At 40.4% G+C, this 121896-nt stretch overlaps 1 protein-coding gene across 1 annotated transcript; it reads right to left on the reverse strand.

Moving 5' to 3' along the window:
• Nucleotides 1–65107: 65107 nt before the first annotated feature.
• WEE2 (WEE2 oocyte meiosis inhibiting kinase) lies at nucleotides 65108–114884 on the reverse strand. Its single transcript, XM_053718994.1, has 12 exons — nucleotides 114579–114884; nucleotides 112674–112870; nucleotides 111285–111290; nucleotides 107620–107677; nucleotides 77728–77900; nucleotides 77501–77622; nucleotides 76723–76869; nucleotides 75120–75215; nucleotides 74392–74477; nucleotides 73515–73685; nucleotides 65589–65731; nucleotides 65108–65255 (listed from the first exon to the last, which is right to left on the reverse strand). Exons 1-12 carry the CDS (start codon nucleotides 114882–114884, stop codon nucleotides 65108–65110), a joined length of 1653 nt encoding a protein of 550 aa, XP_053574969.1.
• Between the last annotated feature and the right edge of the window lie 7012 nt (nucleotides 114885–121896).

Here is a 121896-nt window from a genome sequence, read left to right on the forward strand (position 1 = left end):
GTCAGAAGAACAAAAGAAGCCCCCTGAACTAAACGATGGTGATCTGTCCACCACGTCAGAGAGTGTCGTACAATCGGTTTTAATGTATTAATTGAGATATCTTTGTGTAATCCCTGCACCATTGGTTCAGCATACAGAGCTGAAGAGGTCGCATGTGAAAACGAGCAAAGGAGAACCACCTCCATAGGAGGCAAAGTTTGTAAAACTGATTTGTGGGTGTGGTGAGGGGTGTATTTATAGGCATTTTAAGGTTTGGGAAACTTTGCCCCTCCTGGTAGGAATGTATATCCCATACGTCACTAGCTCATGGACTCTTGCTAATTACATGAAAGAAATGTATTTCTCTTGTAGTATATCCAGTCCACGGGTTCATCCATTACTTGTGGGATAGTCTCCTTCCCAACAGGAAGTTGCAAGAGGACACCCACAGCAGAGCTGTCTATATAGCTCCTCCCATAACCCTCACCTCCAGTCATTCGACCGAAGACAAGTAAGAAAAAGGAGAAACTATAGGGTGCAGTGGTGACTGTAGTTATAAAAATAAAAACACCTGCCTTAAAGTGACAGGGCGGGCCGTGGACTGGATACACCACAAGAGAAATAAATTTATCAGGTAAGCATAAATTTTGTTTTCTCTTGTAAGGTGTATCCAGTCCACGGGTTCATCCATTACTTGTGGGATACCAATACCAAAGCTTTAGGACACGGATGAAGGGAGGGACAAGGCAGGCACTTAAACGGAAGGCACCACTGCCTGTAAGACCTTTCTCCCAAAAATAGCCTCCGAGGAAGCAAAAGTATCAAATTTGTAGAATTTAGAAAAAGTATGAAGCGAAGAACAAGTCGCCGCCTTACAAATCTGTTCAACAGAGGCCTCATGTTTAAAAGCCCATGTGGAAGCTACCGCTCTAGTAGAATGAGCTGTAATTCTTTGAGGAGGCTGCTGGCCAGCAGTCTCATAAGCTAAACGGATTATGCTTCTCAGCCAAAAAGAAAGAGAAGTTGCCGAAGCCTTTAGGCCTCTCCTCTTTCCAGAGTAGACAACAAACAATGCAGATGTTTGACGAAAATCCTTAGTAGTTTGCAAATAAAACTTTAAAGCACGAACCACGTCAAGATTGTGTAACAGACGTTCCTTCTTTGAAGAAGGATTAGGACACAGAGACGGAACAACAATTTCCTGATTGATATTCCTATTAGATACTACCTTAGGAAGAAACCCAGGTTTGGTACGCAAAACTACCTTATCTGCATGGAAGATCAGATAAGGGGAATCACACTGCAAGGCAGATAACTCTGAAACTCTTCGAGCCGAAGAGATAGCTACTAAAAACAGAACTTTCCAAGATAAAAGCTTGATATCTATGGAATGCAAGGGTTCAAACGGAACCCCTTGAAGAACTTTAAGAACTAAATTTAAACTCCATTGCGGAGCAACAGGTTTAAACACCGGTCGGATTCTAACCAAAGCCTGACAAAACGCCTGAACGTCTGGAACATCAGCCAGGCGCTTGTGCAAAAGAATAGACAGAGCAGAAATCTGTCCCTTTAAGGAACTAGCCAATAATCCCTTTTCCAATCCTTCTTGGAGAAAAGATAGTATCCTAGGAATCCTGACCTTACTCCACGAGTAACCCTTGGATTCACACCAATGAAGATATTTACACCATATCTTATGATAGATTTTCCTGGTGACAGGCTTTCGAGCCTGAATCAAGGTATCAATGACCGACTCAGAGAAACCACGTTTTGATAAAATCAAGCGTTCAATCTCCAAGCAGTCAGATGCAGAGAAATTAGATTTGGATGTTTGAATGGACCTTGGAGTAGAAGGTCCTGCCTCAGCGGTAGAGTCCATGGTGGAAAGGATGACATGTCCACCAGATCTGCATACCAAGTCCTGCGTGGCCACGCAGGCGCTATCAAAATCACTGAAGCTCTCTCCTGCTTGATCTTGGCAATCAGACGAGGGAGGAGAGGAAACGGTGGAAACACATAAGCCAGGCTGAAGGACCAGGGCACTGCTAGAGCATCTATCAGCGCTGCCTGGGGATCCCTTGACCTGGACCCGTAACAAGGAAGCTTGGCGTTCTGACGAGACGCCATCATATCCAGTTCTGGTTTGCCCCATAGTTGAATCAGCTGGGCAAATACCTACGGATGGAGTTCCCACTCCCCCAGATGAAAAGTCTGCCGACTTAGAAAATCCGCCTCCTAGTTCTCTACTCCTGGGATATGGATAGCTGAGAGATGGCAAGAGTGAACCTCTGCTCATAAAATTATCTTGGAAACCTTCATCATTGCCAGGGGACTCCTTGTTCCCCCCTGATGGTTGATATAGGCTACAGTCGTGATATTGTCCGACTGAAATCTGATGAACTTGGCCGCAGCTAGTTGAGGCCAAGCCTGAAGAGCATTGAATATCGCTCTTAGTTCCAGAATGTTTATCGGAAGGAGGGCTTCCTCCTGAGTCCATGAACCCTGAGCCTTCAGGGAGTTCCAGACTGCGCCCCAGCCCAGAAGGCTGGCATCTGTCGTCACTATAGTCCACTCTGGCCTGCGGAAACTCATTCCCCTGGACAGATGGACCCGAGATAACCACCAGAGAAGAGAATCTCTGGTCTCTTGATCCAGATTTAACAGAGGAGATAAATCTGTGTAGTCCCCATTCCACTGGTTGAGCATGCAAAGTTGCAGTGGTCTGAGATGTAGGCGGGCAAACGGAACTATGTCCATTGCCGCTACCATTAGGCCGATCATTTCCATACACTGAGCCACTGACGGCCGAGAAATGGAATGAAGAGCACGGCAGGAAGTTAGAAGCTTTGATATCCTGACTTCTGTCATAAAAATTTTCATTTCTACTGAATCTATCAGAGTTCCTAAGAAGGAAACTCTTGTGAGAGGAGAGAGAGAACTCTTTTCTATGTTCACTTTCAACCCTTGAGACCTCAGAAAGGCCAGAACAATGTTCGTATGGGACTTGGCGATTTGAAAAGTCGACGCCTGAATCAGAATGTCACCTAGGTAAGGGGCTACCGCTATGCCCCGTGGCCTTAGAACCACCAGAAGGGACCCTAGAACCTTTGTAAAGATTCTTGGTGCCGTGGCTAACCCGAAGGGAAGAGCCACAAACTGGTAATGCCTGTCTAGGAAGGCGAATCTGAGGAACTGATGATGATCTCTGTGAATCGGAATGTGGAGATAAGCATCCTTTAAGTCCACGGTAGTCATGTATTGACCCTCCTGGATCATAGGGAGGATGGTTCGAATTGTCTCGATCTTGAAGGATGGGACCCTGAGAAATTTGTTTAGGATCTTGAGATCCAAGATAGGTCTGAAAGTTCCCTCTTTTTTGGGAACTATAAACAGGTTTGAATAGAAACCCAGCCCCTGTTCCTCTCTTGGAACTGGGCGGATCACTCCCATAACCAGTAGGTCTTGAACGCAACGTAAGAATGCCTCTCTCTTTATCTGGTTTGCAGATAATTGTGAGAGATGAAATCTCCCCTTTGGAGATGATCCTTTGAATTCCAGAAGATATCCCTGGGAAACAATCTCTAGTGCCCAGGGATCCTGGACGTCTCTTGCCCAAGCCTGGGCGAAGAGAGAAAGTCTGCCCCCCACTAGATCCGGTCCCGGATCGGGGGCTACTCCTTCATGCTGTCTTAGAGGCAGCAGCAGGCTTCTTGGCCTGCTTCCCTTTGTTCCAAGTCTGGTGAGGTCTCCAGACTGGTTTGGACTGGGTGAAATTTCCCTCTTGTTTTGCATTAGAGGAAGTTGAAGCTGCGCCACCCTTGAAGTTTCGAAAGGAACGAAAATTATTCTGTTTGGTCCTTAACTTATTGGACCTATCCTGAGGAAGGGCGTGACCTTTTCCTCCAGTAATATCAGAAATGATCTCCTTCAGACCAGGCCTGAATAGGGTCTGTCCCTTGAAGGGGATGCTTAGAAGTTTAGACTTTGAAGTAACGTCTGCTGACCAGGACTTAAGCCATAGCGCCCTACACGCCAAAATGGCAAAACCTGAATTCTTAGCCGTTAGCTTGGTTAAATGAAAAACGGCATCAGAAATAAAGGAATTAGCTAACTTAAGAGCTTTAATCCTGTCTAGAATATCGTCTAACGGGGTCTCCACCTGTAGAGCCTCCTCAAGAGACTCAAACCAAAAAGCCGCTGCAGCAGTAATGCATGCAAGAGGCTGGAGAATAAAACCTTGATGTATAAAAAAAATTTTAAGGAGACCCTCCAATTTTTTATCCATAGGATCTAGGAAAGCACAACTGTCCTCGACGGGGATAGTTGTACGCTTAGCTAGGGTAGAGACTGCTCCCTCCACCTTAGGGACCGTCTGCCACGAGTCCCGCATGGCGGCATCTATGGGAAACATCTTTTTGAAAGCAGGAGGGGGAGAGAACGGCACACCTGGTCTATCCCATTCCTTAGTAATAATTTCCGAAAACCTCTTAGGGACTGGAAAAACATCAGTGTAAACAGGCACTGCAAAGTATTTGTCCATTTTACACAATTTCTCTGGAACCACAATGGGGTTACAGTCATCCAGAGTCGCTAAAACCTCCCTAAGCAATAAGCGGAGGTGTTCAAGCTTAAATTCAAACGCTGTCATTTCAGAATCAGACTGAAGCAACGCCTTCCCTGAGTCTGAAATGTCACCCACAGATAGACGCTCACCTGCCTCAGCTTCTGAGCATTGTGAGGGTATATCAGACCCAGGCATTAAAGCGTCAGAAAGCTCTGTATTAGTTCTAGCCCCAGAGCTGTCTCGCTTTCCTTGTAACCCTGGCAGTTTGGACAATACCTCTGAGAGGGTAGCATTCATAACTGCCGCCATGTAAGGTAAAAGAATTAGACGGGCTAGATGTACTTGGCGTCACTTGAGCGGGAGTTATAGGTTCTGACACATTGGGAGAGCTAGATGGCATAATCTCCCTTTTTTCAGTCAGAGAATCCCCTGGAGATAAATCTTTAAGCGCCATAATATGGTCTTTATAGTTTATAGACATTTCAGTACATTTGGTACACATTCTAAGAGGGGGTTCCACAATGGCTTCCAAACATATTGAACAAGGAGTTTCCTCTATGTCAGACATGTTTAACAGACTAGTAATGAGACAAGCAAGCTTGGAAAACACTTTAATAAAGGTGAAACAGCAATTAAACAAACACATTACTGTGCCTTTAAGAGAAAAAACTAGCACTTAAACTGCAAAACAGTGTAAAAATATAGTAAAGGTGTGTGTGTGTAAGGGACTAAAGCAACATTGCACCCACTTGCAAATGGATGATTAACCCCTTAGGCCCCAAACCGGATTAAAAAAACGTTAAAAAACGTTAAAAGACAGTTGAGCACCTTGCCACTGCTCTGCTGAGGCTCCTACCTGCCCTTAAATACGATTTTGTGCAGAAATAAACCCTTTGTAATGGTCCTCAGATGCCAGAGGACTCCTCTAGGGAAGCTGGATGTCTCAGTCTGAATTAAAACTGCGCATCTAGAGCGCTAAAATAGGCCCCTCCCACCATGTACTGGATGTCAGAGGGGCCTTAAGAAAATACTCCTAGGAGTATCTGACTAGCCATGTGGAAACTAGGCCCCAAATAAAGACTTATCTCCCTCAGAGAAAAAACGTCCTATTTATGAAATCATGTAAACGTTTTGTCACTAAGTAATGTGAGTATTACCCTGTTTTGTAAGCATGATCCCAGTCGTTATATCACTGCATCAGGCTTACCTCAAATATACAAGGCTCTGTCAGCATTTTCTAGAACTTATTCATCTCTCTAGAAATAAAAATACTGAACATACCTCAAAGCAGGTAATCTGCAGACCGTTCCCCCAACTGAAGTTTTCCCATACTCTTCAGTTATGTGTGAGAACAGCAATGGACCTTAGTTACAAACCGCTAAGATCATCAAACCTCCAGGCAGAACTCTTCTTCTAATTTCTGCCTGAGAGTAAAACAGTACAACGCCGGTACCATTTAAAAATAACAAACTCTTGATTGAAGGTAAAACTACACTAAGTCACCACATATCTCTTGACACTTCCTTTCTTGTCGAGAGTTGCAAGAGAATGACTGGAGGTGGGGTTAGGGGAGGAGCTATATAGACAGCTCTGCTGTGGGTGTCCTCTTGCAACTTCCTGTTGGGAAGGAGAATATCCCACAAGTAATGGATGAACCCGTGGACTGGATACACCTTACAAGAGAAACTAACCATATAAAATGAAATAATTAAAAAAAAAGCATAGGAGTCATTATTTCCTAAATATTTAAAGAAAACAAAATTTATACTTACCTGATAAATTTATTTTATTTCTTGACACGGTGATTCCATGGATCATCATCAATTACTGTTAGGAATATCACTCCTGGCCAGCAGGATGAGGCAAAGAGCACCACAGCAAAGCTGCTAAATATCACTCCCCTACCCACAATCCCCCAATCATTCGACCAAAGGGAAAGGAGAGAAAGGAAGTAACACAAGGGTGCCTGAGGTTTATATAAAAATAAACTGTCTGAATACAAGGCAGGCCGTGGACTCACCGTGTCAAGAAAGAAATACATTTATCAGGTAAGCATAAATTTCTTTTTCTTTCTAATGACAAGGTGAGTCCATGGATCATCATCAATTACTGTTGGGAACCAATACCCAAGCCAGAGGACACAGATGATAAGGGAGGGACAAGACAGGAACCTAAACAGAAGGCACCACTGCTTGAAGAACCTTTCTCCCAAAAGAAGCCTCAGCCGAGGCAAAAGTATCAAATTTATAGAATTTGGAAAAAGTGTGCAAAGATGACCAAGTTGCAGCCTTGCAAATCTGTTCCACAGAAGCTTCATTTTTGAAGGCCCATGAAGAAGAAACAGCCCTTGTGGAATGAACAGTGATTTTCTCAGGAGGTTGCTGTCCAGCAGTCTCATATGCCAAGCAAAAAACACTCTTCAGCCAAAGGGAAAGTGAAGTAGCTGTAGCTTTCTGACCCTTGTGTTTCCCAGAAAGCAAACAAACAATGCAGAAGACTAACGAAAGTCCTTAGTTGTCTGCAAATAAAATTTTAGCGCTCGCACAACATCCAGATTATGTAACAAGCGTTCTTTGTGAGAAGAAGGATTAGGACACAAAGAAGGTACAACGATTTCCTAATTAATATTCTTGACCGAAACAACCTTGGGCAGGAAACCAAACTTAGTATGCAGAACCACCTTATCAGAGTGAAATATAAGATAAGGGGAATCACACTGTAAAGCAGAGAGTTCAGAAATTTTCAGAGCAGAGAAAATAGCAACAAGAAACAAAACTTTCCAAGAGAACATCTTAATATCTAAAGAATGCATAGGCTTAAACAGAGCCTGTTGTAAAACTTTAAGAACAAGGTTAAGACTCCATGGAGGAGTAACAGGTTTAAACACAGGTCAAATTCTAACCAAGACCTGACAAAACGAATGCACGTCTGGTACATCTGCCAAGCGCTTATGTAACAAAATAGACAATGCCAAAATCTGACCCTTTAGAGTACTTGCCGACAAACCCTTCTCCAGACCATCCTTGAGAAAGGACAAAATCCTAGGAATCCTTACTCTACTCCAAGAGTATCCTTTGGATTCACACCAATACAAGTATTTACGCCAGATCTTATGGTAAATCCTGCGAGTCACAGGCTTACTAGCCTGAATCAAGGTCTCAATGACCGACTCTGAAAATCCACACTTAGATAAAACTAAGCGTTCAATCTCCAAGCAGTCAGCTTCAGAGAAATGAGATTTGGATGAAGGAAGGGACCCTGAAGTAGAAGATCCTTCCTCAGAGGCAGTCTCCAAGGTGGAAAGGATGACATTTCCAATAGGTCTACATACCAAATCCTGCGAGGCGACACTGGGGCTATGAGAATTACAGATGCCCTCTCCTGCTTGATTCGAGCAATGACTCTTGGAAGGAGAGCGAACGGAGGAAACAGGTATGCTAGACTGAAGTTCCAAGGAACTGCCAGAACATCGATCAGAAATGCCTGCGGATCTCTTGACCTTGAGCCGTATCTCGGAAGTTTGGCATTCTGATGAGAAGCCATGAGATCCAGATCCAGCTGCCCCCACTTGAGGGTCAAGCTGGAAAACACATCCGAATGAAGTTCCCACTCCCCGGTATGAAAAGTCTGTTTGCTCAGAAAATCCGCTTCCCAATTGTCCACTCTTGGGATGTGGATCGCAGAAAGACAGCAGTTGTGGGTCTCCGCCCACTGAATAATTCGGGCCACCTCTGTCATGGCCAAATAACTCCGAGTCCCCCCCCTGGTGGTTGATGTAGGCAACCGAGGTTATGTTGTCCGACTGGAATCTGATAAACCGGGCTAAGGCTAACTGAGGCCAGAAGAGCATTAAGGATTGCTCTCAGCTCCAAGATGTTTATGGGCAGGACTGACTCCTCCAGGGTCCATAAGCCCTGAGCCTTCAACGAGCCCCATACTGCTCCCCAACCTAAAAGGCTGGCATCCGTGGTCACAATCACCCAGGAGGGTCTGCGGAAGCAAGTACCCTGGGAGAGATGATCCTGAGAAAGCCACCAGGGAAGAGAGTCTATTGACGCCTGATCTAGATTTACACGCGGAGACAGGCCCATTGTCTGAGCATGCATAACTGCAGAGGTCTGAGATGGAATGGAATGATATCCATGGAAGCCACCATCAGACCGATTACCTCCATACATTGAGCCACTGACGGACGTGGAGAGGACTGAAGGGCAAAACAAGAGTCAAAAATCTTTCTTTTTCTGACCTCCGTCAGAAAAATCTTCATTAACAGGGAGTCTATTATGGTCCCCAAAAAATACGACCCTTGTAGCTGGAACCAGAGAACTTTTTTCCCGATTCACCTTCCATCCGTGGGATCAAAGATAAGACAACAATATCTCCATATGAGATTCTGCTTGTTGAAAAGATGGCGCCTGAACCAGAATGTCGTCCAGATAAGGTGCCACTGCAATGCCCCGAGATCAAAGCACAGTTAAAAGAGCCCCCAGAACCTTTGAAAAAATTCTGGGAGCTGTGGTAAGGCCGAATGGAAGGGCCACGAACTGAAAATGATTGTCCAACAAAGGCGAATCTCAGAAACTTGTGATGGTCCCTGTGAATGGGAACATGAAGATATGCATCCTTTAGGTATATGGTTGTCATGAACTCACCCTCTTGTACCAAGGGAAGAATGGAGCGTATAGTCTCTATCTTGAAGGATGGCACTCTGAGAAACTTGTTTAAACATTTTAGATCTAGGATTGGTCGAAAAGTTCCCTCCTTTTTGGGAACCACAAACAGATTTGAGTAAAATCCCAGACCCCTTTCCTGAAAGGGAACTGGAACTATTACCCCCAGGGCGGCAAGGTCCTTGATACAATGTAAGAACGCCTCTTTTTTTATCTGGTCTACAGATAATCTGGTGAGGAAAAACCTGCCTCTGGGAGGAAAAGATTTGAAGTCTATTTTGTATTATGTCCACTGCCCAGGGATTCGGTACAGCTATTATACAAGCCTGGGAAAAAAGAGAGAGTCTGTCTCCTACAAGATCCGCTCCCGGATCGGGGGCCAACCCTTCATGCTGACTTGGAATCAGCTGAAGGCTTTTTAGATTGTTTTACCTTATTCCAGGACTGGTTGGGACTCCAGGAAGGCTTGGCTTGATCTTGCTTGGAGGAAGGGGAGGAAGACTTGCCTTTAAAGTTACAGGAATGAAAATTACTCTGATGTCCCTTCTGCTTATTCTTTTTATCTTGAGGAAGAAATGAATCCTTCCCTCCAGTAATATCTGAGATAATTTCCGCCAAACCAGGTCCAAACAAGGTCTTACCCTTGTAAGAAATAGCCATGAGCTTAGATTTAGATGAAACATCCGCAGACCAGGACTTCAACCACAAGGCCCTGCGGGCTAGGACCGCAAAACCAGAAATTTTGGCGCCCAGTTTAATAACCTGTAAGGAAGCATCTGTAATGAATGAATTGGCTAACTTGAGAGCCTTAATCCTGTCCTGGATCTCATCAAGAGGGGTATCCGTCTGAAGAGATTCAGACAACGCATCAAACCAGTAAGCCGCATTGCTGGTAACAGTGGCGATACATACCGCAGGTTGCCATTGTAGACCCTGGTGAACATACATCTTTTTTAGTAAAGCCTCCAATTTTTTATCCATTGGAACTTTAAAAGAACAACTATCCTCTATGGGAATAGTAGTCCTCTTGGCTAAAGTGGAGATCACTCCTTCTACCTTAGGAACCATCTGCCATCACTCCTTAATAGAATCCGCTATAGGAAACCTTCTTAAAAATAGGAGATGGAGTAAAGGGAATACCAGGTCTTTCGCATTCTCGAGCAATAGTCTCCGCAGCACGGCCAGGAACTTGAAAATTCTCCACCATGGAGGGAACATCAAAGTATTTGTTCAATTTACTAGACTTTTTAGAATTGACTACTATAGTTGTGTCGGAGTCGTCCAACGTAGCCAAAACCTCCTTAAGTAATAAGCTTAAATCTGAAGGATACCACTTCAGCATCAGAAGAAGGAATTACACTGTCTGAGTCTGAGATTTCCCCCTCAGATGCTACTAACATGTCTTCTTCCTCAGGCTGGGAAGGGACACTCTGGATAGCCAGAACTTGATCAGAAACCATACTAACTGTTTCCTTAAATTTCCTTTTACGCCTTCCCTGCAACATGGGGAAAGGTGACAAGGCCTCAGATACCGCAAGGGATACCTGGGAAGCAATCTCTTGTAGAGAAAATCCTACAGGATTGCAAGAGGAAACACATGGCACTGTATGTGGAGACTGAAAAAGTTGGGACGCTTGAGAAAAAAGCTGCGGTATATCTGCAACAGGAGACACCTGAACAGCATTTGCCTGGGATAATGGTGGCTCATGGTCAAATATTTTATCTCTATAACTTAAAGTTCTCTCAATACATGAGAAACAAAAAGGAACTGGGGGTTCCATCTGAGCATCAAAACATAACTGACAAGCAGCAACTTCGCCTGGGATAATGGTTTGAAAAGCCTCTTGATCCATCTTATGTAATAAATAAGGATAAAGTGTAAAAAATCTTTATTTGAAAATAAAAAATAAATGTGGTCTGTGTCTTTAAATAGAAATGTGTGTTAACGCAACAAACCAAATAGACCTCAGGCTACCTATACACCTCAGTAGCTTTACTGAGGTGCCTACCTGTCCTGCAGCTCACAGAGTGACTTCCCTCACAGAAGAAACAATTCCCTTTTCAAATACAGAGTGGTTACAGAGCCCTAACTGCTGAAAAAAATGGCTTACAACAGTAAAAACTACTATAACACACTGAGCCACCATAAATCACCTCACAGTCTCAATGCCCAAACTGCCTAAAAGAAACCCCAAACATGAAGGTTTAATAAAGTCCCATATTAACCCTTTAAGGACACAGCTTTCAGTTTGCTCAATTGTTTTATGACGGAAAAATTCCGTCATATGTCCTTAAGAGGTTAAATAAGACAGCTTTTAGCTGTAACAAGTGCCAACAATCTCCTTGCAAAAGAAAATTAAAATGGCACTTACCTGAAAGTACTGTCCAGCAGCAGGACAGTTCACCTGGTTTGAAAGGGTGCAGCACCTCACATGGACCTGTGAAGAGAGAAAAACTGAGTAAACCTGCTCAGGTTTTCTAGTTAGGACAGCAGATTCTTGAGAAAACGCAGTGAGGATTGTACCTCACAAGTTCTCAAGATCAGAGTAAGCTTACTCTGCTAAAAAAAAAAGTAATAAAATCTTGATTGAAGAAAACTTCTCATCAGTCACCTAAACTTCACCTCCTCCTTGCACTACAGGCAAGAGAATGACTGAGGGATTGTGGGTAGGGGAGTGATATTTAACAGCTTTGCTGTGGCGCTCTTTGACTCCTTCTGCTGGCCAGGAGTGATATTCCCAACAGTAATTGATGATGATCCATGGACTCACCGTGTCATTAGAAAGAAATACATTTTATAGTTCTTCTACATTTAATGGATGTATATTATACACCGAGGTGCAAAAATATAAATAAGATGCGCCTATAGATAGTATAATAAAAGCATAAGATATATGATAATATAACGTAGTTGATAAATGACTTAATACAAAATGTCAATCAGCATTCGCAAAAAATATATTAATGCTTTCTGTGTGCAAAAAGTGAATCACTAGAAAAAAATGGGGGCTAATACAATTGGATGTGCATAAAAACAAAAAACATAAAACATAAGTAACACTAGAAGATAAAAAAGTAAGAGAATATATAAAAAATATATAAACCAATATGAAAAAATAGTGATCTGTGAGTAACTGTGTGTTACAAACAGTGATTAAAAAACATAAGTGTCCTTTCTGTGAGAAACACAAAACATGACCGTTAAGTTCTGATGTCTGGAAAATATACCAGAAAGTGTTAAAAAAAAAAAAGAAACAGATAATGTTCAAAAGAAGAGACAAATGTTCGCTGTTTCAGGTGAATCTGCAATTGGATACGGGAGTTCGGTGTTTTGAGGCTGCTTCTCTTGGTGCTGGCGGTGAATCAGGTATCTATAAGGTAGAAGAGAATAGAGAGCGCCTCATAGTGTAGATATCGCTATGCTATTGAATGGTGAAGTGTAGTGCAATCCAGTGGAAAGGTACTCACAAGTGAGGTGGCACTTTTCGCTAAAAAAGTGCAAGCAGGCAGGCTGACATTTAACAGCAGTCAGTACGCTGACCAAAAAGGTGCAGTGGAATCCGGTTGGGCGTCTCACTGTCGGGATATCGTCAGACAGGACCCTGGAGGTGTTTGGAGCCGTGCTCCACTGAGTCTTTTCTTTGTCCCGGTATGAAACAATCTGTTTGAGGGGGACTGGTAAAAGCTGACTGGAAAATGTCAGTAACGTCTAACGGGTTATAAAAACTGGCAATAATTGGAAGTAATCCAAACTTAGCAATTTAAAACAAGTTTAATAGAGCTAATAACGCGTTTCTCGGCCGCTAGCTCCTGGCCGTTTCATCAGATAAAATATTTTAAATCGAAAACAGATTCTATTGAAACCTTTCCAATAACTGAATCTTTAAAGAATTTTTATAAGGAGGAATTTTCAAAGAATAAAAAACTGTTTGTTTCAGAGAAATTATTTAAAAATGTTCCTTTGTCAAACTACTTCATTGTCAATTTTCTATTCCACCTAAAATTGATGCAGCAATTTCAAGATTAACTAAGAAAATGTTATTTACTAATGATGACGCTGGTGCTTTTAGAGACGTAATGGAAAGAAAAATGGAGCATAATTTTAAAAAGCTTTATTTGCAGTAAGGAGCTGTTTCGCATCCTCTTTTGGCTTTAAAGCTACAGATAAAAACAACTAAAATAGTTTAGGAGCGCTAAAAAGCTATAAGGGTTTTATGGAGACAAATATATTAATTTTCACAATGTTAATATTAATAAAATGTATTAAATCAATTGTTTAAAACAGAATTTGCGGGACTTCTCCCTTCAAGCAATACTATATCATAAGGGTAGTACAAAAAAAGTAATAAAGAATAACATAGATTCACAGTTTAAAATAATAAGACGATCTTAAGCTTGATAAGACAAGTAAAGCTAAATGATTGCAGCTTATCAATGTTTCCACCTTATATAGTAAAAATAACTAAGAACAAAGTTTGCTCACGTATCACAGAATTTTGCCGGTATGTGACAAATCATAGGGATGTTTTTCACTCTTGTGGTTAATTTGACACAGTTAGTACAATGTTTCTTTTCACTGAAGCTAATTTGACACAATAGGTAAATACAGTCTCTTGTAATTAGATGTTTTTTCTCTTGTAGTATACAAGATATCAGTGTTCGTAGGAACTCACTAGTTGCTGTATATACAAATGGGCTTACCGGGTCTTCTGACATATTGAGTGTCTGATGTTGGTTTTATATGCCTTACCGATATAATAATAGGCCTTTTATTCACTTTTCAGACTTGTACGATACAAGAATTCGCCGGGTGTTGAAAATACCAAGCACGCTCCTGCGTGTATGTGATTCAGATGTCAACACTCGTTCCCGACAAAGGATGTCTTTGGCTCTTATGAGTAAAGTGTAGGCTCTAGTAAATGGCTTCTGCACTTATACGTTATAAGTGGATCTCCAGAGCTTACGGTTGTGATGCACGCTCCAGCGTGTTTGCAGGATCCCAGGCTTGGGTAAACAAACTGCCATTTGTTAACAATCTGCTCCCCTGTACTCGTATGGGTCTGAGATTATGCAGGGGACAGCAGAAAGAATGTCCAGTCCTTAGAGTTTGTAGTTACTTGTAAAACGTCTACGCGTTTCGCCAGCAGGCTTTATCAAGACGGATATTGAAGATTGATATACCGGCCTTTTAAATAGCCCTCCTATCTTTCCTATTGGTCAGTGAGTTCTTCCCTTCAATAGGTTGTTGGTTAAGGTGGATTATAAGACAATCATAAGGTGGAATAGCTGAACATTCAGAATTTGTATATTTGCAGACAAGATTTCTCAAATCCGTTAAGGAATATATCGTTTAAATATAATGACAGAGACTAATTTTGGGTGAACTTCAACATCTACAATATTTATAAAAACGTGAAAGAAGTATAACTAGTAGTATGTAAAAATCTATCATATACCTATACAAATTCACTAGCCTATATAATGATATCTGAAAAAGCAGAAATTAATATAATTTAACACTACAGGCATATAATTTTGATTCTATGTTGTAAATCTATACTTATGAGTAAAGAGAATTATTCTCCTCCAATCTAAACTACATTTTGAGGTGGTTAACGTATATACAGGATATCTATTCTGGCATCAAAGATAGTTCTAAGGGGTGATCTAAACAAATACATTCGAAATGGAGAATAGATTAAAATGAATAGGAAGTGTAGTGTAGAGTGACATTAATTCCACTTATACTTCTAGAGATTCAATATGTTAATTCATTTTTTAAGATGGATCTTAAAGGTGGGCATATTTATATAATTATATTTAGATCTAGTGTTTATATTCGCCTATTAGTCTTACTTATTTGAACTAGATATTTCATATCTTCAATAATACCTTATCAAATGGAAGATGTTAGAAATTCCAGACTTGTTGTATAAAACATAGCTCACTATCTATTGTCTATCAGACTCTACTTGATATAGAGGAGAAATTAATCAATATGATTTTAGTATTTATTTCCCTCCCTTATCTAAGGGCTAATTTACCGGAATCTTAGTTGCTTATCACTCTATTGTAAAATACTGATTATTCTAATGATATTTAGTGTTTTTATGATGTAAGAAAAGGGGAGAGATCCAATTCAGAATTTAATCCTGAAGGGTAGAGGGTCTGCATGTTATAAATTAACTCAGCTTCTTTTCTTAGTAGTTTTTCTTCAAAATTTCCCCCTCTCCATTCAGGTTTTAGTTTCTTTATGACCCAAAAAGTAAAATATTTTAGATTGTTCTTATGTACTTCCCTAAAGTGAGTATATAGATGTGTTTCTAAATTCCCCCTGTCAATACATGAAAGATGTTCACGTATGCGCTCCCTTAGGGTCCTGGTGGTCTCTCCTATGTATTGTAACTGACATGTGCATTGTATAATGTAAATTACACCCTTATCTTGTCATCTGATAGTTTCTTTTATGTGATGTATCGAACCATTTTTGCTAGATATAATTTTCTTGCATTTGCTACTAAATCTGCAAGATCTACAACCAAAACAGGGAAAAAAAACCTGTTAGTTTATTTCCAGATAGGTCTTTTTCTAATGTAGATTTTATCTGTGTTTGTTTGAATTCACTGGGAGCTAGTATCCTTTTAAATTTTTTTGCTTTTCTATAAATAATTCTAGGGTGTTCTGTCATTTTCTCCCCTATTATAGGATCTGTTTGGACCAAATGCCAGTGTTTCTTAATTATTTTTTGTAAGATGTAATGATCACAAATATAATCAGTAATTAATGCGACTTTAATTTTTTCTTTGTCCTCTATATTATCATTGGTTTTAATATCTTTATTTTTATATGATAGCAGGCTACTTCTCTCTTTTTTATCTATCTGTGTTCTTGCTCTCCTTATTGTCTGGGGATCGTATCCTCTTTTGACAAACTTCTTCTCAAATATCTCTATTTGTTCCATATAATCTGAAGTTTTAGAGCAGTTGCGTCTTATCCTAAGACACTGACCTTTAGGGATATTTTCCTTCCATTTGTTCAAGTGACAACTAATAAAATTTATTAAATTATTAGTGTCCACCTTTTTGAAATGTGTTTTAGTGATTATCTCTTTTTCAACAATTTCTATATCTAGATCTAAGAATGTAATTTTATCCTTACTGATGGTATGTGTAAAGCCGATTCCTATATCATTGTGATTCATGTCTGTTATGAACTTGTCCAGTTCAATAGGTGTCCCCTTCCATATAAATATGTCGTCAATATACCTTCTATAGAACACGAGATTTGCGCCGAGCTCATGCTTGGGAATAAATTCTTACTCCCATTTACCCAGAAAAAGGTTCGCATAGCTAGGCGCAAATCTCGTGCCCATAGCGGTTCCTCTTGTCCCGCAAATTCTGTTTTAAACAATTGATTTAATAAATTTTTATTAATATTAACATTGTGAAAATTAATATATTTGTCTCCATAAAACCTGTATAGCTTTTTAGCACTCCTACACTATTTTAGTTGTTTTTATCTGTGTATATTTGGTTAATCATAGGGAAGATTACCTGTAAGGGAGCTTAGGGGTAATATACTGGGCGCTTAACTTAGTACTTCCTCATTGTCCATTTAAAGCTACAGATACCTGGTCTACTAATTTCATGCAAAGTATTTCTACCTCTCAAGATGTGCAAACATTTATGCCTTTTATTTCAGATTTAAAGAAAGCTTTTGCCTTTTCATTATCTGCTGCTTCTGAGCTGTTATATTTAACAGCCAGATCCATGAATACAGCTAACATGGTAAGAAGAGCACTTTGGCTATGTCACTAGGAGGCTGAGCCCAGTTCCAAGATTAATTTGCTGGGCCTACTATTTAATGGTAAAATGTTATTTGCTAAATAGCTTGATACCTTTATTTCAAAACTTTCAGGGGGGAAAGTTAATTTCTTTCCCAGGCACCAAGATTTAACAAGTATTTTTCTTATGCCCATAGACATAAAAATCATTATCAAAATTTTAAAACTTCTTTCAGAAGGGAGTCCTTTCTTAATCCAGACTGGAAAATACAGGTACAGGCAAGAGGTAGAGGTTGTACAAGGGTGGCAAATTTTCATCAGAACAAGAAACTAGGGTTGCACCGGTACCAGCTTACAGGAGTAGGTAGTTACTTAAGCACACAGGCAGGTTAAGCTTTTCACTTGATCAAATTAGAGAGTTCATAAGTGAATACAGATTAACTGAATCAGAATGCACCTTGTGGAGTTACCTTTAGATGTTGCAATAATAAGGCATACGCTTAAAGTGTTTGCTATGATACAAATTAGGTAATTGTAACAATCGTTACTATACTTGCGGTAGTACAGGTCCAGTCTTGCTCATCAAGAGCGAGGTAGTAGCTTGGTGCCGGATCTACTTACAACTAGGCGTCCGATAATGTTTGTCCTGAGATCCAGGACGTGAGCTGGTAGAAGTGAACACACCGTGAGCGGTATGTGCGGTCCAAATGAGGAAGTGAAGTTTGCAGGCCGGAACTAGATTCGACGTAGGAACTCCCGACTTGGAGTTGGTTCCGGAAGTGATGGGAGCTGCTCAGAGTGTATGAGGGAGGATGTCCTGTAAGCACCAAGGAGAAGGTTAGGATCCAATCCAGTAGTTCATAGAGGAGTGGGTTAATCTGATGAAGGATATCTCTGTGAGTTCTTAGATAAGCAAAATACTTAGAGTAGCGATTAGACTTGAATAAGGCTGAAGTGTTCAAGTAGAACATAGGCACAAAATAATCAAGCAAAGATGTGTGGAAAAGGGGGAGGTTTTATAGGCAGGAGGAAGTGAGTGGAATGTCTTAAAGGGACATTACATATCCCCCCACTCAGGACATCCTCTCCGAGGATGAAGAAAAAGGTCTATCAGGGTATCGGAGATGGAAAGCCCTTATCAACTGAGGAGCATGGACATGGGACTTAGGAACCCATGAATCCTCCTCGGAACCGTGTCCCTTCCAACGGAGGAGGTACTTCAGACGACCTCGAGAGATTCTGGAGTCCAAAATGGAATCAAGCTCGAACTCTTCCTGACTATTCAACCGAATGGGCGGCGGTGGTGCCTGTGGTTGAGCCCTAGAAGTACTTGAGAAATACGGTTTTAGAAGTGAAACATGAAAAGTGGAGTGAATTTTATACCTTCTCGGTAAGTCCAGAGTAACAGACGTTGGACTCAAAATTCGAGTGATGGGAAAAGGAATAATGAATTGGCTAGCCAGCTTCTTTGAGGGCACTGACAGTTTTAGGTATTTAGTGGAGAGCCAGACCCGATCCCCTAGTTTGTAATTCGGGCATGGCCTGTGTTTCAGGTCATAATACAGTTTTTGTCCGGCCTTAGCAGTGCTTAAATGTTCCTTTAGCAGTGTCAAAGTGTTTTGCAGATTGGTTAGGTAAGTTGATGCTGAAGGAGATGTCCTTCTAGCTTGTGAAAGTGAGATGGATTGAGGATGGTATCCATAAGTAGCGAAAAAAGGTGTTACTTTGGTGGAAGATGAAACTGAATTGTTGTAAGAATACCGCTAGAGGAAGTAAAGTGATCCAATCATCCTGTAAGTTAGTGATGTAACAACTTAAATATTGTTTGAGTAAACCGTTCACTCTTTCTGTGAGGCCATTTGCCTGCGGATGATAAGATGAGGTTAGTCTTGGTTGTATACGTAAACTAGTAAAAAGTGCCTTCCAAAAGTGGGAGGTGAACTGAGTGCCGCGATCGGTAATAATGGAATTTGGAATTCAATGTAAGCGTACAATGTTGCTAATGAAGGTGTCTGCAGTTTCAATAGCAGTAGAAAGTGTTTTCAATGGTATAAAATGTGCCAACTTGGTCAAGTGATCGACCACTACCATTATGGTATTATGGTTTTGAGATGAAGGAAGTTCTACTATGAAATCCATAGCAATTAGTGTCCAAGGTAAATCTGGTATGGGTAATGGAGTTAGGTATCCAATGGGTTTCTTTCTTTCAGTTTTGTTTCTAGCACAGACATCACAGGAATTGATATAGTCCTGGATAGAATCTGCCATATGGGGCCACCAAAAATCCCTGCAAAGTAGTTCTTTGGTTTTATGTATGCCTGGATGACCTGACAGTGGGCCGTCATGGTAGTGGTTTAAAAATGAAATACCGTAATTGTTTTGGTATGTATAGCTTTTTATGATATGTGTAAAGGTCAGTGTTTTCTTTTATTAGATGGGTTAACTTAGGTAGGTCGTCAGTTTGAAGTGCTCTGATAATGTCATGCTCAAATGTTGATAATTGTCCTATTATTTTATGTGGGGGTATTAAAAACATGGTTTGATCTGGCCTTGAGTTTTGTTCATGGATGCGGGACAATGCGTCAGCTTTAGTGTTTAGGTTACCAGGTCTATAAGTAATCAGGAAGTTAAACCTATCCAAGAATAATGTCCAACATACTTGACGGGAGGAGAGAGTTTTACTTTGGCGTAAATAATGGAGGTTTTTATGGTCTGTGTATATTATGAAAGGGGTCTTTGTGCCTTCTAGTATATGTCTCCATACTTCTAGCGCAGATTTTACAGCTAACAATTCTTTGTCCCCTATGGAATAATTAATTTCTGCAGGTTGTAGGGTTCTGGAGTAATAGGCTATGGGGTGTTGAATGTTGTCTAATTCTGACTTTTGAGAAAGGACTGCCCCAATACCAGTGTCTGAAGCATCTGCTTCTACTATAAACTGACAAGTGTGATCTGGTAAATTCAATATAGGAGCTGACATAAATCTATCTTTTAATAAGATGAAAGTCTTCTCAGCGTCAGATGACCAAGTAAATTTAGTATTTTTCTTAGTTAATACGGTCAGGGGTTTAACAAGTGTTGAGAAGTTATGAATAAATTTGCGATAAAAGTTGGTAAAACCCAGAAATCTCTGTAAGGATTTTACGGTAGTGGGTGTTGGCCAATCCTTTATGGCAAATAGCTTATCTGGATCCATTCGGATTTGATCTGGTGTTACAATGTATCCAAGAAACTTTATCTCATGTACATGAAAAAGGCATTTCTCAATTTTGGCAAATAATCTGTGTTCACGCAACCGTGTCAATACCCACTTAACATGTTTTATGTGATCTGATGGTGTCCTAGAATATATCAGAATATCGTCTAGGTAGATTATAACACAAACATCAATGAGGTCTTTAAAAATATCATTAATAAAGTGTTGGAAGGTGGCAGGGGCATTACAAAGGCCGAAAGGCATGACCTTATATTCAAAGAGGCTGTATCTTGTTCTGAATGCAGTTTTCCACTCATCCCCGTCTTTAATTCTAATCAAATTGTACGCCCCTTCAGATCTAATTTGGTGAATATAGTTGCACCATTGAGACGTTCTAAAAGTTCAGGGATGAGTGGGAGTGGATATCAGTTTTTTATAGTTACTGCATTCAGAGCTCTATAATCTATAATGGCCGTTAACGACTGATCTTTGTTTTTTACGAAAAATATTCCTGCAGCAGCGGGTGAGACAGATGGTACTATAAAACCTTTTCTGAGGTTCTCATCTAGGTAGTCTCTGAGATAGTGTAACTCATTTTAGGAAAGCGGATATATCTTTCTATATGGAATGACTGCTCCAGGAACCAAATCTATAGGGCAGTCAAATCTCTATGGGGAGGCAGTGTCTCTGCTTCCTTTAAATAAAAAACGTCACTTAAATCCTGATACTGCATAGGTATGGTAACATTTAACACTCCTATAGTCTGTAGATGAAAACAGTTGGTTTTACAGAAAGGGGAGGAGAAATATATTTTAGAGAGTTCCCAATCTATAGAGGGGTTGTGTTTAAGCAACCAGGGAAACCCTAGAATGATGGTATGTAGAGCTGAAGGTATAATATCAAAGCTTTGATATTCTGTGTGACCATCTGCAGTAGATATTAATAGAGGAATAGTGTGTTGTTTTATAGGGCCACTATGTACCAAAGAGCCATCTATTACTTTAATAAAAAGAGGTTTTTGCTTATGAACACAAGGTATTTTATTATCACTGACAAAAGTGGCATCCATAAAACACCCATATGCCCCTGAATCAACAATGGCCTCACTCTTGATTTGAAGACGATCCCCACTGTAAAGACAAAATCAGTGTGAGAGCATTGTTGTGGTTATAAAGTGAAGTATTGCATATGTGGAGTGGCTTACCCTTCTTTGATCTTTGTAAGATTGGACAGGTTGCTACCGGGTGATCTTTACTAGCACAATAAAGACACAAGTTGGAAATGCGTCTTCTATTTTTCTCCTCAGAGGTAAGTGGGGCTTTAACTACACCAATCTCCATAGGTGTGGGGTTATGGCTTGCTCTTTCTGTATAAGTAACTAAAGGTCTCCTTATTGTGGAATCTGTGGTCAGTCTTTCTGAACGGCGTTCCCTAAGTCTGCGGTCCAGTGTAGTTGCTAGTTTAATGAGACCAGTCAGGGTGTCGGGCATTTCAAGTCTGGATATTTCATCCTTTAAAGTATCGTTAAGTCCCAGTCTGAACTGGTTTCTCAGGGTAATGTCATTCCATAAGGTGTCTGTGGCCCACATTTGGAACTTGTTATAAAGTCCTCCAAAGGACGCTTTCCTTGTTTTAATGCTCTTAGTCTCTGCATTTATTTGAGTATTGCTGTCCTCATAAAGGGATGCCATTGCAGCAAAGAATTGATCAAGCAAGTTTAATATCTCACTTTGTGACTCAAAGAACCGGTTAGCCCATGCCCTGGGTTCACCTGTAAGATAGGATATAGCAGTGCAAACCTTTATTTTCTCTGTGTAATAAGTTCTAGGCTTCATTGAGAACAGGAGGTAACAAGCATTTTTAAAACCTCTGAAGTCAGACCTTTTACCAGAAAAAAAGAGCAGGTGGGTTAATTAGTGGTTTTGGGGGTTCCGGAATTTTTGGGGCTACAATATCTTTAAGTACATTTTTCAGTGCAGTGTTCTCTGCCTGAAGTTCTGTGAGACCTCTTGCAAGAAAATCAACTTTCTGGTTAAGTGTGTCAAACTCTGTTTTAACAGCCTGAGGGTCCATTATACTTTACAACAGTTTTTTTTTTTTTTTTTTTTTAATGGGCTTGATTATTACCAGAATGCTATGCTTGAACACCTGGTAGAATTTGTGCCAGCAAGTTAATAAGTCTTAATAAGAGGTTCACAAAAAGGATATGGCTTTCTTTACACAGTATGTGCTAATTGCTTTTAGCAGACACATGCAGCTTGCAGGAGTAGGTAGTTACTTAAAGCATAGAAGTATTTTCTATAGGAAAAAACTAAGGGGACGCGCTGTAGTGTTGATAGAAATTGTGTTGATGTGAATGAAATTCCTCTGGTATCGTGTGAGTTGAACCGTGACAGATAAGTATGTGAAAGTAGAGGTGTATATGTGTATATGATTGAGTGAAATCTTGTTAATCAAAGGAGAATGTGTGACTTGTTACAAACCGTAAGACTTGAAACAATTGTGATACATAAGCAAAAAAATCATGAAACAATTGTGATACCTAAACAAAAAATCAATTGGAATATTGCAAAGAACTAAAGACTTGCAACAAAATATGTGACCAGTTGAATTTGATTAAACTCAAAAAACTGAAAAGTCCAATATGTGATAAGTGTTCAGAGATAAAAAGTCCAAATTCAATGTAAAGGATATATAAAGAACAAAAGTTCAAAGGATCAAAACAAATGGCTTGCTCCGCTTGAATCCAAGGTGTGATGAATCAGGAAATCTAGGAGGATAGAAAAACAAGGGGCGCCAACATAGTGTGAATCAGTTTGGAAAACTGGAAAACAGTAGTTATAATAAAATCTACTCACAAGTGGAGTGGCACCTAGAACCAACTGGGTGCATACAGGCAGGCTGACATTCAGGACCAGCAGTCAGTACGCTGGGGGTCTCACCCGGGAGACCTGTGGGTAGGTCAAATGAGGTAGATGGAGTCGGCTGTGTATCGTCTGGTGAGCCGGATCGCCACTGTGGAAGTCCAAAGGGCTGTGTTGTTTGTCCCAAAAGGGTAGCTGCTCACACGATCAGCCTTGTTTCCAAACGAGTTTCCAATGTCAGTGTATGGAACAAAGGGATAAAAACCAAACTGGGTATAACCACTGCAAACTGTGGTAATATTAAAAAGGCACAGAAAACCGGGTCTGTCTAAAAACAAGTATTTAATTGCTACGCGTTTCTCAGTCCGTAAAGGACCGTTTCCTCAGGCATATACAAAGGTGTTCAACAGGCTACCATTTATACCTGACAGTGACCCGGAATCAAAATGTGGAGGTCATCTCCAAAGAATTGACAATAATACAATAAAAAATGGAACATGTATCAAAATTGTGTTTGAGCAGCAATCAGATAATATATTCATATCATGAAAAAACAAAAAACAAAAAGAACAAACATAAAAACAGCATGTATTTGCATTGATGAGTAACACCTGTGATAGTGTTTCTGAAAAAAAAAAAAAAAGCTAAACCTGTGTATGTATCCTATCCTATAGATAAACATGTTGTCACCTCAAAAGACTATTGGGTTATATGAAAATAAGATCCCAATGGTGACTATTGTTTAGTGTGCAAAACAAATCTGTATATAATCAATAAAGAATATATATAAACTAGAAAAAATATATATATATGTTTTCCTCTGGGTTGGGCTCAACCCAGAGGAAAACATTATCGGACAACTAGGCGTCCGATAACGTTTGTCCTGAGATCCGGGAAGTGAGCTGGTAGAAGTGAACACACCGTGAGCGGTATGTGCGGTCCAAACGAGGAAGTGAAGTTTGCAGGCCGGAACTAGTTTCGACGTAGCACCAAGGAGAAGGTTAGGATCCGATCCAGTAGTTCATAGAGGAGTGGGTTAATCCGATGAAGGATATCTCTGTGAGTGCTTAGATAAGCAAACTACTTAGAGTAGCGATTAGACTTGAATAAGGCTGAAGTGTTCAAGTAGAACATAGGCATAAAATAATCAAGCAAAGATGTGTGGAAAAGGGGGAGGTTTTATAGGCAGGAGGAAGTGAGTGGAATGTCTTAAAGGGACATTACACACGCTCTCTGATTGTATTAGCGCGGAAGCTCACGTCAAGTCCCTCCTTCCCTCACAGGGCTCAAAAAGTATCGGCTGAGGCATCGGAGCATTGTAAAACGAGTACAAGTGCTTGTGAAAATGCTCAATATCAGCACCGATACTAGTATCGGTTACGGTGCATCCCTACAAGAAACAACGAAGGTACTTCTGTCCAGATGCCTTTGGGAGGAAGGCTTTCCAGATGCGGCTGCATCTGGACAAAGGTAATTTCAGACAGATGGGTGTATTAAAGATTCTCAAGAGAGGATGTACACTGGCGTTCAAGAAGAAACCTCCAATTTCTTGCTTTGTAATATCACCACTCCTAGAGAATGAAATGAAACATCAGGTAATTCTGCAATTTGTTCAGAAACTTCTGGAACAGGAGGTAATTCAAGAGGTTCCACCATGCCAACGATTTCAAGGTTTCTAGTCTCCTCTGTTTCTAGTGAAAAAGAACAATAAGTTTTGGATCTCAGGCATTTAAATTCATTTCTGGAGGTCAAGAAGTTTAAAATGGAATCACTCATTACAGTGATAAACCCAGTGCTTCCAGCGGAATACCTGTTATCAGTGGATCTAAAGGATGCATATTTCCACATTCCTATCACAGAGGTTCACAGGCAATTTCTAAGATTTGCCATAGGAAGAAGACGCTACCAGTTCACTGCTCTTCCATTCGGCATATCCACAGCACCTCGAGTATTTACAAAGACCCTAGTACCTCTTATTGCAGAACTAAGGGTCAGGGGTCTAGGTGTGATACATTATCTAGACAACATTCTCTTGATCTCCAACACTGTTCAACATGCAGAGTGTCACAGAGAACAGCTACTTCATACCCTACAGGAGTTTGGATGGTTGATAAATCTACAAAGTCAGCATCAGCCAACTCAGTCGTTCATTTTCCTGGGGGCACATTTCGAGACAAAGAATGCACTAGTCTCTGTGTCCCTGCAAAGAAGGAAAAACTTAACTTACTTCAAAAATCATCTTAACAGCTTGAATATGGATGCAATTGTTGGGCCACATGTCTTCCCTCATCCATTTGAAAGCGAGAACTATTAATAACCCTGCACAGTTTATGGCAGGGGTCAGCAACCTTCAGCTCCCAGATGTTTTGTAACTACATTTCCCATAATGCTCAGATAGCCTAAAGAGTGTCTCAGCATCGTGGGAAATGTAGTTCCAAAACATCTGGGAGCCGAAGATTGCTGACCCCTGGTTTATGGTAATCCATTTTTGTTTTAATTGAATATTGAGGTTCAAATATAAGGTCAGTGTACAAAATAAACTGATGACAGACAAACTTTACATTATAGCTTGTATATAACAACCTCAATGTATTTTACAGATAATAAACAAAATATAAACTAACAAGGTCCTAATATTTGCTTAGAGGAATCCAATAATTAAATAGAAACAAGGCATGAAATATCAAAAGTTATATCAAAAACATACTACCGCTCATTGGCTTGCTAGACCGTTTTGAAAACAGCCAAACCAACTGCAGGGGAACTGAATAAACGAATAGTGAGTGTAAGAGAATAGTTATGCACTATAGGAATTGGTATCATACACCTCTCTGAAAGACAGCTTCCCCAAAGTGTTGTCTACGAAAAAACAGTAGTAAGCAAAAACTTATGTATAGAGAGGGCGCCTATTGGGCTAAAGATATCAACACTTTCAAATATTCAAAGATATTTATTAAAAGTATAACAATAAGATAAAATATGGTACGTCTCCCTATAAAACAAGATAGTCTAAATAATCAGGCGTTATATAAAAAGTGCAGCATTCACAATGTACGTTGCAATATAACAGGCTAGCATTCAAAAAATAAAATGTAACAGTGTCCGTTATATTTGATATCAGATGATACTATTATGTTGCAAATCCAAACTATTGTTACACAGTCTTATTAATGTATACCAACAATAATGCGTACTTCAAGACTTTCAATCAGATACCACTCCAATTGGTGATTCAGTTGCTCTATGAACAAACAAGGTACCTCTCAGAGCGATAATGGTTCCATTCAGAGCCAAATAAATATTACCCTTTCGTGTAGTGGGTATATTACCCTTTCGTATAGCGAGGTACTTCTGCTCCTTCTCGGAGTCACTTTCCAAGTGAGTTTTTCCATGTGACTGTTAGCGTCTGACGTCACGGATTGACCTCCGTCTTAGCAGGGTAAACAGATAATGGTTCTGGAGACAGCTAGTTGCTATTTGCCAGTACAGACAATTGGCAATATGAAACTGGAAACCTGCACTTAGTGCTTTGCACGCAGGAGAAAAAAACAGAATTTATGCTTACCTGATAAATTACTTTCTCCAACGGTGTGTCCGGTCCACGGCGTCATCCTTACTTGTGGGATATCTCTTCCCCAACAGGAAATGGCAAAGAGTCCCAGCAAAGCTGGCCATATAGTCCCTCCTAGGCTCCGCCCACCCCAGTCATTCGACCGACGGACAGGAGGAAATATATATAGGAGAAACCATATGGTACCGTGGTGACTGTAGTTAGAGAAAATAATTAATCAGACCTGATTAAAAAACCAGGGCAGGCCGTGGACCGGACACACCGTTGGAGAAAGTAATTTATCAGGTAAGCATAAATTCTGTTTTCTCCAACATTGGTGTGTCCGGTCCACGGCGTCATCCTTACTTGTGGGAACCAATACCAAAGCTTTAGGACACGGATGAAGGGAGGGAGCAAATCAGGTTACCTAAACGGAAGGCACCACAGCTTGCAAAACCTTTCTCCCAAAAATAGCCTCCGAAGAAGCAAAAGTATCAAATTTGTAAAATTTGGCAAAAGTGTGCTGTGAAGACCAAGTCGCTGCCTTACATATCTGGTCAACAGAAGCCTCGTTCTTGAAGGCCCATGTGGAAGCCACAGCCCTAGTGGAGTGAGCTGTGATTCTTTCAGGAGGCTGCCGTCCGGCAGTCTCATAAGCCAATCGGATGATGCTTTTAAGCCAAAAGGAAAGAGAGGTAGAAGTCGCTTTTTGACCTCTCCTTTTACCAGAATAAACAACAAACAAGGAAGATGTTTGTCTGAAATCTTTTGTAGCCTCTAAATAGAATTTTAGAGCACGGACTACGTCCAAATTGTGTAACAAACGTTCCTTCTTTGAAACTGGATTCGGACATAAAGAAGGTACAACTATCTCCTGGTTAATATTTTTGTTAGAAACAACCTTAGGAAGAAAACCAGGCTTAGTACGCAAAACCACCTTATCTGCATGGAACACCAGATAGGGCGGAGAACACTGCAGAGCAGATAACTCTGAAACTCTTCTAGCAGAAGAAATTGCAACCAAAAACAAAACTTTCCAAGATAGTAACTTAAAATCTATGGAATGTAAAGGTTCAAACGGAACCCCTTGAAGAACTGAAAGAACTAGATTTAGACTCCAGGGAGGAGTCAAAGGTCTGTAAACAGGCTTGATCCTAACCAGAGCCTGAACAAATGCTTGAACATCTGGCACAGCTGCCAGTCTTTTGTGTAGTAAGACAGATAAAGCAGAGATCTGTCCCTTTAGAGAACTTGCAGATAATCCTTTCTCCAAACCTTCTTGTAGAAAGGAGAGAATCTTAGGAATTTTTATCTTATTCCATGGGAATCCTTTGGATTCACACCAACAGATATATCTTTTCCATATTTTATGATAAATCTTTCTAGTTACCGGTTTTCTGGCCTGAACCAGAGTATCTATCACAGAATCTGAAAACCCACGCTTCGATAGAATCAAGCGTTCAATCTCCAAGCCGTCAGCTGGAGGGAGACCAGATTTGGATGTTCGAATGGACCCTGAACAAGAAGGTCCTGTCTCAAAGGTAGCTTCCATGGTGGAAACGATGACATATTCACCAGGTCTGCATACCAAGTCCTGCGTGGCCACGCAGGAGCTATCAAGATCACCGAGGCCCTCTCCTGATTGATCCTGGCTACCAGCCTGGGAATGAGAGGAAACGGTGGAAATACATAAGCTAGGTTGAAGGTCCAAGGTGCTACTAGTGCATCTACTAGAGTCGCCTTGGGATCCCTGGATCTGTACACGTAGCAAGGAACCTTGAAGTTCTGACGAGACGCCATCAGATCCATGTGTGGAATGCCCCATAATTGAGTTATTTGGGCAAAGATCTCCGGATGGAGTTCCCACTCCCCCGGATGGAATGTCTGACGACTCAGAAAATCCGCCTCCCAGTTTTCCACACCTGGGATGTGGATCGCAGACAGGTGGCAGGAGTGATCCTCCGCCCATTGAATTATTTTGGTCACTTCTTTCATCGCCAGAGAACTCCTTGTTCCCCCCTGATGATTGATATACGCAACGGTCGTCATGTTGTCTGATTGGAACCTTATGAATCTGGCCTTTGCTAGTTGAGGCCAAGCCCTGAGAGCATTGAATTTCGCTCTCAGTTCCAGAATGTTTATCGGGAGAAGAGACTCTTCCCGAGACCATAGACCCTGAGCTTTCAGGGATTCCCAGACCGCGCCCCAGCCCACTAGACTGGCGTCGGTCGTGACAATGACCCACTCTGGTCTGCGGAAGCTCATTCCCTGGGACAGATGGTCCAGGGTCAGCCACCAACGGAGTGAATCTCTGGTCTTCTGATCTACTTGAATCATTGGAGACAAGTCTGTATAGTCCCCATTCCACTGTTTGAGCATGCACAGTTGTAATGGTCTTAGATGAATTTGTGCAAAAGGAACTATGTCCATTGCTGCAACCATCAACCCTACTACTTCCATGCACTGCGCTATGGAAGGACGAGGAACAGAATGAAGAACTTGACAAGTGCTTAGAAGTTTTGACTTTCTGACCTCTGTCAGAAAAATCCTCATTTCTAAGGAATCTATTATTGTTCCCAAGAAGGGAACTCTTGTCGACGGAGACAGAGAACTTTTTTCTATGTTCACCTTCCATCCGTGTGATCTGAGAAAGGCCAGAACGATGTCTGTAAGAGCCTTTGCTTTTGACAGGGACGACGCCTGAGCAAAGAGAGAGAGTCTGCCCCCCACTAGATCCGGTCCCGGATCGGGGGCTACTCCTTCATGCTGTTTTGTTAGCAGCGGCAGGCTTCTTGGCCTGCTTACCCTTGTTCCAGCCTTGCATCGGTTTCCAGGCTGGTTTGGGTTGTGAAGAAACAGAGCAGAAAAAAGGGCGCCTCCTAGTGTAGCCAATTTTTATAAAAGGAATAATGCAAAAGTAAGCATACTCACAATGTGTGAAGGCAGAGATAATGCCTAGGTGAACGTTCTGGGAACTTCACAGTGTCCCAGCTAACTGTGCACTTTGCTGAGGGCTGCTCCTCCCAAACGCAGAAAGGATATCTGTAATCTGGAAATCAAGAGAGAAAACAAGAGGGCGACCCCTAGTGCAAATCAATGTGGAACCAGTGATGAATATCTGTTGCAGCTTGCGAATGGATACTCACAGAAAGTATTGCACCCTATAGTGCAAATGAAGCATACTAGGAATATTATGGTGTCCTAGTGCACAAATCCGCCCAAAAGCACTGTCGTGATGAGAGGTGAACTTCAAATATATCAGGTTGATGAAAAAACAGAGAACTCCAGTATCGATAAAAAAGTTTAATTAAAAAAATACACAGATCTACAATGACATCTGTAGTAAAATTGCAACGCGTTTCTAAGCGCTAACCACGCTTTTTCCTCAGGCAAATGATCATGTGTATTTTTTTAATTAAACTTTTTTATCGATACTGGAGTTCTCTGTTTTTTCATCAACCTGATATATTTGAAGTTCACCTCTCATCACGACAGTGCTTTTGGGCGGATTTGTGCACTAGGACACCATAATATTCCTAGTATGCTTCATTTGCACTATAGGGTGCAATACTTTCTGTGAGTATCCATTCGCAAGCTGCAACAGATATTCATCACTGGTTCCACATTGATTTGCACTAGGGGTCGCCCTCTTGTTTTCTCTCTTGGTTTGGGTTGTGAGGCATTACCCTCTTGCTTAGAGGATGCAGAATTAGAGGCCGGTCCGTTCCTGAAATTGCGAAAGGAACGAAAATTAGACTTATTCTTGGCCTTGAAAGGCCTATCTTGTGGAAGGGCGTGGCCCTTTCCCCCAGTGATGTCTGAAATAATCTCTTTCAATTCTGGTCCAAATAGAGTTTTACCTTTGAAAGGGATGTTAAGCAATTTTGTCTTGGATGACACATCCGCTGACCAAGACTTTAGTCAAAGCGATCTGCGCGCCACGATAGCAAACCCTGAATTTTTCGCCGCTAATCTAGCTAATTGCAAAGCGGCATCTAAAATAAAAGAGTTAGCCAACTTAAGTGCGTGAACTCTGTCCATAACCTCCTCATATGGAGTCTCTCTACTAAGCGAGTTTTCTAGTTCCTCGAACCAGAACCACGCTGCTGTAGTGACAGGAACAATGCACAAAATGGGTTGTAGAAGGTAACCTTGCTGTACAAAAATCTTTTTAAGCAAACCCTCCAATTTTTTATCCATAGGATCTTTGAAAGCACAACTATCTTCGATAGGAATAGTAGTGCGTTTGTTTAGAGTAGAAACTGCCCCCTCGACCTTAGGGACTGTCTGCCATAAGTCCTTTCTGGGGTCGACCATAGGAAATAATTTCTTAAATATAGGGGGGGGGGACAAAAGGTATGCCGGGCTTTTCCCACTCCTTATTTACTATGTCCGCCACCCGCTTGGGTATAGGAAAAGCGTCGGGGTGCACCGGAACCTCTAGGAACTTGTCCATCTTGCATAATTTCTCTGGAATGACCAAGTTGTCACAATCATCCAGAGTAGATAACACCTCCTTAAGCAGTGCGCGGAGATGTTCTAATTTAAATTTAAATGTCACAACATCAGGTTCAGCTTGTTGAGAAATTTTTCCTGAATCTGAAATTTCCCCATCTGACAAAACCTCCCTAATGGCCTCTTCAGATTGGTGTGAGGGTATGACAGAACAATTATCATCAGCGCCCTCCTGCTCTTCAGTGTTTAAAACAGAGCAATTGCGCTTTCTCTGATAAGTAGGCATTTTGGATAAAATATTTGCTATGGAGTTATCCATTACAGCCGTTAATTGTTGCATGGTAATAAGCATTGGCGCACTAGATGTACTAGGGGCCTCCTGTGTGGGCAAAACTGGTGTAGACACAGTAGGAGATGATGTAGTATCATGTTTACTCCCCTCATCTGAGGAATCATCTTGGGCAATTTCATTATCTGTGGCAGTACTGTCCTTACTTTGTTTGGACGCTATGGCACAATTATCACATAAATTTAAATGGGGAGACACATTGGCTTTCATACATATAGAACATAGCTTATCCGAAGGCACAGACATGTTAAACAGGCTTAAACTTGTCAACAAAGCACAAAAAACGTTTTAAAACAAAACCGTTACTGTCTCTTTAAATTTTAAACAGTGCACACTTTATTACTGAATATGTGAAAAAGTATGAAGGAATTGTTCAAAAATTACCAAAATTTCACCACAGTGTCTTAAAGCATTAAGAGTATTGCACACCAAATTTCAGAGCTTTAACCCTTAAAATAACGGAACCGGAGCCGTTTACAAATTTAACTGCTATACAGTCCCAGCTAAAGCCTTTGCTGAGACCCAACCAAGCCCAGAGGGGAATACGATACCAATTGACGCCTTCTAGAAGCTTTTCCAGCAAATTTCAGATCCTCACACATGCATCTGCATGCCCTGCTCTCAAAAAACAACTGCGCAGTAATGGCGTGAAAATGAGGCTCAGTCTACAACTAGGAAGGCCCCCTGACTGGAAAAGGTGTCTAACATAGTGCCTGCCGTTTAATAAACGTTCCCCAAGTTTATAAATGCGAATTGTCAGCATAAATATGAATAAAATGCCCAAATAAAGCAATCGATTTAGCCCATAAAAATGTCTACCAGTTTTTTAGCCCATATTAAGCCCTTTATTCTGTTTGTTTGACTAAGAAAATGGCTTACCGGTCCCCATGAGGGGAAATGACAGCCTTCCAACATTACATGGTCTTGTTAGAAATATGGCTAGTCATACCTTAAGCAGAAAAGTCTGCTAACTGTTTCCCCCAACTGAAGTTACTTCATCTCAACAGTCCTATGTGGAAACAGCAATCGATTTTAGTTACTGTCTGCTAAAATCATCTTCCTCTCACAAACAGAAATCTTCATCCTTTTCTGTTTCAGAGTAAATAGTACATACCAGCACTATTTTAAAATAACAAACACTTGATAGAAGAATAAAAACTACATTTAAACACCAAAAAACTCTTAACCATCTCCGTGGAGATGTTGCCTGTGCAATGGCAAAGAGAATGACTGGGTTGGGCGGAGCCTAGGAGGGACTATATGGCCAGCTTTGCTGGGACTCTTTGCCATTTCCTGTTGGGGAAGAGATATCCCACAAGTAAGGATGACGCCGTGGACCGGACACACCAATGTTGGAGAAAGTTGTATTAAGTATGTTCTCACCCTCTAGATTCCAGCTTAGATTTTTTTTTAAGTAGTTAGAGAATTAATAATAACTCGGGTTATGTTAAAAAGTCCATAGACCATGTAGACACAATAATTGTGTATATTGATCCACAACGATATCAGTGCCACACAAACAACGCGTTTCGCCCTTCTCAGGGCTTTATAAAGATGTTTGTGGCATGTAGTGGGCTCCCTTATAAATGGTATCCTTATCTGCAATTGGTGGAAACATGATTGGCAATTATCAAATTCACTTTCTTTAAGGTGGTATTGACTCATTCTCTTTAAGATGGTATGCAGGATTTCAGTTGAAACTTTAAACATTTGCATTTTTCTAGGTAGTATACATTTGGCATATTAATACATCTTACATTCCAGTTTTCATAACAATAACCTTAAATATACAGTTGTTTTCAAAGATAAAGTTGATGATTTCAAGAGATATGAAAGATACTTCCTTATTAGTGAGTGTGATATATTGAGCATTATATTAATGCATATTAGAATTTTTTTAAACTATTATAGTGAAAGGTGGTTACTATATATAAACCTAAAACAGAATAGACTATTTCTGGAATGTGTAAATAAATACAATAATTGTGTCATTCAAACAGAAAGGGTGAGGTCTAATTCTGAATTAAGACCTCTTGGAGATAAGGTGTCACATTTATAAATAAGTTCTGCTTCTTTTATAAGCAGGGTTTTTTCTATATTCCCCCCTCTCCAGTGACCTTTGACTTTGTAAATACCCCAATAGTGTAACTCCTTGGTGTTTCCATGGTGTACTTCCTTAAAGTGTTTGTGTAAATGAGTGTCTTCCTTTTCTTTTTCTATACACCACAAGTGTTCTCTTATTCTGTCTCTGAGGCATCTCTTGGTCTCTCCAATATAAAACAAATTACAAGTACATTTTAATGCATAGATCACATTTTTTTGTGTACATCTAATCACTTCCTTTATGGTGAAATCATCAACTGAATTATTTATCTTAAGATTTTTGATTTTGTAGCTATGTTTGCAGGCTTTGCATGTATAACAGGGGGAAAATCCAGCTATTTTACCTCCCTCAATATCTACCTGATTTTTTATTTTTGTCTTATAATTCAGTTCACTTGGAGCCAGTACAGTCTTAAAAAATTTTTTGCTTTCCTACAAATAATGGTAGGTTTTTGTGCTAATTTTTCCCCTATAACATTGTCCTCCTTAAGTAAAAGCCAGTGTTTGTTAACTATCTTTTTAATGCAATTGAAATCTGCATTGTAGTCTGTTATAAATGGTACTTTGATCGTATCATCATTATCTCTATCTTTAGTTTTGTATTTTAATAGAGTCTCCATTTCTACAGTTTTGGCTTTTTTAATCGCTTTATCAATATTTTCCTCTCGATAACCTCTTATGTTAAATTTATCTGCTAAAAGGGTTATTTGATTTTCAAAGTCTTCGATTCTGGAGCAGTTCTTTCTTATACATAGACTCTGACCAAATAGAATATTGTCTTTCCATGCTTTGAGATGGCAACTATTAGCATGTATAAGGTTATTACAGTCTACTTTTTTAAAATTAGTTTTGGTCTCTAATTTCTTGTCTATTACCGTAATTTCTAAATCATGAAAAACCACCTTATCTTTACTCTGAGTACAGACAAATTTTAGTCCGCAGTCATTTTTATTATTTTTTTCAAACAGCCCTAATAATTCCATCTCAGATCCCCTCCATACTATTAATAGGTCATCTATATACAGTTTATAGAGTATGAGGCTTGCACCAAGGTAGCTGTCTCTGAGAAAAGTTTCTTCCCAGACTCCCATAAAAAGATTAGCGTAACTCGGCGCAAAGCTCGTACCCATAGCGGTCCCTTCCACCTGTAGGAAGAATTTGTTGTCAAATGAAAAATAGTTGTGTTCCAATATATATTTAATACTTGCAAGAATACATTTCTTATGCTTATCTTTCATCTCTATCTTTATCTAAGAAATAATTTACTGCTTTGATTCCCTGCTTGTGGTTTATTACCGTGTATAGGGATGACACATCGCAGGTTGCCAAAATCATGTCTTCCCCCCCAATTCTATGGAATTTGGAATGTTTAGAACCTGAGTTGAATCTTTGATATAGGACTTTAAATTATGTACATATGGTTGAAGAAACCTATCTACATATTGAGATAGGTTTGCTGAAATGGAATTTATGCCTGAGATTATAGGCCTCCCAGGGAGATTTTTTTTAAGCACTTGTGGACCTTAGGGAGGAAGTAAAAAAATTGGTATTTTAGGGAAGCGGAGTGTTAGGGGGGTTTGAATGATAGAGTTTGCATACCAATTTTTTTACCTTCATTTAGAATTGTATTCAATATACTTGTAAATCTATTGGTAGGGTTAGTTTGTAAAACTTTATAGTTTTTTATTTCCATCATTCAGAAGTCTGTAGGCTTCACACATATATTTCTCTGTGTCCATTATTACAATCCCCCCTCCCTTGTCCACTGGCTTGATTTCTTTCCTATTGATGTTTTGACTCCTAAATTTTTTGGGGGGGGGTTACATTTTTTCACCTTTTAAAACTATTTTTTTTCAAACGTATCCAAATAATTGCCTTTGGCATGGGCAGGATAAAATTTAGATTTGGGTTTGAGATTAGTGTGTCGGAAAATCTCAGTTTTCTCAGGTTGAGATAGCGCCCGTCTTTCTAGGGGACTTTTCATAAAAAAAACCTTTAAGTGTTAAGTTCCTTACAAAGCACTAAGTGCAGGTTTCCAGTTTCATATTGCCAATTGTCTGTACTGGCAAATAGCAACTAGCTGTCTCCAGAACCATTATCTGTTTACCCTGCTAAGACGGAGGTCAATCCGTGACGTCAGACGCTAACAGTCACGTGGAAAAACTCCCTTGGAAAGTGACTCAGAGAAGGAGCAGAAGTACCTCGCTATACGAAAGGGTAATATACCCACTACACGAAAAGGTAATATACCTGCTTACCAGTCCGGAATCGCTACAGTGATACAAGTATTATCCATCTATTATATATTGGAAAAAAACACAATTTATGCTTACCTGATAAATTTATTTCACTTGTGGTGTATCCAGTCCACGGATCATCCATTACTTGTGGGATATTCTCATTCCCAACAGGAAGTTGCAAGAGGACACCCACAGCAGAGCTGTAATATAGCTCCTCCCCTAACTGTCATAGCCAGTCATTCGACCGAAAACAAGCCGAGAAAGGAGGAACCATAGGGTGCAGTGGTTACTGTAGTTTAAATTTAAAAATTACCTGCCTTAAAATGACAGGGCGGGCCGTGGACTGGATACACCACAAGAGAAATAAATTTATCAGGTAAGCATAAATTGTTTTTTCTCTTGTAAGGTGTATCCAGTCCACGGATCATCCATTACTTGTGGGATACCAATACCAAAGCTAAAGTACACGGATGAAGGGAGGGACAAGGCAGGAACTTAAATGGAAGGAACCACTGCCCGTATAGCCTCCGAAGAAGCAAAAGTATCAAATTTGTAAAATTTTGAAAAAATATGAAGCGAAGACCAAGTCGTCGCCTTGAAAATCTGATCAAAAGAAGCCTCAGAAGGCCCAAGTGGAAGCCACAGCTCTAGTGGAATGAGCTGTAATCCTTTCAGGAGGTTGCTGTCCAGCAGTCTCATAGGCTAAGCGGATTAAGCTTCTTAGCCAAAAATATTAGAATCAGGTATCTTTCCTGAGTCATTAACATCACCCACTGACTGAAGCTCTCTTTCCTCAGCTTCTGCATATTGTGAGGCAGTATCAGACATGGTTCTTAAAGCGTCAGTATGCTCTGCATTTTGTCTCACCCCAGAGCTATCTTGCTTACCTCTAAGTTCAGGTAGTCTGGCTAATACCGCTGACAGTGTATTATCCATGACTGCCGCCATGTCTTGTAAAGTAAACGCTATGGGCGCCCTAGATGTACTTGGCGCCATTTGAGCGTGAGTCCCTTAAGCGGGAGTCAAAGGGTCTGACACGTGGGGAAAGTTAGTCGGCATAACTTCCCCCTCGTCAGATTCCTCTGGTGATACATTTTTTAAAGATAGAAAATGATCTTTATTGCATAAAATGAAATCAGTACATTTGGTACACATTCTAAGAGGGGGTTCCACCATGGCTTTTAAACTGTATAAACATGTCTGACATAGTTTCTTCTATGTCAGACATGTTTATACAGAATAGCAATGAGACTAGCAAGCTTGGAAAACACTTTAAATCAAGTTAACAAGCAAATATAAAAAAACGGTACTGTGCCTTTAAGAGAAACAAATTTTGTCAGAATTTGAAAAACAGTGAAAAAATGCAGTAAATCAAACGAAAATTTTACAGTGTGTATAATAGGCTAACAGAGCATTGCACCCACTTGCAAATGGATGATTAACCCCTTAGTTCAAAAAACGGATCAAAAAAACGAAATAGACGTTTTTTAACAGTCGCAACCAACTGCCACAGCAAGCTGTGGCCCTACCTTCCCCAATAAACGACTTTGGAAAGCCTTTGGGCCCTTTAGAGATGTCCTATAGCATTCAGAGGGCCTTTGAGGGAAGCTGGATGTCACAGTTTGTAATTTTAATTGCACCAACTGTAACTTTTATACTACAACAGTGGAAATTGTTTCTAGTCAAAATTTAAGCCAGCCATGTGGAAAAAAACTAGGCCCCAATAAAGTTTTATCACCAAAGCATATATAAAAACGATTAAACATGCCAGCAAACGTTTTATATTGTAAATATCATAAGGGTATTACCCCTGGGAGTAAGCATGATACCAGTCGTTATTAAATCACTGTATTCAGGCTTAACTTACATTAATCCGGTATCAGCAGCATTTTCTAGTGTTTTCCATCTCTAGAAAAAATTATAACTGCACATACCTGATAGCAGAATAAACTGCACGCCATTCTCTCGCTGAAGTTACCTCATCTGTGTAATCCCCTCAGACATATGTGAGAATAGCAATGGATCTTAGTTACAACCTGCTAAGATCATAGAAACCTCAGGCAGATTCTTCTTCTATTTACTGCCTGAGATAAAATAGCACAACTCCGGTACTATTTAAAAAACATAATTTATGCTTACCTGATAAATTCCTTTCTCCTGTAGTGTGAACAGTCCACGGGTCATCATTACTTCTGGGATATTACTCCTCCCCAACAGGAAGTGCAAGAGGATTCACCCAGCAGAGCTGCCATATAGCTCCTCCCCTCTACATCACCTCCAGTCATTCGACCAAGGACCAACGGGAAAGGAGAAGCCAAAGGGTGTAGTGGTGACTGGAGTATAATTTAAAAAATATTTACCTGCCGTAAAAAACAGGGCGGGCCGTGGACTGATCACACTACAGGAGAAAGGAATTTATCAGGTAAGCATAAATTATGTTTTCTCCTGTTAAGTGTGATCAGTCCACGGGTCATCATTACTTCTGGGATACCAATACCAAAGCAAAAGTACACGGATGACGGGAGGGACAGGCAGGATCTTTATACAGAAGGAACCACTGCCTGAAGAACCTTTCTCCCAAAAATAGCCTCCGAAGAAGCAAAAGTGTCAAATTTGTAAAATTTGGAAAAAGTATGAAGCGAAGACCAAGTTGCAGCCTTGCAAATCTGTTCAACAGAGGCCTCATTCTTAAAGGCCCAAGTGGAAGCCACAGCTCTAGTGGAATGAGCTGTAATTCTTTCAGGAGGCTGCTGTCCAGCAGTCTCATAAGCTAAACGTATTATGCTACGAAGCCAAAAAGAGAGAGAGGTAGCAGAAGCTTTTTGACCTCTCCTCTGACCAGAGTAAACGACAAACAGGGAAGACGTTTGTCGAAAATCTTTAGTTGCCTGTAAATAAAATTTTAGGGCACGAACTACATCCAGATTGTGCAGAAGTCGTTCCTTCCTTGAAGAAGGATTTGGACACAAGGATGGAACAACAATCTCTTGATTGATATTCCTGTTAGTGACTACCTTAGGTAAGAACCCAGGTTTAGTACGCAGAACTACCTTATCCGAGTGAAAAATCAAATAAGGAGAATCACAATGTAAGGCTGATAACTCAGAGACTCTTCGAGCCGAGGAAATAGCCATTAAAAATAGAACTTTCCAAGATAACAACTTTATATCAATGGAATGAAGGGGTTCAAACGGAACGCCCTGTAAAACGTTAAGAACAAGGTTTAAACTCCATGGCGGAGCAACAGTTTTAAACACAGGCTTAATCTTGGCCAAAGCCTGACAAAAAGCCTGAACATCTGGAACTTCTGACAGACGTTTGTGCAACAGAATGGACAGAGCTGAGATCTGTCCCTTTAAGGAACTAGCGGATAAACCCTTTTCTAAACCTTCTTGTAGAAAAGACAATATCCTAGGAATCCTAACCTTACTCCAAGAGTAACCTTTGGATTCGCACCAATATAGGTATTTACGCCATATTTTATGGTAAATCTTTCTGGTAACAGGCTTCCTAGCCTGTATTAAGGTATCAATAACTGACTCAGAAAAACCACGTTTTGATAAAATCAAGCGTTCAATTTCCAAGCAGTCAGCTTCAGAGAAGTTAGATTTTGATGTTTGAAAGGACCCTGTATCAGAAGGTCCTGTTTCAGAGGTAGAGACCAAGGTGGAGAGGATGACATGTCCACCAGATCTGCATACCAAGTCCTGCGTGGCCATGCAGGCGCTATTAGAATCACTGATGCTCTCTCCTGTTTGATTCTGGCAATCAATCGAGGAAGCATCGGGAAGGGTGGAAACACATAAGCCATCCTGAAGGTCCAAGGTGCTGTCAAGGCATCTATCAGGACCGCTCCCGGATCCCTGGATCTGGACCCGTAACGAGGAAGCTTGGCGTTCTGTCGAGACGCCATGAGATCTATCTCTGGTTTGCCCCAATGTCGAAGTATTTGGGCAAAGACCTCCGGATGAAGTTCCCACTCCCCCGGATGAAAAGTCTGACGACTTAGGAAATCCGCCTCCCAGTTCTCCACTCCCGGGATGTGGATTGCTGACAGGTGGCAAGAGTGAGACTCTGCCCAGCGAATTATCTTTGATACTTCCATCATTGCTAGGGAGCTTCTTGTCCCTCCCTGATGGTTGATGTAGGCTACAGTCGTGATGTTGTCCGACTGAAACCTGATGAACCCCCGAGTTGTCAACTGGGGCCAAGCCAGAAGGGCATTGAGAACTGCTCTCAATTCCAGAATGTTTATTGGTAGGAGACTCTCCTCCTGATTCCATGGTCCCTGAGCCTTCAGAGAATTCCAGACAGCGCCCCAACCTAGTAGGCTGGCCTGCTGAATGGCATCCCCCTGGACAGATGTGGCCGAGAAAGCCACCATAGAAGAGAATTTCTGGTCTCTTGATCCAGATTCAGGGAAGGGGACAAGTCTGAGTAATCCCCATTCCACTGACTTAGCATGCACAATTGCAGCGGTCTGAGGTGTAGGCGTGCAAAGGGTACTATGTCCATTGCCGCTACCATTAAGCCGATTACCTCCATGCATTGAGCCACTGACGGGTGTTGAATGGAATGAAGGACACGGCATGCACTTTGAAGTTTTGTTAACCTGTCTTCTGTCAGGTAAATTTTCATTTCTACAGAATCTATAAGAGTCCCCAGGAAGGGAACTCTTGTGAGTGGAAAGAGAGAACTCTTCTTTTCGTTCACCTTCCATCCATGCGACCTTAGAAATGCCAGTACTAACTCTGTATGAGACTTGGCAGTTTGAAAGCTTGAAGCTTGTATCAGAATGTCGTCTAGGTACGGAGCTACCGAAATTCCTCGCGGTCTTAGTACCGCCAGAAGAGCACCCAGAACCTTTGTGAAGATTCTTGGAGCCGTAGCCAATCCGAATGGAAGAGCTACAAACTGGTAATGCCTGTCTAGAAAGGCAAACCTTAGATACCGGTAATGATCTTTGTGGATCGGTATGTGAAGGTAAGCATCTTTTAAATCCACTGTGGTCATGTACTGACCCTTTTGGATCATGGGTAAAATTGTCCGAATAGTCTCCATTTTGAACGATGGAACTCTTAGGAATTTGTTTAGGATCTTTAAATCCAGAATTGGCCTGAAAGTTCCCTCTTTTTTGGGAACCACAAACAGATTTGAGTAAAACCCTTGTCCCTGTTCCGACCGTGGAACTGGATGGATTACTCCCATTAATAAAAGCTCTTGTACGCAGCGTAGAAACGCCTCTTTCTTTATTTGGTTTGTTGACAACCTTGACAGATGAAATCTCTCTCTTGGGGGAGAGTATTTGAAGTCCAGAAGGTATCCCTGAGATATTATCTCTAGCGCCCAGGGATCCTGGACATCTCTTGCCCAAGCCTGGGCGAAGAGAGAAAGTCTGCCCCCCACTAGATCCGTTCCCGGATCGGGGGCCCTCAATTCATGCTGTTTTAGGGGCAGCAGCAGGTTTCCTGGCCTGCTTGCCCTTGTTCCAGGACTGGTTAGGTCTCCAGCCTTGTCTGTAGCGAGCAACAGATCCTTCTTGTTTTGGAGCAGAGGAAGTTGATGCTGCTCCTGCTTTGAAATTCCGAAAGGAACGAAAATTAGACTGTCTAGCCTTAGGTTTGGCTCTGTCTTGAGGCAGGGCATGGCCTTTACCTCCTGTAATGTCAGCGATAATTTCTTTCAATCCGGGCCCGAATAAGGTCTGCCCTTTGAAAGGTATATTAAGTAATTTAGACTTAGAAGTAACGTCAGCTGACCAGGATTTTAGCCACAGTGCTCTGCGCGCCTGAATGGCGAATCCGGAATTCTTAGCCGTAAGCTTAGTTAAATGTACTACGGCATCTGAAATAAATGAGTTAGCTAACTTAAGAGCTTTAAGCTTGTGTGTAATCTCATCTAATGGAGCTGATTCAAGTGTCTCTTCCAGAGACTCAAACCAAAATGCTGCTGCAGCCGTGACAGGCGCAATGCATGCAAGGGGTTGCAATATAAAACATTGTTGAACAAACATTTTCTTAAGGTAACCCTCTAACTTTTTATCCATTGGATCTGAAAAGGCACAGCTATCCTCCACCGGGATAGTGGTACGCTTAGCTAAAGTAGAAACTGCTCCCTCCACCTTAGGGACTGTTTGCCATAAGTCCCGTGTGGTGGTGTCTATTGGAAACATCTTTCTAAATATCGGAGGGGGTGAGAACGGCACACCGGGTCTATCCCACTCCTTAGTAACAATTTCAGTAAGTCTCTTAGGTATAGGAAAAACGTCAGTACTCGACGGTACCGCAAAATATTTATCCAACCTACACATTTTCTCTGGTATTGCAACTGTGTTACAATCATTCAGAGCCGCTAACACCTCCCTTAGTAATACACGGAGGTTTTCCAGCTTAAATTTAAAATTTGAAATATCTGAATCCAATCTGTTTGGATCAGAACCGTCAGCCGCAGAATGAAGCTCTCCGTCCTCATGTTCTGCAAGTTGTGACGCAGTATCTGACATGGCCCTAACATTATCAGCGCACTCTGTTCTCACCCCAGAGTGATCACGCTTACCTCTTAGTTCTGGTAATTTAGCCAAAACTTCAGTCATAACAGTAGCCATATCCTGTAATGTGATTTGTAATGGCCGCCCAGATGTACTCGGCGCCACAATATCACGCACCTCCCGAGCGGGAGATGCAGGTACTGACACGTGAGGCGAGTTAGTCGGCATAACTCTCCCCTCGTTGTTTGGTGAAATGTGTTCAATTTGTACAGATTGACTTTTATTTAAAGTAGCATCAATGCAGTTAGTACATAAATTTCTATTGGGCTCCACTTTGGCATTAGCACATATAGCACAGATGTCTTCCTCTGAATCAGACATGTTTAACACACTAGCAAATAAACTAGCAACTTGGAAATACTTTTCAAGTAATTTACTATAATATGAAAACGTACTGTGCCTATAAGAAGCACAGAAAGAGTTATGACAGTTGAAAGTTAATAAACTGAAAGGTTATAGCATCAAATCTTTGTAAAAAACACAATTTTAGCAAAGGCTTGTTCCCATTAGCAAAAGGATAACTAACCCTGATAGCACAAAAAAAAGTTACAGAAATAAACGTTTTTTATCACAGTCAACTACAATCTCACAGCTCTGCTGTGAGTGATTACCTCCCTCAAAACAAGTTTTGAAGACCCCTGAGTTCTGTAGAGATGAACCGGATCATGCAGGAAATACAATGAGCTTCTGACTGAATTTTTTGATGCGTAGCAAAAGCGCCAAAAAAAGGCCCCTCCCCCTCACACACAACAGTGAGAGAGATCAGTAAACTGTCATAAATTAAATAAAACAACTGCCAAGTGGAAAAAAATAGTGCCCAAAATATTTTATTCACCCAATACCTCAGAAAATGAAACGATTTTACATGCCAGCAAAAAACGTTTAACATAAATTAAGTGTTATTAAAAAGCCTGTTGCTAGTCCCTGCAAATTAGGCTAAGTCTTATGCACACAATATAATTCCAGTGAAGTGCCATTCCCCAGAATACTGAAGTGTAAAATATACATACATGACAGCCTGATACCAGTTGCTGCTACTGCATTTAAGGCTGAGTTTACATTATATCGGTATGGCAGAATTTTCTCATCAATTCCATTGTCAGAAAATAATAAGCTGCTACATACCTCTTTGCAGATTAATCTGCCCGCTGTCCCCTGATCTGAAGTTTACCTCTCCTCAGATGGCCGAGAAACAGCAATATGATCTTAACTACTCCGGCTAAAATCATAGTAAAAACTCAGGTAGATTCTTCTTCAAATTCTACCAGAGAAGGAATAACACACTCCGTTGCTATTATAAAATAACAAACTTTTGATTGAAGGTATAAAACTAAGTATAATCACCACAGTCCTCTCACACATCCTATCTATTCGTTGGGTGCAAGAGAATGACTGGGGGTGACGTAGAGGGGAGGAGCTATATGGCAGCTCTGCTGGGTGAATCCTCTTGCACTTCCTGTTGGGGAGGAGTAATATCCCAGAAGTAATGATGACCCGTGGACTGTTCACACTACAGGAGAAATAACAAACTTTTGATTGAAGAAAATAAACTAGCTATATTTAACCACTCTCTCCTACAACGTCCTTGCTTGTTGAGAGTTGCAAGAGAATGACTGGCTATGACAGTTAGGGGAGGAGCTATATTACAGCTCTGCTGTGGGTGTCCTCTTGCAACTTCCTGTTGGGAATGAGAATATCCCACAAGTAATGGATGATCCGTGGACTGGATACACCTTACAAGAGAAACGGTGGTCTTTGAAAAGTTTCTTTGGCTCTGAATGGAACCATTACCACTCTGAGAGGTACCTTGTTTGTTCATAGAGCAACTGAATCACCAATTGGAGTGGTATCTGATTGAAAGTCTTGTAGTACGCATTATTGTTGGTATACATTAATAAGATTAACAATAGTTTGGATTTGCAACATAATAGTATCATCTGATATCACATATAACAGACACATTTTATTTTTTGAATGCTAGCCTGTTATATTGCAACGTACACTGTGAATGCTGCACTTGTTTTATATAACGCCTGATTATTTAGGCTCTTGTTTTATAGGGAGACGACTGTTACAAGGATTAGTATTCTGGGAAATATTTTGTGCGTTTTGGAACCTACAAGACCTTGTAACAATGCAGTAAGGTACTTTACTTTTAAGAACACGAGTAAAACCTTAACCAATAAGTGGTGTAAATGTCAATCCATCTAGGTAGGGGATAACCTTATTGCAAACTATTAATCATTTATATTAAACATCTGGGTCTATATTTCTGCAGTAATAGCCCAAACAATGAGGGGTAGTCTCTAGTATAATCTAAGAGAACAAGGAGCCTGATGAGAGCCTGAGAAACTTGTTGCCGGTTTTCAATTGGATTTATTAAAAAGTTTAATATTCTTACATCTTGCTGTGCTACATTACTTAATGCCTATCTACCACCTTATTGAATCAGAAGAATCCTGTTAGCCATGAATTCAGTCTGCTGGGTGCCTGGGAGGTGCCAGCTTGCGCAATAAGCACTTGAGTGTTCTATTTGAATGAGTACCTTTACCCTTTGGAACAAATGGCCAGGCCTTATATTCTCAATCCTCAGTACTTTGATCTCCAGCGGCTTAAACATATAAAGCAGACTATAGAGGATAAGTAACTAGCGCCTAGATTAGTATGCCTGCTACACTATAAAAAGACCCCCTAATAGGTCCTCAAATAGAATACAATATGATAGGTATATAGGAGCGCCAAAGGCTAAGGAATAAAACAGGTTAATATGTAATTTAACACCTCTGGTTAATCTGGGTGTACATCAAGAAATCACAAATAATTCGCTAATTTGATATTAGTCAATATAATGGAAACTAATTATGTTTAAAAAAACGGAATTTATGCTTACCTGATAAATTGCTTTCTCCAACGGTGTGTCCGGTCCACAGCGTCATCCATAACTTGTGGGAATATTCTCTTCCCCAACAGGAAATGGCAAAGAGCACAGCAAAAGCTGTCCATATAGTCCCTCCTAGGCTCCGCCCACCCCAGTCATTCGACCGACGGACAGGAGAAAAAACAGGAGAAACCATATGGTGCCGTGGTGACTGTAGTTAAAGAAAGAAATTCATCAACCTGATTAAAAAACCAGGGCGGGCCGTGGACCGGACACACCGTTGGAGAAAGCAATTTATCAGGTAAGCATAAATTCCGTTTTCTCCAACATTGGTGTGTCCGGTCCACGGCGTCATCCATAACTTGTGGGAACCAATACCAAAGCTTTAGGACACGGATGAAGGGAGGGAGCCAATCAGGTTACCTAAACAGAAGGCAACACGGCTTGCAAAACCTTTCTTCCAAAAATAGCCTCTGAAGAAGCAAAAGTATCAAATTTGTAGAATTTGGCAAAAGTGTGCAGGGAAGACCAAGTCGCTGCCTTACATATCTGATCAACAGAAGCCTCGTTCTTGAAGGCCCATGTGGAAGCCACAGCCCTTGTAGAGTGAGCTGTGATGCGTTCAGGAGGCTGCTGTCCGGCAGTCTCGTAAGCCAATCGGATGATGCTTTTCAGCCAAAAGGAAAGAGAGGTAGCAGTAGCTTTTTGACCTCTCCTCTTGCCAGAATAAACGACAAACAGAGAAGACGTTTGTCTAAAATCCTTTGTTGCTTCTAAATAGAACTTTAAGCACGAACTACATCTAAATTATGTAACAAACGTTCCTTCTTTGAAACTGGATTCGGACACAAAGAAGGCACAACTATTTCCTGGTTAATATTCTTGTTGGAAACAACCTTTGGAAGGAAACCAGGTTTTGTACGCAAAACAACCTTATCTGAATGGAACACCAGATAGGGCGGATTACACTGCAAAGCAGATAACTCAGAAACTCTTCTAGCAGAAGAAATAGCAACCAAAAACAAAACTTTCCAAGATAACATCTTGATATCTATGGAATGTAGAGTTTCAAACGGAACCCCTTGAAGAACTGAAAGAACTAAATTCAGACTCCAGGGAGGAGTCAAAGGTCTGTAAACAGGCTTGATCCTGACCAAAGCCTGAACAAAAGCTTGAACATCAGGCACAGCTGCCAGTCGTTTGTGTAACAAGACAGATAAAGCAGAAATCTGTCCCTTTAGAGAACTCGCTGATAATCCCTTATCCAAACCTTCTTGGAGAAAGGAAAGGATCCTAGGAATTTTGATCTTACTCCATGAGAATCCCTTGGATTCACACCAACAGATATATCTTTTCCATATTTTATGGTAAATTTTTCTAGTTACAGGTTTTCTGGCTTGTACCAGAGTATCTATTACAGAATCCGAAAACCCACGCTTAGATAAAATCAAGCGTTCAATTTTCAAGCCGTTAGCTGGAGGGAAACTAGATTTGGATGTTCGAATGGACCTTGTACTAGAAGATCCTGTCTCAAAGGTAGCTTCCATGGTGGAGCCGATGACATATTCACCAGGTCTGCATACCAAGTCCTGCGTGGCCACGCAGGAGCTATCAAGATCACCGAGGCCCTCTCCTGCTTGATCCTGGCTACCAGCCTGGGAATGAGAGGAAACGGTGGAAACACATAAGCTAGGTTGAAGGTCCAAGGCGCTACTAGTGCATCCACTAGAGTCGCCTTGGGATCCCTGGATCTGGACCCGTAGCAAGGAACCTTGAAGTTCTGACGAGATGCCATCAGATCCATGTCTGGAATGCCCCATAATTGAGTCAACTGGGCAAATATCTCCGGGTGGAGTTCCCACTCCCCCGGATGGAATGTCTGACGACTCAGATAATCCGCCTCCCAGTTTTCCACTCCTGGGATGTGGATCGCAGATAGATGGCAGGAGTGATCCTCCGCCCATTTTATGATTTTGGTCACTTCTCTCATCGCCAGGGAACTCCTTGTTCCCTCCTGATGGTTGATGTAAGCAACAGTCATCATGTTGTCTGATTGGAATCTTATGAATCTGGCCTTTGCTAGTTGAGGCCAAGCCCTGAGAGTATTGAATATCGCTCTCAGTTCCAGAATGTTTATCGGGAGAAGCGACTCTTCCCGAGACCATAGCCCCTGAGCTTTCAGGGAGTTCCAGACCGCGCCCCAGCCCACTAGACTGGCGTCGGTCGTGACGATGACCCACTCTGGTCTGCCGAAGCTCATTCCCTGGGACAGGTGGTCCTGGGTTAGCCACCAACGGAGTGAGTCTCTAGTCTTCTGATCTAATTGAATCACTGGAGACAAGTCTGTATAGTCCCCATTCCACTGTTTCAGCATGCACAGTTGTAATGGTCTTAGATGAATTTGCGCAAAAGTAACTATGTCTATTGCTGCAACCATCAACCCTACTACTTCCATGCACTGAGCTATGGAAGGTCGTGGAACAGAGTGAAGAACTTGACAAGCGTTTAGAAGTTTTGACTTTCTGACATCTGTCAGGAAAATCTTCATTTCTAAAGAATCTATTATTGTCCCCAAGAAAGGAACTCTTGTCGACGGAGACAGGGAACTTTTTTCTATGTTCACTTTCCATCGGTGAGATCTGAGAAAGGCCAGAACGATGTCTGTGTGAGCCTTTGCCTTTGAAAGAGACGACGCTTGTATCAGAATGTCGTCCAAGTAAGGTGCCACTGCAATGCCCCTTGGTCTTAGAACCGCTAGAAGGGACCCGAGTACCTTTGTGAAAATCCTTGGAGCAGTGGCTAGCCCGAATGGGAGAGCCACAAACTGGTAATGTTTGTCCAGAAAGGCGAACCTTAGGAACTGATGATGATCTTTGTGGATAGGAATATGTAGATACGCATCCTTTAGATCCACGGTAGTCATAAATTGACCCTCCTGGATTGTAGGTAAAATCATTCGAATAGTTTCCATTTTGAACGATGGCACTGAGAAATTTGTTTAGGATCTTTAAATCCAGAATTGGTCTGAAAGTTCCCTCTTTTTTGGGAACTACAAACAGATTTGAGTAAAATCCCATTCCTTGTTCCACGGTTGGAACTGGGTGTATCACTCCCATTTTTAACAGGTCTTCTACACAATGTAAGAATGCCTGTCTCTTTATTTGGTTTGAAGATAAGTGAGACATGTGGAACCTTCCCCTTGGGGGTAGTTCCTTGAATTCTAGAAGATAACCCTGAGAAACTATTTCTAGTGCCCAGGGATCCTGAACATCTCTTGCCCAAGCCTGAGCGAAGAGAGAGAGTCTGCCCCCTACTAGATCCGGTCCCGGATCGGGGGCTACTCCTTCATGCTGTTTTGGTAGCAGCAGCAGGCTTCTTGGCCTGCTTACCCTTGTTCCAGCCTTGCATCGGTTTCCAAGCTGGTTTGGTTTGTGAAGCATTACCCTCTTGTCTAGAGGCTGCAGAGTTGGAGGCCGGTCCGTTCCTGAAATTGCGAAAGGAACGAAAATCAGACTTATTCTTGGCCTTGAAAGGCCTATCTTGTGGGAGGGCGTGGCCCTTACCCCCAGTGATGTCTGAGATAATCTCTTTCAATTTTAAACAGGGCACACTTTATTACTGAATATGTGAAAAACTATGAAATTTTCACCACAGTGTCTTAAAGCATTCAAAGCATTGCACCACAAATTTCAGACCTTTAACCCTTAAAATGAGGAAACCGGAGTCGGTTACAGTTTTAACCCCTCTACAGTCCCAGCTACAGCCTTTGCTGCGACTTTACCAAACCCAGGGGGTATACGATACCAAATGAAGCCTTCTAGGAACCTTTTCAACTACTTTCAGACCCACACACATGCAGCTGCATGTCCTGCTCTCAAAAGTAACTGCGCAGTAATGGCGCGAAAATGAGGCTCTGCCTACTACAGGGAAGGCCCTTCCTGACTGGGAAGGTGTCTAAACCAGTGCCTGACGTAAAAAAACGTTCCCCAAAGTTTATAAAGTGTGAATTTCAACATTAAGCTGTATAAAATGCCCAAATAAAGCAATCGATCTAGCCCATAAAAGTGTCTACCAGTTTTATAGCCCATATTAAGCCCTTTATTCTGTTTGAGACTAAGAAAATGGCTTACCGGTCCCCATGAGGGGAAATGACAGCCTTCCAGCATTACACAGTCTTGTTAGAAATATGGCTAGTCATACCTTAAGCAGAAAAGTCTGCCAACTGTTTCCCCCAACTGAAGTTATCTCATCTCAACAGTCCTATGTGGAAACAGCAAACGATTTTAGTTACTGCTGCTAAAATCATAATCCTCTCACAAACAGAACTCTTCATCTTTTTCTGTTTCAGAGTAAATAGTACATACCAGCACTATTTTAAAATAACAAACTCTTGATAGTAGAATAAAAAACTACAACTAAACACCACATACTCTTCACCATCTCCGTGGAGATGCTGCTTGTTCAGCGGCAAAGAGAATGACTGGGGTGGGCGGAGCCTAGGAGGGACTATATGGACAGCTTTTGCTGTGCTCTTTGCCATTTCCTGTTGGGGAAGAGAATATTCCCACAAGTTATGGATGACGCCGTGGACCGGACACACCAATGTTGGAGAAATCTCAATTTAATCCACATATCTAAAAGTCATTAAAATTGTTAAAAATATATATGAGAACAATGAGGCAAACAAATCAATCAGAATGATTGGCAATCACAGACTGGATAATTAGGATCCAATATAAATCTAAAGAATGGTCTAATTCCCAAGATACAGTGTAAAAAACAATACAAAGGAGGATTGTATTAAATATCTCAAATGTTATGTATATCTAGTGATCTCACTAAGATATATATAGATTGATAACTATCTCACAAAGACATATGTCTCACACAGATGCAAATTTAAAGTTAGAAAAAATGGATCAAATACCGGTATGATCAAAAATAGTGGCATAAAAAGTGATAAGGTTAAATATGATACATATTGTGAAAAAACAAGTGTGTGATAAACTCAATGTTGAAAATTCCTTATAGTGAGAAAAAGATACAAACAATCAGAAAAAATACTAACAATCAGAAAAAATACTCAGAAAAAATACACAGTCCTATTAATAACAATTCAATCGCAATGTCAGTGTATCTCCAGTGTTAATACAAACTCAATTAATCTGACCAATAATATCTGATACAAAATCCTATTCTAACAATTGATTACTAAAATAAATAAAATTTTTGCTAATGGTGAATCCGGTGAAGATCCAATAGCATCAAAGTCCCAAATGTCCAAAAAACGTTCCAATTATTAAGGATCCAAAAAGCAATTCAATCCGATGAGTAAAAACAATTCTTTTAAATATATAATGGGGATATGTAGACTTACCAAAGATTGGAGAGGAGGCGACATGGAATTAAAAATGTTAAAGACGGAATCTAAATGGATCTTTAATTTGGTCTGTTTCCATCCCAAAGGACTGAATGCCAACTTTGAAATGGTCCATTTATTCTAGTATAATATCAACTAGATTCAAACTGTTGACAATTTGTCCAAGAGATGACCCCTCTACCAACAATGTCAGACTTATGGAAAATGAATTTTATAACTTCCCAAACTATTTAGACTTAGGGTGGCATCTAGGTTACATCTTTTGATAAAGATCTAGGTTTGATCTCGGGACAATCTTTAGGTCTCTCAATCATGATATCTCTCTAATTAGGGTTATAATTTACCTTATATTAGGATTTATAGAAGGGCTTTATTTGCCAGATAAGAGGGAATAGTGTTTTGTTTTTGTTTTTTAAACCAGATGCTATATCAGTATCTTAAAACTAGGATTTATTTTGAACTATATGGTTATGCTTAACCATCTATGCTCATTATCTTTACCTCTTGATTTCATAATTATGACAACATATGTTTGTTTTACTATTTGTACATATATTTTTTTATATTGTATTTGTCCACAATATCCTGTATCGGTGTAAAGAATTGAAACACAAAGATATGCAAGTCCTGGAGTATATGAGCCTAAAATCTATAAAGATATATATAGATAACCATCTTAACCCATTATATATAGTATCACACTAACCGCACTGAGAAATTGGTCAGTTTATATTATTATTCTAATTTAAATTTCTATTTGTTAACATTAACCGCTAATATATATATTATTATTTTTTTTAAACTTAGTACACACTATTTGGACATTTTAATTAACATTTTCAATTCCATATATTATTGGAATGGGAATGAATCGCCTTTAAATGCCCTAATTGATACCCGTAAAAACACAGTAATGGATTTTAGAAAAAATCTTAAATATTCAATTCTTTGTATTGCCCGACTGGAACCAGCCGCTATTCTCACTATGCCCATAACCAAAATGGTTCCATAAAAACCGGAAGTGATGAAACCGGAAGTACCGGAGATACAAACATCCGGTAAGAGAGACGGAAGTGCGGTAGGTAGGCGGCGGGAAATCTGATCACATCAGATTCTGTTTGGCACCTTTAACGCTAGTAACTCCCACGACTTAGTATTTAAGGTTAGTAATTGAGCCTCATTATGTCTTGAAAAAGGCCCTGTTTTAGGGCTGAAACGCGTAGACGATATTGAAATAAGATTTGTGAGGCTCCGTATACTCCTAGGACCACGGCACTTGGGTAAGTCTATTTACCAATAGACTACATCCTATAGGCTTTTCTGTTTAGTGTTTATTCTTTTTACAGGTTTCTGTCTGTACAACCGATTAGGAAACAGGATAGAATACTATATATTTAAAAGAATTGTTTTTACTCATTGGATTTAATTGCTTTTTGGATCCTTAATATTTGGAACTTTTTTGGACATTTGGGACTTTGATGCTATTGGATCTAAACCGGATTCACCATTAGCAAAAATTTTATTTATTTTAGTAATCAATTGTTAGAATAGGATTTTGTATCAGATATTATTGGTCAGATTAATTGAGTTTGTATTAACACTGGAGATACACTGACATTGCGATTGAATTGTTAATAGGACTGTGTATTTTTTCTGATTGTTTGTATCTTTTTCTCACTATAAGGAATTTTCAACATTGAGTTTATCAAACACTTGTTTTTTCACAATATGTATAATATTTAACCTTATCACTTTTTATGCCACTATTTTTGATCATACCGGTATTTGATCAATTTTTTCTAACTTTAAATTTGCATCTGTGTGAGACATATGTCTTTGTGAGATAGTTATCAATCTATATATATATATATATATATATATATATATCAGTGAGATATCACTAGATATACATAACATTTGAGATATTTAATACAATCCTCCTTTGTATTGTTTTTTACACTGTATCTTGGGAATTAGTTTCCAATATAAATCTAAAGAATGGGCTAATTATCCAGTCTGTGATTGCCAATCATTCTGATTGTTTTTTTTGCCTCATTGTTCTCATATATTTTTAACAATTTTAATGACTTTTAGGTATGTGGATTAAATTGAGATTTTTTTTTAACATAATTAGTTTCCATTATATTGACTATTATCAAATTAGCGAATTATTTGTGATTTCTTGATATACACCCAGATTAACCAGAGGTGTTAAATTACATATTAACCTGTTGTATTCCTTAGCCTTTGGTGCTCCTATATACCTATCATATTGTAAACCTATAAAGCACAAAAGGCATTCAAAATGGCATGAAATATGCACGGCACTAGGATATTATTTAACAGTGGAAGGACCTCTCAGCATACAAAGACACTAGGGGGCTCCCTGACCAATGCCACAAGTGTGTCCGTTAAAAATTATAAAACTAAGAAACAGGTGAATCGCGTTTTGGAAACAAATTAAAAAGGAAGTCTCACTCTCCACACACCCCCCCAAACTCAATCCACAATTAACTGTGTCATAGAAATCTGCTTTATCAGCCCTCATATGGCCAGATTACATTGATCCATTAGAAATTTTTCAAAGAGCCCAGGTAAGAGTATGAGTCCATTCTGCCCAAGGTAACATGAACATGCTCCTCCATCGCACAAAAGTATTGAATAATGTCCAATACTTCATAATAAGCTGGTAATATTTATCTTGCCAAAGGAAGTTTATAGAACAGTATTGTGATACTTATCTGCAGAGCTCCCAGCCTATGCTAAAGCAAACCATGGTTGGGCGAGTCTCTTTCAACAAAGTAACACAACCACAATGCCTTCTGCCATAATGTTCTAACTCAACACTCCCACCATACCATATATGTAGGCCAGTGCCCACAAATAGCACAAACACATCTGGAAAGAGACTGGGTAGATTGAATATCCTTTGTGGAACCATATGCCACCTAACCCAAAGTTTGTAAAGCATAATGTATAGCCCATCTTGAATATTTAGTAGCTTTTTGCCAAGTCTGCTGGGTTATTTCCAGGTTGCAAGTCTCCTACATCCAAATATAGCAAAACTTCACAAAAACAGAACCATTAAGTTGTAAGACATGATTCATTAAGATAAATAAAGAGAAGCGCTCAACCTGGGAACAAACAATAGCATAATAGCTTGTTCTATGACTAGTTACCACCCTAGAAGCAGCCTCTTTTTGCTCAATGTGTGCCTTTCACAGAGAAGAACTTTCCTGTAGCATATCAGTCTGATCCTGACTTCACAGTACAGTCCAGCCCCGAAATACCAGGCAATCCCTCTCTGAACGAGAGAAACGGCAAAACCCCAGACGTACGTTTCAGCCTATTGTGGGCCTCGTCAGTGAGGTGCAGCCATATCCCTCTAGGCACACTGAGCAACGGGTCCACGTCTGTATTCCCGCATCACACTTAGGGAGACTTCCCCAAGTGTCATAATTTGCATAAATAAAAAGAGAAGAGCTCAACCTGGGAACGAACAATAGCATAATAGTTTGTTCTATGGCTAGTTACCACCCTAGAAGCAGAACAATTGGGATAGAATCCCTGGAAAGAAATGCTGTGTAGCACTCTCTGCCCAGACTGGGGTAGAGCCACTGGTACAATCTTAAAATTTAACTTTTATTTCTTACTTTAAAAAGAATGGGTGAACATGAACAATTTAAAAAACACTCTCTCTAATTGCCAACCACAATTCTCTCTGGTTATTTACTAATTCGAGAGACCGGTTAGTCTTTATATTAATATGAGTTATGTAACTGGACTAATCGGTACTCCCTTATTTGCGTAAAGTGGGGGTATTGGGAGCCCTGTAATGGGTATCTGTGGCGTTTGGTTTCTCATACAGTTATTGAGGCTAGTATTAGTGTTTAATTTGTTTGTTTTAGCCTGGGATGGCAGGAGGGATTTTCAAGCTTTGTTCACATATATATGCAGACCCTAGTTGTAAGGTTCTTGATGTTATTGGAATTCACTTCCCTTTGTTCGGTTAGTGTACAAATGACCCAATTTTTGTATCAATTATACTTCGAGGATGTGTATTGTGTTTTCCACTTGTATTCTTTCTATATTCTGCGTTTTTTCATTAGTTCATTATTCTATTCCCCATGTGGGGTTGATCTTATAGTGAGTTTAAACAGACGTTTCGCTTATAAATTCAGTGGCAATACAGTTATGATCTCACCGCTTGAAAGTGAAGCGGTATAGCATGTATTTTTCCATACACTGTTGGGTGATTCTTTAAATAATAGCATCTACATGCGTGAATTTCTTTGTTAATATTTTTTGTAAGCTCCCCAGTTTGCAATGTTCCCTTTATTGTTACACTTCTTTTTATTGATAGCTAGTAGCTTTGTGTTACATATGTTTCACAATACGCGTTGTGTGGTTATAAGAAGATACTGTCAATATACACTCTCACAGCACCCACAACCCAGGGGGGTTGCATGGGACGATGGGGTCCCATTAGTGTGTTTAATGTTTTTTAACTTAATCTATCTCAATTGCTAAATCGAATAGCAAAGGGGTGTTGGTGTCAATTACATTTTGGCACAAGTGTGTGAGTGCATGTTAGCAATAAAAACGTTTGAGTGTGGAAATATTTCAAGCAGAATTACAAGTCAATAGTATTTTGAACAATAGCTAACAGAGCATTCTAATGAGGTTAACGGGAATGCAGTTACACAAAAAGCATTGGTGCTAGCACAATTGCAACTGCATAATACCCCGTATTAGTGATAAGATTATCAAGCTTAATCGCAGAAAAGACAGCTTATAGTGGCAGTTAGGGAATGAATGCTAGTGCAATTTGAAGTTGAAGGCGGATGCTGCAAATATAATCATAATCAGCCCCTGAGTCTCCAAAAGGAGACATAATGTTGTAATATTGTGTACCAACAGTATCGGCTTATAATTACACAATACGTGTTGCAAAATAGATGTAACACAAAGTAACCAGCCACCATTAACAAGAATAAAATTATAACCAGCCTCTGAATCCTAGAAAAGGATTCAAGTTGTGGGTGCTGTGAGAGTGTATATTGACAGTATCTTCTTATAACCACACAACGCGTATTGTGAAACATATGTAACACAAAGCTACTAGCTATCAATAAAAAGAAGTGTAACAATAAAGGGAACATTGCAAACTGGGGAGCTTACAAAAAATATTATTAACATAAAGAAATTCACGCATGTAGATGCTATTATTTAAAGAATCACCCAACAGTGTATGGAAAAATACATGCTATACCGCTTTACTTTCAAGCGGTGAGATCATAACTGTATTGCCACTGAATTTATCAGCGAAACGTCTGTTTAAACTCACTATAAGATCAACCCCACATGGGGAATAGAATAATGAACTAATGAAAAAACGCAGAATATAGAAAGAATACAAGTGGAAAACACAATACACATCCTCTAAGTATAATTGATACAAAAATTGGGTCATTTGTACACTAACCGAACAAAGGGAAGTGAATTCCAATAACATCAAGAACCTTACAACTAGGGTCTGCATATATATGTGAACAAAGCTTGAAAATCCCTCCTGCCATCCCAGGCTAAAACAAACAAATTAAACACTAATACTAGCCTCAATAACTGTATGAGAAACCAAACGCCACAGATACCCATTACAGGGCTCCCAATACCCCCACTTTACGCAAATAAGGGAGTACCGATTAGTCCAGTTACATAACTCATATTAATATAAAGACTAACCGGTCTCTCGAATTAGTAAATAATAACCAGAGAGAATTGTGGTTGGCAATTAGAGAGAGTGTTTTTTAAATTGTTCATGTTCACCCATTCTTTTTAAAGTAAGAAATAAAAGTTAAATTTTAAGATTGTACCAGTGGCTCTACCCCAGTCTGGGCAGAGAGTGCTACACAGCATTTCTTTCCAGGGATTCTATCCCAATTGTTCTGCAAATTCAGTACCAGATGCTAGCACCACTCCTCAAAAGAAACAGAATATATTGATACTAAAACAAAACACAGTATCTTATACAATTCAAACCAATGAGGAGCTTGCCTATATAGTGCCCTTGTTATCCTTGTGTGTCAAAACCACCCTAGAAGCAGCCTCTTTGTGCCTTTCACAGAGACCCGTTGCTCAGTGTGCCTAGAGGGATATGGCTGCACCTCACTGACGAGGCCCACAATAGGCCGAAACGTACGTCTGGGGTTTTGCCGTTTCTCTCGTTCAGAGAGGGATTGCCTGGTATTTCGGGGCTGGACTGCACTGTTAAGTCAGGATCAGACTGATATGCTACAGGAAAGTTCTTCTCTGTGAAAGGCACACATTGAGCAAAAAGAGGCTGCTTCTTGGGTGGTAACTAGCCATAGAACAAGCTATTATGCTATTGTTCGTTCCCAGGTTGAGCGCTTCTCTCTTTTTATTCATGATTCATTAAGAGTTTATAGAATTGCAACCCAGCTTTCCACCTGGAGTTGCTTAAAAAGGCAAACAATCATGGCCTCAAGATAGGTTAGCATGGCTCCTGCACAGAAAAGATCTACTATGGAAATGCATGTCTCTTTCCACCATCTAACATGTTTCTGGAACTCCTGCAAGAAGACCTCAGAATAAATTGGGACAGATGCAGAGCCACTAGCAGCTTGTGGTGATAACCTATTATAGCATGGTGAGAATGAGTGACAAGATGGGAAGTAAACCTGCATTATCTCCCAGGGACCTATTCACAGCGTGAAGCCTGCTGTAACTACCACCACTGCATAATTACCAGTTGGGGACCCTAGGCTGATACAGGGATTAAGATATCCTAATTTATTAATTACCCTTTTAAGAGGTTTGAGTCCTGCAGTTATATACTCATCCTGTTCTCTTTGATTCTGAAGAGCTTCTACAGAGTTGTCACTTCAATAATTACCCCTTACTAATCTTGTGTGTTGACTAGACATTTGTCAGAAATTGAGATAATCTACATAACCTTTAAAGATCTCAATATCCAGGGAAATAATTGCTGCCCGATACCCTATCCACCTCATGGCACTGCTTCCTGCAAATTACTAACCAAAGCCTAAAAAAAAAAAAAAGTAAGTTCACTTACTGTAGGGTGAATCCAATGCATTAAAGGGACAGTCTAGGCCAAAATAAACTTTCATGATTCAGATAGAGCATGTAATTTTAAACAATTTTCCAATTTACTTTTATCACCAATTTTGCTTTTTTCTCTTGGTATTCTTAGTTGAAAGCTTAACCTAGGAGGTTCATATGCTAATTTCTTAGACCTTGAAGCCCACCTCTTTCAGATTGCATTTTAACAGTTTTTCACCACTAGAGGGTGTTAGTTCACATATTTCATATAGATAACACTGTGCTTGTGCACGTGAAGTTATCTGGGAGCTGGCACTGATTGGCTAGACTGCAAGTCTGTCAAAAGAACTGAAAAAAGGGGCAGTTTGCAGAGGCTTAGATACAAGATAATCACAGAGGTTAAAAGTATATTATAACGGTGTTGGTTATGCAAAACTGGGAAATGGGTAATAAAAGGGATTATCTATCGTAAAACAATAAAAATTCTGGTGTAGACTGTCCCTTTAACTCAGTACAGAGCTACTAAAGGGACACTAAACCCACATTTTTCTTTCATGATTCCCATAGAGCATGCAATTTTAAGCAACTTTCTAATTTACTCATTATCAAAATTTTCTTTGTTCTCTATTTCAAAAAGATTACATCTAAGCTTTTTTCTTGGTTTAGGACTCTGGACAGCACTTATTGGTGGATCAATTTATCCACCAATCAGCGAGGACAACCCAAGTTGTTCACCAAAAAAATTTTAATAGGAGTAAATTAGAAAGTTGCTTAAAAACAGAATTTATGCTTACCTGATAAATTACTTTCTCCAACGGTGTGTCCGGTCCACGGCGTCATCCTTACTTGTGGGATATTCTCTTCCCCAACAGGAAATGGCAAAGAGCCCAGCAAAGCTGGTCACATGATCCCTCCTAGGCTCCGCCTACCCCAGTCATTCGACCGACGTACAGGAGGAATATGCATAGGAGAAATCATATGATACCGTGGTGACTGTAGTTAGAGAAAATAATTCATCAGACCTGATTAAAAAAACCAGGGCGGGCCGTGGACCGGACACACCGTTGGAGAAAGTAATTTATCAGGTAAGCATAAATTCTGTTTTCTCCAACATAGGTGTGTCCGGTCCACGGCGTCATCCTTACTTGTGGGAACCAATACCAAAGCTTTAGGACACGGATGAAGGGAGGGAGCAAATCAGGTCACCTAAATGGAAGGCACCACGGCTTGCAAAACCTTTCTCCCAAAAATAGCCTCCGAAGAAGCAAAAGTATCAAATTTGTAAAATTTGGCAAAAGTGTGCAGTGAAGACCAAGTCGCTGCCTTACATATCTGGTCAACAGAAGCCTCGTTCTTGAAGGCCCATGTGGAAGCCACAGCCCTAGTGGAGTGAGCTGTGATTCTTTCAGGAGGCTGCCGTCCGGCAGTCTCATAAGCCAATCGGATGATGCTTTTAAGCCAAAAGGAAAGAGAGGTAGAAGTCGCTTTTTGACCTCTCCTTTTACCAGAATAAACAACAAACAAGGAAGATGTTTGTCTGAAATCTTTTGTAGCCTCTAAATAGAATTTTAGAGCACGGACTACGTCCAAATTGTGTAACAAACGTTCCTTCTTTGAAACTGGATTCGGACACAAAGAAGGTACAACTATCTCCTGGTTAATATTTTTGTTGGAAACAACCTTCGGAAGAAAACCAGGCTTAGTACGCAAAACCACCTTATCTGCATGGAACACCAGATAGGGCGGGGAACACTGCAAAGCAGATAACTCAGAAACTCTTCTAGCAGAAGAAATTGCAACCAAAAACAAAACTTTCCAAGATAATAACTTAATATCTACGGAATGTAAGGGTTCAAACGGAACCCCTTGAAGAACTGAAAGAACTAGATTAAGACTCCAGGGAGGAGTCGAAGGTCTGTAAACAGGCCTGATTCTAACCAGAGCCTGAACAAACGCTTGAACGTCTGGCACAGTTGCCAGCCTTTTGTGAAGTAAAACAGATAAAGCAGAGATCTATCCCTTCAGAGAACTTGCAGATAATCCTTTCTCCAAACCTTCTTGTAGAAAGGATAGAATCTTAGGAATTTTTATCTTGTTCCATGGGAATCCTTTAGATTCACACCAACAGATATATTTTTTCCATATTTTATGGTAAATTTTTCTAGTTACAGGCTTTCTAGCCTGAATAAGAGTATCTATTACAGAATCTGAAAACCCACGCTTTGATAAAATCAAGCGTTCAATCTCCAAGCAGTCAGTTGGAGGGAAACCAGATTCGGATGTTCGAATGGACCCTGAACAAGAAGGTCCTGTCTCAAAGGTAGCTTCCATGGTGGAGCCGATGACATATTCACCAGGTCTGCATACCAAGTCCTGCGTGGCCACGCAGGAGCTATCAAGATCACCGAAGCCCTCTCCTGATTGATCCTGGCTACCAGCCTGGGAATGAGAGGAAACGGCGGGAATACATAAGCTAGTTTGAAGGTCCAAGGTGCTACTAGTGCATCCACTAGTCGCCTTGGGATCCCTGGATCTGGACCCGTAACAAGGAACCTTGAAGTTCTGACGAGAGGCCATCAGATCCATGTCTGGAATGCCCCATAATAGAGTTATTTGGGCAAAGATTTCCGGATGGAGTTCCCACTCCCCCGGATGGAAAGTCTGACGACTCAGAAAATCCACTTCCCAATTTTCCACTACTGGGATGTGGATTGCAGACAAGTGGCAGGAGTGATCCTCCGCCCATTGAATTATCTTGGTCACTTCCTCCATCGCCAGGGAACTCCTTGTTCCCCCCTGATGGTTGATATATGCAACAGTCGTCATGTTGTCTGATTGAAACCTTATGAATTTGGCCTTTGTTAGATGAGGCCAAGCTTTGAGAGCATTGAATATCGCTCTCAGTTCCAGAATGTTTATCGGGAGAAGAGATTCTTCCCGAGACCATAGACCCTGCGCTTTCAGGGGTTCCCAGACCGCGCCCCAGCCCACCAGGCTGGCGTCGGTCATGACAATGACCCACTCTGGTCTGCGGAAGCTCATTCCCTGTGACAGGTTGTCCAGGGTCAGCCACCAACGGAGTGAATCTCTGGTCTTTAGATCTACTTGAATCGTCGGAGACAAGTCTGTATAATCCCCATTCCACTGTCTGAGCATGCACAGTTGTAATGGTCTTAGATGAATTCGTGCAAAAGGAACTATGTCCATTGCTGCAACCATCAATCCTATTACTTCCATGCACTGCGCTATGGAAGGATGAAGAACAGAATGAAGTACTTGACAAGAGCTTAGAAGTTTTGATTTTCTGACCTCTGTCAGAAAAATCTTCATTTCTAAGGAATCTATTATTGTTCCCAAGAAGGGAACTCTTGTTGACGGGGACAGAGAACTTTTTTCTATGTTCACTTTCCATCCGTGAGATCTGAGAAAGGCTAGGACGATGTCCGTATGAGCCTTTGCTTTTGACAGAGACGACGCTTGAATCAGGATGTCGTCCAAGTAAGGTACTACTGCAATGCCCCTTGGTCTTAGCACCGCTAGAAGGGACCCTAGTACCTTTGTGAAAATCCTTGGAGCAGTGGCTAATCCGAATGGAAGTGCCACAAACTGGTAATGCTTGTCCAGAAAAGCGAACCTTAGGAACCGATGATGTTCCTTGTGGATAGGAATATGTAGATACGCATCCTTTAAATCCACCGTGGTCATAAATTGACCTTCCTGGATGGTAGGAAGGATCGTTCGAATGGTTTCCATTTTGAACGATGGAACCCTGAGAAATTTGTTTAGAATCTTGAGATCTAAAATTGGTCTGAATATTCCCTCTTTTTTGGGAACTATGAACAGGTTGGAGTAAAACCCCATCCCTTGTTCTCCTAATGGAACTGGATGAATCACTCCCATTCTTAACAGGTCTTCTACACAATGTAAGAATGCCTGTCTTTTTATTTGGTTTGAAGATAATTGAGACCTGTGGAACCTTCCCCTTGGGGGTAGTTCCTTGAATTCCAGGAGATAACCCTGGGAAACTATTTCTAGTGCCCAAGGATCCTGAACATCTCTTGCCCAAGCCTGAGCAAAGAGAGAAAGTCTGCCCCCCACCAGATCCGGTCCCGGATCGGGGGCCATCACTTCATGCTGTTTTGGTAGCAGTGGCAGGTTTCTTGGCCTGCTTACCCTTGTTCCAGCCTTGCATCGGTCTCCAGGCTGGTTTGGGTTGAGAAGTATTACCCTCTTGCTTAGAGGATGTAGAATTTGAGGCTGGTCCGTTTCTGCGAAAGGGACGAAAATTAGGCTTATTTTTAGCCTTAAAAGACCTATCCTGAGGAAGGGCGTGGCCCTTTCCCCCGGTGATGTCTGAAATAATCTCTTTCAAGTCAGGACCAAACAGTGTTTTACCCTTGAAAGGGATGTTAAGCAATTTTGTCTTGGAAGACACATCCGCTGACCAAGACTTTAGCCAAAGCGCTCTGCGCGCCACAATAGCAAACCCTGAATTTTTCGCCGCTAATCTAGCTAATTGCAAAGCGGCATCTAAAATAAAAGAGTTAGCCAATTTAAGTGCTTGAACTCTGTCCATAACCTCCTCATACGAAGATTCTTTATTGAGCGACTTTTCTAGTTCTTCGAACCAGAAACACGCTGCTGTAGTGACAGGAACAATGCATGAAATTGGTTGTAGAAGGTAACCTTGCTGAACAAACATCTTTTTAAGCAAACCCTCTAATTTTTTTATCCATAGGATCTTTGAAAGCACAACTATCTTCTATAGGTATAGTAGTGCGTTTGTTTAGAGTAGAAACCGCCCCCTCGACATTGGGGACTGTCTGCCATAAGTATTTTCTGGGGTCGACCATAGGAAATAATTTCTTAAATATAGGGGGAGGAACAAAAGGTATGCCGGGCCTTTCCCATTCCTTATTTACTATGTCCGCCACCCGCTTGGGTATAGGAAAAGCATCGGGGGGCACCGGAACCTCTAGGAACTTGTCCATCTTACATAATTTCTCTGGAATGACCAAATTGTCACAATCATCCAGAGTAGATAATACCTCCTTAAGCAGTGCGCAGAGATGTTCTAATTTAAATTTAAATGTTACAACATCAGGTTCAGCTTGTTGAGAAATTTTTCCTGAATCTGAAATTTCTCCCTCAGACAAAACCTCCCTCCTGGCCCCTTCAGATTGGTGTGAGGGTATGTCAGAACAGTTATCATCAGCGTCCTCTTGCTCTTCAGTGTTTAAAACAGAGCAATCGCGCTTTCTCTGATAAGTAGGCATTTTGGATAAAATGTTTGCAATAGAATTATCCATTACAGCCGTTAATTGTTGCATGGTAATAAGTATTGGCGCACTAGATGTACTAGGGGCCTCTTGTGTGGGCAAAACTGGTGTAGACACAGAAGGGGATGATGCAGTACCATGCTTACTCCCCTCATTTGAGGAATCATCTTGGGCAACATCATTATCTGTGGCATCATTGTCCCTACTTTGTTTGGACACTATGTCACAATCATCACATATATTTAAATGGGGAGAAACCTTGGCTTTCATACATATAGAACATCGTTTATCTGATGGTTCAGACATGTTAAACAGGCTTAAACTTGAGAACAAAGCACAAAAAACGTTTTAAAATAAAACCGTTACTGTCACTTTAAATTTTAAACTGAACACACTTTATTACTGAATATGTGAAAAAGTATGAAGGAATTGTTCAAAATTCACCAAAATTTCACCACAGTGTCTTAAAGCCTTAAAAGTATTGCACACCAAATTTGAAAGCTTTAACCCTTAAAATAACGGAACCGGAGCCGTTTTTACATTTAACCCCTATACAGTCCCAGGTATCTGCTTTGCTGAGACCCAACCAAGCCCAGAGGGGAATACGATACCAAATGACGCCTTCAATAAGCTTTTTCAGTGGTTCTTAGCTCCTCACACATGCATCTGCATGCCTTGCTCTCCAAAAACAACTGCGCATTAGTGGCGCGAAAATGAGGCTCTGCCTATGACTAGAAAAGGCCCCCAGTGAAAAAGGTGTCCAATACAGTGCCTGCCGTTTTTTTAAAACAATCCCCAAGATTATAATAACTATTAAGAGTTATAATCTGCCAAATATGCTTAGAAAGTAATCGTTTTAGCCCAGAAAAATGTCTACCAGTCTTTTAAGCCCTTATGAAGCCCTTTATTCTTTTACTTAAACTAAGAAAATGGCTTACCGGTTCCCATAGGGAAAATGACAGCCTTCCAGCATTACAAAGTCTTGTTAGAAATGTGGCCAGTCATACCTCAAGCAGCAAAGTCTGTCAACTGTTTCCCCCAACTGAAGTTACTTCATCTCAACAGTCCTGTGTGGAAACAGCCATCGATTTTAGTAACGTTTGCTAAAATCATCTTCCTCTTACAAACAGAAATCTTCATCTCTTTTCTGTTTCAGAGTAAATAGTACATACCAGCACTATTTTAAAATAACAAACACTTGATTGAAGGATAAAAACTACATTTAAACACCAAAAAACTCTTAACCATCTCCGTGGAGATGTTGCCTGTGCAACGGCAAAGAGAATGACTGGGGTAGGCGGAGCCTAGGAGGGATCATGTGACCAGCTTTGCTGGGCTCTTTGCCATTTCCTGTTGGGGAAGAGAATATCCCACAAGTAAGGATGACGCCGTGGACCGGACACACCTATGTTGGAGAAATTTCATGCTCTCTGAATCCCAAAAGAAAAATTTTGGGTTCAGTGTCCCTTTAAGTGATATGAAGCTAGGTAATCATTGATCATCCACAAAAAACGACAATGTAATATAACTGAAATTTCTCAGAGAACTGATAATTTGAAATTCAAATATATTTTCAATTCCCTGCCCACTGTACCATGTGACTCATGAGCAAGTTAGACTTGTGTAATTTTAATTCCTGCACATCTCAATGTGCACAAATTTTTTTTTTTACCAAGAATTAAAAAGTAAAAAAATTGGGAAGTGGTATAAAATTGCATGTTCCATCTGAATCATGAAAATTTGATTTTAGTGTCACCTAGATTTAGCTTTATCCCTATAAAATGTATTTTACCAGTAATGCATGGCTATTTCTTTGGTGGAGTAGCAAGTTTGTATGTATTGCCATTTAATATCTGAACACCGGTTTTAAACATTAAAATTTTATTAAAAAAATTCTAAAATAAATTAAGAAATTAAAATACATTACAGAAATCTTCCACTCCACAAGAGTTGAAATAAAATACATAGATTACAAGTCTAAAGTACTTTCCAAGACAGAAAGATAGTGCATAGACATCTCATGCTGAAAGCATACACAGGAGCCACAAATAGAGGGAGATAGTCGGTGTAAGGCAGAAATATGGAATATCAAAGTAATTTAATTCATGATTGAAATTGGATATCCAGAACATAGCATTTTAAAGGAAATTTTTCATAGGATTGCAAGGTTTAGCAAATCAGTTGATCCTAATGCCCTCCACAGGTGAAACTCAAGGACCGTGCATTTTTGCCCCCAACAAGACGTTTCCTACTCCGGCAGAGCAAGTCTGTCTGAGATGGCAGGTTTGAACATTCATCCATACCAGTTTGTGCCTGTCGAGCTGCTTGAAGTTCTCTAAAGTCAAAAGGACAAATTTCAAAGCAGATTGTCACAACATTATACAAAAATATGAAATTACATTTAAAAAAAAAAGGTGAGAATTATAAATAAGGAAGATCCATACCAAGATCACTGTTGAAGTTCACAACATGTATGGAAGTTTTATTTGACCCTGCTGCTGCTTTACATAGCCAATTTGATCAAGGTGTACTCAGTAGATTTGCACTAAGTTTTATGCCAATACATGGTTATATCAAGACTATAACTTTACAAAAAGTCTAAGATTGAATGGAGAGTCAACTGACAATAGCTAGTACATACAGAAGATCATGCACCGTTTACACTCACCTTTCTAGCATGGCCGTCTTAAACTTCTCTACATTCAGCTGCTTCTGAAGTTGAGCAGCTTTACCAAGTGAGCGTCTTAAGACCGTATGTTTAACAAGAGTACTTGCAGGTGGTCTTCTGCTAGGTTCTGGATGAACCAACAGCTGTAGAAGGGAAAATGGTTAATGAAATACCTTGAGATGTGATATCCATTAAAGATTTAAACAACTCCCGAGCCTTTCCTACATCTAGTCTAAAAGGTAAGAATCAGCAGTGCATACACTTAGGATTCCACAGTTCTTGTAATCACTACTGAGCCTACGTCTTAAAGGGACAGGAAACCAAATATTTCTCTCATGATTCAGATGCATTTGTAAATCACTTTCCATTTAACTTCAATTTGTCTTCATTCTCTTGGTAATAATTTCTTAAAGGAGCAGCAATGCACTACAGGGAGCTAGCTGAACACATCAATAAGCTTCACCTCTGAGCATACCAATAGAACAAAGCAAATTAGACCAAGTAAATTGGAAAGTGGTTTTAAAATTGCATTCTCTCTAAATCAAGAGAAAATTTGGGTTCAGTGGCCCTTTAAATAATGCTTCAGAGTTTTCTTAGAGGCTACAAATTGTCAGTTTAATTTAAGACACATGCATAGTTTAAATTATTTTGTATTCAAGAATAAAAAAGGTTTCTGTCATGAGATGCAGGACATATGCAGGACACAGCAATGATGGTACAACTCTATTTTATTACAGAGCATAGCAATACACATCCAGACAGGTTGATTGTACTAAACTAACTGCGACACAGACACCGGACCTAAGCCCCGCCCACATGCTAGTGACATCACATCCTGCTATCATCACATCTTCCCCTTTTTCAAAGGCAAAGCATACATTTGCATATATTAAATAACAAGGTACACCAACAGGGTATACAACAACATTTTGTTTTAGAACATTATAGAAACAGATAGATTAGAAAACATGAACAAATAAATTACATCCTGACTTGGACATCGGGGTAGACTACCCTAGTCCACAGTGACCATGGGATTATTCTGCCCATACTTCCGGTCACTGTTCTAGCTAAAGTCAGTCCCTGTATCGGGCCGGAAGCCTCACCACTCTTCCGCTTGATGTAACTTTGCATGAACTGTCCTCTGATACAGAAGATGGTGAACAAGAGTCTGCTGGAGGCAAAGATATATCCCCGCTATGATCTTGCTGAGGGGAAGGCACCTCTCTTAGAACAGGAGATCCCACCGGCGGTGGTACTGAGGTATCCGGTTCCAGACTCTCAGGTACAGGCTGAAGATGTCTTCGGTTACGGCGTGTAACCGTCCCTCCCTCTGTAAGGACTGTGTAAGACCTTGGTTCTGGAGAGCGGCCCACTACCGTAGCAGGCGTCTTCCATTTCTTCTCATCATCCAGTTTAATTCTGACACTTTGGCCCGCTTTCAGTTCCTGTAAAGGCCTGACAGAATGTCTCCTGTCGTAGAAGAAACGATAACCCTTTTTGGCCTCTTCATCCCTCCTAAGGACTTCGTCCCGAGGAACAGGGCCAGGCGGCTTGAAGACACCCACTGAGGGTAAAGTGGTGCGAATCTGGCGTCCTAGCATCAGCTGTGCCGGGCTAAACCCGGTGGCTTGAATGGGCGTCGCCCTGTATGACAAGAGGGCTAGGTACGGTTCAGATTGCTTTAGGATGAATTTTGTTGTTTGAACTGCCCTTTCAGCCATTCCGTTGGCCTGCGGATAATGTGGACTTGACGTGGAATGTACAAAATCATATTCCCTGCTGAAAGCACTGAACTCTGTAGAAGCGAACTGCATGCCATTATCACTCACCAGCTCCATTGGAATGCCCCAGCGGGCGAACAAGCTCTTCAGGCGAATGATAACGGCCTGACTTGTGATATCATTCAGGGGTGCTATTTCCAAATACCTGGAATAGTAGTCGATAACAACAAGAAACTTTTTCCCGTGCAGTTCGCACAAATCAGCAGCTATTTTCTGCCACGGCCCCGCAGGCAGCGGAGTAGACATTAAGGGCTCCCTTCTCTGAGTAGGCCGGCGTTCCCGGCAAAAGGCACATTTAGACACATGATTTGCAATGTCGGAGCTGATCCCAGGCCACCACACAGCTGTAGCTGCTCTTTCTCTGCACTTTGTAATGCCTAAGTGGCCATCATGAATCCTGTTTAACATCTCCTTCCTCATGCTGACAGGAATTACAATACGGTCTTGGAACAGCACCAACCCCTCCAGCTCCGTGAGCTGCGACCTCTCTGGCTGGTAAGCATTTAAAGACATCCAGGCTGCCCGGCTCTCGGGCCAGCCATCTCTTATGTACCTTATAACTTCTTGCAGATCTGTGTCCAAATATGTCTCTTTCTTTATCTCTTCCAGTTTCCTTGAAGAAATGGACTTAGAGGCCAGAACTGAATCAACATACACTTTTACATCCGACTCTGTGGAGGATTCTTCAGCAGCAGCCAGCGGGAGCCTGGACAGTGTATCTGCCACAACCAGCTGCTTCCCCGGCACATGCACTGCCTGAACATTGAACCTGAGTAGTCTCATTAAAAGTCTCTGGCATCTCAAGGGTGTTTTGTCGATGTCATAAGAATTGATAAGAGGGACTAGCGGTTTGTGGTCAGTTTCCAGACTAAATTTCTCCAAACCCACTAGATAACGCTGAAAGCGCTCACAGGCCCAAACTGCAGCCAGGCACTCTTTCTCAATTTGAGCGTATTTTGACTCCGCAGCCGTCAGTGTGCGGGAACAGTAGGCGATGGGCTGTAGTTTGTTGTCATTCAGCTGCAGGAGTGCAGCCCCCAACCCATAACTGCTTGCATCAGCACTAACCACAGTCTTTTTTGAAGGGTCGTAGAACCCCAGCACTGGGGCAGACCCCAGCAGGGACTTAGCATGCAGGAACGCTTTTTCTTGTGAGGGTCCCCAGACCCAGGCAACATCTTTCTTAAGCAACTCTGTGATAGGGTGCAAAACCGTAGATAAATCTGGAAGAAACTTGCCCACGTAATTTACAAGGCCCAATATCTGTCTCAGCTCATGTACATCAGAAGGGCTTTTCATCTGTTCGATAGCCCGAATTTTCTCGGGGTCCGGCTTGATGCCATCCCCGTTGATGATATGCCCAAAGTAGCATAATTCAGTTTTCCTAAAATAACATTTTTCTTTATTCAGCTTCAGCCCAGACTCTTTGATAGCCTGCAACACACAACTCAAACGCTGATCATGCTCCTCCACTGTAGACCCATACACTAGAATGTCGTCCATGACGACTGCTGTGCCCACGTGGCCACTCAGGAGAGAACTCATTTCCCTCTGAAAGATCTCAGGAGCGGAGGATATCCCAAAGGGAAGTCTGCAGAAACAGAACCGACCTACCGGAGTGATAAAGGTAGTCAGTTTGCGGCACTTTGGATCCAGGGGGATCTGCCAAAAGCCGCTAGAAGCGTCTAATGTGGAAAAGACCTTCGCCCCAGCCAACTTCGGGGCTATATCTTCCAGTGTCGGCAGCACAAATCTCTCCCTCTTCACTGCCTCATTCAACCTTTTCAGGTCCACACAGATGCGCACCTTTCCGTTTTTCTTTGCAACTGGAACAATGGGGGCACACCAATCAGTTGCTTCAACAACCTCTTCAATAACCCCCATAGACTTCATGCGCATGAGCTCTTTCTCCACTTGAGGCATGAGCGGGAACGGAATTCTACGAGGAGTAGAAATACTGTACGGGACTGCGTCACTTTTAAGTGCTATACGGACAGGTTTGCAGCTCAGTAGGCCCAACTCGCCAAACATATCTTCAGAGATCTCATTCACTCTGGCCACGAGGCCCAAGTCACAGGCTGCTTTTCTGCTCAATAAACTGTTAACACACTGACCTCGGATCACATGCACCCACATGGTGAACTTCCTTTGTTTGTACTCACAGCTGGCAAGAAATTTCCCCACACAATCAATGCGGCCACCAGGACTATGAACATTTGTAGTAACCTTCGCCAGCTGGGGCTGTCGAGGCAGTCTCATAAATTCAGCAAAAGACATTACAGTGATATCTGCTCCTGTGTCAATCTTAAAATCAACATTGGCTCCCATTACAGTAAAGGTAACTTTCCAATCTTCCTCTGAGCTTGTCCGTTCCACAACAGACCCCACAAAAGACACTTCCTGACCCTCCTGGTCACTGTCCACCTGCATCTCCTTAATGTATTCAGTTTTACACACCACTTCAAAATGGCCTATTCTGTTACATTTTCTGCATCTTTTATCTCTGGCCGGGCATATAGCACTCTGATCATGAGCCCGGTAGCACCGTGTGCATCGGCCATGTTGCGCCCATCCACTTCTAGGCCTTTCCAATACTTTAGATCTACCGCTCACACTGTGCCTTTCACTAGTAATTTTCCTAGACTGTTGCACTTCATCCACAATACTCTCAGACCTCAGATCAGCACTTTGCTTTTTCACCAGTTCACTCTGGCGGGCCATCCTAATAGCCCCATCTAATGTTAAATCAGGCTCTAACTGCAGCTTCAGGGAGACTTCAGCATCTGCAATTCCAATAACTATTCTGTCTCTGATTTGCTCTTCTTTAGCAACACCAAACTCACAGAATTCAGCTAATTCATACAGGCTGCGCAAAAATGACTCCACAGATTCTCCCACACGCTGATTACGTTTGTGAAAACAAGCTCTCTCATGAATCACATTTCTTTTGGGCACAAAGTGGGCACTGAGTTTATCCATAACTATATCAAAGTTAACTTCTTCCCCTTCTTGGAAAGTAAAAGCATTGAACACTGGCTCTACATCTTTCCCCATAGAGTATAAAAGAGAATTAACTTGTACTTCACCACTCTCCTTGTTCAGTTTGGATGCAATCCTGAAGCGCTGAAACCGCTGACGCCATGTGGGCCAAGCTGCAGGCTGAGAAAAGTCAAAAGGCTCAGGTGGGGTAAACTTTGACATCGTCATCAGAAACAGAAGCGTAGTCCAGAACTTCTGACACCATGTCATGAGATGCAGGACATATGCAGGACACAGCAATGATGGTACAACTCTATTTTATTACAGAGCATAGCAATACACATCCAGACAGGTTGATTGTACTAAACTAACTGTGACACAGACACCGGACCTAAGCCCCGCCCACATGCTAGTGACATCACATCCTGCTATCATCACAGTTTCAGATACGGATTTCCATTTAAAAATAAATAAATGTGAAGACCACAACTATTACAAGGCACATGCCGAGAATAAAAATAGCCCCTCAGTTGCACAGGAAGACATTCAAGACTTGGCTCTGAAAAGGCTTTAAAGAGTTAACCATGTCATGTTCTGTTCCTTTCATATCCCCTCAACTAAGCACAAAGATTGTAAAACTCCTCTAAACGATGTTCTCAGAATAGAAATCAAGGATTAGTGGATTACTTCTTCCTGCTTTAACTTTATTTTTAACTCCATTCTAGTGATAAAGCTTCCCAGGTTTAATTAGCCCGTTGGCTTAAATAAAAAAAGACTGAAATCAGGAATACATGGCTTAGACTATTCCTTTTTAGACCTAGGCAAATATCTTTCCCTGCTTTAGCCTTAAGGGTAGCTTTTTGTACCGATCCAGATCTACAAGATTGAAATGTTTTTTACATTCCTCTATCATGTACTTATTGTGCCTCTAGGCAGTGTCATTTTCAAGTGTCTTTCTTCCCCATCTAAATGTTTTGTTAAAATGAAATCCCTCACGCAAGTAGGGGAGGAGACCTACTATAATCACAGGTACATATAAGCCCCTATATGTCCTGATAAGGGTTAAGGATACATCTAGTCTAATTTTAAAAGGTTGATTGATTCAGCATCTTCACTAACAGAAGTATTTGTACCTTAACTGGTCCTCAAATACAATAAGAGAAATGTACAAACTTGCAAGCTTGATTATTGCTATTCTACACAAGGTATTTGCCATGTCAGAGCTTTCATGTACAAATGACTAAACTGACTACTCAACGCTGTGCTAAATACAAGCCAGCTAATACCACTGAACAGAGCCAACAGGATGAGCGCACAACCAAGATCTGGAAGCTTCAGAAAACATTTGTTAAAAAAAAAACAAACAAAAAAAACTACTGCAGTAAACCGAAGTGTCTAGATGGAAACATTGTCTAAACCAGTGGTTCTCAACCAAAGTGACCTCAAGGCCCGGTAAATTTTAGCTAGACATGTCCGGGGCCGAGGGACCAGCAAGTAGGGGGGCCCACAAATGGTATCTCCACGGATCTTGGTGCATTCCTTAAGCTGGAGTTTTCAGTTGCCCTATCAGTAACTAAGCAAATAAGTGTGGGTTTAGACCCTGGCAGGGGTCTGTCGCTGTGAGGGCCATGGAGTGTGGGGTCTGTCCCTGGAGGTTGGGTGCCCTTTCTCTGGCCCTTAATGTTGGGGGTCCTGGCTCTGTAGGATGAGGGGCATGTTGGGGGCAGGGCAGGAAGGCTACCATGTACATTTGCATACAATTTAATACATTTTGGTCAGTGTGAGACAGTGTTCCTGGGGCCTTGATTGGTCTCAGTCTGCACCTGGTTTGCAGTGGGGTAAGAGTGTGCAGTGGGGGTATGACAGGTCAGGGCCCACCAGCTGGGCTATCACGGCCCGGTACTGGGCCACGGCCCGGCTGTTGAGAAACCAGGGTCTAAACCATATTAAACAAAACAAAAAAAACTTAAATGGTGCCTCAATTTCTCAAATCTGTTCCCTCACAAATAATTCCCAAGGTAGTAAATGAGAGGGAGGAGAAAAAGCCATCACTGTTTTGCAGAGATCCTCAGATGAAGTTCATGCCATCTGCCAAAGAAATTTAAGCTACCCTTGTAGGAGACTTAGTCCCATGTGGAACAAACACATTGTACAGATTGGATTACTTGTTGCATAACCTCATCCTCTAAGAAGTTATAGTGTATACTACCGTACATTTGTAGTGTGATGTCAGTATCCAGTCATGAGAAACAGTTTGCCCGTTTACCACCTTCTTAAAAGCAATGGAAGAGAAGCATCCCCAAAAGGTGTAAATTATCCAGCCATTGTGTATATAATGAAGGTGGTATATCAGTCGCCATCACAAGGAAACAAAAGAAAAGTTAGCACCAGTAGTTTGGCCAACTGAAGTAATTCCTTAACATGTCAGAAAAACTCAGTCTTCAAAGTGAGATTCAAGAGATGCTTTTGTCAAAGGCCAACAAACCAGATAAAGTTCTGTGACTTCTTTATTCCAATAATTGTTGACAAGACAGGGCCTTTAGATCTGGATAAAGGTGCAGGCCTTAAAATCACCAGCACGGGACAGAAGAGTCCAAGGAGGATAACACAGTTAAGACAGATTTTACACCTCCTGGGAGAGGGGGGGGTAGATCTTGCTTGGAGGGGAACAATTAAGGAATCCAAGATAATGGATTATATAGAAGTGGTAAAAAAAACGCCAAAGGGCAGTACTATAATTACTTGTGGCACAGAAAGTGATACTTAAACATCTGAGCTGCTTAAAGGGACAATGAACCCAATTTTTTTTTCTTTCGTGACTCAGAGCATGCAATTTTAAGCAACTTTCTAATTTACTCCTATTATCAAATTTTCTTAATTCTCTTGGTATCTATTTGAAAAGCAAGACATTTTAGATGCCGGCCCATGTTTGGCAACCTGGGTTGTTCTTGCTGATTGGTGGATAAATTCACCCACCAATAAACAGTGCTGTCCAGGGTCTGAACCCAAAAAAATAGCTTAGACGCCTTTTTCAAATAAAGATAGCAAGAGAACGAAGAAAATGTAATAGGGGTAAATTAGAAAGTTGCATGCTCTCTGAATCATGAAAAAAAAATGGGGTTGTGTCCCTTTAAGCTACACCCTAATTATCTTTTCCCCATACCTTAAGTAGGTCATTGAAGGAAGTAGTCAAAGGCTGTGGGACACTGGGCAGGTTTCCTTTTCTTATATGGTGCCATCTTTCATCATTACACGGAAGAGGGTCTGCGCCAGCTGCCAAAATTACAGTGAGACCAAGAGCAAATATGTCAGCCTTTGGAAGCTGGCTGTAATCCTGTGGGACAGAGGAATGTAGGAATTAGCCAGTGAATTTAAAGGGACAGTTTACTCAAAAAATGTCTCCCCTTTAATTTGTTCCCAATGATCCACTTTACCTGCTGGAGTGTATTAAATTGTTTACAAGTATTTCCATTAACCTTATATTGGCATTTGAAATAGTTCATTTAGCCTGAGGTATCCCCACCCATCCTGAAAGTTTTTGGTCTCAAGTCCAAGCTGTGTAAACAGCAGAAGAAATTACACTCCCAGTGGGTTGTAGAATAAATAAAAAGGTTAATTTTCCATTGTTCTCTTCAAGTATTGGAGATTTATGGACAGATATAAGATAAAGAGGCGGCATATCTTCACAATATGATAAAGTAATGAGATCTGATTATACCTAGAAGCTCAACCCATTTTATTAGGTTGTGGCTTCAAAACAAAATCAGCTAATTCATACACACAAATAAGTAAATCTCATACATTTTGTACTCTGCAGCTGGTAAAAAAAGGAATTTGAAACACATTAAGGGAAAACCATTTTATAGTATACTGAATCCTTTAAGGATTCCTAATACAGGTAATACCCTTAAGGCTTAAACCACATAATCTTGCATTATAACCGTTTAATAAACTAGAACATTGCAGGAGCAAAATCATTTTCCATGGCGGTTTTGGCTAAAGTAATACATACAATATTGGACAAAAACCAATCTGGATACCTCCTGGAGTATTTCATTGGCCAAGAATCTGCTGTCTCCCTCTTCCACCTGTGGGTTGGTTATAGAAGTCACATGTCCAAGATCCCCTGAAATGAAGGATAAATGTTACTTTGGCATCTAATTTATTAGTAAGTCCCTAATACATTCTGACTCACGATAATGTTATTCTTTGACTTCACTGTATTAAGAAGTTTCCCCAACTATGTGAAGCAATATTTGTATTGAATTTTTTTTTTTTTTTAAACTACCCATTCATACATAGGATATAGTAGAACAACCATAAAGTCAGAAACAATGAAAATTATAGCTTCATGCACTTTATTATAGGCCGATTAAGATTGAAATTTGATAGTTATATTTTCAAATAGAACTTTAAAGAATGCTATTAAAAGCAAATCTAGATTGCAGACATATTGAAATAATGCAGATCTAGGTGTCTAATGCCATTTTAATAAAGCTTACAGATCTTCTAAAGTATTTAAAAGACCAGCATTAAACTTACAGGAGATTTCATTTGAACTATATAGAAGTCTGTGTATAGACAGGCTAGCTAGACAATGTTGTTTGAGTCTAATGTTATCAGTGATAGTGAGATTTTATATCATTTATTTGTATAGAACCCTCAAAAGGGAGAGGTTGTCCTTGTGTTAAAGCTCTCCCACAAATAAATTGTACAGAAAAGAATGGTTACTACACAAGCCTTGCTGTTTAAACATTTAATAACTCACCAATTTTATAAAAGACACCAGCAGAGGAAATCTCATCTTCACCATCACTCTCATCATGGCTTGCCTCAGTCATTTTCCGGCAGATAAAAATGTTACCTATAGATTAGAAGACAGCACTGCACATACTTCCTAGTAATCACAAAAAAATAGATACAATTCTCATGGCAAGGGCATTTATTAACCTCTTCACTACCAGGACTGTCAGAAGAACTTAGGAAATATGCTAAAAATTCTCTGGTATTTAGGCCATCACTCCATATATTTCATTCCACCATTTCACAAACTTTGGGTTTCTCACTGAAATTTACATACTGCATGTGCAATCATGACACAAATGGTTGTAAAAGCTTCTCTGGGACCCCCTTTATTTAGAAATAGACATGCATGGCTTTGCCATTGCTTTTTGGCAATTAGGAGGCTATTAATTGCAGCCAGTCACCACACCTCTGAAATTCCTGAAGGTGTTAGCTTGTAAAGTTAATTTTAAGCTTGTAAAGGTAATTTTAAGCTTAGTTTAGAGATTACCCTCCCACCCCGATCCCTTCAAAACAGCTCTCTTTGTGCTGAGGAATCATTGAAGGGGATGCAGTAACCCTACCTGCATGCACCATAAAAGCATTTATAATTTTCTACACCCACAAGTTGCTGAAGCCAGGTACATTTTATTGTTCTAGCTCCCAGTAGCACACTGCTGCTCTTGAGCCTACCCATGTGTGCTATTCAACAAAGGATACCAAGAGAATGAAGCAAATTAAATAAAACTTGAATATTTAAAGGCAAGATTTTAAACTTGCATGGTTATGACAGCATGCAATCGCAATGTTCCTTTAAACCATAAGATAAAGTGGAGAATGGCTCAAATGGGCACTACGGGATAAACAGATTATTAAGAGAAGGACACTGAAAAGTTACAATACCAGATTATTAATGAAGGCAGTTTTGATAGTGCCATCTAGCAAGGAACATGGCAATACTGCTGTCCTCACTATCTGGTTCCAGACTTCACTCAATGTCTTATGTGGAGATTTAACCATACCCTCCCAACTTACATTTCTTGCTGAAAAAAACTTAAAAGGGACAAGACCAATTGTTGAAGCAGGGGGGGGGGGCTCCAATTAGAATTTTTTTTGGGGTACTAGAGGTCTCAACTTGGCCTGGAGTTCATAAACTAAATCACCCGTGCCCAGTCAGCCACTTGAGCAAACAGGCATTTGAGGCTCTTGAGGGTTGAAGACTAATCTGCACTTTCCCTAAGGGAGATTTGTACGTCCCTGAAACATCACAATAAATATTGCATTTAACAAATACTGAGTGTAGTTTGGCTGTTTTGCAAGTTATCACTGCTTATCTTCATTTATATCTATTTTATGAATAATTCAACTTTAAAAAGCAATGAGTTTGCCAAGGGCTCTTAAGTGGGTATTTTTTTTTATATTATAAATATAAAAAGGATTTAAGTGATTTTGAAACTAGACAAGAAAAATGTTTTGCATAAATCTATAGGTGCAGATTGTTTACTAGCTGATTAGTTATGTATCAAGTATTTTATACCCCCCTATAAAAAGTGGCTTTTAGTCATTCTTTTATTAATTCTGGTACTGACTTGGTTTGATATCCATGTGGACCAGCCCAGAGCTGTGTATGTACTTCAGTCCCATGGACACCTGCAATGTAATCTCCTTCAGCTCCTGCTCGGACACAGTGCAGCCAGACTTTATATTCTCTGTTATAAGATCCTGCAGACTTCCACCTAAGGGCAATTACAGGGACCGTATCAACAACTCAGCCATGAAATGTTATATTTAGTCTTCCAGCAAGTAGGCAAACTACGGCAGCGTCTACTGTAGGCAAACTACGGCAGCATCTACTGTAGGCAAACTACGGCAGCATCTACTGTAGGCAAACTACGGCACTCAAAAAAGAAAAACCTCTATAGATTGGAAAGCTCCATATTCTAAATAAGTTTAGAAACTAAATTGTTTTCAGATTCCAAAAAAAAAAAAACATGCCAAATACTAGGGCTTCCTTAAACATATGTAAAGTTAGTCTTAGTGACTGACAAATTAGAACAAATCTGTTCTTGCTTTACATTAAATTCCTATTTCTCAGCTTCCCATTGGAATTCCTTAGTCTGTGAAATGTACATGGGAAAATTACATCTTAATTGGGGCTACACAAGGTTTAATGTCTTCAGCATTAATACTTACAATAAAGATTCGAGTATAAGTAAAAATTACAAAAAAAGGTACAATGACAGTTTTTAAAAAGACCAGATTTTGATTTGTCCACCTGTTGACCAAATATCAGCTTAGAGGTTACTTGTATTCAGTAGTTCTTGTTTGTATACATTGAGCAAACAAAGCTCTTCACAAGAGTATTACCGTTGCAGTACTCATTCTGAATGATCATGTGATCCTCCTCGGCCCAGGCTGAGTAATAACGCACCACATGTGGGTGATGCCCCAACACTGCATGAGCATAGACTTCCCGCAAGGCCAGCTGTCTGCAGACAGAAAATTGCATTTAAGCAAAGTGAATGGGTATTTAATCTTTCAGTGTATAGAAAACCAAATATCAAGAACCCCCCTTTAACTAGAATTGTACTCACTCATTTGTGGACCCAGCTAGTGGCCTCTTAGAGCGTTTGATGGCATAGAAACATCCATCCAGTCGCTTGACGCACTTGTAGACGCATCCAAACTCTCCGGCTCCAATTTTTTCTATCTCCAAAAACTCAGACTTGTAGCGAGAAACCATGTTGCTGTCTCGTAGCGCAAATCTCTGCGGAGGTAAGTACAAAAGTGTTTGAAAGAGGACGACTATAATGGGTAATGTTAATCTACAAATACTTAGCTGAAATACAGATGCCAAGGGCTGCATTTTTTGTACGTCTCAGCTACAAGCTCTTGTATATAAAAGAAACCACAGGAAGGACAAACTTAAGGGCAGTCAACAGATGTGCATTAAAAAAAAAAATTTAATTCCCATATTTGTTGCATTCATTTAAAAATAAACCAAATGTGAGGAAAAAAAAAATCAGTTGATTCATTACTCTAAACATTGAAGGGGGGGGGGAGTTAATTTCTAAGCTTTTAGTAATTTTCATTTAACAATTCAGCAATGTTCTTATCAGATAATTGATCTTATTAACGATCAAGTATGTAAGCTTCACTTTTGTTCTTGGCCAGTCCTGACCCTAATTAAATAAAGTGCTGCTGCTGGTTTGTAGCAGTAGCTACTATAAGTTTAAGACTGTCCAGCTGCTCCTTAAAGAAGTTTACCATAGGAAATAAGAAGCAAATAGATTTTAGCTAAGTTCCGTACAAACCCATCAATGAATATTGGAAAGAAAAAGAAAAAAAAAAGAAAAAGAAAAAATTATGTTCATAATAAAATTGGTCTGCACATCTGGTCACATTGTTTTTGCTCACATGCAGAATATAAAATCCAGAAACTATTTACTAAACATCCCCACTTGATGTTCCCTATATCAAGACATGCATAAGTAGTAACTAATTGCTACAGATTTTGTTTGGGGAATTTTATTTTTGCACCTCCACCCCCCCCCCTTCCCCTGGTGTTCAAATAGGAATTAAATATTATAATAGGGCAAACCAATTATGAATGTAAAACCAGGGGGCTATATTAATTTAGACACAGACAGAAGAAGAGGGAACAGGACAAAGGGAGATTTAAAAAAGTAACATTGTACACTAGATTTTTCTTTGTATAAATGTTTTGTAGATGATTTATATAGCCCACCTGGGAATGTTTTTGTAAAAAAAAAAGCAAAACTATACATTAAGAACATTGTGCTGATTTTCAGACTCCCAACAAGTCCTAGTGTGTCAGATATCTATATGCGTTTACCTTCTCCTGCTGACTCCTGTTTATGTTGTGCGTGTTTTCATATGCTGGGAGGGGGGAGTGACTGCTCTCCTTGTTTTGAGCCCCTTTCACTGTGTGTCCCAGACTAACATTATCAGTGCTAACTATTTTACGTTTTAAAAAAGTTTTAATACTGGATTTTGATATCAGTGCATTCTTCTTTATAACTGTCTATTACATGTAGTTATATAAACATTAGTGTATACTGTCCCTTTAAAGGCTAGACCCAAGATAAATATAACCAACCCAGGTGGTGTTAATATAAGGAACCAAAGTATCACTTTGTTAAAGGGCCACTAAAGTAAAAATTAAAGCTTCACAATTCATATAAAGCATGCAATTTAAAAAATAAAAAAAATACTTCCATTATAAAAACGTATTGAAAAAAAGAGAAAAAAAAAATTGTATAAGTTCGACAAAGAAGTCAGTACAGTCATCCGAAACTCGTACAATATAGGTCAAGTTAACTAACAAATTGTGCTCAGTATATGGGCTCCAGCTCCTACTGAGCAAAGTGCTATTACAATGTCTTTGTATTGTGTATTCGTCAATTATTCAGTTCTACTGTATTTAGTGATCCTTTTAAAGGGACATGAAACAAACTCATGTTTTAGATGCAATTTTAAACAACTTTCCAAATTACGTTTTAATACTTTGCTCTCTTTGTTGAAAATTATAGCTGCTGATTGGTAGCTGCACATTATGCCTCTTGTCATGTGTTCAGCTAGCTCACAGTATTGCTGTTCTTTCAATAAAGGATAGCAATAGAATGCAGCAACATTAATAGAAGTAAATTTTAAAGTTCTTTACAAATGTGTGCTCCATCTGAATCATGAAAGAAATGTGGGGTTTCGTTGTCCTTTTTATAAAATAAAACAAAAAATCCTCATCACCGACACCTCATTTTTTTAACTCATCCAGTCTTCATTCTTACTGCAGTGTAAAAATGACATTTGTGCCCTGTCTGGCAGATGTGGTATAGAGCACACGGCTTAGAAAGACAATGTGATTTCAATTTGTTGGTTATAGCCAAGATGTATACAAAATGCCTAAATGCTTTACCTTAAAGCGATAGGAAAGTAAAACACACAATTTATGTAAGAACTTACCTGATAAATTCATTTCTTTCATATTGGCAAGAGTCCATGAGCAAGTGACGTATGGGATATACAATCCTACCAGGAGGGGCAAAGTTTCCCAAACCTCAAAATGCCTATAAATACACCCCTCACCACACCCACAATTCAGTTTAACAAATAGCCAAGAAGTGGGGTGATAAAGAAAGGAGTAAAAAGCATCAGAGGAATCTGGAAATAATTGTGCTTTATACAAAAAAATCATAACCATAAAAAGGGTGGGCCTCATGGACTCTTGCCAATATTAAAGAAATTAATTTATCAGGTAAGTTCTTACATAAATTATGTTTTCTTTCATGTAATTGGCAAGAGTCCATGAGCTAGTGACGTATGGGATATCAAATACCCAAGATGTGGAACTCCACGCAAAAGTCACTAGAGAGGGAGGGATAAAAATAAACAGCCAGGGGGCGTGTCCGAGCAGCGTACCTAGCAGGACGCATCTACTGAGAGCTCTGAAAGAAACCTCAACAATCCGCCGATTAAAGAGCATTTAACAGCCAAATCAAGCTTATAATTAGGCATATAACAGCCGCAGTGGACACAATAGAAACATTATACAGCTTGATTCCTGTTTTCATGACATCAGGGCTACAGATCGGCAAGTTAAGACCTAAGGCGGCGGCCTACATATAGGTAAGGGAGAAATCTACAAATATAACTTCAGTGTATATGCACTCAGCTGAAAACTAAAATGGCGGGACAATGTTTTACACAGGACTCTGACCCACGCCTAGAAAGATTTGAACGCCTTATGACCCAGCTGATGGACAAGGCCCCTTACGATTATTTAATACTACGGGTGCCCCCTGCCGCAACTGATCCAACTGAAGCAAAGCACATCGGAGGCACAACACCCGCACCCCACATGGTGTCACAAATCACAAAGAGGCCCGCAAGCAGTACAGAGAGATGCAAAGGCAGCTTGCAAAGAAAAGAGGGGAACCCAGCTTAAAATGAGCCTAAAAGAGATCACCTGGCAGAGAGTACCCTCATCAAGAGAACCGACCCCATGGCTAACGAGCAGAAAGGTAATGCAGCTCACGGTGGGGCGGAGACCAGACATTGCCAGGAAGGTGCTGTGTCCATTGGAGTCGGAAGGTTTTGCGACCCGCAGCACATCGGAGACTCCTTGGAAGCTGATGGAACGACTCCCTGCATTTTAGCTACCACACAGGCACCAGTATCGCTCACGTTTACTTAAAGCAGATGGGACATGTGTTTTGGTGCTCTGCGGGGGCCACATCTCTAGATCCGGGGTAGGGTAGCATGCGGATACTCTCTCTGGCAGGAACGCTTAGCCCAACATGATGCTACCTATACCCACAGGGTAAATGTATTATAGTTAATTTACCACTAGATCTCCTGGCAACTTGTGGCATGAACTGTCCATCAGCTTTATATACAGCCATATCTTCAAGTCTAGCAAAGACTGGTAGCATTAGGCTGCATGAATAGGATTAACAGTATAAAGTTGTATTATAACAGCGCCTGGTCATCTGCAATAAAAGGCTCAGGGATTTACCTTTCTAAAACCCCCTTAGTATAACATGTGACAAATACTCTCATATCCTACATTGTATATAGTATTTTTACCCTATAAGGAGCTGGATAGAGTGTTTTTGGCCTTTAATTACTATAAATCACTACATTATAAAACTCCCTGGGACCCATGTGCCGATTTAAAACCTTAAAGCCTTGCACAAAAAGTGAGGAATACTAGTGAAGGTATACATCTATGTTCTGTTATATTAACTGTTATGAGTGTTGATAATTGTATATCCCTATGTTGATTTTGTTTTTGCACAGTGCAAACCCTCAGTTTATCTCTCTCCTGCTGAATGTTAACCCCAAGGACTTAAACAAGCATCAAGTCTGGTCCAAGAGAGACCTGTATAGCTATTAATGGGGCTGAAAATGGAGGACTTTCAATATTGTAGATTAATTGCAGTTAGATTTGACATGTTAATTTCTTGTATTATGTCTAACATACAAACTGCCTGTGTCACTTTTCCTCAATAAAAAAATAAATAAAATAAAAAATAAAAAAAATTAAACAGCCAAATGCTGAAAAAAATAATCCACAACCCAAAATATAAATTATTCTCATGAAGGAAAGAAAAACTTAAAACATCAGCAGAAGAATCAAACTGAAACAACTGCCTGAAGAACTTTTCTACCAAAACAGCTTCTGAAGAAGCAGATACATTAAAATGGTAGAATTAAGTAAATGTATGTAAAGACTACCAAATTGCCTCTTGCAAATTTGAACAACTGAAGCTTCATTCTTTAAAGCCCACGAAATGGCAACTGATCTAGTAGAATGAGCTGAAATTCTCTGAAATGGGGCCTGACCCGACTCCAAATAAGCTTGAAGAATCAAAAAGCTTTAATCAACAAACCAAGGAAATAACAGAAGTTTTTCTGACCTTTCCTAGGACCAGAAAATATAACAAATAGACTTGACGTCTTTGGATGTAGTGAGAGCTTTGAAATATTATATTTAAGCTACTAAGATTTTACTAAGAAAGAAAAAATCTTTCCAAAGAATTCTTAGGATTAGGACACAAGGAAGGAACAACAATTTCTCTAGTAATGTTGTTAGAATTCACAACCTTAGGAAAAAATAGAAATGAAGTCCGCAAAAACAGCCTTATCCTGATGAAAAAACAGAAAAGGAGATTCACAAGAAAAAGCAGATAGCTCAGAAACTCTTCTAGCAGAAGAGATGACCAAAAGGAACAATACTTTCAAAGTAGTAAAATGTCCAAAGAATGCATAGGCTCAATATGGAGGAGCCTGTAAAGCCTACAAAACCAATTTAAGACTCCAAGGAGGAGAGATTGATTTTATGACAGACTGAAATACAAACTAAAGCCTGTACAAAACCGTGAATATCAGGAAGTTTAGCAATCATTCTGTGAATGACACAGAAAGAGCAGAGATTTGTCCCTTCAAGGAACTTGCAGACAAAACCTTATCCAAACCATCCTGAAGAAACTGAAAAATTCTTGCAACTCTAAAAGAATGCCAAGAGAATGAGAAGAATATCATAAAATGTAGGTCTTCCAAACTCAATAAATCTTTCTAAAGACAGATTTACGAGCTTGTAACATAGTATTAATCACGGAGTTAGAAAAACCTCTGACTCAGCACTAAGCGTTCAATTTCCATACCTTCAAATTTAATGATTTGAGATCCTGATGGAAAAACGGACCTTGAGACAGTAGGTCCGGCCTTAACGGAAATGGCCAAGGTTGGCAACAGGACGTCCGAACAAGATCCGCATACCAAAACCTGTGGGGCCATGCTGGAGCCACCAGCAACACAAACAATTGTTCCATGATGATTCTGGAAATCACTCTTGGAGGAAGAACTAGAGGCGGGAAAATATAAGCAGGTTAATAACACCAAGTAAGTGTCAGCACACCCACTGCTTCCACCTGAAAATCCCTGAAGCTGGACAGGCATCTGGGAAGTCTCTTGTTTAGATGAGAGGCCATTAGATCTGTGGAAGACCCCATATCTTGAAAAATCTGAGAAAACACATCTGGATAGAGGAACCACTCCCCAGGATGTAAAGTCTGAGCTAATCCGCCTCCCAATGTCTATATCTGGGATATGCACCGCAGAAATTAGACAGGAGCTGGATTCCGCCCAAGCAAGTATCCAAGATACTTCTTCATAGCTTGTGGACTATGAGTCCAACCCTGCTGATTGACAAATGACACTGATAGTCTGTTAAAAAATAAATGAACAGTTCTCTCTTCAACAAAGGCCAAAACTGAAGAGCTCTGAAAATAGCACGGAGATCTAGAATAATGATTGGTAATCTCGCCTCTTGAGATTTCCAAAACCCCTTGTGCTGTCAGAGATCCCCAAACAGCTCCCCAACCTGAAAGACTTGCATCTGTAGAGATCATAGTCCAGGTTAGCTGATCAAAGAAGCCCCTTGAACTAAACATTGGTGATTTACCACCATGTCAGAGTGTCAAATATTGGGATTTAAGGATATTAATTGAGATATCTTAATATAATCCCTGCACTATGGATTGCAGCAACAAAGCTGGAGAGGTCTCATGTGAGAACGAGCAAAGAGAAATGCGTCCAATGCTGCAGTCATGAGACCTAAATTTTCCATGCACATAACCACTGAAGGAAATGACTGAGACTGAAGGTGCCGACAGACTGCAACCACTTTCAAACGTCTTGTCTGTTAGAGACAGAGTCATGGACACTGAATCTATCTGGAAACCTAAAAAGGTGACCCTTAGTCTGAGGAATCAAGAAACTTTGGTAAATTGATCCTCCAACCATGTTTCCGAAGAAACACTGGTTGATTAGTGTGAGATTCTGCAGAACGGAGGACTGAGCTAGTACCAATATCATCCAAATAAGGAAACACCGCAATACCCTGCTCTCTGGTTTCTATAAAGCAGGGCACCAAAAACTTTTAAAGATTCTTTGAGCGGCTGCTAATCCAAAAATGGAAAATCAACGAATTGGTAACGCTTGTCTAGAAAAGAGAATCTCAGGAACTGATAATGATCTGAATGAATCAGAATATAAAGCTATACATCCTGCAATTCAATATGAACCTAAAATGTCCTTGTTGAATAAAAAGCAGAATAGTCCTTAAAGACACCATTTGAAAATTAGTATTCAAAATTTTCAGATCCAGAATTGGTCTGAATGAAATTTCCTTCTTTGACACCAGACATTGTCCCTGAAAAGGAACTGGCATGACTACCCCTGAAACACTTCAGAAAAACCTAAGCTTTAACTGGATTTGCTGGGATAAGTGAGAGAAAAAACATCTTCTCACAGGAGGATTTATTCAGAATCCTATTCGAAACCCCTGAGAGACAATACTCTGAAACCATTGATTTGGACCGAAGTATCCAAAATATTCTTGAAAAAAACCTTAATCTGCCCCCTACCAGCTGAGCAGGAATGAGAGTTGCACCTTCATGCGGACTTAGGGGCTGGCTTTTTGGTTTCTTAAATAGGTTGGAATTATTCCATTTAAAGAAGGTTTCCAAATTGAAACAGATTCCATAGGGAAGGATTAAGTTTTTGTTCCTTATTTGAAAAAAAGAATGAAAACAATTTAGAAGCTTAATATTTACCTTTAGGTCTCTTATTACCTTGGGAAGAAGAAATAGCATTCCAAGATTTAAGCCTCAAACTCTTGTAGCTAAGAATAGCTATAGACCGAGATCTAACATCAATCTTAATATCAAAAAAAGGCATCAGAACTGATTAGTATGTTGCAGAAAGCGAACAATACTAAAGAAATCAGAATCCAATTCTTGTTGCGCTAAATCTCCAACAAAAAAGTTGATGCAGCTGCAACAGCCAAAGAAAATGCAGGCCTGAGACTACCTGAATATAAATAAGTTTTCCTTAGATAAGATTCAAGTCTCCTATCTAAAAGAACTTTAAAGGGACAGTCTAGTATAAACTAAACTTTCATTATTCAGATAGGACTTAATTTTAATCAACTTTAAAATTTACTTTTTATCATCAAATTTGCTTTTTTTCTCTTGGTATTCTTAGTTTAAACTAAACATAGGTAGGCTCATATGCTAATTTCTAAGCCTTTGAGGGCTGCCTCTTATCACATGCTTTTTAAATCTCTTTTCAACACAAAGAGACAGAAAGTACATGTGGGCCATATAGATAACACAGTGTTCAGGCACAGGGGGTTATTTAAGATCTAGCACAATACAATGCTAAATGCAAGACAATAGATAATAAACAGTCACAGTCATGTGATCAGGGGGCCGGAAGAAGGTTCCTAGATACAAGGTAATCACAGAGGTAAAAAGTATATTAATATAACTGTGTTGGTTATGCAAAACTGGGGAATGGGTAATAAAGGGATTATCCATCTTTTAAAACAATAACAATTCTATGGTAGACTGTCCCTTTAAGCACTATCTACCATAGGAATAGTGGTACATTCAGCAAGAGTAGAAATAGCCCCAACAAGATGAGGATCTTTTCCCAAAACTCTATAGAAATTGCTGGTAAAAAGATACAATTTTTTTAAAACCTTGAAGAAGGAATAAAATAAGTACCCCGCTAATTCCATTCCTTAGAAATCATAAGAGAAATAGCATCAGGAACGGAAAAAACCTCTGGAGCAATCACAGGAAGTTTAAAAAACAGAATTTACTAGTTCTAATATCAAGAGCACTAGTTTCCATGATATCCAAAATAATTAACACCTTTACACAAAGAACGAAAATACTTCATATTAAATAAATAAGTAGATTTCTTGACCTTTTATGTCGTCAAGCTCCGGCCCCTTAAACCCCACGAAACACCCCCATACCATCCTTCCAACAACCACCCTCATAAATAACAGACAACAGACTTAGCTTTGGTACAAATTGGCCGCAGCCCTTTATTCAATAAAACTTTGTAAAAACTTTAATAACTCGATAAATAAAAGTGCAAATAACTGTAAACATTTTACACATCAACCAACAGCGGTGCTAGTCCTTCTTGATTTCCATATCTTTTAACTATGGCCGTAATTCCTTTTACTGGACCCAACCGTGCAAGTGGTTGGGCCCGTCAGCGATCATCCATATAAGTTTCTAAGGAACCCCGTGCCCTTAGAAACCCCCATCTTGAATTCCCCCATGGGAAAGCAAAATACCACCACACTTAACCATTGGCCATAATTGTTCTGTAATTTAAGGGCTAGCACCCCCGCCTTCCAACTGCGACAAAAACCTAAAATGACAAATATAAAACACGCCTCTCACACAAATATCAGGGATGGGTGGGAGGGAGATGTTTTCTCAACTCCTACAAATATCAATCTGCTGGTTTTCCCGCTCAGCCCACATCTTTAGCACTTTGCCTACAGCTCCTCCTATAGCACCTCCTACCCCATACAGGGCCTCTTCCTCCCCAGGTCAAAGCTCCCTCTATCTATGCTTCGCCCCGCCTCCAGGAGCCACTTGACCTTTTATGTCGTCAAGCTCCGGCCCCTTAAACCCCACGAAACACCCCCATACCATCCTTCCAACAACCACCCTCATAAATAACAGACAACAGACTTAGCTTTGGTACAAATTGGCCGCAGCCCTTTATTCAATAAAACTTTGTAAAAACTTTAATAACTCGATAAATAAAAGTGCAAATAACTGTAAACATTTTACACATCAACCAACAGCGGTGCTAGTCCTTGATTTCCATATCTTTTAACTATGGCCGTAATTCCTTTTACTGGACCCAACCGTGCAAGTGGTTGGGCCCGTCAGCGATCATCCATATAAGTTTCTAAGGAACCCCGTGCCCTTAGAAACCCCCATCTTGAATTCCCCCATGGGAATGCAAAATACCACCACACTTAACCATTGGCCATAATTGTTCTGTAATTTAAGGGCTAGCACCCCCGCCACCGACTGGCCTGACGCCTCAGCCCAGTCCCGCCAACCCTCCAACCGCACACAGTGCCTCCTTAAAATTAAAGATAAACAGCTGCAGACCACAGTCATTCAAATGCACCCCATCGGGCAGATAGAACTCACCCAATCCAACCTCAGCTAAGTCTGAGTAGTCCACCACCACACCAAGTCTCTGCACAAATGCCCCCATGATCCTATTTACTAGACCCCATGAGCCGTCGATTAACATCCCCTTGACAAATTTTTAAGCATTCAACACTTAAAGAATACACAGACACCTTATGTTTGAAAAAATACTGGCCACAGCCCGTTTAGTAAATAACAAGTTTAAAAGACACCAAATACATAACTCCTTAACCATGTAAACTCAGCCAACTATGAAGATGCTAGCTCCCAAACTTAATTCACTAACCTCCATTTACTTGTTGACCGGGCCGTATATAAATTCACCTGGACTTAAATAAGCCCGTTATTTCTTTACAAACCCCAAGCTCCAAGGAACCCCGTGTCCAAGAAGCTACTTAACCTGCTCGCCCACCCCATGGGGAGGCTAACCCACCACACATTGCACTCCACGCATAAGGCTGCAACCAGCTTGTTCAGCTCCTGCCTCCTGGTAAGGCCATAATGGAGCCATTCCATCCCCCAACCAATCTCGTAACCATGGTAGACCATACAACGGTTAAAACCCTGGAAAAGCTCCCAAAAAACTTCCCCACACCACCTTAATCTTACTCACCAGGCTTCCCCGAGTCAACCAAAATCATTACCCTGGCCTGGACCACTAGTACCCCCCTATACTGGAACAATTCAGCGTAAACCACCACCGGCGGCAACATGCAAGCCAATATGGGGGCCCCGTACTCCAAACCCTCCAATAGTATTGCTGCTTATCAAAAACCCAGGCTGGAGGCCCTCCTTCTCAACCAGAGCCACACACCAGGGACAAATAATAATAAATCGGCCCACTACCCACATGTTTACCAGAACTACGACAATCTGAACGGAACAACCATAAACAAATGAAACACCCAAAATACTAGACACCCTCCAACAAAAGAGCCTAGAATAACCTCCACTTACCCACACCTTTTGCCACCAAACTCCCTACAGCAGCTTCAGTGGCTGCCCAAATTCTCAAGGAAAATGAACACTTTGAAACCGTGGTAGCCACGTGCCACATAACCCAGCCATATATCCCAGGTGACAAATCAGCAGGAGTCCCATCCTCCACAACCCTTGTAGCAAAAAACCCCAACACCTGAATTGACACCATCTCCAATGCCCCTAACTTAAATCAATCCATTCCATTCCGCTCAAAATTTTATCATAGGTGAACCCCGTTTTCGTGCTACTGAAGCCACACCGGGAATACTCTCCCTACTCCGTTCGCCCATGGCGAGAACTCCAAGGAGCGATGCCACCAGAAATTCGAAAATGCAATGGCCAGTGAGTTATAAAACCAGGGATGTGCATCGCTCCCATCAACCCATGGAAACACAGCCATAGCAATCCAACTGCCCTCAACAATTCAATGACCGTGTGATTAGGGGTGGGGGGGGAGCAGATACTATGTCCCTGCTGACACCACCCCCCAGCCACAATCTTCAGCCATTCTATAACATCATCCCTGATGCATGACAGGCAAGGGTATTGGCAGGCCAGGCAAATAGAAACCCATACAGGATAACAAGTATCACCTTTGCTCCTTTATGGCTCATTCACGTACATGAACCAGCTGATTCCATGTATTAAAGTGGACATATACCGGTGTCTTTATCTTATCTGCAGGTATAATCAGATCTCATTACTGTATCACATTGTGTACATATACATGTGTCTGTATCTTATATCTGTAGGTATAATCAGACCTCATTACGTTATCACACTGTGTACATATACATGTGTCTTTTTCTTATATCTGTAGGTATAATCAGATCTCATTACTGTATCACATAGTGTACATATACATGTGGCTTTATATGAGATCTGTAGGTATAATCAGATCTCATTACTGTATCACATAGTGTACATATACATGTGTCTGTATCTTATATCTGTAGGTATAATCAGATCTCATTACTTTATCACACTGTGTACATATACATGTGTCTTTATATGATATCTGTAGGTATAATCAGATCTCATTACTTTATCACATTGTGTACATATACCTGCGCCTGTATCCCATATCTGTAGGTATAATCAGATCTCATTACTGTATCACATTGTGTACCTATTGGCCACAAACTGATCCCCATACTTGTATAGAACAATGTGAAATTAACACTTTATTACCCCATCTCCTCCTTACCCCACTGGGAGTGCAATGTCCACTACAAGCTATGTCAACACAGTTTGGCCTTAAAGCCAAATCTAAGGATGGTTGGGTATACTATAGTGGAATTACCCTTTTACATCAACCTATATAAGGGTAATTGAAATACTTGTGACAATTCAATACATCCCACCAGGCAGAGTGGACCCCTGGGAAAACCACAGGTGGAAAACACCCTGAGTAAAATTGTCCCTTCAAGATAAAAGTATGTTAAATACTACCAATAGGACCCGACGCCGACACGGAAATCCCCTCACCAGAGGAAATACCACAATCATATTAGTGATCTCAAAACAGTAAATTCATAGTTGCAATGCAAGATCCGAGTATCCTCCGAAAGAGGGCGATATCCAATCGCCATACACATATATATATCATAGTATCCACATCATCAGGCATATGCAAAGCACCAACAGAGCTTGCAATGCTATAAAGTTAGTCTGAACCCAAGGTAATTTTTTAGAGATCAAAACTTTTAGAGGGTCTGCACAAAGTTTTACTGCTGCAGTCTACCCTTAGGAAGATGATGTACAACCCTCTTGGCTTATGCTAGAACTGTACCCTATTAGTGTCACATTATACTACCTAACATAAGTAATGGTGCCACCGACAGTGCTGTGACCCCTTTTGTAATGAAAGAGATTGTAACATATGAACTCCCGTACAATGAAAGAATACCCACCATATCATGACACACATCCTTCAGAGGAATACATTGGAAAAAACCCTAGAGAATAATTCTCAAATGATAAATGATTGCATGGACCATTTGTCTAATGTACATATTAAATCCTATAAATTATAGAAATACATTTATATGACAACACATACACATGATTATATCCACCAAAGGAAAGAAAACATAAAATTATTTTAAAAGGCACAGACTACATCATAATTTCCATTTTTTTTTTTTTTTTAAAACAAACTAGATAATCCCTTACTTGTTCCCAAGTTTTGCAAAATGCCAACTGGAATAAAATGTGTTACCTTTGTGATTATCTTATATCTAAACCTCTGCAGGCAGCTCCCTTATCTCAGTGCTTTGCCAGACATGCAGGTTGGCCACTCATTGCCAACTCCTAAATACCTCCACGGGAGTAAGCGCAATGTTATCTAAATGAAACCCAGTATGTAGGTCTGTCTAACTGTGTCAAACTTTCAAATTGCTCTGAGCCAAGAGGTGGTTCCAATAGTTTATAAAATTAGTTTGAGCCTACTTAGGTTTAGCTTTTCAACATTACCAACAAGGGAAAAAGGCAAATCCAATGATAAACTTCCACTAGAAAGTTGTTTAGAATTTCAAGCCACATCCAAATCAAGAAAATGCAATTATTTTGGCAAAACTGACCCTTAATGAGATTATAAGCAACATACAGTTAACCACCACTAGATGGCAGACAAACAAATGAAATCTTAGAAAATAAGCAAAACTGTTCCAAGCCCTGAATGCAGAGCAGAGAGTGAAACCAGCACACCATGACAACAAGTAATAAAGTTATACTGACACTGTATATAATATGTATATCCCCTTATTGGCCCAAACCAACATGGAGATAAAACAACAAAACGAAAAACTTCCCATCTAAAAGAGAAAACCTCCTGGTAGCATAGGGTAGCATATCCCATAAGGAATATCATCCACCTCCCCTTAATCAGCCACTGTTTTTATTTTACTAACTAAATGCAACAATATATACCCCCCACTGATCCAGCACAGAGCGATATCGCGCCAAAAAGGACCAGCGGCGGGAAGGTTAACCCCCGCCCCTGGATCTCACATAGCAAGTGCTCCCCATACAGTCAAGCACAATAAACCTGAAATATGTCCCATAACATTTAAGACAGCATGCAGCACCATGCCCAATGTAAAGAAAATCCCCTACGACACGCACCCACATGCACAAGTATAGCAGCCAAACTAATAAAAGCACTACAATGGCAGCGAGTGTTTTTTATGTCACCCTGAGAATAAAAGGGGGGCATGTATCCCACGTGTCAGTAACCAAACTGTAAGCTAGTGAGTACCAGGCAATCTAAGGGAAAAGAGGGGAGTTCAAGCATACTCTAACTGTAACAACAAGCAGAGCTGCATGAAATCAATTAGGAGCCGTTGCAGTCACTGGCCCCTCAGTTAAACAGCGCTGTATCTCCATAAAGGCATATGGTCTGTGCAGCCCTAATGCCCCCAGAGTCACTACTGCAAATACTGGTGTACCTCTATCACATATTCAAACACCCAAAAAATCCTCAGACTGCAAATACCGGTGTACCTCTATCACATATTCAAACACCCAAAAAATCCTCAGACTGCAAATACCGGTGTTCTATGTCCCAGCACTAACAACCCCATGCACGCCACTAACATTCTCTTACCGCTCTCAGTCTGCTGCTCCAAACTAATCCTGTGAGAGACAAGACAGACTCTCTAGTGCTGCAAAGGCTGACACTGCAGATTGCCAGATTCAAGCACGGACCCAGTGCAGGGAAAACCCCCTCCTCATTAGAGACAATAAATACCTCGCATACCAACTCAGCAGTTGAATGGAAGCAAACTGTCAAATGTCCCCTTATCAGTCAGGCAATAAAGGCAGAAAATACATTACTGCCGTGCCTGTGAGGGGAATAAAAGCCAGTCACACTAATCTAAACTCTTCCAAATCAGATACTGTCCCCGAGCTCAAGGAGTGGGATTAACCCCTAATGTGCTTAAACCCTCTACCCATGAAGGATAAGCAATTACCTTAAGGGCTCCAGCTGCAGGGGCAGGACAGACAAGACAAAGCTTCTTGCTGTCATGAAGAAGATGTTTTCTCAACTCCTACAAATATCAATCTGCTGGTTTTCCCGCTCAGCCCACATCTTTAGCACTTTGCCTACAGCTCCTCCTATAGCACCTCCTACCCCATACAGGGCCTCTTCCTCCCCAGGTCAAAGCTCCCTCTATCTATGCTTCGCCCCGCCTCCAGGAGCCACTTAGTGTCAATATCTGAGGAAAGATCTTCTGAATCAGATAGATCCTCATCAGAAAAGGATAATTCATTACATTGTCGGTCATTTGAAATTTCATCAACCTTATGAGAAGTTTTAAAGACCTTTATAATAATTAGAAGGCGGAATTAGCAGACAAAAGCCTTCTGAATAGAATCAGAAACAAATTCTTAAAATTTCATTAGGTATAACATGTACATTAAAAGTTGAAGGAACAACAGTAAATGTACTATAAACTGATGGATACAATATCTGCATGTAAAAAGTTTATCATACAATGACATTCGGAAATATAATGCACTTAGCTTTAGAAGAACCGACATCAGGCAGCAAAGTTCCAACAGATACTTCTGAGGCAGGATGAGATTGAGACATCTTGCAAAATGTAAAATAAAACAAAGCAAAATTTGTCAATTTCCTTATATGACAGTTTCAGGAATGGGAAAAAAAAAATGCAAATAGCATAGCCCTCTGACAGAAAAAGGCAAGAGGCAAAAGCAATGGGGCAAATAAATAATGAAAAAAAATTTGGCGCCATGTATGACGCACAACGTAACTGAAAAGTTTTTTGGCGCCAACCATGTCCGGAAAGGACACTCGCGTCACTAACGACGCAACCCTGTGTGAACCTCTGTCAATTAAGACGCCGGAAATGACAAATTTGCGTCAACGGACGTGCCTTTCGCGCCAAAAAATTCTCGCGCCAAGAATGACGCAATAAATTCTAGCATTTGGCGCATCCGCGAGCCTAAGTCAGCCCGCAATTTGAAGCAAAGTAGTCAATTGAGATAAAGACTAAACCCAGGTTAGAAAAATATTTCTTAATATTAACTTCCCCAAATATGAAACTGACAATCTGCAAAAGGAAATACATGAACCTGACTCAGGGCAAATATAAGTACAATACATATATTTAGAACTTTATATAAATGCATAAAGTGCCAAACCATAGCTGAGGTGTCTTGAGTAATAAAAAACATACTTACCCAAAGACACCCATCCACATATAGCAGATAGCCAAACCAGTACTGAAACAGTTATCAGAGGTAATGGTAAATTGAGAGTATATCGTCGATCTGAAAAGGGAGGTAGATGAATCTCTACGACCGATAACAGAGAACCTATGAAATAGACCCCCGTTAGGGAAATCATCGTATTCAATAAGTGATACTCCCTTCACGTCCCTCTGACATTCGCTGTACTATGAGAGGAATCGGGCTTCAACAATGCTGAGAATCGCATATCAACGTAGAAATCTTAGCACAAACTTACTTCACCACCTCCATAGGAGGCAAAGTTTGTAAAAACTGAATTGTGGGTGTGGTGAGGGGTGTATTTATAGGCATTTTGAGGTTTGGGAAACTTTTCCCCTCCTGGTAGGATTGTATATCCCATACGTCACTAGCTCATGGACTCTTGCCAATTACATGAAAGAAAGTAAACTTGCATGATTCTGATAAATCCTGTCATTTTAAGACACTTACTTAAAGTGAAGGTAAAGTTAACTATAGTTCTATCAAGCACCGCAGTATGGTTGCAAAAACAATAAGTTTCATTCATTTTTTTTACAATTTATCATCTAAATCAAGTTTTCACCTTTAGAATGCATTTTCTTAGCGTCTAATTCAACCTGTATATTTTTTTTTTTTTAGCTCTTGATATCTTTTTTTAGGGTCCAATTGAAATTTCGTCCGTTAGGCGGCCATCCCTCCACGTCATCCGCCCCTTTACTTATTTGCGCATGCTCTATTCAATTTATTTATAGATTACCACGCACGCTCCCGTTTCGCTCATGCGTGTTACTTCCAAGTAAGGAATCCTTTTAAGAATAAGGATAATGTGTTTTGAAAATAGAGTAAAAATATATAGTGAATATAATGTGTTGAACAATTGGTTGTGACATTTTCGAATTGTGTATACTTACCGAGTAAATACACACAAACACTGTACAAAACGTCTCAACAGCGATCTATGCAGCTGCTGTCTTGTATCAAATAGTAATGAATATTGAAATTTATCCAATACTATGATACAACGCAAGTTAGCGCGTGTGCATTGGGAAATATTCGGTGATTCTAATAGCACTAACGCAAATCACTGAGCACGCGCATTTAGAGTGTGCAGCATGAACACGCATTTGAACAACGAAGAGAGCGGGTGGGACCGCTAAAGACGTCACAAAGATAAGATGGAATTAGGGCTTGGGAGGAGTCATGATGTAAGCGGTGGGGGTTTATAAATATAATTAAGTAATAAAAAAAACAAAAAAAACAGTTAGCGATTAGATTAGGGTCATAAGGATAAATGCAAGGTTTTCTTGAAGAATGTCAAACTTTACCTTCACTTCTATTTTCAAATATGCTTTGTTCTCTTGGTATCTCTTGTTGAAAAAGAATATGCACATATCGTACACTAGTGGGAGCTGCTGCCAGCACCACAGCAAACTTGTTAAAGGGACACTGAACCCAAATTTTTTCTTTTGCGATTCAGATAGAGCATGCAATTTTAAGCAACTTTCTAATTTACTTCGATTATCATTTTTTCTTCGTTCACTTGCTATCTTTATTGAAAAAAAGGCATCTAAGCTAAGGAGCCAGCTGATTTTTTGTTAAAAACCCTGGACAGCACTTGTTTATTGGTGGGTGAATGTATCCACCAATCAGCAAGAACACAGGTTGTTCACTAAAAAAGGGCTGGCATCTAAAATTACATTGCTTTTCAAATAAAGATACCAAGAGAATGAAGAAAAATCGATGAGTAAATTAGAAAGTTGCTTAAAAATCGCATGCTCTATCGGAATCACAAAATAATTTTTTTTTTTAAGTTCAGTGTCCATTTAAGTGTCACTCCCCTACCCACAATTCCCAGTCAGTCATTCTACTGAAGGGAAATGAAAAGGAATAACAATGAGGTATAGAAGTGCCTGAGGTTTATTCAAAAATAACTGTCTTAATAAAGGGTGGGGTTGTGGACTCATATCCTGAAAGACAGACATTTATCAGGTAAACATACATTTTGTTTTCTTTTCTAAGATATGGTGAGTCCACAACGTCATCAGTTACTAGTATGAACCAACACCCAAGCTAAAGGACACAGATGACTAAAGAGGGAGAACAAGACAGGCAGACCTAAACAGAAGGCACCACCGCTTGAAGAACCTGTCTCCCGAAAGCAGCCTCAGCTGAGGCAAAAGTATCAAATTTGGAAAAAGTGTGCAAAGAGGATCAAGTTGCAGCCTTGCAAAACTTACACAGAAGCTTCATTTTTGAAAGCCCAAGAAGAGGAAACAGCCTTAGTGGAATGAGCTGTAATTCTCTCAGGAGGCTGCTGACCAGCAGTCTCATAAGCAAAACTGATCATACTTCTCAACCAGAGTGAAAGTAGCAGTAGCCTTCTGACCTTTACGCATTCCAGAGAGGAATGACGAAAATCCTTAGTTGCCTGCAGGTAGAACTTTAGCGCACACACAATATCCAAGTTGTGCAGCAAACGTTCCTTATGAGAAAGATTAGGACATAATCAGGAAATTGGTGTTCCTTCCCTAATATTTCTATCAGAAACCACCTTAGGGAGAAATCCCAATTTAGTACGAAGATCCGCCTTATCAGCATGAAAGATGAGGCGAATCACACTGCAAGGTTAAGGCTCCAAGGAGGAGCAACAGGTTTAAATACATGCCTGATCCTGACAAAAAGATTGAACATCCGGCACATCCGCCAGATGCTTGTGCAGCAAAATAGCTAAGGCAGAAATCTGACCATTCAGAAAAAAACTGTCCGATAATCCTCCTTTCTCCAGACCATCCAGAAAAGAAGCCAAAATCCCAGGAATCCTGACCCCACTCCAAGAGTAGCCCCTGGATTTGCACCAATAAAGGTATTTACGCCATACCTTATGGTAAATCTTCCTAGTAACAAGCTTGCAAGCCTGAATCATGGTCTCAATGACAGACTCAGAAAAACCACGCTTGGACAGAACTAAGCATTCAATCTCCCAGCAGTCAACTTCAGAGAAACGAGATTTGGATGAAGGAATGGACCCCGAGTTAGAAGGTCCTTGTTACGGTACCAACAGGATACCAAGGGTTAATACCAGATGAACAATGTCCTGAATATGGGATCAGCAACTCACAACCCAGCCATTTACCCCCCTCAAACATGAGACCAGGCTCCACATGGAAGGTAAAAACAGAGTGTACTTTATTAAGGGCCATATGCCCAGTATTTATGCAGGTCTGACCCCAGATGGGGGGTTGAAAGAATATTGTACATTAGATAGAGGGACAACGCCCTTTGACAGGCCACAATAGAATTACATTACTTAAGCAGATAAGTTAAACACAAGACACACTTGATCCTTTATCACTGGGGCATCTGCTCTCTAGATGTGATTGAACAATGGGAATGTTTATCACTTAAACTTAATTATAGCTGATGCCAGCAAACCTGTCTTTAGAAAATAGCTTCTTAAAGCTGAACAAAGTTAACTCTTTCAGTTCTGACCGAAGGGTTTGTCACATAGCTCCCCCCTTGTGGAACACTCCGGCAGACCCGGCTTGACCCTTTGGCGGGTCAACCTGGGGATGACCGGACTAGGAGGTGGTAGGCATGTCAGTTTGCCGGGACAATCCATGTGTATTCCAGTTATGAGAGAGAATTCCTGCCCGTAAAAATAAGGGTTCAACTTCTTCAGTGCCCAGACTAGGGCTAAACAGTCCTTCAAAATCTCATCAGCTTCTTTACGAGTTTTTTGTACCTGCTCTTTATAGGTATCCACAATCCCTTCATACTGACATAGGGTGCCCTTGAGTTGCTGCACCTCACTATGAGCCAGCGTCAGCTTCTCCTCAAGAGTCGCTAAGTTTGTCTTTAATGTTTCATGTCCCACTCTCAAGCTGGTGTTTTCTGCAGTCTGTCGGTGCAGCTTGTCTAGCAGAGATTCACGTTCTAAACGTGCTTTTTCCTCTGCGCTCCTCTTCTCCTTCATCAGCGCATTGTAACGGGACTTCCACATATCAATAGCGGATAGAGATTTACTGAGCTCAGCGTCCTGGGGCTCAGCAGCAGGTGGGTCAGTCTCTGTGACACGAATCTGGGCACGGGTAGTCACAGGGTTAACATCGGTGGGACCCATAGGAGCATAGGCAGAAACAAGGGGGGGCAAGTTATTTCCAAAGAGAACATCAGCAGGTAAGTCCTTCTTGACCCCCACATTCACAGGTCTAGCGCCCACTCCCCAATCCAAATGTACCCTGGCAACAGGTAAGCGTTACACAGCGCCCCTGCTACCCTCACAGCCACAGTGTCTCCAGTGTGCTGTTTCTCAGACACCAAGTTCTTTTGAAGCAAGGTCATGGTAGCACCAGTATCCCGTAGACCACTGACCTCCTTCCCATTCACTTTAACCAGTTGCCGGTTATTGCGGTGGGCAGCTTGCACGGGGTCTGCTTCATGTAGGATGCCCCAGCATTCTTGCGCCTCTACGTAGCGGGCCGCAGGCTGAGGATTACGTGGGATTCCGCCGGCGGGTCTTCTCCAGGACTGTGCTCGGTTCGCTGCGTTTAGGGGACACTCTGGTCTTTTGTGCCCTAGTTGCTTACATCCAAAGCACCGAATAGGTTGTGAGTAGCGCCGCAAATTGAACCGGGCTCTGAGGGTAGTTCGTGGCCGGAGGCCGTGTGGTATAGCGGTGCGCCGGGGGTTGGTAACTGGCAGCTGCTGGGGTGATTGGGGGTCTGTACTCCACTCTAGCAGGGGGCTTAGTGGTAGCAGTGTCCAGTTTGCGGGCATCCGTATACTCATCTGCCAGGCGAGCAGCTTCATGCAGGGTGGAGGGTTTACGGTCCCGAACCCACTCTCTAACTCCTGCTGATAACTTGTCAAAGCAATGTTCCAACAGGAATAGCTGCAGCACCTCTTCCCCAGATACGGCTTGGCACCCCGCCATCTAGTGAGCTGCTGTGTGGTGCACCTTATATGCCCACTCAACGTAGGAATCACCAGCTAATTTAACAGTGTCTCTGAACCGCCTCTGGTATGCCTCCGGTGTAACCGCATACCTGGAGAGCAGAGCCTCTTTTACAGTATTATAATCCCCGACTTCCTCATCTGGAATGGCCCGAAAAGCCTCTCTGGCCCGGCCGAATAATTTTCCAGATAATATCGTGACCCAGTCCTCTGCGGGTACCTGGTGTAGTGCACATTGCCTCTCAAAATCCGCAAGGTACCCATCAATCTCTCCTGTTTCCAGGAAGTTTAAAAGCTGCAAAATTTACTTTTCTCTTTTCCACTGAGGTTGCTGTGACTTGGGCTGCTGCAGCGCCGCTTTGGCGAAGTAGGTTGGCTTCCACAGCTGCTATGACCCGGTCGATAATTTCCGCAGATGGGTTGGGGCCATAATGTGCCAGTCTTATTTTGACAGCCCGGTCAAAAATCGCTTGCCACCAATTGTTACGGTACCAACAGGATACCAAGGGTTAATACCAGATGAACAATGTCCTGAATATGGGATCAGCAACTCACAACCCAGCCATTTAACCCCCTCAAACATGAGACCAGGCTCCACATGGAAGGTAAAAACAGAGTGTACTTTATTAAGGGCCATATGCCCAATATTTATGCAGGTCTGACCCCAGATGGGGGGTTGAAAGAATATTGTACATTAGATAGAGGGACAACGCCCTTTGACAGGCCACAATAGAATTACATTACTTGAGCAGATAAGTTAAACACAAGACACACTTGATCCTTTCTTATCACTGGGGCATCTGCTCTCTAGATGTGATTGAACAATGGGAATGTTTATCACTTAAACTTAATTATAGCTGATGCCAGCAAACCTGTCTTTAGAAAATAGCTTCTTAAAGCTGAACAAAGTTAACTCTTCCAGTTCTGACGAAGGGTCTGTCACAGTCCTTCCTCAGGGAAAGCCTCCAAGGTGGAAGGGATGACATCTTCACTAGGTCTGCATACCAGATTATACGAGGCCACACAGGAGCTATTAAGATTACTGATGCCCTCTCCCGCTTGATACGAGCAATGATTTGTGGGAGGAGGGCAAACTGAGGAAACAGATGCCAGCCTGAAGGAACCACCAGAGCATCTATCAGGGCAGCCTCTGTATCTCTTGACCTTGAACCTTACCTTGGAAGCTTGGTGTTCTACCGAGACGCAATCAGATTCAACTCCAGCATCCTCCATTTGAGGGTTAGCCTGAAAAAACACCTCCGGATGGAAATCTCACTCCCGGGTGGAATGTCTGTCTGCTCAGGAAATCTGCTTCCCAGTTGTCCACACCTGGAATGTGGATGGCAGAGACATCAATTGTGAGCTTCCACCCACTGAATAATCCATGCCCCCTCCTTCATGGATAAGGAACTAGAGTTCCTTCCTGGTGGTTGACGTAAGCCACTGAGGTGATATTGTCGGACTGGAACCTGACTGGGCTAAGGACAACTGGGGCCAAGCCATCAAAGCACTAATCGCTCTCAACTTTAAAATGTTTATGGGGAGAGCAAACTCCTCCCGAGTCCATAGTTCCTGCGCCTTCGAGTCCCAGACTGCTCCCCAACCTAGCAGACTGGCATACGTGGTCACAATCACCCAGGAAGGTCTCCAGAAACTGGTGCTCCTGAGATAGCCATCACGGAAGAGTCTTGTTGACTGATCTAGGTCTATTCTCAGATCTGAATGGTCCCAGTTCCATTGTCTGAGCATGCATAACTGCAGAGCTCTCAAATGAAAATCGAGCAAAGGGAATGATGTCCATGGAAGCGACCAGACCAATTACCTCCATACATTGAATTATGGCCGAACAGTAGACTGCAGAGGCGCAAAATGAGGATATTGATTTTCTGACATCCGTCAGAAAAATCTTCATAGATAGGGAATCTATTATGGTCCCTAAGAAAACCACTCTTGTAGCTGGAACAAGGGAACTCTTCCAGATTCACTTTCCATCCATGGGAATGTAGAAAAGACAAGATCTCTGTATGAGAGTTATCTTGGTTCAGGCGCCATCTTTTCAACAAGCAATCAGCAATACCCTGAGCCTTTTTAACTGCCAAGAGAGCCCCCAGAACCTTTGAGAAAATTCTGAGAGCTGTGGCAAGGTCAAAAGGAAGAGCCACAAACTGAAAGTGTTTGTCCAGAAAATCAAATATCAGGAACCTGTGATGATCCCTGTGGATGGGAACATGAAGATACACATCCTTCAGGTCTATGGTCGTCATGAACTGACCCTCTTATACCAAGGGAAGAATGGACCAAATGGTTTCCATTTTGAAGGATGGCACCCTGAGAAACTTGTTTAGACACTTTAGGTCTAGAATAGGACGAAAAGTTCCCTCTTTTTTGGGAACCACAGATTTGAATAGAATCCTAGACCCCGTTCTCTTACAGGAACTGGAACTAATCACCCCCAGGAAGGAAAGGTCCGAACGCAATTCAAGAATGCCTCTATCTGGTCTGCAGATAATCTTGAGATGAGAAACCTGCCCCTGGGAGGAAAAGTTTTGAATTCTATTTTTTAACCCTGAGACACTATGACCACAGCCCAAGGATCTGGGACATCCTGTACCCAGCTTGATAAAACGGAGAAAGTCTGCCCCCCCCACATGATCCGGTCCCGGACTGGGGGCAAACCCTTCATGCTGATTTAGATTCAGCTGCTGGTTTCTTTTATTGCTTCCCCTTGTTCCAAGACTGATTGGGTTTCCAAGAAGACTTGGCCGATTCCTGCTTGGAAGAGGGAGAGTAAGGCTTTCCTTTAAAGTTACGAAAGGAACGAAAATTACTTTGACAACCCTTAGGTCTATTCTTCTTGTAGAAAAGACCCTTTCCCACCAGTAATGTAAAATTATTTCAGCCAGACCAGGTCCAAACAAGGTCTTATCCTTTTAAGGAAGCGCTAGAAGCTTGGACTTAGAAGCAACATCCGCTGACCATGATTTTAGCCACAACGTCCTGCAAGCTATCACAGCGAAGCCTGATATCTTGGCTCCCAGCTTAATAACTTGCATGGTAGCATCAGAAATTAAGGAATTGGCTAGTTTGGAGGAGATCCAAGATAGGATTAAGGCTCTCAAATGAGTCTCTACTTTAAGAGAATCAGATAAAGCATCGTACCTATAAGATGCTGCACTAGACAGTGACAATACAAAACTGCAGGTTGCCATTGGAGACCTTGATTAACATACATCTTCAAATAAGCCTCCAGCTTTTTGTCCATGGGATCCTTAAAAGAGCAGCTATCATTTATAGGAATAGTAGTTCTCAGAGTAAAAATCGCCCCTTCTACTTTAGGCACCGTACGCCAAGAATCCTTAAAGGGACACTGAACCCAAATTAGTTCTCTTGCTATCTTTATTTGAAAAAAGGTATCTAAGCTAAGGAACCAGCCAATGTTTGGTTCAGACCCATGGACAGCACTTGTTTATTGGTGGGTGAATTTATCCACCAATCAGCAATAACCACCTAGGTTGTTCAAATACAGGCCGGCATCTAAACTTACATTCTAGCTTTTCAAATAAAAATACCAAGAGAATGAAGAAAATGTAATAGGAGTAAATTAGAAAGTTGCTTAAAAGCACATGCTCTATCTGAATCACGAAAGAAAACATTTGGGTTAAGTGTCCCTTTAATGAGTCAGCGACCGGAAACCTCTTCTTGAAAACAGAAGATGGGGAACACTGTATCCCTGGTTGATTTTTAGGGTTGACAGCGACAGGTGGGTTGGAGTCGTCCAAAGTAGCCAAAACCTCCTTTAACAATACACAAAAGGTGTTCAAGCTTAAATCTGAAGGATACAACTTCAGCATCAGATGCAGGAATTAAACTATCCAAATCTGAGATCTCACCCTCAGAGGCTACCGACTTATCCCTCTTCCTCAGACTCATGAGGAAGGGCAACCCGAGTAGCAGAAACCTTACTTTGACTACATTTTTTTTGCGTTTTCCCTTTAATATTGGAAAAGCAGATAATGCCGCAGAAGATACCTGCACAGCAATATGTGTAAGCAAATAAACTCTGCTAGGATATTGAGAGGAACTGCAGGGCACTGTATGTGACGCCATAGAGGCTTAGGACATTTGAGGAGAAATCTGTAGCATTGCCCGGACAGCATCATCCTGAGAGACATTAGGCTCATTCAAAAGTCTCTTTAAACTTTAGGAGTCTTAATGTCTGAAGAGCAAAATTGCATGGGGGCAACAATTTTGGCCTCTCAACATAATAAACAAGAGTTTAAATGAGCAAACAAAAGAAACACAAAAGGTGAGAGTTGCACACTAATAAGTAATTAACTAGAGAACAGGTGCTTCCTAGAAAGATACATATGAGAACAACATAGAAAAGGAAGTGGGGATTTCACAATAAGAAATTCCCAAAAGTCTAGGTAAATCCAGCACAACTGTAAAATTGAATAAAAGCGCTACAAAAAGCTTGTATGTCAAAAACAATGTAAATATTTATTAAACAAATGCACAATACACACATTCACATTCATACAGGGGATCCCACACAAAGCAGTATTAATGAAGTACTGGCCAAAAAATTATTATCTGGTGCACCAGGGGAAATAGACCAAAAACAGTCCATTTAAAACTTGCAGGTATTTGTAATCCAATAAGTGCAGCGTTAATGCAAGAAATGGATGCAGTTATACAGTCCCCGGTGTATAAAAACCAGTTACTTCAGACTTGAACCCCCAGAGTTACTGAGTCGGTTGGTGCTTAAAAGACATAGCATAGGAGGAGCAATAGAAACACGCGTCTTTATTCACAGGTGCTGTATTCCTTTAAGACAGTGATATTTGGTGTACAGATGCGTATAACATATTCTACCTGTATTTGTTCACGCGGTCGCTCCTCCTAGCTGCCTTGTACATGGAGTGTCCAGACATCAGGGGTAAGTCACGATGAGCAGGGGATCTGCTGTAAGGGCTGCCAAGCACGACGAGTCCAAATGCTCGTTTCGCTCCTTCAGTCAGTGCAGCATGGAGCTTCTTCCAGGTGCTAATGACACCTTGATTACCTGCCTTTTTATTGGATACCGGTTTCCAGAGTCCTTTCAATTTGATGAAATTTATGTCAATCACAAATAGCCGTTGTTGCAATGTCTTTGCAATTGTTACTTTTAAAATACAGCTAAATTAAGGGCTTCTCAAGTAACCAAGGTGAGGTATTCAATAGCAGAAGTTGGTTGTATACAATTAAATGATTCAAATACTCACTCACACACACATCCGCAACAAATCATATATACAAAATATGCTAAAAACAGTTTTATTTTAATACACCATTGTGCAATATTTAAAAGACAATACTTAATTATAATGTTATGTGTGTCAAATTATTCTAACAGCAAATATGTGCATTTTAGCTCATCATAGTAGTATATATTTACACTTGATTTATTTTATTAATTTTGAGAACCCACTATCCATACACAGATGGAAATAAATGGAGATGTGCAGATAAAGTAAGGTATAAGGAATTAGCCTAAAAAGGAAGCAAATTCCAATTTTTCATTTAAGCCATTAGGAGATAGAGTGTTTAGTTTGTACATCCATCTTGTTTCTTTTTGTAAAAGAATTTTATCAATGTCCCCCCCGCGCATGCTCAGTTTGACTGATTCTATTCCAATGAAGTGGAGTTAATCAATTTTTGATTCGTGAAATTGAGCAAAATGTCTCGCCACTGGGCTGTCAATATTGAAGTCCTTTATATCGTCTATGTTCTGTAATGCGGGAGCGTAATTCTCTAAAAGTTTTACCCACATAAAAGCATTTACACGAGCAATAGAGAAGATATGACTCCTTTTGTGGAACAATTAATAAAAGAATTGATTTTATATGTGACACCTGTATTCGTGCTAAAAGTCTTAGTTTTCTGCACGAATTGACAGCAGACACAGTGATTACAGGGGGAACTGCCGACTATTTTTTGGGCATTGCGTTCTAACCAGTTAGATGTAGGCACTTTGTTAAATTCGCTCTTAACAAGGAGATCTTTCAAATTGTTAGGTCTCCTTGCTGTCATTAGGGGATAGTCCCCCACATGTTGGTGTAATGTAGAGTCATTAGTCAGCAAATGCCAGTTATTGTTAAGAATACTTTTAACTTTACTCCAATGGGCATTATATTTAGTAATAAATCTGATTTTGGTGTCTTCCACATTCTCACTTTTGGTATTCTTTTTGTACAGAAGATCTTTTCTTTGATGCTGAGATGCTTTATAGAGTGCTCTTTTTACGCATCTTTTTGAATAGCCTCTCTCAAGGAAACGAGTCGCCATATCTTTGGCCTGTTGTTTAAAGGTTTGATCTCCAGAGCAGATTCTGCGAAGGCGCAGAAATTGCCCATAGGGAATACCCCTCTTAAGATTTTCAGGATGATGACTCGTTCCCAAAAGAAGGCTATTAGTTGCAGTCGGCTTTCGAAACACTTCTGTTTCAATTTTGCCTTCGTTCTTACTAATTTTTAAGTCCAAAAAATTGATGGTAGTAGAATCATAACTACAAGTTAAGAAGATATTTAAATTATTCTTATTCAGGAGGGAAACAAATTTAAGTAGATCCTCCTCACTGCCATCCCATAGCAGGAGGATATCATCCACATATCTGATCCAGAGGGCTACATGCGCCTCAACTATGTCAGAATGCTCACCAAAAACAATTTGATCTTCCCATCCACCAAGGTGTAAACAGGCATATATTGGGGCGCATGTAGCCCCCATTGCTGTCCCTTGTTTCTGTTTATAGTATTTGCCATCAAAAATAAAAATATTGTTTTCCAGAACAAATTTCAAAAGTTTACTTACAAATTTAGAATGTTTGCTATAGCCCACTCCTCTTGTATTGAGAAATTGTTCACAAGTTGCAATTCCAATAGAGTGGGGAATTGAAGAATATAAGGATTCAACATCCAACGAGACCAAAATGGTCTTGTCAGAAACATTGATTCCATCGAGTTTTTTAATCACATCTGTTGAATCTTGGACAAAGGTACGTAAGTCATTTACAAACGGCTGTAAAAACCTATCAACATAGTTACTTATTCCTTCAGTGGGGCCCCCCATTCCAGAGATGATGGGGCGTCCAGGTGGATTTTTAATGGATTTATGTAACTTTGGTATCCAGTAGAAAACTGGTGTTTTTGGTTTGTGACTATACAGGAAGCCAAACTCTTGGCTTGTAATCAAATTATTTCTACGTGCTTCATTTAGTAAAAAAAGAAGTTCATTGTGAGATCTATGGAATTCTTCAAAAGAAGATTTAAATGAGCAGCCTCCTGCTCCAATTCAATGGCAGACACTGCAAAAGGCCTTCAGACAGGAAAAAAAAAAAAATGTTGGTACTGTGTCTTTAAATCACAGAGCGATATAACGCTCAGGAAAAAAACAAAACAAAAAAAAAAAAACACTTGCCCCCAAGGTAAACCTCTACACCTCAGCAGGCTGAGGCACTCCTATCTGCCCTCCGGACAACTCTAAACACAGCCCTTTATTTTATGGAGCTCCAAAAGTTAGACAGTCGACACCACTCCGGCAGAGAAGGAGGAAGTCTCCTAAATTAAACTGCCACAAAAACATGCGCATCCGGCATCCAGTCGCTCTTAAGAAAATATTCAAACTGCTCCAGCTGAGAAGTATCGTACAGCCTAAGGAGCCGGTCCTGAACAATAACTGTCAAACCACTTTCTAGGTGTTCACAAAACACTATCTGGACCAATCACAAAGACTAGCCCATAAAGTTAACCCCTTCCTCTAAGGGGAGAAACAGTCTGTCACATAACAACAAGGTCCTACCCCTGTATTAAAGTGCCTGCACGCTTCCTTCTTGATATCCTTAATCCCATAATTTGCAGTCTTCAGTGCCAGCCATATAAGACCCCAGCACTTACCTGCATTCTAGTCGTCCGGCAGGAGGACAGCTCACAAAGCGTGGAAGGATGCCAACTCCTTACAGAGGCCTGTAGAAAAAAGAAAGAACAGAGTAAACCTACTCTGGCTTTCTAGACTAGGGAAGCAATATGTTAGGAAAACACAGCAAGGCCCACCTTACAAGTTCCTAACTGCTTTAAAACCACTACCCCTAGACCCAATCCTTGAAACAAAGGAAAGATCAGAGTAAACCTACTCTGGCTTTCTAAAACAATAAAATGTTGCTTGTAGCGAAAGAAATTCAATTTTCTTCAGACACCAAAACTTCACCTCCATGTGCAAAGGCAAAGAGAATGACTGGGGATTGTGGGTAGGGGAGTGATACTTAACAGCTTTGCTGTGGTGCTCTTTCCTTCCTCCTGCTGGCCAGGAGTGATATTCCCACTAGTAATGGTGAGTCTACGACATTGTCAATATCTTAGGAAAGAAAGTAACATTTCTACTAAACCAGAGTATTATTCCAATTCTGCTGTATTTCCAGAACACGTTATACAGACACCCATATCATTTGTCATTCTAAAATTATTTTACTATATAAAGCTACTGTAAGACTGAGATAAAAGTTCCCTTAGTAATAAACATTCCTAATAAAATGCTGTATACATTACATTTGTTGTCTGATGCAGCATGCGTTTTATATACAATGACTTATTGCCATTGTTCTGTTATTGCTGATTGCAAGTTTTCATAATCCAGTGTTCATAGAGTTTCTTTCACCTATAAATTATGGCAGAATCTTACCCTTCTTTTTAGTTTCCTGAGCTTATCAAGTGTTCATACCTTGGATGAAAATACTGCAGGGCTGTTCCTCTCCATTTGTTTGAAAGGAGACTCATTCCTAAAAGGATAAAGAAAATGGGTTAGAATATATTAATTAGTGCCATTTTCATCTAGGAGTAGTCTTAATTTTACTAGTTGCATTTTAGAAACCCTAGATAATATATACACATAGAATCCCTGCAGGACTGTCCTGATTTGAGATCACAATTTGAGCTACACTCAGATGTACTTGATTTGTTATATGACAGTTACCAGTTTCACCAGCACAACAGTCTTGTACATATAAAGTGTGTGCCTGCCAGCTGCCGTCATTCCTGTGCCCTCCGTTGTGCGCATATCAGAAAGGGAAAGTGAAGGAATGTGAGGTGTATATCAACTACTTTTCCCCAAAGACGCCCCCTCTGTTGCTAGCATGCAAGTACCGGTTGTGCTTTGGTTTTAAAAAGGAGCTTAAAGGGACACTTGATATTTTGTATTTTATTTTTTTTTAAATCCCTTTATTACCCATTCTCAAGTTCTGCATAAATTATATTAATACACTTTACCACGGATTACCTTGTATCTAAGCTTCTGCAGACTGCCCCCTTATCTCAGTTCTTTTGACAGACTTGCATTTTAGCCAATCACCGAGCACAATGTGAAGGCACAACATGAACAAGCACTATCTTGTCAAATGCACTGAGATAGGAGGCATCTTTCAACAGCTTAGAAATCAGTTTTAACAAAACACCAAAAGAACAAAGCAAATTAGATATGAGCAGGGCTTTTTTTGTGGGGGTACTCACCGGTACCGAATACCCCCACCTCTGCCAACTCATAACAGGTAATATTTGTAATCATTTAAATGTTCTAGTTTTCATAAGAGGGGGCTGCAGAATACATCAAACATTGTAAATAATGTTGTCCCTTTACTTTACTGAGCAACTGAGCAGTATTTATCAATTAGTACTGGCAATTTTTTTTTTTTTTTTAATACTGGCACCTTTTCTTTTACAAAAAGAAAAAAAAAAAAAAAAAACCACACCACTGGATATAAGTGAAATTGTAAAGTTGTTTAAAACTGCATGACCCATCTGATTCATAAAAGCCTAATTTTAACTTTTAGAGTCATTCCTCAGTCTACATTAAGGCATGTTATAGTTAAACCATTAAAACTCTTGTTCTTGTGCAAAAATTGCATTGCCCTATGGTCCCTAGAGGTCATCAGGCCAAAAAGCAAGGTCTGTAAATCAAGTATCTGTAACATATGAATTTGGCAGCATCTTGAAAACCTAAATCATATGTTGGCCTCTAGGGATTGTGGGACAAAGCGATTCGCACAAAAGTGCTTAATAGCCAGAGACTAGATAAGCTTTTGACATCAGATATTTGAGACAGTAAACACCTTGTAATTACAAGACATTTCTGTTTGGTCCTTTTTACTGCATTTATTTTTCAGTTTTTGCAGGTATTTGATAAAGCCAATTAGAGACAGATATGTATGAGACATATGTAGCAGTGTTAGCCGTGATATGTCAGACATTCTAACTTTTTATAATTAGAAATTGTTCAATATTAGAACTAAGCTACATGAAAATGGGACAAAATGAAAGTACATCGCAAACGTGTTTCATTAGGTATAACTAACATTGATATAACAATCTTAAAGGGATACTAAACCCAATTTCTTTCTTTCATGATTCAGATAGAGCACGAGATTTTAAGCACCTTTCTAATTTACTCCTATTATACATTTTTCTTTGTTCTCATGCTATCTTGATTTGAAAAAGCAGTACTGTAAGCTTTAGAGCCAGACCATTTTTTGTTCAGCACCTGGGAAGCACTTGCTGATTTGTGGCTAAATGTAGCAAACCAATCAGCAGCTCTACCAAGGTGCTGAACTAAAAATGGGCCGGTTCCTAACCTTTTATTACTGCTTTTTCAAATCAAGATAACACGAGAACAAAGAAAAATAGGAGTAAATTAGAAAGTTGCTTAAAATTGCATGCTCTATCTGAATCATGAAAGAAAAAATGTGGGGTTAGTATCCCTTTAAGGAGTTTACTGTCCCCTTTAAAAAGGTTCAGTACTCCAAAATTGGCCCCCCACCCCCTTGATGTGTTTACAAGGCTTTGTTATATCAGATGTACAATAGAATCTGTGGAAATTGCTTCTTTAGGTAGATTTTGTATACGAAATAGCGGTCTGCTAATTGAAAAAGCAACCCAACAAAAATGGCTGAGCTTGCAGGGAGAGCAGATGGCCATTTTAAAAAATCCTTATATTTACTCAGAATATACAGGTGTTCATTAGCACAGCTTTTATGCAGGACAATTTAGTACTTTTTTTAACTCAGTTTAAACTTTAATACACCAAGCACTCCCTTATTTTAAGCACTTTTACTTTTAGCAGAAGTGTGCAATAGAGAAGCTTAATACTAGGAAAATGGCAGTAAAGGAGACTGCTAACATTTACCTATACCTGACAAATTCAAAATAAGGAAAACAAATGCAGTACCACAAAAGATCAGCAGATGGCAGACAAGTTCTAGCTAGCCAAGTGCTCAATAGCAAGATACAGTACAGGTAGTGTGACGTTTGGTCATTTCTCCACAACCAGTACAAAATCACAGTACCCTAAACTTGTGCTATCTTTATCTTTCTTTTTAAAGAACAAAAAGTCTGGTGTTGACTGTCCCTTTAATCATGAAATAATTTGAGTTTCCTGTCCCTTTAAGTCCAGGAACATTAATTTTTTTAAATGGACAGTCTTGCAAAAGCATTATTAATTTATTTATTATTTAACATTTCTCTCTTCCCCCCCCCCCCCCCATATGTGCTAAACTCATGCAGAGGAATTACATTCAGACATTTCAAAACTCAAAATAGGGAGACAGTTTGTGAGCAAACGATAGCTAGTGAGGGATACATATTTATTATGTGTTCTCATCTGAAGCAGAAGTGGGGAGTTCCACAAGTGCAACTGATTACTTGTTAAAGGGATATTAAACATTTTATATTACAATCTGATACTGTTTAACTATGTGTAATTACACTTTGCAATCTACTGTATTTTCATTTATTTGTCCCCTTTTACTGTAATTTAACAAAGAAAATGGTTTTCTAAAGTCCACTGAATCTCTAAAGTAATCAATGTTTCCTGCTGTTGAAAATTAGTGACAAAAAACAAGCAATAAAAATCTGCGCAAACCAGGCTGCCAGGCACACAGGATAATCTAAAAAGGTTTCTCCAAAGTCTTGTTTGCACAAACAGATAAATAGAAAACTAGTTCAAACATGGTGGTGCCCATTACTTTGTAGAAACTAAAACCGTTACACTTATATTTAAAACTATTTAAAGGGACATGAAACCCAACATAGCTCACACCATACAATTTTAAACATTCCAATTTACTTCTAATATCTAATCTGCCTAATTTGTTTTGTATCTTTTGTTGAAGGAGCAGTAATGCACTACTAGGAGCTAGCTGAAAGCCAATGACAAGAGGCAGTCACCAATCAGCAGCTTCTGAGCATACCTAGGTATACTTTTCATCAAAGGATACAAATAGAACAAACAAAAATTAAATATAAATAAAATAGAAAGTTATTTAAAAATTGCATGCTCTCTCTGAATCATGAAAGAAAGTTTGGGTTTCATGTCCCTGTAAAAAACTAATTGAGGACGTACAACTACATATTATTCTGTTATTCTTTGCTAGTAGCGGACCTACTCAGAGGGCCCTGGTGCAAAAATGTTTTGGGCCCCCCTAAAATGAGGTAGTAATCAATTGTAGAATATACGTTACTCTGTATAATGATTTTAAAGGATAGAGCCTAACCTACACAAATATAAAGTCCCCCCTGCAATATACATTCTGCATACACACCTATGTATAGACTGGCTGCTATGGCCCCCCGAAGCACTTGGGCTCTGGTGCCGCTGCACCAATGGTAGTTCCGCCCCTGTTCTTTGCTTTGAATACACCATGTCTAGCATGTATTTACTGTCCAACATCCCTTTAAACCGTTTGTAGCACCTACCAACAGAAGAGAATTTGTTTAAAAATTTAAATTCTCAGAGCATTTTTTTTACACTGTCCCTTTAAGAAAATGGATTTATGCAAATTGCCCCACTTACATGTAAACATCAATGCCTATTGGTTAAAGTAGAAGCATATTTTGCAGGGATATTAAGCACTTTGAGATTGTAATGAAACATTTGTGATGTAAACTAAAAGCTTTGCAAAATGCTTTCATCATTGGTCACCTTTTGCTATAACTGTTGGCTTTCCTATTCACGTTAAAAGTGCAAACTTAACATTGCTATAATTTCATGGACATTAGTTGCGCATTATATTGTATATATTTATAGTTGTCCCCAATTTGCCCAAGCAGAGAAGGAAACCTAGGTTACAACATGGCAGCAACAATTGATTAATGGACATGAAGTCTAGTTTTTTCAATATTTACATTTAATAAATCCTCTCAGGCTAATCTTTTTTATGAATACATCATTCTGTCTAGCATTTAGTGTAGAACGCCCCTTTAATTATTTTTTTGGGGGGTCACAATGTGAAGTGTCATTGTCCGCACATCTGGCAATCAAAACTACTTTAAAGGGACATAAAACCCAAATTATTTCTCATGATTCAGATAGATCATACCATTTGTGTCTATATTAAAATGGTCTTCATTCTCTTTGTATCCTTTGTGAGAGTAGCAGCATTGCGCTACTGGGAGCTAGCTGAAAGCCAATTACAGATATATGTGCAGCCATCAGCAGCTTCTGAGCCTACCTAGGTATACTTTAAGGATATAAAGAATGAAACAAGCTACATAATATAACTTCATTAGACAGCTAATTCAAATTGCACGCTTTATCTGAATAAAAAAACAAATTGATTTAATGTCCCTTTAACGTGTTATCTGAACTTTTCAGCTCCAAAGCAAAAATTACACAATGTTTAAGTTAACAGAAATTAATTATTCTATCCTTTAACACACCAAGAGTATTTTGCTGTAATCTAGATTAAGTTTAATCAGCCTACAATTTAAGATTTAGTCTGACATTACCCATCATCCCCACATTCCTTCCTTTTGCCATTAGTTTGAAGATGAATTTGACGATAGGCTTCAGGGGTGAAGGGGTTAACATTGACCACCGCCGGGTCATCCAATTCAGCACCAGTGCCAGCAGCAAAGCGGAGTAACCTCTGCCCCCTGCAGGGGACTCTGGCACCAGGAGAGGGAAGGTTCTTATACAACAGGCTCTGCAAAGACAGGGAGGTATTGTAAGAGCAAGACCGGTAGCCACCTGCTCAACAGATAATCACATGACAGATTTATTTCTATGCGCATTTCATAAACATTTCAGCCATAAGTAGCCTCCTACAGAAGGTACATACCCAGAGTGGGAAAGACTTCTAGCTCTACCTGAAGGGTGGTGAGTATGTGCCACGAGTGACAAAGGTGGCACTCATAAGTTCACTGCCATTACACATCTGGATTACTTACATGCCATTTGGTTTCATTGATGCACAAAAACCTGCTTTCTTGAGGAACTCATGCTGTATATCAGCAATATGGCTTTAACTGAGTAATACAATTATACACACTCTAAAATGTGATCACCAGTATGAACATATATTAAAGGGAAACTGAACCCAAATGGTTTTTCATGATTCAGATAGCGCATGCCATTTTAAGCAACTTTCTAATTTATTTGTATTATCAATTTCTTTGTTCTCTTGATATCTTTTATTTGAAAAAGCAATGTAAGTTTACGAGCTGGCCCATTTTTGGTTCAGAACCCTGGATAGCACTTGCCGATTGGTGGGTACATTTAGCCACCAATCAAAATGCTGTTCCCAGGTGCTGAACCAAAGATTGGCCGGCATGTAAGCTTTACATTCTTGCTTTTTTCAAATAAAGATACCAAGTGAACGAAGAAAAATTGATAACATGAGTTAATTAGAAAATGGCTTAAAAATGCATGCTTTATCCAAATCATGAAAAAAAAAAAAAAAGTGGATTCAGTGTCCCTTTAAGGTTCACCATCCCTGTCCTAGAGATAAGCATCCCGAAGACAGTTTGGATATAACAAATACTTACACACAATGCTAATTTGTGGCTATAATAAAAAAGGGGCACACTTATCTTTAGTGACCACAGAAGTATCAGAAAATGGTCACTTAGTCCACTTACCTTAGTGCCATATGGTGCAATGTGAGGTTTTCTCAAGAAAGCTCAGAGCTCAAAGACTTTCATCTGATTGCCAATTGCAGGTACTTTATCTTAAAGGGACAGTAAACCTTAAAAATAATGTTATATAATTCTGCACAAGTGCTATAGTTCTAAACGGCTTTTTTCTCTTCAAATAAGTAAAAATTACGGCGCTTTTACAGACCCGCTCTCTGCTGAGCAGGTCTGTAATATTCAGTCAGCGCATCGGGCCAGCTGTATAGTCACAGCCCGGCCCGACCGCTCCATAGCACTAAGTGCAGCTCACTCCTGTCACAGGAGCGAGCTGCACTTAATCTTATGGCGTGGTCGGGCCGGGCTGTGACTATACAGCTGGCCCGATGCGCTGACTGAATATTACAGACCCGCTCAGCAGAGAGCGGGTCTGTAAAAGCGCCGTAATTTTTACTTATTTGAAGAGAAAAAAGCCGTTTAGAACTATAGCACTTAAATAATGTTATATAATTCTGCACTATGTGCAGAATTATATAACATTATTTTTAAGGTTTACTGTCCCTTTAAGATAAAGAACTAATCCTCTGATTTATTATCTTTTAAACCACCCAAGACTCCCCATTTAAACATTTTTGGTTACTATAGCATTGTTTAAGAGATTGAAGTTGTCCGGTGTTATCTCCTGTTAAACCTCATGTTTGATAGACTAAACCGAGATTTGATTGCATGCAACTTCTCTAAGAGTCACGGGCACTCACATTAATGGATGTAGCAAGTCTTTACCTTTGGTGTGTATGGGGTATCACACAACTTTAGCTTTTTCCATGTTCTGTAGTGTAGTGGGGTTCCTGGGCAGTCACCACTACTCTTCTGTGGGCCTTGTACAGGAGATTCCCTGAGTGGGCTCAGCTCATGTTCAGGGGAAAGACCTCTCTCATTCCTCTGGGGTGTGGTTGGGTAGTGGTTTCCATTTGTCCTCCATGCTAATGTAGCTCTTCTCTGAGGCCCTTGAAGATCTTCCTCTTCTTCGCTGCTAGAAAAGTCCAATCGCTGAACAATGCCAGTACCACATTCTATGGCAGACCCCATTATCCCTGCTAGACACAGATAACATCCAATGAGTCATATTCCATGAAAAGACTACACAACTCTTCTATATACATATGGGGATAATCCCACATTTATAAAGGGTTGTCCTTACCCAGATACATTTTAGAGGACCAGTGTTTCCTAAATGCAAGTCTTGACTTGGGGGGTCAACTTATAGGTGAAATATTAAAGGGACAGTCTACACCAGAATTTTTGTTTAAAAAGATAATCCCTTTATTACCCATTCCCCAGTTTTGCACAACCAACACTGTTACATCAATATACTTTTTACCTCTGTGATTACCTTGTATCTAAGCATCTTCTGACAGCCCCCTAATCACATGGCTATTTATTAAATAATGACTTGCATTTTAGCCAATTAGTGCTATGTTGTGCGGACTCAACTCCACAGACGTGAACACAATGTTATCTATATGGCTCACATGAACTAGCAGTCTCCTGTTGTGAAAAGCCAATACAAAAGCATGTGATAAGAGGCTGTCTGTAGTGGCTTAGAAACAGGCAGAAATTTAGAGGTTTAATGTTATAACGTATATTAACTAGAACAATGTTGGTTGTGCCAAGCTGGAGAATGGGTAGTAAAGGCATTGTCTATATTTTTAAACAATAACAATTTTGAGGTTGACTGTCCCTTTAAGTATTAGCTTGTAGGATAAAGTTCAATAGCCAGTTTCTGAGCAGCTGAATATATAAATTAAAGGGACAGTCTACTCCAGAATTATTATTGTTTAGAAAGATAGATAATCCCTTTATTACCCATTCCCCAGTTTTGCATAACCAACACAGTTATATTAATACACTTTTTACCTCTGATTACCTTGCATCTAAGCCTCTGGAGACTGCCCCCTTATTTCAGTTCTTTTAAGAAACTTGCATTTAGCCAATCAGTGCCCTCTCACTTGTAAATCCACAGGTGTGGTCACAATGTTATTGTATGGCACACATGAACTTATGCCCTCTAGCTGTGAAAAACCTGCCAAATGCATTGAAAATAGGGGCAGCCTTTAAGGTTTTAGAAATTAGCATATGAGCCTACCTAGGTTTAGCTTTCAACAAAGAATACCAAGAGAACAAAGCAAATTTGATAATAGAGAATTGGAAAGTAGTTTAAAATTGCATTTCCTATCTGAATCATGAAAGTTTTTTTGCAAGTTGTGTGGACTGAGATAACCTGGCATCCACATAAGCAACAGTTACTTAGCATACACATTATACAGAGCATGAGAAAAGAAAGAAAAAAAAAAGTTCCCTACATAAGCTTGATAAGACTGATATGTAGCAGAGTCTAGGTTGCTTACCTTGATGAACCACCATATTCTGCTTGCACCACAGACCATCAAATGCACAAAACTGAATTATAAGCACAAATCTACAGATACAACCATATTATCAAACTTCTAACCCAACACCCAACATCTAAACTAAAAGGAAACTGACTTGGTAGACGTCAACAGCCACAGAAGCAGTTACCTTTAGTGGTATTTCCCAGTAATGTCAGTTTAACTGCAGATTAAGTTCTCTTTAAAACACACACACATAGGCTATAACGGGGCAGCTTGCTTGTAGTATTTACTTTACTGTGCCTGGTCCCTAGAAGTTTATTTTCTAGAAACTTATTCAACTCACCTTAAAGGGACACTCAAATCAAAATAAACGTTTAGGATTCAGAAACAGCAGCAGTTTTAAGACACTTTACAATCTACTTCTATTATCAAATTTTGCACAGTCATTTTATATTCACACTTTCTGGGGTACAAAATCCTACTGAGCATGTGCACTAGCTTACAGGGTATACATATACTAGTCTGTGATTGGCTGATGTCTGTCACATGATACAGGGGGGCCAGAAAATGGGCAAAAAAATAAATAAATCTACTGCTTATTTGAAATTCAGTGTATCTGTTAAATCATTGTCTTTATTTTGCACATATTAATTATGCTGTTCTACTGCATTGAGTGGTCCTTTAAGGGACAGATACATTCTAAACCAGTGTATATAACTGCCCTCCCCATACAAAAGACCCCAAATACTTCTGATTTTCTTTGCCATTCACCTACTTTCAAATCACCAACAGCTCCCATGCTTAGCAGAAGAAGGAGAAGGAGAACACAGCTCTCATACTGAGATTTTAAATCCTCAGCAGCTGGTGCCATGCGCAGCCCAATTATACAGGACTCTCACCTGGGCTCAACCTCTTAACCCCCTCTTGTCCACAGTCAGCAAAATTCCTTTTTTTTGCCATGTACAATCATGCTGGTAAATCTAAAAATGGTAGGGACCATATAACCTTTTAAAGGGAGAAGATTATAAAAATGCTTTAAAGGGACATGAAACCAAAAAAAATTATTTCATGATTCATATATAGAACATACAATTTTATTATCTTAAACAACTTTCTAATTTACTTCTATTAACAAATTTGATTAGTTCTCTTGGTATCCTTTGCTGAAAATGCAACAATGCATTACTAGGAGCTAGGTAACGCATTGAGTTAAAAGGAGGCATATACGTGCAGCCACCAATCAGCAGCACCTATGCCTACCTAGGTATCATTTTCAGCAAAGGATATCAAGAGAACAAAACACATTAGATAATAGAAGTAATTTTGAAAGTTGTTTAAAATCACATGCTTTATCTGAATCATGAAAGAAAAAAGTTGGGTTTTATGACCCTTTAAATAAGTATTTAAAACATGGATGTTTTTTTGCTTGTTTGTTTGTTTTTGCATGAACAAATAATGATCTGTAATCAGTAGAACGTGCATGCTACTCTCCAGTACTGGATTCAATGTTTCTTCAATAGTGAAAATGAAAATTAGTTAACAGTTGCGTCCAGCCAATCAGAAGCCATACAGAGGAATGCAGTCCATTGCTGGCTTCTCACATTGTGTCCTAAATAAAGTGAAAACATAGAGAAAGAACTGTTGCACAGGCTATGGAATGTCCAAATAGATATATATAGAAAAGTACTCCAGCCACCAGCAAGTTTCCTTGTCAAAAGACCTTTATTCTCATCGGCTGGGTCCAAACATTACAGGAACGTTTCGAGCCTACAATAGGTTCTTAGTCATGTACCTTGGAGCCTATTGTAAGCTCAAAACGTTGTTGCTGTAATTTTTGGACCCAACCGATTCATGTGATGTCCAAGAAAACATGTCCAAGGTGGCAACACATATGACACACACCCATGCACACACACACACACACACATATGCATTTACACACATGCATGCACATACACACATAGACACACACGCGTACACACATCCGCGCACACATACATACAAATACATAAATACACACTTACCCGCACTCGTACATACACACGCATGCACACACACACATGCATGCAGACACATACACACACGCATGCACTCACACACACAAACACACATGCGCACACACATACATACTACATAAATACACACTTACCCGCATTTGTGCACACACGCACGCACACACGCACATGCATGCAGACACATACACACACGCATGCACTCACGCACACAAAAACACATGCGCACACCCATGCGCACACACATACATACAAATACATAAAAACACATTTACCCGCACTCGTGCACACACACGCACGCACACACACACGCATGCAGACACATACACACACGCATGCACTCGCGCACACACATGCGCACACACATACATACAAATACATAAATACACACTTACCTGCACTCATGCACACACACACATGCAGACACATAAACACACGCATGCACTCACACACACAAACACACATGCGCACACACATATATACAAATACATAAATACACACTTACCCGCACTCGTGCACACACACACATACACACGCACACATGCATGCAGACACATACACACACGCATGCACTCACACACAAATACATAAATACACACTTACCCGCACTCGTGCACAGACGCACGCACACACACGCATGCAGACACCTACACACACGCATGCACTCACACACACAAACACACATGTGCACACACATACATACAAATACATAAATACACACTTACCCTCACTCTTGCACACACACACATACATATGCACACACACATATACATATAAATATATCCCTTTTGTTGCCAGAAAAAATGAAAAAGCAATGAGTTTCCCCACTGGCTGTAATTAACACTATACAGTGAATGCTGCCATACCTGTAAAGATTTAACCCCTTCCTGCTGGGACCTATTTGTCTACATCGGAACAAAGTTCAGATGTGTAAACAAATAAATAAAATTGAAATCATGTGATCCTTCATGTGATCGCGTGATTTCAATGATGGGATTGGGTCAGGAGGAGTGCCTATGATGCTAGGCACCCCCCTCCAGTCCATGATCCCATTTAGGAAGTGCATATGGCTTCAGTACAGCCAAACGGCTAGGACATTCCATGTCATCCTAACGGCGCTAAAGCCCAGTGAAGTTAGGATGGCATGCAACGTCCTTTCAACAGGAAAGGGTTAAAGGGACACTAAACACTAAAAACATGTCATGCACCTCCCTCTTTCAGAGTGTGTCCCAGCCTAACCTTATCAACATTGCAGGTAGCTTCTAAGTAAGTTTTAAAACAGTTTTATACTGGATTGTTATATCCATATCTGTGCATATTATTCTTTATAGTTGTGTGCCTATTACATGCAGTTATATGAACATTGGTGTATACTGTCCCTTTAACTATGGATCATGAGTGAGAGCTCCCATGGCTACAAATTCCTCAGGTGAGAGAATTATGTCATCCCCTCCATCATCCCACAGTCTGAACAACCATTCAAACAATGTTTCCCCGGCCTTTGAATAAACTTTTTAGACACATCATTTAAAGGGCAATTATAGTAAAAAAAATGACATACTCTAATACGTTAGAGCAAGCAATTGTAAGACTGCCAACCCTAGACTAGACCTGTGCAAAGGGGTTAAACACACTGTAGGAATACAGCTTGGGATCCGCAGAGCATTGCTAGTCCCACATTGCTAGTCCCAAGCAGAACCCATTGCTGATCCAATCAGCAGCACTAATAACACAAGTCATGTGGAACTAGTCCTGTTTTAAACACACAGTAGTCTAGGGCAGTGATTTGCAACCTTTTTTTTGCCGTGGCACACTTTTTTACATTGAAAAATCCTGCGGCACACCACCATCCCAAAATTTTACAAAATCACACATTGTAGCCTAATACAGGATATATATATATATATATATATATATATATATATACACACACTGTACTGTGCTGTCATGCCATGCCATGCCTCTTATAAACTATACATGACATATTGACATTCATTCACAAACACCCCTGCACTGTTGTCAGGCTGCCGCGGCACACCTGAGGATCTCTCATGGCACACTGGTTGAAAAACACTGGTCGATGGTCAATAGTCTTACAATTACATACTCTAATGGATTAGGGCATGTCATGTTTTTGACTATAATGGCTTTTTAACTCTCTCACTGCTACAATCTCTCTGTCAGTCGCATGTCTGTATGCTACATACCCATGTACATGTTTAAAGGGACAGTATACACCAATTTACACAAAGCTGCATGTAATAGAAACTACTATAAAGAAGAATATGCACAGATGCTGATCTAAACATCCAGTATAAAACATTTTAAAAACTTACTTAGAAGCTCCCGGTATAGCATTGTTGCTGAGATCAGGCTGGGACAACCACTGAAATAGGCTGTGGAAACAGGAAGAGCAGACACTCCCATCCTCCCATGCATATGAAAAGACATATTACACAAGCAGGAGTCTGTAGACATCAGTATACATCTGAAACGTTGGGGCTTGGTTAGGAGTCTGAAAATCAGCACAATTTAAAAATAAGCAAAACTATTCATTGTTATAACCCCCCTCCCCCCAGATGGGCCATATAAATGGATCATCTACAGAATATTTATACAAATAAAAATCTAGTGTACAGTGTTGCTGTTTCCTTTGCTTTTGAGTCATCAGCCGTTCTTGGCCCTGTCACTGTCATTGCTATCATTTGCATGCATGATAGTTCCATTACATATTTTTACTAATTACCCTGTGGCTGATTCTTAGATTCCCTCTGTTTTTGGTTTCACTGCCCTAGAACTAAATGTTTCTGGAATTTGGTGTCCCCTCCTTCACTTCCCTTGGCATAAGGGACAAACAGTAGCGGACCTACTCAAGAGAGGGCCCTGGTGCAAGATTTTTCTGGGGCCCCCAAAACTAAGTCAGTAGAAAGCAAAAATAGAAATGTAACTCAGTAGAAAGCTCTGTATAATAATTTTGAGGATAGATAGATAGATAGATAGACAGATGGACCTGTCATGAGATGCAGGACATATGCAGGACACAGCAATGATGGTACAACTCTATTTTATTACAGAGCACAGGAACATACATCTAGTCAGGTTGATTTCACTAACTAACTGCGACACAGACTACCGGACATAAGCCCCGCCCCCAACTAGTGATATCACATCCTGCTCTCATCACATCTTCCCCTTTTTCAAAGGCGAAGCATACATTTGAATATAACAAATAACAAGGTATACGAACAGAGTATACAACAACATTTTTTTCAAACAATATATAAACAAATAGGTTCAGAAAATATAAACACATAAATTACATCCTGACTTGGACATCGGGGTAGACTACCCTAGTCCACAGTGACCATGGGATTATTCTGCCCATACTTCCGGTCACTGTTCTAGCTAAAGTCAGTCCCTATATCGGGCCGGAAGTCTCACCACTATTCCGCTTGATGTAACTTTGCATGAACTGTCCTCTGATACAGAAGATGGTGAATTAGAGTCCGCTGGAGGCAAAGATATATCCCCGCTGTGATCTTGCTGAGGGGAAGGCACCTCTCTTAGAACAGGGGATCCCACCGGCGGTGGTACTGAGGCATCCAGTACAGGCTGAAGATGTCTTCGGTTACGGCGTGTAACCGTCCCTTCCCCAGTAAGGACTGTATAAGACCTTGGTTCTGGAGAGCGGCCAAC

Source organism: Bombina bombina, chromosome 6 (genome assembly GCF_027579735.1).
Source record: "Bombina bombina isolate aBomBom1 chromosome 6, aBomBom1.pri, whole genome shotgun sequence".
Taxonomy (NCBI): Eukaryota; Metazoa; Chordata; class Amphibia; order Anura; family Bombinatoridae; genus Bombina; species Bombina bombina.

Bases quoted from the DNA above. Each gene is read 5' to 3' on its own strand.
- WEE2 (XM_053718994.1), bottom strand. From the start codon at position 114,884: ATGGGGTCTGCCATAGAATGTGGTACTGGCATTGTTCAGCGATTGGAC. The intron at 76,870-77,500 runs GTAATACTCTTG...AATTGCCCTTAG, and splicing joins TCAGAATGAGTACTGCAACG to GTGGAAGTCTGCAGGATCTT. The intron at 65,732-73,514 runs GTATGGGGAAAA...TCCCTTCTACAG, and splicing joins CCTTCAATGACCTACTTAAG to CTGTTGGTTCATCCAGAACC.